General features: G+C 47.3%; 1 protein-coding gene across 1 annotated transcript; it reads right to left on the bottom strand.

Moving 5' to 3' along the window:
* Window positions 1-45849: 45849 nt before the first annotated feature.
* On the bottom strand, window positions 45850-115089 carry HNF4G (hepatocyte nuclear factor 4 gamma). Its single transcript, XM_054167239.1, has 10 exons — window positions 115057-115089; window positions 62735-62903; window positions 60324-60418; window positions 56600-56706; window positions 53232-53387; window positions 50894-50981; window positions 49350-49502; window positions 48216-48452; window positions 47233-47355; window positions 45850-46002 (listed from the first exon to the last, which is right to left on the bottom strand). The coding sequence occupies exons 2-10, from the start codon at window positions 62878-62880 to the stop codon at window positions 45884-45886; spliced, it is 1224 nt and encodes a 407-aa protein (XP_054023214.1). The 5' UTR covers window positions 62881-62903; window positions 115057-115089; the 3' UTR covers window positions 45850-45883.
* Between the last annotated feature and the right edge of the window lie 28770 nt (window positions 115090-143859).

Genomic DNA, 143859 nt, shown 5'->3' with positions numbered 1-143859 from the left:
ATAGGTGATATAGATATAGAGAGATGAGAGAGCGAGTGAGAGGTAGAGAGAGAGATAGAGATATAGAGATAGAGATAGAAATAGAGATCTAGAGATAGTGATAATCTTGGTTTCAAATTCATTAAAGCAAAAGCTTCCTGTACATGTGTTTCTTTCTAAATGCTCTCTGACTTGTGAATTCAAGCAATCACTTCATGCCAATTCAGCTCCCCAAAACTGACACCCTCACAGGTTCATGAAGCCCTTCAGAGCACAAACGTCACTCAGAGAAAGGGGGAGAGAGAAGAGGAAGAGGTTTAAAGACGTGTTGGGAAGTGAACATTTTGTGGCACAGCAGGAAAAGGTGCTGAAGCCCCCTTGCTAAAGCCAGTATGCTAAATCCTTCTGCAGCATGTTTTACATTAGAGTTCTTCAGGCTGTGGGCAACAGATCTCCACCAGACAGTCTGCTAGGAAATGTACCAACACGCAAGCTCCCACAGTCTTGCCACCTGTTTTCTCCGTCTGTGCCATTTCTCTGACATCTGGGGAAGGAACATAAGTCTGATAATATTAGCAGAATCAGTGGCATAATTATGCAGCTATTACCCACGTTAGGAAAACACATTTTGTTCCTCTTCTAGGTCAAGTCATTATGAAAATCTGTACGCATGACTAGCGGAATAATTTGTGGGATTTTGTTTGCCCTGACATTTTGCTGTGGTGGTGCCTCTAAAAGCCAGGGCATTTAAGCCTGTTAAACCTCACAATTAGGTTTGGGCTCCCAGGTGCCACCGGACGGGGCAGCAGAAGCAAAAAGGAGAGCGGTGAGTTTGCATTTCAACACTCACAAAGAAAAGCCTTCCCGGAGCTGTTGCCTCCTTGGTAGGTGTTCAAATGACCTTTCAGCAGTGGATTGGCACAAAGTAGTGGTCAATAACATGTTTGCTGTAGGGAAGCCTTCCACTCTGTCACCATGGTTTCCAGAGCTGAGAACCCCTTAAAAGTAATTTTCAGCAAATGGGACAAAATCAGGAATTGGATGTAAATACTCTTTGCCCAGCACATCAAACCCACATGAGAGATTCCACAGCTCCTCTTTACAGGGGAGACCAACGTGGATCTCCCGGCTGCTGCCCTCGGTTTAAATAAGCCCCACGGCAACGCACGTGGTTTTACACCATTAAATGGTATCTCCTCTGTTATTGTACATTATTATAAACAAAATACAGGGATGTCACAGCTGACTAAATTCCTATCAATTATGAACTTAATTTTTACACACATTTAATACTTATCTCATTTCAGACTCTTCTATACTGAGGAATTTTCTTTTAAAGAAAAATGGTTTATACAGTTCACTTCCTGCCATAATCAAGGTCTTTCTAACCTGATATCTGAAGGTTATGCTTCAGTGAATAATTCAGTAGGTTAGTGAAACTGTGGCAGCAAAGAAAGTGCTAATCTTAGATGGAAGCTGTGAGGGATATTAAGAAACAATTGCAAAAAGTGACATATTTAATAGAGAAAGATTACTCTGTGCTACATCTATTTAATTTGAATTGAATAAATTTTGCCAGTATTTTATGAGATGCAGTCTGCAAATTATGTGAAACTTCATAGTGTCACTGAAGTCTGGAGGAAAGAATAAAGGGCTGGGGTTTCTTTTTTCCTTTCCCCCCCACCCCCACCCCCCCCAACCATTTTATGACTATTGTGGATTTGTGAGGACTTCTCACTATTTCAAAAAAGGAATTTCAAAGAAACTGAAGAATCATTCACTGCAGGACTTTATTAATTTGAATTAAGGAAGAAGAAAGGGTAGGAAAAGGTGATAGTAGTGCAAGATAAATAACAAGAGGCAATAGAAGGATCTCGTGTAATGAGACTTCTTGAAATAACTGAATTCCTTCTGGACTGTGACTGAGTGAGGCCGGGAATGTTCTCAATCTTTCAGGGAAAATTTAGCTGATCCAGCTGAGACAAGGCTGCGAGGAGGAGGAAATGCAAGTGTGAAAAATGATAGGGGGCAGTTTGGGTCCTTAATCACTGAGCAGCCCCTTCCTGTGAACCCAGTTCTGACAAAAAGAATTTCAGTCTGCGTTCGTAGGATACCTTGGGTGGGTAAGTGCCATAGGAAGGGGCTACTGCTACTGCAAACATGAACCTCATCCCATGGTGCTGTAAAGAGAGAGAATACTGAAAAACAATCCAACCCTCTGCTGCTGCCTCTTCCAAACAGTTTCTGTTTGTTCTTTATCTAATTCTTTAATGTAGTCTTAACTATTGAGTGCATTATTTATTTCCTACATTTAATATATATTAATTGTATTTAATAGATGTGTTATGTATTATATGTTTAATGCAGTCATGGATTGACAATATATTGATTGAATATCTGTATTACATAATCTATATTTAATACATTTTATATAGTCTATTGTCATATAATGCATTTTAAAATCTTTTCTATTCCCTTTCTATTTTTTGTTGTTTTTTCCTATTTTTTTAAAGTATATTTTATATTTCCATTCCCTTTTTTTCTTACCTTTTTCTTAGTGATTTTTGTCCTATAGAACAAATGCTCTACCAGGGCATTAACGAATTCTACAGCAGGAATACCCTCTCCGTGTACTCTTTGAGGAGTAAAATAGAATCATTTGCAACATCTAGGGGGAAAAAATCAAAGAATTAGAGAGAAAAGATTTTTAGAAGAGCAGAAAAGATCACCTCTGCACGCTGAGAGATGCCTTGAGAAGGTGAAAACACTGAAAGTGCTGTTGAATAAAATCAAATTAAACAAAATGGAATAAACCAAAATGAATAAACTAATAGAATAGCATTAAATAAAATAACAAAATAGAGTAAAAACATAGCATAAAATAAATAAAATAAAAATGAGGGAGGCTGTGTATTGTTTAAGTTTATGAATTCAGTTATAGATTCAGTTTGCTTTATTAATTATGGTCAAAAAAATGAGCCCTTGCCCAAAATGTTGATGAGCAAACTTGCTTTCTAGGAAAGTTGAACTCTGTCCCTGCTGCATAATGCAAGCAGCCTGAATGCTGCAGCTTTTTAATGTTTGGGATCTCTTCTCTTCTCTTCTCTCCTCTTCTCTCTTCTCTTCTCTTCTCTTCTCTTCTCTTCTCTTCTCTTCTCTTCTCTTCTCTTCTCTTCTCTTCTCTTCTCTCCTCTTCTCTCTTCTCTTCTCTTCTCTTCTCTTCTCTTCTCTTCTCTTCTCTTCTCTTCTCTTCTCTTCTCTTCTCTTCTCTTCTCTTCTCTTCTCTTCTCTTCTCTCATCTCTTCCTTTTCTTTTTTCTTTTTCTCTTCTTTCCTCTTTTCTTTTCTTTTCTTTTCTTTTCTTTTCTTTTCTTTTCTTTTCTTTTATTTTCTTATTTTCTTTTCTACTCTTTTCTTTTCTTCTCTTTTCTTTTTTCTTTTCTTCTCTTTTCTTCTCTTTTCTTTTCTTTTCTTTTCTTTTCTTCTCTTTTCTTTTCTTCTCTTTTCTTCTCTTTTCTTTTCTTATCTTTTCTTCTCTTTTCTTTTCTTCTCTTCTCTTTTTTCTTCTTTTCTTTTCTTTTCTTTTCTTTTCTTTTAATCTCTTTTCTTTTCTTTTCTTTTCTTTTCATCTCTTTTCTTTTCTTTTCATCTCTTTTCTTGTCTTTTCTCTTTTCTTTTCTTTTCTCTTTTATTTTCTTTTTTCTTTTCTTTTCCTTTCTTTTCTTTTCCTTTCCTTTTCTTTTGCTTCTCTTCTCTTCTCTTCTCTTCTCTTCTCTTCTCTTCTCTTCTCTTCTCTTCTCTTCTCTTCTCTTCTCAGTATTCAGCATTGTTTGATCCTTTGAATAGATGACAGAGAAATAATTATTGGATATTTGGGAAAGTCTCAACCACAGAAACTAGCAAAGCATCCTGAAGTTCTATTTTGCAAACTGTTGGTCCTGAATGTGGCTTGTTTGGTATTTTCTTTTTCTCTAAGTACTCACATTATTCAAGACTGAGAGGAGACAATAACTCCGTCCCCCCACACCCCTCTCCCTTCCAAGTGCGAGAATGGTAAACCCATTAGAAGCCTATAGCATGGGCAAAAATTGTTCCCTCTGATCTGCATGGTGGATCCAATATTCCCAACGGGAATTGTGTGCTATGTGAATAAAGAGAGAAATTTCACTAATATTATGAAACACAGTCATTTTACTATGCATTCACTGGTACTCTCAACACTGTCATTTCTACTTCTCCCATTCAAAATCCCCTTTGTCTGTTCCAAACAGGCAGAAAGGACAAAAACAGATTCACTGTGCACTACAGGGAGAAAAAAGGGGGGGAAGAGAAGGAAAAAAACCCAAACCCCAAAACACAACCTCTTGTATGCATGATTAATCTTATCCTGAACAAATTCCTATCTGAGCAGGAATGGAGAGAAGATATGGAGCATTTCACCTCCACTGTAGGTTACCAGATCAAGTCTGGTTCAGGTCACTGGTAACCTGAAAATATTACAGCCTAACGACCAGTTTGTGACTCACATGAAATGAGCTGGAATTATTTATATTCGTGGATTTACATTTCTCTCTCACACACACAAAAACCCAACCCACAAAAGCCCCAGAGGACGAGCAGCATCCCCAGCAACGTTATCGGCCACATTCCAGCAGGCTCTGGACTATCTTTTCACTTCAAATTGTGCTCACACGAGGAAGCTGCAGCGAGAAAGCAGCTGAAGCAGAGCAAAGACAGAGAGAGAGGGGCAGAGAGGGGCTGCTGTGTTTGTCTATGGAGCGTCTGATATGTGTACAAAGAGAAGACTTCAGTCTGCAGGCCTGTCAGTTCAGCACCTTTCAGGAGTACAAAATGTCATGTACTACATACGCTGATGAAATAAAAGACAAAGGTGTCAAAGGAACCATTACACTCTAGCCTAGCAATGATCAGAGGATCAACAGCTTCCCTTCCAGATTGACACCATGTTAAACGATGCCAGCGTATTCGCCCTGAACTTCTTTCCTGCCCCACTTTTACAGCCTGGGTGGAACTTAATTCCTCACATTAACCTCATCCCCTGTCCACTGGAAGAGAAATGAAATACACAAGGATTTCCATTCTAGGGTGTCTTGGGTCTGGGTTTCCATAGACAACAAGGGTGCATACTGTGGTGGGTTGAAAATTTGCCCCCACCCCCCACATTAAATTTGCCAGACCAGCTCAGTTGGAAGCAAATGAAAGCTGTATTTACAAGCAAAACTACAATCTACAATGGAATGCAATGAATATGGACAAAATATACAAGATTTACAAATATTTACAGACATTCACAATTAAAGAACAGCACAAGGACCCCCCTGGTCAAAGACCAGGGGAAGCTAATAGCTTCTCCCTCCTGCCCTCCTTACCCCCTTGTACACAAAGGGATGAGAGACAGAGCAGAGAAGTTGAGAACTTAGCCAAAACAAGGCAGCCAAGGTCAAGCTGAAGCACAAAGTTAGTATCTCCCAGCCTGAGGAAGTGAGAAGAGAGCACGATTGTTTTGTACAACTAATTTAAGTCCTTTATCTCTTCCAATGGGACTGTTTAGAATTATTACTCTTTTCCTTTTTACACCCAATAGTGATTTATTTACATTTTACTACTTTCTGTTCAAGATCTGTGAAAACTTTTTAAAGGCATAGCCTAAAACTACCACACATACATCCAGCTGCATTAGGAAGCTTATTGCTTTTTCTGTTACCACAAAGAGTCACAGAATCACAGGGTTGGAAGGGACCTCCAGAGATCATCCAGACCAACCCTCCTGCCAGAGCAGCATCACCCGGGGCAGGACCACATTCAGGCAAGTTTTGAAAGTCCTCAGAGAAGGAGAATCCACAGCCTCTCTGGGAAGCCTGTTCCAGTGCTTTGTCACCCTCGCGCCAAAGAAGTTTCTCCTTATGTTGAGGTGGAACCTCCTCTATTCCAGTTTGTACCTGTTGTTACTTGTCCTACCACTGGGCACCACCACAGAGAGCCCGGCACCTTCATCCTGACACCCGCACCTCAGACATTTGTAGACATTGATCAGATCTCCTCTCAGCCTTTTTCTCTCCGGGCTAAACAGCCCCAGGTCTCTCAGACTTTCCTCACAGGAGAGATGTTCAAGTCCCCCAGTCTTCCTCATGGCTCTCCATTGGACTCTCTCCAGCAGGTCCCTGTCTCTCTTGAGTTGTAGAGACACAAAACTGGGCACAGTACTCCAGGCGTAGTCTCACCAGGGCAGAGTGGAGGGTGAAGAGTACCTCCCTCAGCCTGCTGGCCACACTTTTCTTGATGCAAGTCAGGATATCATTGGCCCTCTTGGTCACAAAGGCTCATTGCTGTCCTATAGAGAACTTGCTGCACACTGGAGACTCCAAGGTTGTTCTCCATAGAGCTGCTTTCCAGCAGGATGACTCCTAGTCTGTCCTGGTGCCTGCTGTTGTTCCTCCACAGATGCAGGGCTCTGCACTTGTCCTTACTGAACTTCATGAGGTTCTCCTCAGAATGGGTGTGTTTACTCACCATAGGGATGCAGTGAGTAACCACAGAAGTCAGAGCAATGCCTTGCACTGAGAGGTCTGCTCCAGGCTGGGAAAGCAAAGTGTGAAAACACTACTCCTCCAAGTTCACATCATCCTGCATATTTGGTTCAGGAGGTATTTCTTACATCACTAGACTCTTCTGTAAGTACAGATAATTATGGAAGAGCTGTGCCTCTCAGCTGTCATGAATTGTGATGGCCTCAGAGATCCTGGAAGGAATTATCCTCCTGTATATTCCACCCACACCAACTGATACATGTTGAGATTTCTCCCTGAGACTTCTCCCTGAGACCAAACACTTGAAAGGTGCTCCGACCCGAAATGTCAGAGATGGCTTGACAAGACTTCCCAGCCCAAAATTCCTGCTAAAAACCTCTGGTTTGATCACTGAACTTGAATAATGACAGAAGAAAGGATCGCTTGGTTTTGGTTATCACAGTGGCCTTTACAACCAGAAGCGCTGCAGCAGCTGTGTCCATTTGTTGAGCTAGGGCATAGCACATCCAGTCACAAGTAGATTAAGTGGCTCTGCAAAGTTTAGATACTTACCTTCCTCACAATTTTTTTTCACTAGTTCATAAACTTCCACCAAAAGGAAGTTAATTGACTGCAGGTCTCTCTGTATTACACCCCTTACATAAATCCAGTGGCTGGGCCTCAAAGAAAAGCCAGTTAGCTTTCACAGGAGTCAAAGTGAAACAAGATGGAGCTTTCTCTGTCCCTGAAGTACCTTTACCTAGCAGGAGATTTCCCCAATCCTTTCCAAAAGCACAGCTATGGTGGTGACTGGATGCTGCACAGACCCTCATGATCCTTACCAGCATGGGCTTCTGGTGGGCCACCAACTTCCCACCCCTGCAGGGGGTTAACTACATTTAAGCTGGTGTCCACAGAAAGGTACCATAAAATATGGGTCAGTTCTAACTGCATCATGTAATGGACAACTTAGACTGACCATTCCTTGAAGAGATGCTCTTTCTGGTTCACAAACAGCAGCTGGAAAATAAGGAAGGAAGGAATTCAGAATTCAGAATCTAGAACCTGTACTTTGGAAGCAAGGAAGGAACGAGAAAGAGAGAGAGAAAAGAAGAAAGAAAGAAAGAAAGAAAGAAAGAAAGAAAGAAAGAAAGAAAGAAAGAAAGAAAGAGAAAGAAAGAAAGAAAGAAAGAAAGAAAGAGGAAGGGAGGAAGGAAGAATGGAAGAAAGGAAGAAAGAAAGGAAGAAAGGAAGAAAGAAAGGAAGAAAGGAAGAAAGAAAGGAAGAAAGGAAGAAAGAAAGGAAGAAAGGAAGAAAGAAAGAAAGGAAGAAAGAAAGGAAGAAAGAAAGAAAGGGAGAAAGAAAGAAAGAAAGAAAGAAAGAAAGAAAGAAAGAAAGAAAGAAAGAAAGAAAGAAAGAAAGAAAGAAAGAAAGAAAGAAAGAAAGAAAGAAAGAAAGAAAGAAAGAAAGAAAGAAAGAAAGAAAGAAAGAAGGAAAGAAAGAAAGAAAGAAAGAAAGAAAGAAAGAAAGACTGCAGACAGTAGGACCCTCTTGTCCTTCTCTCCTTTCCCGTGTGTGCTGCAGAGCACAGCTACATCATCTACACTTAGGATGCAAAACCACCACACCCTGTGGGTTGAGTGCAGAGCAGGAACAGTCAGCCCCCACACCTGACCTACCCTGGTCTCAGCAGCAGCTTCCTCAGTCACACATCAGAGGCTCAGTGTCAGAGATTTCTTTGTAGCTGGCCGTTTTTGTGGGGACTCAGGTGGCTTTTCTGAAATGTTTCTCCCATTTTCTGCAGCTCTCTCAGTCATTATCCTGCCAGCAAAAGGGTCTAAAACTCTCCTTCCTTTTTGTAAGCTCACAGGATAGTCTATAGCAGCAGAAGACAAAGAGGCTCCTGTTGATAGGAGGGCATTTCACAAGTCCTTCTGTGCTTCCTACATCAGTCTGGCCCATAGCAGTTCAGCAATTTTGCCTGAAATTAAAAAAACATAATAAAAGGCTGGAAAAAACCCAAGCAAGTGGAAAAGGATCACTCTGCACTCTTAGAGCTTATCAACACAAAAGCTGGGGATACATTCCAGCTCTCCCTGTCACAGGTGGGCACATGCAGTCACAGTCATGGTTCAGAAGAGAAACGAAGTGGAAACACAGGAACATTTATATTCTGACCCAGTAACTAAGAAATAAATGTCCCAGGTTTGCCACTTAGACAGGAATGTCCAACAAGTCCCTGGCACACTCTAACAAGCTGACCAGTGCTGGAGGATGTAAAGTGGGGGGGCACAGCTTGGCACTTTCATCTGAGGGGCAGACATCAGAGGGGGATTTCCAAGTAATCTCATAGCTTTTAGCAGCCACCTGCTGAAGGCAGTGTATTTATTCCACCACAGAATCCTCAGCCAAAGATACTTCTCCAGTCTCTCTCCACACCTCTGCCTTCATAAGACATAGCAAAGTCTAAAGGAAGCAAAATTTGGCTTGCAGAATGAAAACCAGACTTCAATTCCCTCAGACTGAGACCATGCTGATTGCAAGCTGGAGACACCAAGCCCCTCAGCACACACACAAAATCAGCGAATCGTTGCTAGTACCTAAAAGGTGTTCCCGGTTCATCAAGCCCTGCTCAAGTGCAATACATGGTAGAGGAGAACCTCTGATACCTGACTGGTGTTCTCAGCAGAGGTCCCAGAATTTATATACTTCTTCCAATGATGTGCCAAAAATCACCCTGAATCTTTCTGGGAATGTCAGGTTTTTTCTTCCAAGGCAGCATCTAGCATCAAGAGAGGAATAATCTGATGTTTGCGGGGTCTAAATGAGAGAGGGCTTTAATTAGTCAGAAGTACATCTCACATTTAATCAAGAAAGAATTGGGAAGCCAAGCTCTGGGGAACAGATATCAAGGCTCCTCCCATCTTACTGCTTGCCAAACCCTGAGAACCCCCAAGGGGCTCTTGCAGCCAAGCAAGCCAGAGCTAGCAAAGGTTTAGATAGTACCAGAAGATCATAGAATCATAGAATGGCTTAGGCTGGAAGGGGCCTCAGAGATCGTCTACACCAGCCCCCTGCCATGGGCAGGGACACCTCCCACCAGCCCAGGTTGCCTAAGGACTCATCCAACCTGACCTTGAACACTTCCAGGGAGAGGATATCCACAACCTCCCTGGGCAGCCTGTTCCAGAGTCTCACCACCCTCACTCTGAAGAACTTCTTCCTCATCTCCAGTCTAACCCTGCTCTCAGCTTCAAACCATTCCCCCTTGTCCTGTTTCTAGACACCCTCATGAAAAGTCCCTCTGCAGCCTTCCTGTAGGATCCCTTCAGGTATTGGAAGGCAGCTCTAAGATCCTGAATCTAAATGAAGGCTTTGCCAGTGCTGTGCCTAAGAAGGAAGGGACATGCTTGGCCAGTTCAAAGTATCCCTCTTTCCACAGGAGCCAAGCTCTAAAAGGACAGCATGGTTGTGAATCTGGGTAACAAAACACAGGCCCTTGCACTTAGATAATGGTAGCCCTGAATCTGCTGTCAGGCTCAAGGGCAAGCACTGTTGTACATCTGCCAACATCTGGCTTTTCATTATTTTGTCAGTGTTTAGAGGTATCTGCTGTAGGGGGTCTTGGCCCTCTAAAAAGAGGATGTGCTAACTACATGCTAAAGACTTCTATGAAGGTGTTCAGCTTCCACTTCAATAAGATGTCCAAGAGGAGCAGAAACAGAAAAGGAGCTTTCTGAAAGCCAGGCACTGTCCTGTCTCAGTGCTGGGTACTGAGCTTTACATAGAAGACATTCCAATCCTTCATCTCCGCTTGTCCCTCAGTAACATACCGGTATTGTGTACCTACTAGACATCACTCTGGGCTTTACCACTTCATTCATGAGAGTAACATCTGTGAAGACGAAGCTTTTTCTCCCCGCCTTTGGAGTGCACAAGCCCACAAAGGCAGAAATACACACACATGGAGGTGGATAAACAAATAGGCACCGGGTACAGAGCCACATAAAAATTCAGGGGAAGGCTCAAATCAAACAGAAAATTTGCAAATGCTCTCAATGTGGCAGGCAGGCTAACTAGACATACAACAAAAGACTTCTGAACCTTTATAAAATACAAATTAACAGGAATACATTTGAATTGTTAAGCCCAACGCTGCCTTTCAAAGAGCTTCACGACTGGCTCCTCCTTAGCATAAAGGTGGGAAAACTATTGCTGCAGCTCCACCCAGTGGAGGCGGAGGGAAATACAGCCAGGGAGCGCCGTCCCCGGAGCCTGGGCTGCTCTTGGTCAACCATACCGAACGGTCTTCTTCAGGAGTGAAAGGGAGGGGAAGAAGAGTGGCCAGCAGGTGGAGGGAGGTGATTCTCCTCCTCTGCTCCACTCTGGGGAGAGCCCACCTGGAGTCCTGGGTCAAACTCTGCAGCCCCCAGCACAAAAAGGATACAGAATTGCTGAAGCAGGTCCAGAGAGGGTCATGAAGATGATCCAAGGGCTGGAGAACCTCCCCTATAGGGACAGGCTGGGAGAGTTGGGGCTCTCCAGCTTGGAGAAGAGAAGGCTGCAGGGAGACCTTAGAGCAGGCCTCCAGGATCTGAAGGGGGGTGGAGGAAAGCTGGAGAGGTGCTTTTTACAAAGGTACAGAGAGACATGATGAACAGTAATGGCTTCAGACTGGAAGAAGCTGGTTTGAGATTAGACATTAAGAAGAAATCTTTTTCCATGAGGGTGGTGAGGAACTGAAACATTTGCCCAGAGAAGTTGTGAAGGCTCCAAGCCTGACTGTGTCCAAAGGCAGGTTGGATGGGACCTTGAGAAGCAGCTCCAGCAGGAGGTGTCCCTGCCCGTGGTTGGAACATGTTGGAACTTGACCATCTTTGAGGTCCCTTCCAACCCAAACCATTCTATGATTTCATTATCCATTTTTATTTATTTCTCAGGTGAGGCAGCTTTGTCAGGAAGCAGCAGCCTTTCATACAGGATCATCCATCAAGGCAAAAGATAAATCTGCCAAAATTATGTATGCTGTAAATCAAAAGGAGTCGAAATGTTTATGTACGTTCAGAATTTTCCTGTGGCCTTTGCCAAATTAAAGGTAAAGAGGGTCTGCTGTGCACACTCTTCACTGCAGTGTTCACCTCTGCTTCTCTAACACATTTAATTTCTTCAAAGTGCTTTCCCAACATGAATGTGTCTGTCCTGGACACGCAGCTAGATGTGAGTGGCTGCTGAAACCTCGCTCAGTTTCTTTACCTTTGCCTGCGGTTACCATTTGGACAAAATATGAGAATCATGCTGTCATAAAAAATGCATCACCTGTGCACGGCAGAAACTGAAGGGAAGGGCTGCAGAAGGACTGTAGGCAGGGGCAAACAGAACTGAGAACAGAATTCTCCTGTCTTCCAAGCATTTTCTTACTGTCTCTTTCCCAAGCAGGCTGTGTGGTGCACTCTGTCCTTGAGAAGTATCCACCTCGTTAAAAAGCAGAGCACTCTGTTCAGACCTACTCCATAAGCAAGACCTTTTGCTTCTGTATTTTTACCAGGCTGCTTCACTGTTCAGTTTCTCTGCTCCACAGCCAGAACTGACCATACATTTTGCAGGGCTCTAAACCACTGGCATGAAAGACCAGAACAGACAACAGTCTTGCTGCTCAAGGGACAAAGCACGGAGCTGTTTCCTCCTGTTAGAGGAGACAAAATAAAAGAGAAACTAGTGCACAACTCTCTATCCTGTATCTGAGGACAGTTGTATGAGACTCAAAAAAGCTAAGCACTGGATCCTGCACTTGGATCACAATGCTCCAGGCATGGGGCAGAGTGGCTGGAAAGATGCAGAGAAAAGCCCTGGGGGTGTGCTCAGGGGACCGAGAAGGCCAACAGCAGCCTGGCCTGGATCAGCAACAGTGTGGCCCGCAGGACCACAGCAGTGATTGTCCCCCTGTGAACAGCACTGGTGAGGCCACACCTTGAGTGCTGGGTTCAGTTTCCAGGCATCTCACTGCAAGAAAGACACTGAGGTGCTGGAGCAGGTGCAGAGAAGGGCAAGGAAGCTGGGGAAGGGTCTGGAGAACAGGGCTGGTGAAGAGCAGCTGAGGGACCTGAGGGTGTTTACTGTGGAGAAGAGGAGGCTGAAAGGAGACAACCTCATTGCTCTCTACAGCTCCCTGAAAGGAGGCTGGAGCCAAGTGGGGCTTGGTCTCTTCTCCTTAGTAACACATGAGAGGATGAGAGGAGATGGCTTCAGGTTGCCTCAGGGGAGATTTAGGTTGGACGTTAGAAGAAACTTATTGACTGAAAGAATTCTCAACCACTGGCACAGGCTGCCCAGGACGGTGATTGAATCCCCATTGCTGGAGGTGTTTGAAAGAGGCAGAGATGTGGTGCTGAGGGACGTAGTTTGGCCCCAGCCTAGACAGAGCTGGTGAATGGCTTAAAGGGCTTTTCCAAGCCACAATTCTGTGTTTCTCTGATTCTCTGATATTAATGGACAGCAGACTGCAGATGAGATGGGGCTATACTGCTTCTGCTTAAGTATAGCATACCCAGAGATTAGATTTAATTTAAAGCAGCAGTATAAATAATTTCATCACACAGTAATTTCATTCATTCTAAAAGATGTAATATGTGTTCTGCACAATAAAGAGAAGAACTGCTTTTTTTTTCCTCTCCTTCAGCATGTTCCTACAGAAATGCTTGGTATGGGGTAAAAATGGAAAGAAAGGGGGTGAGTGGGGGGTGGAAATACTGACATGTGTTTTAAATAGAAAAAATATTTAGTCAGATGTTGAAATTGAAGCTTGCAAGTAAGGGACAATTCCCAGACCCTCACCCAGCCTCTGAATCTGTATTTGCAGAACTGTGACTCCACACAAACAACAGAGGGAAGAAATTCATCCACCAGCATGGTTTACTTCAATAGTTGCATCTATTCCTTTTTGGTTTCTCCTGAGAATGTAAATATTTTGGTGGTGGTGGGTTTGCCTTTTTTTTTCCCCCCAAAGAAGAAGCCTGGAAGGTGCATAATGATTTCACTAAATTCACGTTAACCATACAGGGTAAATTAAGCAGAAAACATAAAGGCCAAACACTGTACACAGTAATTAAGCTCAATATTACAGGGCTGTACTGTAATAATTACAGCCAGCACTGCATGCACAGGCTGATAACTCACTGAAATTGCCTTCAGAACATGCCAAGAAAATCTACTTTGCTCAGACAGCAAAAACAAACAAACAAACAAACAAAACCCCACAAACTAAAAAAAACAAACCCAACAACAACAAAACCAAGCAACAACAACAACAACAACAACAGAGAAAAGTCAGAAAGGCATAAAAGCAAATTCCTACTTTTCATTTTGAACACTCTCCATTTTGCCTTGCAATATCTTGTCTGTTCTGGAGATAAAAATCAAACAATAATAATGATAATAATAAGAGAGAGAAAAAGAGAGTCAGATAGATAGATAGATAGATAGATAGATAGATAGATAGACAGACAGATAGATAGACAGATAGATAGAAGCCCTAAATATAAACAGAGCATTGGCTGTTATTTTTCTACTAAAGCTTTTAAATTTGAGGAATAATAGATGCTTGTCTAGACAACCCTAAAATTGTTTTAGTTACTGATGTATGGATGACTGATAAATGTCATCTTCTCTGCCTGCAGTGCATTTTGCATCCAGCCTGGTGGCATTTCTCTGTAGCTGACCTGAGTCTGCATTTTTCATTTGCATCAAAGCATTTAAATTTTACAACTCTGGAGCTTTCAGCATTCACTGTGTGCTGGAAAATGCTCCGCCATGGCCTCCTCCACCCCAAAGGACAGATCCTTTCTTTGCTTGTCACATGGCCATTTTTAATTAAACCAATGGGGAAGATTCTAATCAGACACAGGCAATGGAATTTGCTTCATACCTTTCCAAGTGAAGTAATTAGGAATTCCCTAGTTTCACATTTCTCCTACGGATACAAGGAAATATGTAGCGGGGAAAGGAGGTTTGTATTTAAATAAGGGGGTGTGGGGGGTGTAACAACACAGAACACATTCCAGTATTTCCTAATAAATGGAAAATACATGGAGATGGAAGAAATTCATGGGATCACCACTTGCTTTCAAACACACTTTATGCTGTCAACATCGCAAAAATCACAGAAGCACAGAACCTCAGAATCACAGAATCGTAGAATGGTCTGGGTTGAAAGGGCCTTCCAAAGGTCATCCAGTCCAAACCCGTCTTCAGTCAACAGGGACATCCTCAACTAGATCAGGTTGCCCAGAGCCCTTCCAAGCCTCACCTTGAATATCTCCAGGGATGGGGCCACAATCACCTCCTTGGACAACCTGTTCCAGTGTTCCACCACCCTCATGGTGCAGAACTTGTTCCTAACATCCAATCTAAATCTGCTCTGCTCTAGTTTGAAGCCATTGTGCCTCATCCTGTCACTGCAGGCCTTTGTAAAGAGTCTCTCTCCATCCTTCTTGTAGACCCTTTCAGGTACTGAAGGCTGCTATTAGGTCTTCCCAGAGCCTTCTCTTCTCCAGGCTGAACACCCCTAGCTCTCTTAGCCTGTCATTGTAGCAGAGATGCTCCAAACCCCTGATAACTGTCATGGCCCTCAGGCACTGCAGTTTTGGTCAGGCATTGGAATAGGCTGTCCAGGGAAGTGTTGGAGTCACCAGCCCTGGAGGTGTTCAAGAAATGTGTGGACATGGAACTTTGAGACATGGTTTAATGGGCATGGAGGTGTTGATCTTAGAGAGCTTTTCCAACCTTACTGATTCTATGATCCTATGAATTGCAAGATGGTAGAATATCCTCACCTGGAGATTTCCACTGCAAAGTAGATCACTGTACTTTTAATCACTTCTACTGAGGAATGTTTGTTGCTGCCTACTTTCTAGTACATATGGCTCCAATATTTTACTCTGTGTGAATCACATTCTCCAAGCCACCACTGCTCAGGCAAGGTCTGATCCTTGCAATATATCACCTCACAGGACTGAACTCCATCAAAAGCCTTTGCAACCTATAAGGAGTTAAGAAGTCCTCCTGATTCTGGGCATGCTTTTCCTTTTCCTTTTCCTTTTCCTTTTCCTTTTCCTTTTCCTTTTCCTTGTCCTTTTCCTTTTCCTTTTCCTTTTCCTTTTCCTTTTCCTTTTCCTTTTCCTTTTCCTTTTCCTTTTCCTTTTCCTTTTCCTTTTCCTTTTCCTTTTCCTTTTCCTTTTCCTTTTCCTTTTCCTTTTCCTTTTTCTTTTCTTCTTTTTCTCTTTCTTTTTCTTTTTCTTTTGGTAAAGGCTATGGAAATCTGGGACTGCAGCAAGTTTTGGCTGGGCATCTACTACAGACTTAACGGAATCATGGAATCACAGAATGATTTGGCTTGGAAAAGCCCTTTGAGCTCATCCAGTCCGACCCGTCTCAAACTGTACCTAGACTGGGACTAAATTACAGCCCTCAGCACCACATGTTCTGCTAATAAAGCCACACAGGAAGAACATGGAACTGTTAGAGTGGGTCCAAAGGAGGGCCATGAAGATGAGCAGAGGGCTGGGACACCTCTGTTATGAAGACAGGCTGAGAGAGTTGGGGTTGTTCAGCCTGGAGAAGAGAAAGCTCCAGAGAGCCCTTAGAGACTTCAAGTTTTTGAAGAGAGTTGGAGAGGGACTATTTACAAAGGCAGGGAGTGACAGGACAAGGGGTGATGACTTCAGACTGGGAGAAGGTCCATTTAAATGAGATATTAGGAAGAAATTATTCCCTATGAGGGTGGTGAGACACAGGACCAAGTTCCCAAAAGAAATTGTGGATGCTGCAAGCCTGGAAGTATCCAAAGGCAGATTGGATGGGACCTAGAGCAACCTGTTCTAACAGGAGGTGTTTGTCCATGTCAGGGGGGTTGGAACTAGGTGATCTCTGTGGTCCCTTACAACCTAATGATCAATTAGCTCCAGCAGTCACAGCAGCATTGAAAAGATCAGTTTGGGACATGTCAATTTCTCTAACAACTGCTGCTGAAAGTACAGCTAGATTCCAGAAAACAAAGCAAAGGCAAAATGATTGCTCTGTATTTTCAACAAGCATTTCAAAATGAGGCTTTTCACCAGGTCTAGTCAAATAACACCCACCCCCCAGACCCAGGTTGTTTTGAAATAGTATCAAGAAACCATGTGCTGCAAGCTCCGAGGAAGCTGTAGCAGAAGGCACACAGAAAGCAGTTAACCTCCACCTTGTCCATAAATCAGTGCAACAGATGTAAAAGCAAGTGTACATTTGCAGCCTGCTGACCCAGAACACCAGCACTGAACCTTTGTTTTCTCTCCCCTCTGATATGACTCCGTCCTGTGATTTTAGTTCTCAAGGCACAGACCTCTGTTTCTCTTTTGCAAGGCTCACTGAGGGAAACGGCTCTGCCTTGCCTTCTAATGCATCTCCTCTCCTTAGGAGAGGTGAGGAAAGGTGTCACTGTAGGACAACACCCAGTATTCAGGCAAGCCAAGACACCTGATATGCTAAAATGCAGGGATCAGGTACTGCCAGACCTGAAGGAGAACTACCAGGATGATAAAGGGGCTGGAGCACTGCCCTAAGAGGAGAGGCTGAGAGCCCTGGGCTTCTTAGTCTGGAGAAGACTGAGAGGGGCTGGATGTCAAGAGGGAGGGGCAGCCTCTGCTCAGTTGCACCCTGTGATAGCACAAGTGGCAATGGATATAAACTGCAGCACAAGAGGTTCCACCTCAACACAAGAAGACACTTCTCGACTGTGAGGGTCACAGAGCACTGGAACAGGCTGGTTTCAAGACCCATCTGGACGTGTTCCTGTGTGACCTGTGCTGGATTCTATGGTCCTGCTCTGGCAGGGGTGGTTGGACTCGATGATCTTCAGAGGTCTCTTTCAACCCCTAACATCCTGTGATCCTATGAAAACCACCCCAATAACACAGAGTCACTCTAGGATCGGCCTAAGGGGACTCTCATCAACATTCAGCAGCAGTGCAACAGCAAAGAGGAGGAAAAAAACCACCCCACAGACACATGAGAAGGAGGAAAGATGAAAGGAGTCCTGAACGAAGAAAAATGTGTTATTGCTGAACTGAGCTGTGGATTAGGAGGAGGAAAGGGGCTCTGACATGGCCTGCAGCTCTTTGTTTATCAGAACATCTTTCCAGTGATCTGAGCCAACATCAGATGGGAGCACAGAGGTCCTCTTCATCTGTTTCCAGCACTCTGGCTCCTGTGCAAACTTAGAGAGATACTAAGAGCAAATCTGTGTGGAAAGAGTTGTTGTCAAAGGCTAGGAAAAGATTTTATTTCACTGCTTCTTTGCAGAATCTTTAAATTCAGTGCTGGGAAACACACAAGAGGGTTGCAGCCCTCTCAGGAGTGAAGCTCTCTCACAAGAGCTCACACAGACTGACCCTCGAGAGCCCAGACCTGCACTTCACCCTCTGTGCAGCTCTTTCCATTCCATCCCAACTTCAGGAATGCAGAGGCCTGCATTCATGGTTGGGCTTGGTGAACATAAAGGTCTTGTCCCACCAAAATGATTCTATGAGTCTGTGAAAGAGGAAAATTGATTCACAGCAAGAGTGGTCAGGCACTGGAACGAGCTGCCCAGGGAGGTGGCGGAGTCACCAAGCCTGGATGTGTTTAAAGGTGGTTTGGATGTGGTGCTTGGGGATGTGGTTTTGGGGTAACCTTTGTAGAGTAGGGTTGATGGTTGGACTTGGTGATCCTGAGGGTCTTTTTCAACCCGAGTGTTCCTGTGATCCTGTGAACTGCACAAAAAAAGGGAGAGCTCAGATGCTGATTTGGCTTCCAAAGCAGAAGGTATGCATTAAAAAAAATCAAACACTTACAACTGTACAATTAATTTGTCGGTATTTCATATCTCAATACATACACATTCCAGTCAACAGAAAAGTGGAGAAGCTTTTGCAAGCTTGAATTTTCTCAAATTCTTATTTACTTCTGAATGCCTAAGCAGGGCTCTTTCTCTGGGAGTCTGATACACTCTACATTGCAAACTAAAACTCATTCATTTGGAAAAAAAATTGCAGAATTGCCTCCCTGTGCCTTATCAAAATCAGAATCCCAGAATGCCAGCTTGGGAGGGACCCCAAGGATCATCTGGTCCAACCTTTCTAGGTGATGGTGTGGTTGAAATGAGGTGGTCCAGCAACCTGGCAAGCTGAGTCTTCAAACTGTCCAGTGTAGGGGAATCCACCACTTCCCTTGGGAGATGTTTCCAGTGCTGACTGCTCTCACAGGCAAACATTTTCTTCTGGAGTGCAATGGGGATGTCCCCAGCACTAACCTGTCCCTATCACCCCTTGTCTTCTCCATGGGTCCCATCCTCTTGGTAGCTACCCTTGATGGACCTGTCCATGGTGATAAGGTCTGAGCCTTCTCTTCTCTAGGCTGAACAAAGCCAGCTCTCTCAGAAGGCTTAGGTTTTCGGAGCCAGATTGTACGTGCTGGAGAACGTTTTCTGGAGAACAGCTGTGTTAAAACAAAAAAGTCTTTCTTTAAGGATCTGGTCTTATCTCACTGACACTGAAAATCATTCTCCTGAAACTGCTGATGTTACCTCATGAGCTGATGTACAAAACTGATCTGAATGTGACCATCCAAGAAACAATAACTGTCTCTCCTCCTACAGAAGGGCAGATTATTCTCTTCCCTTTGGCTTTTTTTGCTGTTGCTCTGACTGCTGAAGGAGACTCTCCCCCATAAATCTCTGTGTTTATAATTGTTATTGCTTATTTGTCTATTTTTAAACCATCCTTCAGTCTCATTCACCTTCATAATAACAATAGGGTTTGCTTTGACACCTACAGGGAGATTCTTCATGAATTTCTGCACATGCACCCATTTATGTGTATAATGTGGCATTTAAACACAGAAATAATGCCATGTTGTATTGGGGAAGATTGCATACACCAAATATTTGCCTGGGAGAGATAGGAGACTAGATAGATGGAACTTTGGAAATGACATTAAAGGAAGGACAGGTTGCAAATTGCTTGATCAATACAGTGGAGCAAGGGAGAGAAGAACTGCAAAAGTCTGTATCCTATAGGGACAAGGAAGAATATGGGACAGTGATGAGAATTCAATTGCCATAATAAAAGAGATGGAAATGAAAAAGCACAACTTTCATGCAGGGGCAATAATTGCCTTTGCATCCAATGGCTGGTGCTTGAAACAAAAATAAAAATAATAATAATAATAATAAAACCAAAAAGCTATAAAAGCAGAAAAACAACATGAAGAATAATAATGAACAGTTGGGTCCCACTGCGTGTGGCTGCTCTCTCTGTGCCCACTCTGCCTCTGCATAGCTCCGCTCTGCCTGAACACCTTGCTGGAGCTGGGCCCCACAGGCTTTCTAACCTGCTCCTAACAGTTCCAAGAGTCAGGAGAGAGCTGCCCTCAGCTCTTGCTGATATTCAGGAATCTTCAAGACCTGGGGGTATGGAATGGTTCTGCACTTTGGTCACAACAGCCCCATGCAGCGCTGCAGGCTGGGGTCAGAGCGGCTGGAGAGCAGCCAGGCAGAAACAGACCTGAAGATACTGGGTGACAGCAGCTGAACATGAGCCAGCAGTGTGCCCAGTGGCCCAAGAAAACCAATGGCATCCTGGCCAGTATCAGGAGTAGTGTGGCCAGCAGGAGCAGGGAAGTCATTGTGCCCCTGTACTCAGCACTGATTAAGCTACACCTTGAGTACTATGTCCAGTTCTGGGCTCCTCAATTTAAGAAGGACATTGAGACTTGAACATGTCCAGAGAAGGGCAATGAGGCTGGGGAGAGGCCTCGAGCACAAGCCCTATGAGGAGAGATTAAGGGAGCTGGGGTTGTTTAGCCTGGAGAAGAGGAGGTTCAGGGGAGACCTTATTGCCATCTATAACTACCTGAAGGGCGGTTGCAGCCAGATGGAGGTTGGTCTCTTCTCCCAGGCAACCAGCACCAGAACAAGAGGACACAGTCTCAAACTGCACCAGGGGAAGTTTAGGCTGGAGGTGAGGAGAAAGTTCTTCCCAGAAAGAGAGAATGGCCATTGGAATGTGCTGCCCAGGGAGGTAGTGGAGTCCCCATCCCTGGAGGTGTTTAAAAAAGGATTGGATGCAGTACTTGAAGCCATGGTTTAGTTGTCAGGAGGTATTAGGTATTAGGTAATAGGTTGGACTAGATCTCTGATGTCTTTTCCAAGCTGATGGATTCTATGATTCTAAATGTTCTTTGCCTGCAGACAGGGAAGCTGAAACCCACAGAAAGTAGAATTTTTTATGTGGTACCCTGGGGACTCAGAAGCAGGGAGAAAAAGCTGCTGCAGGAACTTGCTTAGCAGTGAGTTATCTTCAAGCCCTCTCTCCAGTGACCAGCTGAAACACAGTCACCAGGTACAAAGCTTGTAGGAGGGTTTTCTTTAACAAGAGAGAAAGCAATGTGCAATGGCTCTTCCTGGGGAGGAGCCACAGTGCCCCAGGGAGCAAGCTGAGCGTCCTCACCCTTGCCTGATGCTTGGCACCACCATTAGTTGTGTCCTTCAACAAAGGCTTTCACGTAGCATGGTCTTTACAGACAAAGCAGTGAGAGTGTGAGAGTTCTGTCTAGAGTATCACAGAATCATGAAGGCTGGAAAAGACCTGTACGATCAAGTCCAAGCTTCAACCCAACACCACCATGGCCATTAAATCCTGTTCTGAAGAGAAGAGAAGAGAAGAGAAGAGAAGAGAAGAGAAGAGAAGAGAAGAGAAGAGAAGAGAAGAGAAGAGAAGAGAAGAGAAGAGAAGAGAAGAGAAGAGAAGAGAAGAGAAGAGGAGAGGAGAGGAGAGGAGAGGAGAGGAGAGGAGAGGAGAGGAAGAGGAAGAGGAAGAGGAAGAGGAAGAGGAAGAGGAAGAGGAAGAGGAAGAGGAAGAGGAAGAGGAAGAGGAAGAGGAAGAGGAAGAGGAAGAGGAAGAGGAAGAGGAAGAGGAAGAGGAAGAGGAAGAGGAAGAGGAAGAGGAAGAGGAAGAGGAAGAGGAAGAGACCTTCAAGTGCCATGGCGACAGGTTTCTTGAACACCTCCAGGGATGGGGACTCCACCACCTCCCTGAGCAGCCTGTTCCAGTCCCTGACCACTCTTGCAGCAAAGACATTTGTCTTAATGTCGAACCTAAACCTCCCCTGATGCAACTCAAGGCCGTTTCCTCTCACACTAACATGACTTAAGCTTCTAGCTCCTAGCTCCAGATACTCTTCTTTCCTTCCAGAAAAATTCCTATGCATCCCCTACAGTCAAGCACATGATTGTAATACACCTCTGTCTTCAAAATGTGTCTTTCTTGCCATCATATGAATCAGATGTATAAAACATGAGCCTTCCCCTCTCAGCATGGGAGACTGTTGGTACAGACTCCATTACAATACAGCATCAATCCCACAGCCTTTTCATGTTAGGCATATGAAAATCAGACCCTCAGAACTTCCTGGTGGAGTTATTTTATAGGTTGAAATTACCTGACTGTAGATTTTTCCCAAAGTGAAATTATTTTGACTGGAAAAATTTTCCACCTATTTCCAAGTGTTATCAGAAAGACACAAGAAAGCCCTGTAAGTCTCAGTGTTGAAGAATTGAGAAACAGAATAGCTCTCAATAAAAGCTGAATTTTGGTCTAGATGAGGAGCAGCTCCCAAATTGCACATTGAAAACAGACAAAATCCATTTGTTAGGCTTTTAAAATTGCAAATTGGTCATATCTGAGGAGGAGGAGCGTGCACATGTCGTTGAAAAACGCATCAGGAATAAAATGTTCACACTAATGAATCTTCCACGTTAGCTTGTGAGAGGTGATAAAGGATGCTGTGCTAAGTCACCAAGCTCATGTGAGATCATCATCATCATCACTTTTTCCTTACTACAAATCATAGAATCATGGAATTATTTTGGTTGGAAAAGCCCTTTAAGCTCATCCACTCCAACCATTCTCTAACAATACCAAGGCTGGGGCACCACGTCTCTGCCTCTTTGAAACACCTCCAGGGATGGGTATTCAATGACCTCCCTGGGCAGCCTGTGCTACTGGTTGAGAGCCATTTCAGTGAAGAATTTTCTTCTTATGTCCAACCTAAACCTCCCCTGGTGCAACCCAAGGCTATTTCCTCTCATCTTGTTACATGGGAGATAGAAACCAACATCCACCTGGCTCCAGGCTCCTTTCAGGGAGCTGTGGAGAACAACATGATCTCCCCTCAGCCTCCTCTTCTCCAGGCTAAACACCCCCAGGTCTCTCAGCTGCTCCTCACCAGCCCTGTTCTCCAAACCCTTCTCCAGCTTTGTTGTCTTTCTCTGGACACATTTTCAGCACCTCACTGTCTTTCTTGTGGTGAAATGAATGCAGGACTCAAGACATGGTCTCTCTGGTGCTGAGTCCAAAGGGGACAATCACTTCCCTGATCCTGCTGGCCAGCCTGTTCCTGATCTAGGCCAAGGTTTCTTATCTCTTACTGTCACATGGGCTTCATTAGAAAAACAACAGCCTTAAGTATTGAGTATGTTGCCATGGCTTATTGTGATAGTTTTAGGCTATGCCTTTAAAAAATTGTTCACAGATCTTGAACAGAAAGTAGTAAAATGTAAATAAATCACTACTGGGTGTACAAAGGAAAATCAAGCTCATTCTAATCTATCCCTTTGGAGAGATGTCTGCCAGAAGATTTAGTTCCCAGAACAATTTCTCTCCTCACTTTCTTTGCTCTGGGAGAGAGACCAACTTGCTTGTGCTTGACCTTGGCTGCATTGTTTTGGCTAAGTCTAACATCCCTCTGCTCCTTTCTTTTCTCCCTTTTGTACAGGGGGGCAAGGGGAGGGGCACAGAGGGAGAAGCTAGTAGCTTCCCTGGTCTCTGACCAAGGGGGCAGTTTATCAGTTGTGAACACCTGTAAATGTTGTAAATACTGGATATTCTGTACATATTCATTGCATTCCATTGTAGATTGTAGTTTTGCCTGTAAATACAGCTTTCATTTCCTTCCATCTGAGCTGGTCTGGCAAATTTAATGTTGAGGGGGAAATTTCAACCCACCACACTTAGGCAGCTCAACGCAGCTCATGACCATAGGCAACCAGTTCCCTCCATCTGCAGGAGCCCCTAGCAAGGTGTGCGCCTCATGAAACTTATCACAGCCTTATCACACAGTATAACCAAGGTTGGAAGAGACCCCAAGGATCTTCAAGTCCAACCTGTCCCAACAGACCCCACAACTAGACCATGGCACCAAGTGCCACATCCAATCTCCCCTTGAACACCTCCAGGGATGGCGACTCCACCACCTCCCTGGGCAGCCCATTCCAATGACGAACGACTCGCTCAGTGAAGAACTTTTTCCTCACCTTGAGTCTAAACCTCCCCTGGCACAGCTTGAGACTGTGTCCCCTTGTTCTGGTGCTGGTTGCCTGGGAGAAGAGACCAACCCCTTCCTGTCTACAACCACCTTTCAGGTAGTTGTAGAGGGCAATGAGGTCACCCCTGAGCCTCCTCTTCTCCAGGCTAAACAATCCCAGCTCCCTCAGCCTCTCCTCATAGGGCTTGTGCTCAAGGCCTATCACCAGCCTTCTGTTTCTTTAGGCCATGCTGTAAAGAGCAAAGATGAGAGTCAAGTAGCTGCAACCAGCAGAAAGGTGGGATTGCCTCTTAAAACTGGAACTGGTTTGCATTACAGTTTCCCACTTGAAACAAGTCAGCAGCATCCCCCTTGGCTTTAATGTGCACTCAAACTGTTCCTGAGCTCATTCCAGTTTGCAACAGTCCAGAAAGTCTAAAAGCCTGATCAGAGGGGACTCGACAATCACTCCTACATTATTTTCATCACCAACAGGTGCTTGATTCTGTTGTGCTGAGGAAGCTTTGTTTCTGCTGGGTGATGGGATTTGCAGTGAGATAATACCAGCTTAACAGTTTAACAGGACAGCCAAGGAGCTCTGCTTTCACCTCCCCAAGATAGGGGTAAAGCAAGCTGTTTGCTCCCAGCACAGGAGGACGTGTGAGTGCTGGGTCAGGAAAGACAGTGGAAAGCTTTGCACTGGTTCCAGCAGAGTCTCAATTCTACATCTTAACCAATCTACATAGCAGCCCTAGTAAGGCTGCATCTGGAGTATTGTGTCCAGTTCTGGGCTTCTCAGTTCAAGAGGGACAAGGAACTAGTTGAGAGAGTCCAGTGGAGGGCTATGAAGATGCTGAGGGGAATGGAGCATCTTGCTTAGAAGGCTGAGACACCTTGGGCTGATTTGCCTGGAGAGGGAGCACACCCAGAGGGCATCTTCTCAGTGCTCATCAAGAGCTAAAGGGTAGAAGGCAAAAGAACGGTGCTGGGCTCTCTTCAGTGGTGCCTAGTGATAAGACAAGGGGCAACAAACACAAACTGGAATCCAGGAGGTTTCACCACAACACGAGGAAGATCATCTTTGCTATGAGGGTGCCGGAGTCCCAAAGAGAGCTGCCCAGGGTGGTTGTGGAGTCTCCATCTCTGGAGCTATTCAAAACCCTCCTGGACATTGTGATCCTGGTGAACCAGCTCTGGGTTACTCTGATTTAGCAGGGGAGCTGGTTTAGATGGTCTCCAGAGGTCCCTTCCAACCCCTACCATTCTGTGATTCTGTGATTCCCTCTGTCTAGGTTCTTAAACACCCTCTCCACATTGCTTGGTAACTAGCAAAGCCCTGGAGTAGCATTTAAAAGCAATAAGATTTGATTCTATTTTGCTCAGTGAGAATGATGCGGCTGTCTTACAACTCAAATAGGAGTTAATGTCACTTTGAGGAGGGAAAAAAAGGGAAAAAAGAAGAGAAGGAAACCTGATCATTCGAATTACAAGATTGCTGATGGATTAATTTGTGACAGAAGAAAGTGGAAGCGAGGTGGTGACAAGGGGATTAGTTAACAAGATGCAGTGAGAATGCTAGGAGAGCTGCTCTTGCTTTAACAAATGCAGCAGACTTTTTGAAGCCATTGCTAGCATGACAGATAAAGGGAATGTAGCTGCATTAGATATTTAAATTTTCCAAAGGCCTTTGAAAAGATACTGCACAAATGGCTTATTTTGAAAATAAAAGCCTGTGTCATGAAGAGGGAGCCACAAAAAAATGAATTAAAATGTAAGAAGAAAAGAGGGGGAGGGAAGGAATTGTGAGTCTAGCACACTTAAAATGGAAGGTATTCTCCTGAGAAGTATCACAGAGCTCTGCAGGCTTATACCAGGGCAGCTGCACCTTGTTATTTAATCTCTGCTATGCTCTGCTTAGAGGCTCTTATTTGACTTTATGGGAATGCTGATATTAAGTTTTTTTTTTTTACCTTATTTATATTATATTTAAAGTATGAAGCTCCTGTCTTAACATCACAGGGATGGGAGAAGAGACTAGTAATAGCCTTATTGTCGCAAAACACACATGTTCTGGGCTTAGATGTTACACAAACCCTTTCCTCCTTCAGACATGGAAATGACTTTCCTGTGCTACCTCTCTTGTAGCTCATCTCCAAATAGAATCATGAGATCACAGAATCACAGAATCATCAATCATAAAATCACAGAATCATAGAATCATAAAATCACAGACCTTTCAGATCATCCAGTCCAACCATTCCCTAACTCTACCAAGGCTGGTGCTAAACCATGTTCCTCAGCACCACATCTCTGCCTCTTTGAAACACCTCCAGGGATGGGGACTCAGCTACCTCCCTGGGCAGCCTGTGCCAGTGGTTGAGAGCCCTTGCAGTAAAGACATTTCTTCTAATATCCAATCTAAACATCCCTTGGTGCAACTTGAGGCCATTGGCTCTCATCCTATCACTTGTTATTAGGGAAAAGACACCAACACCCGGCTCACTCCAACCTCCTTTCAGGGAGTTATGGAGAGCAATGAGGTCTCCCTTCAGACTTCTTTTCTCCAGACTAAATGACCCCAGGACCCTCAGCTGCTCCTCACCGGCCCTCTTCACCAGGTTTTTGCTCTTCTCTGGACACATTCCAACGTCCTTCTTGTAGTGAGGGGCCCAAAACTGAATGCAGTAGTTGTAAGATGTCCATTTCTATGGACAAGGGCAATGCGACAAGGAAAAACTTACAAGATTGTCCCCTTAAAAGTATTGACATGCAGCTGTGCAAAATTCAAGCTGTCATTGGTCAAGGTCATTGAACCTCCCTGTAACTCATGAACTTAAACCTGGTTTTCTCTTTTGTAAAGAAGATGACAGAAACTGAAGTCTAAGGCACTGACACAGGGGTAAGAGATCTGCATTCCAGTTCTGTCTCCGCTGGAGCTAGACCAAGGATCTTCAGCACAGCTCTGCCTGTTTCCACCTGAGCACCTTAGCTGTAAACTCCTTGACTTTCTAGTCAAGGGTGAATGTATCTCGCTGGAGGTACTCTGTCCTCCATAAATGATTTTGTAAGAAAAGAGGGAGTGTCTCTTTAGTCCAGCAGTTTTCCTCTGTCACGTGGAAGTTCTGTTAGCTCACTGCCATGAAAAACACAGAACGGGGATCTGTGCTTTCCTCACCCCAAGGGAAGTAATCTTAACACTTCCTCACTCTTGTGTTGGGTGAGTAAGTGACAAATCTTGTTGAAGAAGCATCTTCCAGATGCATGCTCTGTTAGCTTGAACTCTAAGCCACGTGTCTGTTCTGGGCAAACATTAGCTTTTATTCACCTCTGCCTATATTCTCCTACATGGCCTTGGACAGTCATAATGAGGATGGAACCAAAGAGCGATTTGAAGCCTGTTTGGAAGAACTCAAGAATTACCAGGCCTAAAAGGCACATGGGGAAAATAGAGCAACTAAACACATTGCTGTCAAGTCCACAGGCACTGTAAGATACCTTCCCTTGCTAAAATGGAAAGAGGGAGCATGATTTGGCATTTCCTGTGATAGGTCACAAAGCACTTTGTCTCCTGCCACCCCAGAATTTCAGTATTCCACCATCTTTTCACCTTCAGTAGGTAATTTGGTCTCCTTTCTAGCCATGGTTTTGAAGAAAAAGTAACCATTTGCTGAACAGCACGTTGAAGGTGTTGGTTAAGTGTTGGCACTAGTAGAGAAGGACATTTCAGAGACCATTCCAGTGAGCTGGAACTTCCAACCAGAATGCCATCTCCTCCTTCCAAGCCATGTTGCTGCAGGTGAGATCAGCAGAAGGCATTACATCCCGTGGGGCCTGATCCAGTAGAAAAAGCTCCATTGACTGGGACAGCTGGGTCATGACATTCATAAGGCAGACACCTTCTGCCAAGGAGGTTCTTGCCAGCTCAGCTGAGGATAAATCATTCTACACATGCTCAAATTTAAACTGCTGACTTCTCAAATCCAAATCTGCACGCAGCTACGAAGGGAAATTGTGCCTACAGTACATTCAGAATCAGTTCAGCATTAAGATTTACTGCTGTCTCATTCTTCTCCCACATGAATCAAATAACCTTTTTTTTCCTTTTCCTCTGATATCCAGTCATCTGCACATCCTTTGGAGGACAGGAAATTGTGGAAGTACTTTGGCTCAGAAATAATGAAGGCAGAATTTGCCAGGTGAGATTCTCACCTTAAACATAGTTTTGGATTGGTTTGGATTGTATAATTGGGACAGGACATGCTGTTAACTTTGGGCTCTTAAACATGTCTGAATCAAAGTACCTAAGCCTCATGAAACCATGCTTAAATTTGTACCCTACCTCCAAATAAAAGTGCCTGTACCTGGCAGAAAGAGAAAACATAACATGTGATCCACAGGGAGTTTTTAACAAGTCTTCAAGTGGCTGCTTGTTGTGACCCTTAGTGGCTGGAAGACTTGGTTCTGCTCTGCTATGCACAGCAGTATTGAAACCTCTAATGCTCATCTGGCCATGAAGTAAATAGCAAAATAAACTGCAAAACCTCAGCAGCAACTGGAAGGAAAAAAAAAATCACAATAAATCACAATATCAAGACATAGGAAGTGACTCCTAGAGACAATGAGAGAATTCAGAAGACATTTCTGAAGTGTTAGGATAGGATAGGATAGGATAGGATAGGATAGGATAGGATAGGATAGGATAGGATAGGATAGGATAGGATAGGATAGGATAGGATTAACCAAGTTGGTCAAGGTCACTCTGCAGAGCTCTCCTACCCTCCAGCAGATCAACTCCTGCCCCCAGCTTGGTGTTGTCTGCAAACTTGCTGATGATGGACTCAATCCCCTCATCCAGATCATTGATAAAGATATTAAAGAGCATGGGGCCCAGCACTGATCCCTGGGGCACACCACTAGTGACTGGCTGCCAGCTGGATGTGGCACCATTCACCACCACTCTCTGGGCTTGGCCCTCCAGCCAGTTCCTAACCCAACGCGGTGTGCTCCCATCCAAGCCATGGGCTGACAGCTTGGCCAGGAGTTTGCTGTGGGGGACAGTGTCAAAGGCCTTGCTGAAGTCCAGGTAGACTACATCCACAGCCTGCCCCACATCTGCCAAGCTAGAAGGAGATCATGTTGGTCAGGCAGGATCTGCCCTTCCTAAATCCATGCTGGCTGGGCCTGATCCCTTGGCCATCCTGTAAGTGCTGTGTGATTGCACTCAAGATGACCTGTTCCATAATCTTGCCTGGCACTGAGGTCAGGCTGACAGGTCTGTAATTCCCTGGCTCTTCCTTCCAGCCCTTCTTGTGGATGGGCATCATGTTGGCCAGCTTCCAGCCATCTGGGACCTCTCCAGTGAGCCAGGACTGTTCTGCTCTCCTTGCCTTTTCTGACCTGTCTTCAGGGTCATTTATGTCAAATGTTGGATGGATCGCACTTGGTTTAATGAATGTTCACCAGTGTAGCTTCATAGAATCACAGAATCAAACAGAAAACATCTGTTGGGAAGAGACCTCCAACATCATCCTGTCCCACCTTCAGCCTAGCACTGCAAGGTCACCACTGAACCATGTCCCCAAGCACCAGGTCTGCACAACAATTAAATGCCTCCAGGGATGGTGACTCCAGCACTGTCCTGGGCCAGCACCAGAACAAGAGGACACAGTCTCAAACTGTGCCAGGGGAAGTTTAGGCTCGGGGTGAGGAGAAAGTTCTTCACAGAGAGAGTTGTTAGTCATTGTAATGTGCTGCTCAGGGAGGTGATGGAGTCACCATCCCTGGAGGTGGTCAAGAGGGGATTGGATGCGGCACTTGGTGCCATGGTTTAGTCAGTCATGAGGTGTTGGGTGACAGGTTGGACTTGATGATCTTTGAGGTCTTTTCCAACCTTATTGATTCTATGATTCTATGAAAGGCCCTCTAAGCTCATCCAGTCCAACCATTCTCTAACTACTATTTCTTCTAACAACCAATCTAAAACCAATCAGTTTCGGCGTCTTTTAGTTTGGAACGTGGGGAGTAGTCTGGCTTTGTCATTAGGCAAAATGTTAATTACTGACTCACTGTAGAACTGGGATTGGCCAATTTCCACATCAGTATGCATGCAAAACCGTTGATGGTTGCTTGCTGCTGCAGGGAGGTGTTAGCTGCCAGACCCTATTGATTCCAGTTTAGACGTCTTAATTAGTCAGTTCTATTGATTTTGATGAGGATGTCATGGCAAATAATTGCTCTGTACTCAGCATAACTCTTGTTCTCCTCCAACACCTTCTTCAAAAAGCAGGCTTTTTAAACTGCTGGTGGAACTAACACCACGAAGGCAGCCAGATGATTTGGTTTAAGAATCAAATCAGGCTCTGAAGACCACTTATCATCGCTCTGGCAGCTTTTGAAACAGACCACCAGAGCTACACTCACAGCTGTCAAAAAAGGGGGGGGGGGGGGGAAGAGGAAAAAAACAACCCAAAAGTTGTGTTTCAATATTGCTCCTTCCCCAAGGCCTGATTACAGCTCAGTATTCTTAACTTACTTATTGAATTTTCCCTCAAGTAGTCTTTGTGCCGGGAAATTGTCAAGTTGTTCCATCACATTAGCAAGAAGTGCTTGTTCTAGTAGAGCACAGCAAGGATGACAAAGCTCAAGCAGTGCTATGTCACTTCATTCATTTCTCACCTCTTGTCACTCCTGCACTTCATCCCTGACAAGATCTTCGCGACAGCTTTGTGTGATCAAAGTGAGGGAAGTTGGGGTTTGGTGCACTGAGTATGGATCAAAAAACTCCTTTTTTTTTTTTAAATCTTTAAAAAAAAGCCTGCATTTGGTTAAAATTAATATCCATATTTTATAAAACATCTCAGTTTACTCTCAAATGAGAGAAGGGCAACAAAGCTGGGGAGGGGTCTGGAGCACAGCCCAACGAGGAGAAGATGAAGGAGCTGGGGTTGTTTAGCCTGGAGAGGAGGAGGCTCAGGGGAGACCTTATTGCTCTCTACAGCTACCTGAAGGGAGGTTGTAGCCAGGTGGGGGTTGGTCTCTTCTCCTAAGCAGCCAGCACCAGAACAAGAGGACACAATCTCAAGCTGCACGAGGGGGGATTTGGGCTGGATGTTAGGAAGAAATTCTTCCCAGAAAGACAGGAATGTGCTGCCCAGGGAGGTGGTGGAGTCGCCATCAGTGGAGGTGTTTAAAAAGGGACTGGATGGGGTGCTTGGTGCCATGGTTTAGTTGATTGGATGGTGTTGGGTATTAGGTTGGACTTGATGATCTCAAAGGTCTTTTCCAACCTGGTTAATTCTGTGTTCTGTTTGGGGTCATTGTTTAATTTGAAATGAATCACATTTTACAGACAGAAGAGCCCACATGAAAGTAGCCACCCATGGAAAAACGCTAGCCACGCTCGAACGCGAGCACATTTCCACGCACTGCAGGAAAACTCTTCCAGAAGTAGGACAGCAGAAAACATATCTTCTGCTGCTGCTTTACATACTACAAAAAGGAAGAAGGCAGAACAAAAACAATAAAACAATATAAAGCCAGCAGCTCTTCCTGAAAGGTACCAAAGATCATCAGGAAGTGTTTGTAATGTACATAAGTAGAGCAGAACGTTTTGAGCACACAATGGCCCTTCCTCTGTGATGCCTTTGCAAGTAAGGTTAAAGTGTCCTTTCGGCTCTTCTTCTTTACTGCCCTGCCCCAAAGGATTCCAGTTTAGGCCAGTTGTATGTCAGTGGTTTTTCCAGTGTGACTCTCAAAAGCAATTCCTGGGGTTTAGGAGTGGGTATATTATTCTAGGGCTTAGGAAAACTGGTACTGGAAGAAAACAACAAACCTATCTTGTTTTGTTGTTTCCTTTGTTGGTTTGGTTTTGGGTTTGTTGCTTGTTTGTTTTTTTTTAATTGGAAGAAGAATTTGGATTGTTTAATCAGGAAAAAAGGGAGGCTGAGGGGAAACCTTCTCACTCTTTACGAGTCCCTGAAAGAAGGCTTGAGCCAGGTGGGGGTTGGTTTCTTCTCCTTAGTAACAAGGATGAGAGGAAATGGCCTCAAGTTGCACCAGAGAAGGTTTAGGTTGGTTATTAGAAGGAAATTCTTCACCGAAAGGGTTCTCAGCCGCTGGGAAAGGCTCCCCAGGGAGGTGTTTTTTGAATCCCCATTTCCATTCCAAAGAGGCAGAGATGTGATGCTGAGGGCCGTGGTTTAGCCCCAGCCTTGGTAGAGTTAAAGAATGGATGGAGTGGATGAGCTTAATGGTCTTTTCCAACCAAAATGACTGTGTGAGTCTGCAAAAGAAGGAATTATTTCAGCATACACTCACTTGAAACTCAGGCACCCTCCTGAATACTGTGAGTATTGCTTTCCATGGGTGCCTGCAGTGCTAGAGAAATGGAAGATCTCTTACCACAAAATGCTTAGGCCAGAAGTAGCTTCTGCATCTTACCTCCAGAGTTCCTTGAGGATCATCCTCACAAATCTGAGCTTGGTTCAGTGTATAACTTAGGATCATAGTCCACAGTGTACTAGTGGTTAGAAGTGGGGAAAGGACCTGTTTCTTCAGGTGGTGCAGGTGGTAAGCTGGAGTATCTGTGGAAGAAAGAAAACATGTTTACTTCATCTTGGCTGTCTAAGTTTGGGAATACATAAGATGTAAAATGATACTGGAATGATGATGGAGCAGCATGATGAGACAGGTGATTATGCCAATTTACTCTGCTCTGATGGGACCTCACCTGCAGTGCTGCATCCGGCTCTGGAGCTCTCAATATAGGAAGGACATGGACCTGATGGAGCAGGTCCAGAGGAGGGCTGGGAAATTATCAGGGGACTGGAGCAGCTCTGCTACAAAGACAGGCTGAGGGAACTGGGGGTATTCAGCCTGGAGAAGAGAAGGCTCCAGGGACACCTAATAGCAGCCTGACAGTACCTGAAGGGGGCTACAAGAGGGCTGCAGAGGGACTGTTTGCAAACACCTGCCATGACAGAATGAGGGGCAGTGGTTTTAAATGAGAGCAGAGCAGGTTTAGGTTGGATGTGAGGAACAAGTTCTGAACCATGAGGGTGGTGGAACACTGAAACAGGTTGCCCAGGGAGGTAGCAGAGGCCCTTTCCCTGGAGATATTCAAGGTGAGGCTTGACAGGGCTCTGGGCAACCTGATCTAGTGGAGAATGCCCCTGCTGACTGCACAGGGGGTTGGACTGGATGACCTTTGTAGGTGACTTCCAACCCAGAGCATTCTATGATTCTATAATTTTATGATCTTAAACTCTTTTCTAAGCAAAAGGATTCTGTTCCAGATTCTTGCTAAAGCTGCTGAAACAGCTGAAATAATTCAATGTTCATTGTAAAACTGGCAGAAAATCAAGAAGCTGAATCTGCTAAGAATCCCTAGAACTTTGTGCCACTCTTTATGTGCCCATGACAGGTGATCAATGCAGTATACAAATAGATGTGTATACAAATATAATTCATACATATCTGCAACTTAATACATATTCCATGTTTAAATAAACCACAAATACACACATCTCAAATAAATAAGCACCTACAAGTGTTGCAACAAGCTTTTCCATCACAAAATATCATTCAGAAGGGTCTGAACATCAATATACATCAGAGTTCAATTCTTTCTAGGAATACAAACTTGGGTTTATTTATCTTGTTAGCTTTTATCCCACTAAAGTGCATTGGAGCTGTGGCTTATTCTCTGTATTGGTGAGGGTTATGTGTTAGAAACACAGCATCTCCATTTCTTCACAGAGTCACATAGTGGTTTGGGTTGGAATGGACCTTCAAGATCATTCAGTTCCACCCCTCCTCGCCACCAGATGAGCTTCAAGGATCCCTTCCAGCCCAGTGCCAAGTTGGCAACATTGAATATAGACAGGACCAAAGAAAGGCTGAGGTCCCAGCTGCCATCCTCAAAATTCTTCTCTCTCTAACACTAAGGTCCCATTAAAAAAAAAAAAAGCTCCTGGTTTTTGACTTGTATACACAGCCAGAAGCACCTTAGCTTCAACAGCTTTGAGCCTGACCAAGCTGCCTCACAGAGATCCACAGCCTGGTCAAGAAAAGGGATGAAGACAGAGGCAGCCTCCTGCTCTGCCTTTTAGTTGCTAGCTCAGTGGTTAGAATTTGCACGTGGGAGATATTTGGACTGGGAATATTTAACTTTCCACCCCACTGCATACTGTTCAAAGCCTCACTCTTGATTTAGCCTCAGTCCTGATCTGTCCTCACTCTACTGGGGGACATTAGTAAAATGATAACCATGGTAGCAATTAGGTTAAATGATGAATTAATCTCAGAATGATGGGGATCAGACCTCTGGAGCTCATCCAATCCAACCCCCTGCTAGAGCAGGGTCACCCAGAGCCGGTTGCACAGGAACATGTCCAGGATAGTTTTGAAAGTGTCCAGAGAAGAAGCTTCCACAACCTCTCTGGGCAGCCTGCCCCAAGGCTCCAGCACCCTGAAAGTAAAGTTTCTCCTTAATTCCTGTATGCCCCCTCTTTTATCCAGCAGTAAATGAAGACAGAAGGCTTCATGCTTTTTCCTCAATAGATGTGTCCTCAGAGAGCTTGGGGATGCAGCCCTCCCCAGCTCTGGGTGCTTGAGATGGGTCAGCCCCTCCAGCCAGAGAGATTCTGTAGATACCAAACTGGGCTGGGGAAAATACATCACTACTGCTATAAAGATCTCAGCTTCCTCTTCCCAGTGATTTATATACTGCTGGTGCACAAACCTCTTTGTCCCTATATGAACTGCAAATGTTAGCCACATTTTTTTCAGCTATGACAGTCTCATGCAGCAGGTTATTTTTTCCCCCATTAGGACAGATGCCATTAAATCCATTATCCTTTCTAGTTTCTCTGTCAGTGCCATCTGTCTCTCTGCTTTGCTACAGTTGCTGCCACTATTAATTAATCTGGTCTTTAATTCATACCTCATATAAGTTTTAAAGTAAAGGTAGGGTTTGTAAGGAGCTGAAATAACAGATCTTGAGATCCAAGGCACAGAACCCCAGAGATACAAGGGCACTTAATTACTATTTAGGTGCCCAACTCCTCTTGATTTCAGGAGTAGTTAGGTGCCAAAATGACTTGGAAGACAGGTACCCAAATTTAGTTTCAAGTATCAACTCTGCTGCAAAGTCCCTATCACTAGATTCATTTTGAGGGGAAACTGTGTCAAAAGGTGTTAGAACATGGAATCACAGAAACACGGAGTGGTTTGGCTTAGAAGGGACTTTAAAGACCATGCAGTGCCAACCCCCCATGCCAAGGAAGGGACACCTCCCACTAGCCCATATTGTGCAAGGCTTCATCCAGCCTGGCCTTGAACACCTCTAGGGAGGGGGAATCCACAACTTCTCTGGTCAGCCTGTTCCAGTGTCTCCCCAGCCGCACTGGAAGGAATTTCTTCCTCATCTCCAGTCTAAATCTGCTCTCCTCATGCTTCAATCCATTGCCCTTCATCCTATCACTCCAAACCCTTGCCAAAAGTCCCTCCCCAGCTTTCTTGTAGGCACCTTTCAAGTCCTGGAAGTCTGCATTGTTGCTGTGTGTTGCTGGGGAAGAAGAGGTGCAGCAGTTTCCATGAGGCAGTGGAAGTGAAAGCAGCCACTGGCAGATAAGCTTTGTGCTCACTTTAAAGTAGCTGTTTCCCCAGAATATCTTTGGTTGGAAGAGACTCCAAGATCATCCAGTGCAGCCCTTGACCCAAACTGCAAGGTCACCACTAAGCCATGTCCCTCTCAGTAAATGAGCCTCACTCATTCTTCTCACCTAATACATTAAGGGTTACAAACCCCGAAGGATTTAGTTCAGTCCCTCATACAGCAAGACCTCAGGTATCACAAACTACCTGTCCAGCAAAAGGAAGCACAGCTCCTCAGGGCCCATTCACTCACCAGTCTTGCTGCAAGGATGGGGATGTAGCTCCTCTTGTGAGCATAGCTTTGTCTTAGAATCATTGTGGTTGGAAAAGCCCTTTAAGATAATTGAATCCAGCCATTCTCTAACAATACCAAGGCTGGGGCTAAACCATGGCTCTCAGCACCACATCTCTGCCTTTCAAACACCTCCAGCAATGGGGATTCAACCACCTCCCTGGGCAGCCTGTGCCAGTGGTTGAGAGCCCTTGCAGTGAAGAACTCTCTTCTCATATTCAACCTAAAGCTCCTGTGGTACAACTTGAAGCTTAAGGTACTCTCTTGACTTAGTCAGAGTGCTGAGCTTTATTTCACAGATTCAGAGATTGCCTTGTGCTGCAAGGGCCTCTCAAAAGTCACCTTGTCCAACCCCACCCTGCAGGCAGCAGGGACACCTCCAACTAGAACAGGCTGCCCAGGGCCACATCCAGTCCAAGAGTCAATGTCTTCAGGGACAGAGCCTCAACCACATCCCTGGGCAACCTGTTCCAGTATTTCACCATCCTCTTTGTGCAGACCTTCCTCCTAATGTTCAATCTAAATCTGCCCTGCTCCAGCTTCAAACCACTACTGCTCATCCTATCCCCACAAGCCCTTCTAAACAGTCCCTCCTCAACCATCCTTCAGGTCCCCTTCAGACACCAAAATGCAGTTTCACTAGTGGGGGATACCCGGATACTCCCAACTCCAAGGAAGCAGCAGCTTTAGTGTAGGTTGGGTTGTCTTTATTCCACAGGAAAAGCAGCAGAAAGCAACTCCCCTCCCCTGACAGGGAGATGTAGCCCTACAGTCACGCTGGAGCAGGCACTCCGCAGCTCTCTTCTTACCTTCAGGGTCATCTGCACCACTTAGCCTCATTACCACTGAGGACACGAGTCATGTGGGACCCACCAAGCACTCTCTGTTGTACTCCTCATCATCTGAAATGAAAGAATATTAAAGGAGCTTGACACACTACTTCAAAGGTCAGCAAACAGCTCTCAGTGTCTCCATACATAAAGCAAGTGACAGTGGACAATGGGCACAGCTTTGTCTCCTGTGCTGGCCGTGGTTTAAAGGGAAGTGACAGGGAATAATGAGGTTGAAATTGGTGAATTGGTTTGTGTGTGCTGGGGATTAACCTGCAATACACACTGCACCCAGACTGCACAGGTTCAGGGCAGGGCAGCTCTACAGCCCTGCAGCACAGGCTGTGACAGCGGTGACACCTCATTTCCAGAGCTCCTGGCTGCTCCTCGTCACCATGGAATCACAGAATGGTTTGGGTTGGAAGGGTCCTCCAAAGGTCCATCCAGTCCAACCCCTGCTGCTGTCAGCAGGGACATCTTCAACTAGGTCAGGTTGCCCAGAGCCCTCTTGAGCCTCACCTTGAGTATCTCCAGGAAGATACTTATCCCACCATGATGTGCCATAAATGGTTGAAATCCTCTACCACCTCACAACAAAAGTGAACCCTGCTGAAAACAGATTTTAGTCAAGAGAGTGATGGAGGAAGGGAGAGGCATCAGCAAAAGTCTGGCCCAAATACTACATTTTTAGCAAGACTTCAACCCCAGCATTTTATGAAGGGAATAAAGTGCAGAGAGACAAAGGCTGCCTCATGCCCTTGTGATTTCTAAACAAACCAAAAAAAATGGGACAAAACCATTGTGCTGCTTGCAAAGCCTCTCCAGAGGAACCCACACATAGACTGCACAGAGGAAATGAGCGGCAGCCTCTAGATATCCGTGTCCCCTTAGGTTTCCTGGTGACATGAGGAACTGCCACACAAATGCTCACTCATTCAGAGGTCACAACCAGCAGGTAGTGAGTGCAGCAGCAGCGAGGAGCAGAAATGCTCTGCACCCCTCCAAATCTGCTGCTTTCTCTTCTCCTCTCCAGGCAGAAAGGGACCTGGGGTACTGGTTGACAGCACCTGAACATGAGCCAGCAGTGTGCCCAGGTGGCCAAGAAAGCAAATGGCATCCTGGCCATTATCAGGAATTGTGTGGCCAGCAGGAGCAGGGAAGTCATTTTGCCCTGTACTCAGCACTGGTCAGGCTACACCTTGAGTCCTGTGTCCAGTTCTGGGCCCCTCAGTTTAAGAAAGATGTTGAGATGCTGGAAGGTGTCCAGAGAAGGGCAACAAAGCTGGGGAGGGGTCTGGAGCACAGCCCAATGGGGAGAGGCTGAGGGAGCTGGGGTTACTTAGCCTGGAGAGGAGGAGGCTCAGGGGAGACCTTATGGCTGTTTACAACTATCTGAAGGGAGGTTGTAGTCAGGTGGGGGTTGGTCTCTTCTCCCAGGCAACCAGCACAAGAAGAAGAGGACACAGTCTCAAGCTGCACCAGGGGAGGTTTGGGCTGGATGTTAGGAGGAAATTCTTCCCAGAAAGAGAGATTGGCCATTGGAATGTGCTGCCCAGGGAGGTGATGGAGTCACCATCACTGGAAGTGTTTAAAAAGAGACTGGAGGAGGTACTTGGTGCCATGGTTTCATTGATTAGATGGTGTTGGATGATAGGTTGGACTTGATGATCCAGCCTGGTTAATTCTGTGATTCTGTGATTCTGTTGGATGCTTGCTGGCAGGAAATGGAGCTAGCAGTTAGACAGCACAAGTGCCACAGCTTGATGGGTTCAAGGATTTGATAAAAATTAAACTGTAAATAAATATAGAAGGAATCTTAGTCTGAGAAAGAGAAGATTCAGATGATAGAGGGGCCAGAGCAATACTTACAACACTAAAGAACTGTTATCAGCTGCCAACAGTATCATTAGGGTTGAAGACAATAATTTATGGAAATAGTTCCATCCACAGGCTGCAGCTGAGGCAGGCCCCAGGAGCATATTTTGTGTGCTTGCTGGATCTGTGTTCTCGGGGTCTGAGACTTCTCCACTGCTTAGGTGCTCTTTAGGCCTTTTGTTGTCTTCATTTGCTGCCCTCACATCCCCCCCTACACAGTAGGAGAGGAAGATGCCATCTGAGACAGCATGGTCATGTCAGTTCCAAGAAGTTAAAATCTACAAAGAGCACTTAAAACACCTGGAAGATTTGTACTAAAGCTTAAAAAACAAACACTAAAAAAAATCAGCCAGCTGAATTCTTTCCAAATCAAAGCAACCTTCCTTCTGACTTTTCTGTGTGTAAAACTGATCTTTCGAGGAGGCTCTCTCTTAATCATGATGCCTTGAAGCTTGCTCTGGCCTTGACGAGAAGAAAATTCCTTTCACATATTTATATAGAACCATTAGGGTTGGAAAAGCCCTCAAAGATCATCCAGTCCAACCTCCAGCCTGACATCAGCCAGGTGCCATGGCCATACATTTCTTGAACACCTCCAGGGATGGGGACTCCACCACCTCCCTGGGCAGCCTGTTCCAATCCCTGACCACTCTGCAGCAAAGACATTTTTCCTAATCTCCAACCTAAGTCTCTTCTGGTGCAACTTGAGGTCATTTCCTCTCCCTGTCACTTGTTACTTGGGAGAAGAGACCAATCACCACCACAATCCAACCTCCTTTCAGAGAGCTGCACAGAACCAGCATGTGCCCAGGTAGCCAAGAAAGCCACCAGCATCCTGGCTTGGATCAGCTGTGGTGTGGCCAGCAGGAGTAGCACAGGGATTGTGCCCCTGGACTGGGCACTGCTGAGGCTGCACCTTCAGCACTGGGTTCAGTTTTGGGCTCTTCACTCTAAGAAAGACATTGAGGGGCTGAAGCAGGTCCAGAGAAAGGCAACAAAGCTGGGAAAGGGTCTGGAGAACAGGGCTGGTGAGGAGCAGCTGGGGGACCTGGGGTCATTTTGTCTGGAGAAGAGGAGGCTGAGGGGAGACCTCATTGCTCTCTGCAGCTCCCTGCAAGGGGATTGCAGTGAGGTGGGGGAGTTGGGCTCTTCTCCCTAGTGTCAGGTGATAGGACAAGAGGAAATGGCCTGAAATTGTGCCAGGGGAGGTTTAGTTTAGACATTAGGAAAAATGTCTTTGCTGCAAGAGCGGTCAGGGATTGGAACAGGCTGCCCAGGGAGGTGGTGGAGTCCCCATCCCCGGCGGCGTTCCAGAAATGTGTGGCCATGGCACTTGGGGACATGGTTTAGTGGCCACGGTGGTGTTGGCTTGATGGTTGGACTCAATGACCCTAGAGGGCTTTTCCAACCCAAGCAGTGTGTGCTAACTACACAATGCAGTTTTAATCCCCTGCAGAAAAAAACCCCAGCATGTTGCTAGAGGCCAGTCCAGGTTCCAGCTACTCTGTGATAAAAAAACAACTGTGGATATTAATGTTCCTGTGGCAAGAGGAAAGTGTCCCCCACAGAGCAGAAATTAAATACATGAAGTTTGTTATTTGATAATCCATCTGCCTTCATATTTTAGAGTATTGTTCCCTTTTATTACATTTCTGATCAGGCCCAGTGCTCATTAAAATATCCAGCAGGACAATGAAAAGTGTTCGATGGAAAATTCTTCTCCTCTCTTGCCACCCTTATCTTGCTCCACTTTTCAGAAACCATAGCAAATTAGTCTTGGGCCATGGTAATCTTAATTATATCTTGGAATAGATGATGTTGGAAATATATTGAATAAACTCTTTGGGTGAGATTACCTTTGCCTCTTCATGCACAATCTCCATGTTCATATGGTGGCATTATTGAAATTACAAAAGGCAGTGGGGGAGGCTTTGTTGGGCTGTCAGCTGTTGGGGGGGGGAGGGTCAGAAAAACAGAGGGGAGGAAATCTGCTTGCTGATCAAAATGTAGCACAAGCTGCAGCTGCCTTCAGCAGCAAAATGCACAGCATACAACAGAAGTTCTGCATGATCCTACAAGTCCGTGTCTATCAATCTGGGATGCTTTTAGCTGGGTAGCAGCTGTAACTGGCTTCCTTGTGAGAGAGAGGGGTGACTCTGCCTCTCTGCTCTGCACTGCTCAGATCCCACTGTGTGCAGTTCTGGAGCCCCCAACTTAAGAAGGACATGGAAACATTGCAGCAGGTCCAGGGAAGGCCACAAGGAAAACCTCCCTTGGCATAATTTCAGGCCATTTCCTCTCCTTCTATCACCTGATTCTAGGCAGAAGAGACCAAACCCACCTCACTGCAACCTCCTTTCAGAGAGCTGTAGAGAGCAGCTCAACCTCAACCTCCTCTTCTCCAGACTAAACAACCACAGGTCCCTCAGCTGCTCCTCACAGGCCAAGCGTTCTCAAGCCTCTTCAACAGCTTCCTTGCATTCTCTCAACTCCATCCAGCACCTCAATGTCCTTCTTTGAGTGAGGGCCCCAAAACTGAACCCAGTATTCAAGGTGTGGCCTCCCCAGTTCTGAGTACAGGGGGACAATCACTTCCCTTCATGGACTTCACAGAGGGCTCTTTATTTCCATGTACAATTCCAAATTAATGAAAATATTTGGATTTGCCAGAAGACAGTAATGAAGCAGAAAGAAGTGAGGACTGAGGGCAGGCAGGATTGCAATGATGCTATCTTTCTAGGCCCTCAAGAAGGACTTCAGTGAACTGCTTGAGAGAGGCCAGCACAGAGCCACAGAGCTGCTGCAGGCAGTGGAGCATCTCTCTGTGAGGACAGGCTGAGGGAGCTGGGGCTCTGGAGCTTGGAGCAGAGCAGCCTGCGGGCTGCCTTCATTGCTGGTGATAAAGATGTGCAGGGCAGTGTGGGGAGGACAGAGCTAGGCTCTGCTCAGGGATGTCCAAGGATAGGACAAGGGGCACTGGGGGCAAGCTGGAGCAGAGGAGGTGCCGTGAGAATGCCCACATTTCTGCCACACAGGGCTCCAGGACATGGGTAAATACCTTCACTTGCATTTAGAATTCCTTCCCTGGGAGGCATTTCCTAGAGTGATGAGAGCTGGAAGGTGATACATCCAGCTCTCTGAAAAACAGAAAGTCCTGATTCAGTTACTGGAGCTGTTTGTAAAGCTGATTGAAGGAAGAATCTGTCAGCACTTCATAACATTGAAGAGTTAGATTTTCCCATGTTTTTTCCATATTTTTTCCATTGTGAATTGGAAAAAAAACAAAGTCTCTTCTGCTCCATAGAATCAGAAACTTCCGTCACTCATATCAGTAAAGAGCAGAGAAATCCTTCATGTAATCAGCCACAGACACAAGTTCCTCAGAGGGAGCTGAAGATTTCCAGCATTCAGAAGCAGGGTTTCTGCTCCCTCCCATTTGAGCTTTGCCCTGCAGCTCTGCACTACACAGTAGAGCAGGTGAGCAGATGCAAACAACTCCACTGAATGCCTTATTGCTGCCATCCAACCCAAGACCTGCCCCCCACCCCACTTTAAAATCTGCTCAAAGGAAGTCTACACCTGAACGCTTTCCAAGGCTGAGGAGATGCTTCTTACCTATGAAAAATATATCATAGAACCATGGAATCATAGAATGGATTGGGTGGGATCTTAAAGATTGTCTTGTTCCAAACCCCCTGCCTTGGGCAAGGACACCTCCTACTAGTCCAAGTTCCTCAGTGCCACAGCCAGCCTGGCTTGGAACACTTCCAGGTTTGGAGCCTCCACAACTTCTCTGGGCAACCTGTTCCAGTGCCCCACCACCCTCATGGGGAAGAATTTCCTCCTAATTCCCAACCTCAGTCTGAAGCCATCACCCCTTGTTCTGGCACTCCATTTCTTTGTCAAAAGCCCCTCCCCAGCTCTCCTGAAGCCCCCCCCACCTTCAAACCACGGAAGGCTGTTAGAAGGGTCTCCCTACAGTCTTCTCCTCTCCAGGCTGAACAACCCCAGCTGTCATTCTGTCCTTACAGGGGAAGTGCTCCAGCCCTGTGCTCAACCCTAACTGTTCCATGTTCTTGCGTCAGGGACTTCAGAGCTGGGCCCAGGACTCCAGGTGGGGTCTCACCAAGCAGAGGGTAGAGGGGAAGCATAAAACATCTTCCAAGGCTTTCAGAGGCTTTATCTACAAAATAAATAACTACTTTGTTGCAAGTGAATTAGGCTCAGTACCAGCACAGTGGAGCAACAAAAGGCAGTGATTTGTAAAGCCCTCCCTGAATCACAGAATCAATAAGGTTGGAAAAGACCTCAAAGATTATCAAGTCCAGCCTGTCACCCAGCACCTCATGACTACTAAACCATGGTACCAAGTGCCACATCCAATCCCCTCTTGAACACCTCCAGGGACAGTGACTCCTCCACTTCCCTGGGCAGCACATTCCAATGGCTAACGACTCTTCCTGTGAAGAACTTTCTCCTCACCTCCAGCCTAAACGTCCCCTGGCACAGCTTGAGACTGTGTCCTCTTGTTCTGGTGCTGCTTGCCTGGGAGAAGTAACCAAACCCCTCCTGGCTACAGCCTCCCTTCAGGTAGCTGTAAAGAGCCATAAGGTCTCCCCTGAGCCTCCTGTTCTCCAGGCTAAGCAACCCCAGCTCCCTCAGCCTCTCCTCATAGGGCTTGTGCTGGAGGCCTCTCCCCAGCCTCGTTGCCCTTCTCTGGACACGTTCAAGAGTCTCAATGAAAGAAGCCCCCGAGGCTGTGGAGCATACGCTTCATGTTAAACACAGATGGAATTCAGCACGGGCTCCAGCTCTTTTCTGAGTCAGAACAATCACCTGCAAAGCAGAGCTGTGGAACACTTTACCATCATATTCTTTCATGCAATTTCAATATCCTGCTTCAGCAGGGAGGGGAAGGATTGGATAAAGATGACCTCTAGAGGTCCCTTCCGAGCTCAGGCGTTCTGTGAGGCTGTGAATCCTCCTGAGATGAAAGCCAGGCTGCATCTGTGGACTTACCCATCAGAGGAGCAACCTGCAGCACTGCCTTTGTTTATGTCAACAGTTTAAAAAAGACTCCCACCAGGTAAACTGTGCCCTTTGGAGCACTCACTTTTCTTTATTGAGCTTTGATGCAAACCAGGCCATTTGAAATCTCTCCAGCAACGCTTTTTCTCTTCCAAATGCTCAGCACAAACCCCCTTGGTACCAGCGTTCAACTGTATAAAGTTACCTCTTACTATAATTTAATATTTAACAAAGCTAATCAGGTGTGATTTCTTTCCCCCACCCCTCACCCCCCTCAGAATTAAGTTTACAAAAATAATGTTACATTTATAAAATAAATCAGCTTCTTTTCCCAATAAATTACAGTGGTGTTCTCCTTTGCCCCCCCAAATGCAGTGTGTGGTAGAAAAAAGGGAACTTCCTTTGGTCAGCTAAACTTTCTTTATCTCCCAGAACCATTTGGCAGTGTGTGAAACGATTTTCTTGTGCACTTGATATCTAAAGCCCAGTGTGGGAACTAAACCTATTCGGCCAGCGTGCACGTGGCTTCCGTAAGGCAACAGCGGCCAACTTGGGGACCACTTTGTGTTTCCAGTTAGAAGGCTTTAGTCAGATCAATCCTGCCATGTTTATGCAACTGACCCTGTGAAGCCAGGCAGCTTGAGCCCAGCACTGCTTCCATGGTAAGTACACAAAAGTCATCCCCACCACAGAATCACAGAACGTTTTTGGTTGGAGAAGACCTTTAAACTCATCCAGTCCCACCATCCTCTAACTCTGCCAAGGCTGGGGCTAAACCATGGCCCTCAGCACCACATCTCTGCCTCTTTGAAACACCTCCAGGGATGGGGACTCAACCACCTCCCTGGGGAGTCTCTTCCAGTGTTTGAGAACCCTTGCAGTGAAGAATTTTCTTCTCAGGTTCAACCTAAACCTCTCCTGGGGCAATTTGAGGCCATTTCCTCTCCTTTTACCACTTGTTACTAGAGAGAAGAGACTGACACAAAACTTTGGCAATGTAGGATCCTCTCAGAGCAGAAGGGAGGGAAGTTGAGGAGAAGGGGGCTCCCCACCATAAATCAATTCATCCCCAGCTTCTGAAAGCTCCTAACTATCCAGAGGAGGAGCATTTGATGTGCTGGCTGGCTTCTGCCTTGAAACACCGTGGCTCAAAGCAGCAGCTGAACTCAGGCACATTTGCCACTCCAGTTAGTCAGCAATGCTCCTCCAGACACAGAGCTACTGCACCACTACAGCTTCTCTGCAGGAGAGGTTCAGAGTGCTGGCTGAAATGTGCATCCATCAACCATTCAGGCAAAGCAACACAGATTTTGATGGTAGCAAACCCAACAGTGCAAAGTCTCTGCTCCAGCCCTGAGGTCAAGTGGCACGGTCTGGCCACATTCCTAGTTACACCTTCTGTGCCTCTAGAGAGAAGTGGCCACATCCAAAGCACTTGGTGAAACATGTCTCTGGACTGACCCCATTCCCAAAGCCTGCCTAGGAATTGTCTGGGGGAGTACCAGTCAGTGCTGAGCAACCCAGCACAGAGGCTTGGTTTTGGTTACGTGCAGCAGTACAGATTCAGTGTCCACTGTCCAGCTGGCTGCTGCAGGGCATTCCTGCTCACACAGCTTTTCAGTCCTCAAACAGATTTGCCCACAGCAGATTTTCAGAGGTCTTCAAACATGCATGCCCACAGCAGAGCCTCTGATTCATGCAGGAAGGATTCAACTCCTTGATTGAAAGTCTCCTGGAAAGAGATGGGTCTGCAAACGCAGCTGTTGCAGAGGGATGTGTGTGTCCATGAAGTCTCTTCTCCTCCTGCTTTGCTTGGCAGCCTGCTGCTTCACTGGGAATAGAACCTTTGGCTTTTTGATTAGCCTTCTTTCTCACATCTACAATGCACAGCTAAAGAAGCACTAACCAGTCCCAACACAACACAAAAACCTTATATACACATCTAAACCCAACCATAACATTAAGACAACAACTAAAACAGGACATAAAAAATTTAATCTGTGCAGTTAAAAGATCTACAAATAATATCAACCTCTATACATTTCTGTCAGACTGCTGTGTCCACAGCTGTACCTGGCAGTTGGAACAGTGAGTCTCACTTTCCAAACCATGAGGTGTTTCCACCTGAAGTAGCGGCTGCTGAGGAAAGAATTCCCTTTATTATCCTGAGATTTTAAATGTGCAAGTGTTCTACCCATCTAGTGCATAAAAAGGAGGGAAGGGGGAGAGGAAGAGAAGGAGAGAGGGAAGAAAGAAGGCAGGAAGGTAGGGAGGCAGGGAAGAAGGAAGGTGGGCAGGAAGGCAGGATAAGAAATAGAAATGTCATCACAAAGGCTTTTGTTTCAAAATAGATTGCTGTGCAATGACTGAAGCCTGGTTTGTAGACATTTTGTATTCTTGCCCAGAGCCTTGAGGAGGGGAAGGTAATGGAGTTTCTGGAGTTGCTGAAAGAGAAGATAGAGAGAATTAAGTATCTTTATTCATGAGCCAGCCATGTGCCCTAGTGGCCAAGAAGGCCAATGGTATCCTGGGGTGGATTAGAAGGGCTGTAGTCAGTAGGTCAGAGAGGTTATCCTCCTCCTCTACTCTGCTCTGGTGAGGCTGCATCTGGAATATTGTGTCCAGTTCTGGGCCCCTCACTTCAAGAAGGACCTCAGGGAACTGCTTGAGAGAGTCCAGCACAGAGCCACCGAGCTGCTGAAGGCAGTGGAACATCTCCCTGTGAGGACAGGCTGAGGGAGCTGGGGCTCTGGAGCTTGGAGCAGAGCAGCCTGAGGGCTGCCCTCATTGCTGGTGATAAAGATGTGTCCCTGAAGGGACAAGGCCTTCCTAGAGACAGGAAGTATCAATGGCTGTTGATGGCCCTCAACCACCTCCATTCTGGAGCTACAGGCCAGACCTGTTCCTGGCAGATGGATTAACAGTGGGAAGAGATGGGTTCTGCTAAGGTGGAATTCTGTCTTTTCCTTGAACTGGTGTCTCTAAACCACTGTAACCCACCATGGAAAGGCCTATGATAGGCATTGCACTAGAGGGGGCTCATGCCAACCAGCACAGCCTCCCTGTGTGAATTGAGGAGGCCACCCCACACCTGAAGGGAAAAAAGGGACAGCAGTATTTGGGGGCCAAGTGTTGTATCTACCACAGAAGCCCTCACTGGATCTACACCCACAACTGAAGAACTTTGACTAATCTTATGAGACATTTCTGGATCCAAGGGTGCTGATATCTACTTCTCCACTCTCTCTCTTTTCCCTCCTTTGTCTTCTATTTCCCTCCTCTCATCCAACCAAGTATCCTCATGGCACAAGTGACCAAGAGCTGTCACATGAGGCTCATTGGATCAAATCAACTGATCTCATCAGGCCTTTGGTGTTGGGTCACTTTCATTTACTCCAAGGGAATTCTTGAATCTAGCATGAGTGGGAACTGCATGATCTTTAAGATCCCATCCAACTCAAACCATTCAATGACTCTATAATCCAAGTGCACAGCACAATCTTGAGGCTGCAGGACTGAGCTAACAAGATGAGCAGCCAAGACAAGAAGCCTTCAGCTCCCAGGGCTAGCTCTGGACTCGAGGTGTGACACTGTGGGAGCACTGGCAGGCCACCTCCATTCCAGTCACCAGTTGTGAATGTAGCAGTGACACATTAGGACATGCAAGGACTTACAGATCTGTTCTGTGTGCACAGGAGCAGACATTGAACTTATGAGGATAGTTTGGCCAGTTAAGGGGTCCTGGGCCAGGTGAGGATGTACTGGGTGATGCAGATGGCTGGCATCATTAGAAGTCCCTGCAAAAACCACATCAGCATATGGAAAGTCAGGAAAAAGATGTTGTTGCCAGGCACTTAAGACTTCAATAATCACATTTCTGCCAAGCAAATATTGTGATTGGCAACTTGAATAACTGTCTCTGGGTATTCATTAAACAATTAGGCATCAGCCAAATTAAGCACTGTGTTTGTTGCCTCTGTTTTGACTGCATTAACAGTGGATTTCAGGAAATTCTTGTATGGGTTCTTCCATCTGCCTCGGGAATTGTATGAGACCCAGCAAAGGCTGAGACGTCACAAATTGTTCCGCCAGGAGATGAGAGGGCTCCAGGGAGATCTCAGAGCAGCCTTCCAGGATTCCAAGGGGCCCTCCAGAAGAGCTGGAGAGGGACTTATTACAAAGGCATGGAGTGGCAGGACATCACCAAAGGGTGATGGCTTCAAACTGGCAGAAGCTGGATTGAAATGAGGCATAAGGAGGAAATTCTTCCCCATGAGAGTGGTGAGGCACTGGAGCAGGATGCTCAGAGAAGTTTTTGAGGCTCCAAGCCCAGAAGTGTTCCCAGCATAGGTAGATGGGGTCTTAGGCAACTTGGTCTAGTAGGAGGTGACCCTGTTGATGTCAGGGGAGTGGGAAGTAGCTGATCTTTAAGGTCTCATCCAACAATTCTCAGTACACAGCACAATCAGAAGTTGCAGGACTGAGTTAACAAGATGAGCAGCCAAGAGGAGAGGCATTCAGCTAACAATCATATGACCCCAAGGTTAACCAGTGAAGCAGTGTCAAAGTGCTTGCTTACAGCACGATCCCTTCAAGACCCCAGCACACCAAATTCAAAGGAATACAACACAGTAAACTTACCCAGTGGCCAGCTTACCTCCCAGTAACATTTCCTGCAGCAAGCTGTCAATTTTAACAATTCCAAACAGTTTAACCAATTGGATTTGCTCAATCATTTGCCAAGTGATGCTCTGGAGTGTAGGCAGCAGCAGCAGCAGCTCTCCAAATCTTCCTCGAGAGTCATACTGGCGGTCATTAATATAATCCTCTAAACTGATCTGCACTTGGAACCTCATGTTCTTGATCTTCATTGGATTGCTCAGGCCTTTGGCATCTGGAAAAATGGCAAACACTTACAGTCAAAGCAGGCTGTGACTTCAGAGGAGCATTCTGCCTTCCCCCCAACTCCACCCCCCCTTTTCCATTTTATTCTTGTCCATCCAGCCAGATAACGTGAGCAGATGCTTGAGCAGCCAAAACGACCTTCAGTCTCATCAAACATGAAATCACAGAATCACAGAATTTCAGGGGCTGGAAAAGACCTCAAATGCTCATCCAGTCCAACCCCCCTGCCAGAGCAGGATCACCTACACCAGATCACACAGGAATGCATCCAGGCAAGTTTGGAATATCTCCAGAGAGGGAGACTCCACAACCCCCCTGGGCAGCCTGTTCCAGGGCTCTGTCACCCTCACAGGGAAATGATTTTTCCTCATATTTACATGAAACTTCCTATGCTTCAACTTCCATCATTGCCCCTTGTGCTGTCATTGGGCATCACCCAACAGAGCCTGGCTCCATCCTCTTGGCATTCACCCTTTACATATTTATAAACATTGATGAGGTCACTTCTCAGTCTCCTCCAAGCTAAAGAACCCTCAGCTTCCTCAAGTCTCTCCTTGTACAGAAGATGTTCCACTCCCTTCATCATCCTCATGGCTCTGCACTGGACTCTTTCAAGTAGCTCACTGTCTTTCTTGAACTGAGTAGCCCAGAACTGGACACAATATTCCAGATGCAGCCTCACCAGGGCAGAGTAGAGGGAAAGGAGAACCTCTCTTGACCTACTGGTCACAGCCCTTCTCATCCACCCCAGAATGGCATTGGCCTTCCTGGCCACAAGAGCACATTGCTGGCTCACGGCCATCCTTCCATCCACCAGGACCCCCAGGTCCCTTTTGCCTTCACTGCCCTCCAGTGAATAACTCTGAGAGCTGGTCTGCAAGGGTACCTGGGTCAAAAAACACAATGGCTTTCAGGCAGGCATACTCGTTGTCATCAATCTGGATTTCCTGGAAGGGTCGGACCAGTTCGTCCAGGATGCGATTGGCCACCCGGCTGATCTCCACCTCCGTGCTGTTGCGGTGGATGATGTAATTGTTGCCTTGGAGAGAAAGAACATCATGAACATCATGACAAAGAACATAGAATCAGAGGTGGTTGGGTTGGAAAAGGCCTCTAAGATCATCGAGTCCAACCACTACAACCCCAAACCACTACAGCCATTAAACCACTTCCCAAAGAGCCACACATTTCTCGAACACCTCCAGGGATGGGGACTCCACCACCTCCCTGGGCAGCCTGAACACTCTTGCAGTAAAGCATTTTTTCCTAATATTCACTCTAATATCCTAATTCTTAATATCTAATCCAACATGTGGGTTCATAGAATCACAGGGTCACATCATGTTAGGGGTTGGAAGGGACCTCAAAAGATCATCCAGTCCAACCTCCCTGCCAGAGCAGGAACACCCAGGGCAGCTGCCTCAGGAACACATCCAGGTGGGTTTGGAATGTCTCCAGAGAAAGAGACTCCACAACCTCTCAGGGCAGCCTGCTCCAGGCCTCCAGCACCCTCACGAGGACAAATTTTTCCCTTCTGTTCCTGTGGCACCTCCTCTGCTCCAACTTGCCCCCAGTGCCCCTTGTCCTATCCTTGGACATCCCTGAGCAGAGCCTGGCTCTGTCCTCCCCACACTGCCCTGCACATCTTTATCACCAGCAATGAGGGCAGCCCTCAGGCTGCTCTGCTCCAAGTTCCAGAGCCCCAGCTCCCTCAGCCTGTCCTCACAGGGAGATGTTCCACTGCCTGCAGCAGCTTTGTGGCTCTGTGCTGGCCTCTCTCAAGCAGTTCCCTGAGGTCTTTCTTGAAGTGAGGGGCCCACAGCTGGACACAACATTCTAGATGTAGCCTCAGCAGGGCAGAGTAGAAGGGAGAAGAACCTCTCTTCACCTACTAATCACAGCCCTTCTAACACACCCCAGGATGATGTAAAGACTCTGATGTAACATACTAAATGAAGCCCATATTCCAAAGCCCATTTCATCTTGCTCAATCAAATTCATATATTTTTAAAGCAATAACTCTTTTTTTGCATCATCCCAAACTCTTCTTTGCAAACAGAGTTTATTTGCAAAACTACAGCTATCATCCTGTAAATGATTTGTGCACGTCAGTAGCCCAGCATGTACTGGTTGGTCCACAAAGCTGAAGACCACCTTGGAATACAGAAGTATGTAGCAAGCAGGCCTTTACATAAGAGATGAATGCGATGGCAAAGTGAGCTTCAAACTTCTTCTTCCTTGAGCTGCATTAGCTCACAGGAAGCTGCTCCCCTGCTTTTGCTGGAAGGGGGCACATGGCACTGTGTCATTACCAGCTCTTTAGTACTCAGAGGGTGCATTGCTTTGATTGTGCCAGAGCAGTTCTCTCTTACGTGGTTGCTATTGTCCTACATCATCATCATTATTAATTAAAACAAAACCAATATTTACCTAGAAGTAAAATGTCCTTATAGGCCATGGACCGTTTTGCTGCTCCAAGCAACAGGTGTTCCCCAGCATGGGCTCTTAGCAGAGCAACCTCAAGAGATAAAACAGCAGACTCATTAGAAGATAAACCAGCAAGTTCCTGGAAGGGTAAGTGAAATGAGGATACATATTGGCACGAGCGTATTCAGCTAAGGTGGCACCAGGGTGGGCTTAGGTTGGATATGAGGAACAACTTCTTTGCTGCAAGAGTGGTCAGGGATTGGAACAGGCTGCCCAGGGAGGTGGTGAAGTCCCCATCCCTGGAGGTGTCCATGAAAGGTGTGGCACTTGGGGGCATGGTTTAACAGCCATGGTGGTGTTGGGTTGACGGCTGGACTGGATGATCATAGAGTTCTTTCCCAGCCTTAATGACTCTATGATGAAGGTTCATGTTTGAGGCTGCTAGGATCCTAATGTAAAATGTTGAGTGAACTTAAAAAACATAACATTGCACTAACAGTGCCCTAGAGATGAATTGTTCTCTTCTGTCCTTGCCCAGTATTTGGTCTAGACTTTGAACACAAAGCTCTGCAAAGTAATAGCTACAATACTTGCATTTAGTTCCTAGGGCCTAGTGAAATTCTTTCCTTGAATTTTAATGGTTAAGGCTCCAGTGGACTGGAACTGACTGTTACAGTGAATTCACAGGGTCTCAGAATTGTTTTGGATGAAAAAGGCCTTCAAGATCACTTAGTTAATCCATTCTCTAACTCTGCCAAGGCTGCTGCTAAACCATGGCCCTCAGGACCACATCTCTGCCTCTTTCAAACACCTCCAGGGATGGGGATTCAATCCCTTCCTGGGCAGCCTGTGCCAGTGGTTGAGAGCCTTTTCAGTGAGGAAGTTTCTTCTCATGTCCAACCTAAACCTCCCCTGGTATAACCTGAGGCCATTTCTTCTCATCCTATCACACGTGAGTAGGGAGAAGAACCAAACTTCCACCTCACTCCAACCTCTCCCAGGGAGAGCAATGAGGTCTCCCCTCAGCCTCCTTTTCTCCAGACGAAACAACCCCAGGTCCCTCAGCTGCTTCTCACCAGCTCCTCCTCTCCAGACCCTTCAGCAGCTTTGTTGTCTCTTTCCAGATAAGCTTCAGCCCCTCAATGTCCTTCTTGTGGTGACTGCCCCAAAACTGAATCCAGGAGTCAAGGTGTGGCCTCCCCAGTGCTGAGTCCTGGGGGACAATCACTGCCCTTGCCCTTCCCTGCTCAGGCTACTGCTGATCCAGACCAGGATGCTGGTGGCATTCTCGGTCACCTACACACACACTGGCTCATCTTCAGCTGGCTGTTGACCAGCACCACATTTGAAACACTACCAGTGCTTCATTTTTCTTACTTTGAACTAAAAAATTCTGTGGCCTTTCAAAGAGCTTTTCCTCCCCCCAAAAGCCAGGTTACGCTAAAATAGCCACTGCTGTCAGCAAAAAACAAACCTGACTCATACCAGGAAGGCTCTTCAAATTGTGGTCAGCAGCTTGCTCCTTGCCAGCTATTCACTTCCCTTTGGTTTCAGCCCTGAAACTTCAGCCCTGGCCACTATTTCCTCATGGAACTCTTTTCTTAGGGATTCAAGCCAGTGCTTTATAAATGATGGAGAGATATGAAGCACTGAAGGATACTTCTGCCCTTGTCTGTGACAGGGAGGCTGGATCTAGATGACCTTTAAGGTGCCGTTCAATCCAAACCACCGTATGACTCTACATGTTAAGACTTCTCAGGTTCTCAATGGAGTTAACTTATCTAGTGTGGCCTGCTCTGTGGTGTGCAAATCTGGCTGATGCCCAGATCAGGAACCTTCTGTTGGAAAGCAGCTGCTTTATTTTATAACTTAATGCACAATGCCCCTTAGGAAGAGGCTGTCACAAATGGAGAATCATTATAACCTCTTTGTCTCTACTCTTCTAAAGTACCTAAGGTTCTGGGGTATTTCCCATCACAGAATCATAGGATGGATTGCTTTGGAAGGGTTCTCAAAGATCATCCAGTTCTAACCCTCATGCCATAGGCAGGGACACCTCCCACTAGACCAGGTTTCTCAAGGCCCCAGCCAGCCAGGCTTGGAATATTTGTAGGGCTTGGAGCCTCCACAGCTTCTCTGGGCAACCTGTTCCAGTGCCTCACCACCCTCATGGGGACAAATTGCTTCCTAATGTCTAATCTAAAGCAATCTTCTCTCAATTCTATATGATCAGACACAAAAAAAACCCCAGAAAAAATAAAATGGCTTTATCACAACATTTAAATACCACAGAAATAACAGGACAGTACATTAAACTTTTCCTTTTGGTCTCCTCTTATACCTGGTCATCCAGAGGTAATTCACAGAAGCCTGGAATATATTTAGCCCATTCCACCAGGACCAGGAGCTGTTGCTTCATAGATTCACAGACATCACTAATACCAGCAATTTTCTTAACACTTATGTCAGTGCTAGCATCAGGACTGGGGACTGAGATCTGGCCATAGCAGGAGAGAAAAAAGTAACAAAGTTAAATTTCACCTAATTGCATTTTCACTGCTTAACAGCATGTTCAAGAAAAAAAACCCAAACACATCAGCAGTAATCATGCATCCACTGGAGAAATTCCTTGCCCATATGGACCATTAAGCTACACACAAACCTGATTTGATTTCTCATCACGACCACTGGGTATTAGAGGATGTAAACAATTGCAGTGTTTGCATCGTGATCCAATCTCTGCTCATTCCAAATTGCTGTTTTAAAAATATAATGGAGCCCTCATGATTTGCAGGGGAAGAGGTGAAGGGTCTATTCCCTTCCCTCATTTCAGGGAAAAAAGCAGCGCATAGTGGGATGCAGTAACACGAAGGGCAAAGAGAGAGGTAAAGGGGGAGCAGGTTCTTCTGCAGAAGGCAAACCAAGGGCTTTGCAGTGCCTGGAGGAGAATGGTTTCTCTTGATGAAGCAGCAGCATAGGCTCTGAACATGAGATGCTGCAGAGCAAGTGTAGGAGTGTGCATTAGACCACCTGCAGTGAACAGTGTTGTGTGAAATAAGAAAAGGGTAGTATCTGCCTGGGTCTGAAGCTGGGGCACTGTCACATCATCACTGAGCCAAATCATGGAATTCTTAATGACTTTTCAAGGAAGCGAACAAAACCAGGGTTGCTCTTGAACCAGACAGCAAAAGGCAACAGAGAACCAAGCCTGAGAAGAGAATGTCAGTTTATAGCTGACAGCACACCACAGAAAGGGAAAAAAGTGAAGATGATGAAGAAAAAAGAAAAAGAAGAGAAAAAAAGGGAATGGGAAGAGAGAAAAAGAAAAAAGAAAAAGAAGGAAAAAAGAAAAAGAAAAAGAAAAAGAAAAAGAAAAAGAAAAAGAAAAAGAAAAACAAGAAAAAGAAAAAGGAAAACAAGAAAAAAAGGAAAAGAAAAATAAGAAAAAGGAAAACAAGAAAAAGAAAAGAAAATAAAATGTTAAAAACTAAGGAAAAAAAGAAAAAAATAAGAAAAAAGAAGAAGAAAAAAGAAAGGAAAAAAAGGAAAAGGAAAAGAGGTAAGAAGAAAAAGAAGATCTGAGAGAGTGTCTCTTTTCAGACAGGTCATTTGTGAAATCCCTGCTGCAATCCTCAGTCCATTTCTAGTGTCTGTTTTAGGAACTGAAGTTGAAAATCCTGACTGTCAGGTCATGTGAGAGCCACCAGAATGATTCATTCTAGAAAACATCCAGTACAGAAAGAAATTAAAGAAATCCAACACACTGAACTTCTTCAGAAGAGTAAGAGAAGTCTTGACCACAGTTCAGAAGTACCTACAGAGAGTTCTGGAAGCAGGAGATTCCTAAATTCACAGAATGGTTTGGGTTAGAAGGGACCTTCAAGATCATCCAGTTCCAACCCCCCTGCTAAGGGCAGGACTACCCCAGGTTGCCCAAGGCCTCATCCAACCTGGCCTTGAACACCTCCAGGGAGGGGGCATCCACCACCTCCCTGGGCAACCTCTTCCAGTGTCTCACCACCCTCACTGGAAAGAATTTCTTCATCTCCAGCCTCAATCTCCCCTCTTCCAGCTCAGAGCTATTGCTCCTTATCCTGTCACTCCCAGCCCTTGTCAAAAGTCCCTCCCCAGCTCTCCTGCAATCCCTTCAGGCACTGGAAAGCTGCTCTAAGGTCTCCCCAGAGCCTTCTCTCCAGGCTGAACAGTCCCAATTGCCCCAGCCTGTCCCCACAGAGGAGGTTCTTCAGTCCTCTGATCATGGTCATGGCCTCCTCTGGACCCTTTCAAGCAGCCCCAGAACTGGGGCAGTGCTGCAGGTAGGGTCTCAGCAGAGCAGAGCAGAGGGGTAGAATCCCCTCCCTGTGCTGCTGCTCTTCCTGCTTTGGATGCAGCCCAGCACACAGCTGCCTGCCGGGCTGTCAGTGACCATTGCTGGCTCACAGGGAGTTTTTCACCAACTGACACCCCCAAGTCCTTCTCATCCAGGCTGCTCTCTATCCATTCTCTGCCCAGCCTGAATTTGTGCTTGGGACTGCCCTGACCCAGGTGCAGGACCTTGCACTCAGCCTTGTTAAACTTCATGAAGTTGGCTTGGGCCCATACATGGCAATGCTCCAGGCCAGGAATCTGCCATCTGATGGCAAGAATGGGTGAGATCGTGATTCCATTTCAGCCAGTTCTTACTCCTGAATTGCATGCACCAGTTGGAAATGATTAAGGGAGTAAAACCAACAACAACAAAAAAGCACAATAAGCAAGTTCAAAGAATTACAGAGGAGGTGAAACAGATCTATTTTTCATGTCCTATAGGTATGAAAGGTAGGAACGTCCATTATGTTCATCCAGCCTGTGCAGACACCTTATAGCTGCCAAAGACTCTCATCCAGTAATTCCTGCATCAATTCTGCACAGACAGATCCACCTGAAGAGAGATGCTGATAAAGGATGGGATTACAAAACATTTGGGGAGGTATAAATCAGTCAGTGTGGAATCATAAAGGTAGCAGTTAAATTCTAAGTAAGTTAGTAAGGGGTGCAAGAAGGCAAGATCAATGGCTATGATTTATCTGAGGTGCAGAAGAGGACTGGAGACTGTTCCATTCAGCAATTGATTGGACAGGAGGGAAAGAAAAGGGGAAAAAAATAGAAAAGAAAATGAAGTTCAGATGAGACAAAGAAAATTTGCAAGCGAGCTGTGAATAGGCTGCAGTTGGAACACTTCTGTTTGCCTTGTTTATAAGGGCTGGGGATATTAAAAACGGAGTTTTCAAAAGGATAGGAGGAAATGAGTGTCCACACCCCTTTGAATGTAATGGCTGTGGACAGTTTTATTCCCTGGTGTTTCATGGGAAAGCCAGCCTCAAGGATAGATAGATGCCACCAGCTGCCTGAGACAGCAACTGATTTAAAAGCAGTAGGAACCATAAAGCTTTATGAAGGAAGGCGCCTAGGACATATTGTCCTGGAGAAAGCAGGCCAGCTTTTATTGACTTTGCTTTAAGAATGTCTCCCATCACTGATTCTTTCCCTGGGAAGAGGAAGCTGGTTGCATTTTGGAAGCAGAGAAAAACTCATCTCAGCAAATCTATTTAACACAAGAAAAAATACTTTAAGAAAATAATTAAAACCAAAACAAAGTGGGAAAGTATTTAGTTGGGGAACACAGCGGTCTCTCGAAGTCATCAAACCCTTGGGGGGCAGCTGTCATACCTGACGAGAGAGCGCCTCAGCTTGCGACAGGGTGCTAATGGAGGGGATGTTGCAGCTGTCAAAAGTGTTTCTGCGAGTGCTGATCCTGTCCCGTTCGTTCTGGACGGCTGCAAAAGAAGCACAACCTCACCGAGGGGCCCGTGGGCACTGCCCGGCAGCACCGCGCCCTCAGCTCCCGCGGCAGCTCCGGCTCCTGAAAGAGGATCTTGTGTGCTGAGGGAGGATGGCAATGGAAAACTGGACAGCAGGCACGGAACTATCAGCACTTCTGGGGCTGGCTAGCCAGCCACCTCCCACCAGCCCAGGTTGCTCAAAGTCTCACCCAGCCTGGCCCTGAACAAATCCAGGGAGGGGGCAGCCACAGCCTCCCTGGGCAACCTGTTCCAGTGTCTCACCACCCTCACTGTCAAGAATTTCTCTCTCGTCTCACAGTGTCACAGTATCACTAAAGTTGGAAGAGATCTCCAGTCTCAATCTCCCCTCTTCCAACTCAAAGCACACCTGGTGAGTTTTCTGTGTATTTATAGTGGTCCCAGTGGGAGAGGTTGGGTCACTACAAGTTGGGTTTTCTTCCTCCACAGCTGCTCAGTGATCTTCATGGGTTTATAGATTCATGGAAGGGGTTGGAAGGGACCCGAAAGATCCAACTCCCCTGTCAAGATCAACCCTCCCTACCAAAGGCAGGGACACCTCCCACCAGCCCTGGTTACTCAAGGCCTCATCCAACCTGGCCTTGAACACCTCCATGGAGGGAGCATCTACAACCTCCCTGGGCAACCTGTCCCAGCATCTCCCCACCTTCACTCTAAAGACTTTCTTCCTACTTTCCAGTCACTGATGAATCACAGGGAAGTGCTTCAATTTTCTCCTGTGCATACATAATTTTGGATTATCTAGCTGGATTCTCTGTCTGCCTAAAGCTATTTTGTCACTTCAGGCTAAAACTGCTTGAAAACAGAGACTCTAAGAGGAAGGGGGAATATCTGCTCCAAGAGGGATTCAGAAAATCATAGAATGGTAGGGGTTGGAAAGGACCTCTGGAGATCAGCAAGTCCTACCCCACTGGGTTATAGGACTTTCACCAGTTCAAGCCTTTCTCATTTTTACCCTGAAGAAAGTGATTTACTAGAAACAAGCTGAGGAACTATCACCTAGACTATGCTAGAGTCATGCTATGAGACATGACACAAGCAGTGACATTCACAGCTCAGCCTTTGAGCACTGAGAAGCTTTGAGCAAACATGGCTTGGATGCATTGAACCATGGAATGTTACAGGGATTGGGACCAGAGGAGGCAGAATGATGTAAATTAGGTTAAAAGTTTTCTGCAGGACCTATCTTCACTTCATAAACATGAGTCAGCAGCAAGACTCACAGTGATGTCAGGTAGCCATGGACCAGGCTGTGTTAGTGCCTTTGAAGGAAGTGGTTATTTCTGAGTTGGGCTCCTCAGTACACAAAAGATGCTGGAAAACTGGGCAGTGTCCAGCAAAGAGCTATGGACATGTAACCCACAAGAAGCATAATGTGAAGCAGAGACATCCTTATGTGGACAAGACAGGACCAAGGTGGAGCTGGGGGATTTCATTTCTGGAGTTTACAGAAAATGGAGTCAGATTCTTCTCCAATGTGCCATGAGAAGACAAGAGGCAATGGACACTAACTGCAGGAAGACACATTCCAATTAGCCATAAGGGGAAAAACTCTTCCCAATGAGGGTGGTCAAGCACTGAAAGAAGCTTTTTGAGAGGAGTTGTGGAATCTGCCCTCTCAAGAACTGTATGAACCTGGCTAAACATGGTCCCAGGCAACCTGACTGAATCTAGACATCAGCCTGACTTTTAAGGAGGGGCTGAACTAAATGACTTCCAGATGTCCCTTCTGAGCCAAGCTAGTCTTGAACTCCAGGCTTTGAGAGCCTGTGAAGCTCTGCTTTTTGCAACACTTCTAGGGCTGCTGCAGACATTGAGGTCTCCCTTCATGTCAGACTGATAATAGCTCTACAATATGGTGCTGATTTTCATGGCCCAAATTCCCAAAGGCCACACTTGTGTCCAAGGAGATCCACCAGAGCTAGCAAACCTAGCTCAAGCATACAGTGGAAGGCTGGTTGGAAAGGCCACATCCGGCTCCAAGGAGAAAAGCCTCATCCCAAAAGGAGCACTGGAGTATAGATATATTCCAGACAAAACAAAAAAAAAAAGAAGAAAAGAAACTGCTTCCTTTATCATAGGAAAGTTTTGTAGAGACTAAAAAATCTGATGGCCAAGGCAGAGCACAGGAGAAGTGCACACTGACGCTGCAGCCTGACCCTCAGGCAGGTACACCCTGCTCCCCACAAAACTGATTCACAGATTGCATCAGGTTGGAAGGGACCCTCAAAAGACATCTTGTCCAATCCCCCTGCATTCATCAGGGACACCTCCAACAAGAACAGGCTGCCCAAGGCCACATCCAGTCTGAGCTTGAATGTCTCCAGGGACAGGGCCTCAACCCCAGCCCTGGGCAGCCTGTTCCAGTGTCTCCCCACCCTCACTGTGCAGAACTTCCTCCTGATGTCCAACCTAACTCTGCCCTGTTCCAGTTTCAGACCATTGCCCCTTGTCCTAACCTCACAGTCCCTCTCCAGTCTTCTTGTAGGTACCCTTCAGATACTGAATCATAGCTCTAAGGTCCCCCTGGAGCCTTCTCATCGCCAGGCTGAACAGCCCAAATTCTTTCAGTCTGTCCCCACAGCAGAGGCTCTGGACTTGCTCCATCAGTTCTATGTCTCTGTTGTGTTTAAGTCCCATAGCTGACACAGGTCTCCAAGTAAGGCCTCACCAGAGCGGAGCAGAGGGGCAGAATCACCTCTCTGGATCTCCTGGCCAAGCTTCTTTTGATGCAGCCCAGGCTGCCCTTTGGCTTCTGGGCTGCAAGCAACCACTGTTGGCAAAACCAGGCAGCAAAGGCTGTGTTTTGAACTAGCTCAGGATGTCTTTTGCTCTACACCCTAACTTCCAGTGAAGGAGCAGCCCCAACAATGTGACACAAAATTCCTCTGATATTCCCACTGTCTGTATTTCCCTCTTGCTCTGCAACTGTGGTCATCTGATTCTTTCACTGTGCCAAGAGGATGGCTGTGACCCCCAGACTTCTTCATGTCTGTCAGATACCTGAGCAACAATCTTCCCATATTAAGCCTTGATGAGATTAGAAATTTAATTAGTGAATGCAGACACTCCACTGACAGCTACAACTATTCTCCTACCCCCTACTTTCTCATTCAACTTCCTCTGTCTTACATGCTTCCTACATTTAAATTTCAGGGAAGGATCAGTAAATTGGCACTACCATTACTCAAACAGGCAGAAACAAAAATCCCAGATAATGCTTTTAAATGACTCAAGTTTGGTAAATAAAGAAGAAAAAAAAAAGAGAAGAAGTAAAAATTTCACTCTTGAAGCTTTTCCAGGACAGCATTTTGAAACAAGAATTTTTGGTGCAGGGATTCATGGCCCAAGCAGCTGCAAATTCCCTTCAAGCCCCTGGGTTTGCTACTGCTCAGAGTGTTCTAAGTGCTCACCCACCTGCAAACTTGATGATGCGTGTGTCACCTCAATACAAAAGCCTTTCTCCACCAGGAAAGGCTGAGAGCAGACTTGCCATTGGCTTTTTCTGCTGGAGCCTCTTAAAATGTTGATTCCCCTTTAAAACTATTGCAAAGAACAAATGACTCCATTACCTTCTTTCTTCATTCCCGCTCGAAAACACTTTTTTAAGCGACAAAATCTGCATTGGTTCCTTTTGTCCTTGTCCACAACACACTGCCGGCTGAATCTGTCAGAGACAAGAAGAGGGAAGGGTGGAAAGCATTAACAGAGCAGCACTCTGATGAGGGATCACAGCATCACAGAATCGTGGAATATGCACATCCAGACACACGTACCTGCCAGGAAATCTCAATTGCACCAGGGCAAAAGGTGTAATAATGGAATGTGTTGGGTTGGAAAGGACCTCAAGGATCATCCAGCTCCATCTTCCCTGCCATGGGCAGGGACACCTCCCACCAGCCCTGGTTGCTCAAGGCCTCATCCAACCTGGCCTTGAACACCTCCAGGGAGGGGGCAGCCACAGCCTTCCTGGGCAACCTGTTCCAGTGTCTCACCACCCTCACTGTCAAGAATTTCTTCCTCATCTCCAGTCTCAATCTCCCCTCTTCCAGCTCAAAGCCCTTCCCCTCATCCTGCCACTCCCAGACCTTATCAAAAGTGCCTTTCCAGCTCTCCTGGAACCCCCTTCAGGTACTTAAAGGCTGCTCTAAAGCCTCCCCAGAGAAAGTTCTCCAGGCAACCTGTTTCAGAGAAGTCCAGGTACTCTGGGCAACCTGAAGAAGACAAGCAACAAAGCTAGCCTGTCAGAATAATGTCTATAACCCCAGATTTCTTCTGCTGATGCTTTGGATTTCTGTTTTAATTGCTCATTCTTAAAAGGTGTTTCATAACTGCTCAGTTTGCAGCAACACATGTGTGTGTGTGTAGAGACAGACAAGGGCTTTGTAATGATAGGGTGGGAGGGAATGGATTGAAGCTGGAAGAGGGGAGATTGAGACTGGAGATGACGAAGAAATTCTTGACAGGAACACATCCAGGTGGGTTTTGGAAGTCTTCAGAGGAGATTTCACAAGCCTTTCTGAGCAGCCTGCTCCAGGGCTCTGTTACTTTCACCTCATGTTAAGGTGGACCCTCCTGTGGTCCAGCTTGTACCTGTTGTTCCTTGCCCTATCACTGGGCACCACCAAACAGAGCCTGGCACCTTCATCCTGACACCCACCCCTCAGATATTTATAGACATTGATCAGATCCCCTCTCAGTCTTTTCTTCTCCAGCCTAAACATCCCCAGGGCTCCCAACCTTTCCTCACAGCAGAGATGTTCTAGTTCCCCAGTTATCCCTGTAGCTCTCCGTTGGGACTCTCCAGCAGGTCTCTGTCTCTCATGAACTGGGGAGCCACAAACTGGACACAGTATTACAGGTGTGGTCTCACCAGGGCAGAGTATCCCTGTTTAATACCTACAAGGGAGTCTTACCCTTACAAGAGTGTTAAGCAACCAAGGAGGCACAGACCAAACCTTTTCTATCACAAGCCCCTTGTTGGCTCCTTTAGAGATTTATCTAAACTCACAGAGGTTTCCACACATTCTGTGTACAGCTTAAAACTGCTATTTTCTGGACTTGTGCTTGCACAGAGCAATTTGTCCAACACAGTGCACAGCCCTGCAGTGTGAGAATTTGGGCTGCCAGACATCTGGAATTTAGCTGATTGCCATTCAGACTGATGGGGGAAAATGATCACCTTAAAGAGCAATGTGTCACCCAGAGCAGGAAGAGGTGCAGATGGGCTTGTACAGCCTTTAAAACAAGATTCATAAGTCTTAGACTTTCTACTCAGAAACCACCTTCATGAGAAAAAAATAAAGGGAAAAGAACTCTAAGGAAGCAGTTAAGAATGACACTGCCACACTGCCAGTGAAAATAAGAACTTTTTTGCCTTTTGTTTTGGTTCTTCTCAGGAGATGACCTTTGTTATCATAAACAAAAGAGTGCAACGGCTCTTGAGTGATAAAATTATATCATTGAGTCATAGAATGTTTTGGGTTGGAATGGTTAGCTGTTGGAAACCACTGCTCAGACCCATCAGTGCCACACTCTGTGTGATGGAGAGGATCTATAAAACTGCTCTTCTTCGTAGAATCACAGAATGATTTAGATTGGAAAGGACCTTAAAGCTCTTCTAGTTTCAACCCCCTGCCATGGACAGGGACACTTTCTACTAGGACTGATTACTCAAAGCTTCATCCAGCTTGGCTTGGGACACTTCCAGGAGTGAAGTCTCTGCAACCTCTTTGGGCAGTAACGTCAAAAGACATCTGGACTGCAGCACCTGGGATATGTAACACCAAGCAGTCCTGAAGCAGGGAGCTCTTTTGCCACCACAAGAATGTACACCGAATCACACACTCTTCCAAAATGCTGGCTAGAGTTCATTAAGGAAAAGCTGAAAATCCCCTGAGATGGCTCTGAGAAGTCTGAGCAGTGAAGGTGATTTTTGCTGGATTTGCTTAACTGAGTGGCAGTGGAGGAAGCTGGGAGCTACCTGCAGGTGTAGACGTGGTTCTTGCGGATGCTGCGCCTGAAGAAGCCCTTGCAGCCGTCGCAGCTGGAAGCACCGTAATGCTTGCCGGTGGCTCGGTCTCCACATATTGCACACAGGCTGCTGACCCCGCTGTCAGCAGCATTCATGTTGACAGCTTCTCCTGAACTGTCTGAGGAGAGGCAACAACAACAGACACAGTTATGGACAAGGCTTCCAGCAACCACCCCGCAAACGATTGGCACCTAAAGGGAGACTTGCTCTAGCCTTTGTTATTTGCAGCTTGATTTCGACAGGGCTATGAATCCGACTGCAGCTGGAAGGCATTAAGAAGAGTGTGGCCAATAGGTCGAGGGAGGTTCCCCAGCCCCTCTACTCTGTCCTGATGAGTATTGTGTCCAGTTCTGGGCTCCCCAGTTCCAGAAGGACAAAGAACTACTGAATAGAGTCCAGCACAGGGCCACTAACATGCTGAGGGGCCTGGGGCATCTCTCATGTGAAGAGAGGCTGAGAGACCTGGGGCTGGTTAGGCTGGAGAAGAGAAGGCTGAGGGAGGATCATACCAGCACTTGTAAACGCCTAAGGGATGAGTGTCAGGAAGATGAGGCCACACTTCTCATTGCTCACCAGTGACAGGAGAGGAGGTAATGGTCAGAAATCTGAACGTAGGAAGTTCCATGCAAACATGAGAAGGAAGTTCTTTACTTTGAGGGTGGCAGAGTGTTGGAGCAGGCTGCCCAGAGACGTGGTGGAGTCTCTGTCTCTGGAGAATGTCAAGGATGTGTTCCTGTGTGACCCTGCCTTGGCAGGGGTGTTGGGCTTGATGATCTCCAGAAGTCCCTTCCAACCCCTGCCATGCTGTGATTCTGTGTGCTTTTGTTGTGCTTACTCAGAGTGAGTTCTTTTTCAAGTGAACAAAAATGTTAACTTTCAAAGTTATACAGAAGTTAACAGAATTTCTAAAGTTAAGAACACACAGTTTGATTCCAAACCCTTCCCAAGCTGAAAAGGGTTAAAACCTGAAGTGCAGCTCTGCCTGATAATTACAGACACCAGCATGAAGAGGAGCTCTGGCTCCCAGCAGCGGTGCCCAGTTATTGCACAGCAGTTCTAAAGGGGAGCTGGCAAGAAAAGGCAAAGATCATGGAGTAACAGAATCAAAGAAACACAGAACCCCAGAATTAGAGAATTGTAAACCAGAGAATCACAGAATTATAGAATCATAGAGCTGCAGGATTATAGAATCATAGAAATGTAGAAACATGTGATTAGAGAATTATGGAATCGCAGAAATAGAGATTGATAGAATTATGGACTTACAGAATCACTGAATTGTAGAATCACAGAAATACAGCATTAGAGAATCACAGAATTTCAGAATCACAGGAATGTAGAATTCTAGAATGACAGAGCTACAGGATCATAGACTGACAGAATCATCACCTTTCTGGGAAAGAGAGAGCACAAGGGAGGCTCTGCAAACCAGAGCATGCCTTGTACGTTGCAACAAGCTGGCACTGATATTTGTGTGCAGGTCTAAGAGATAAATGAACTCAGATAAACCAGACAGTTTGGTTAACCTTGACCTTAAGCAATGGCTGTGACAGCTTCCCTTTGCATACAGAACAGAATCACAGAATCGTGTAAGGCGCAGGAGCATCCAGTCCAACCATTCTCTAACTCTACCAAGGCTGGGGCTAAGCCATGGCCCTCAGCACCACATCTCTGCCTCTTTGAAACACCTTCCTGGGGAGCCTCTTCCGGCCTGGCCTTGAACACCTCCAAGTGGGAGGCATCCACAGCCCCTCCAGGCAACCTGTTCCAGAGTCTCACCACCCTCATATTGAAGAAATTCTTCCTATGTTCCAGTCTAACCCTGCTCTCCCTCAGCTTCAAACCATTCCCCCCTATCCTTAGACCCCCTCATAAAGGGTCCTTCTGCAGCCTTCCTGGAGGATCCCTTCAGTACTGGAAGGCAGCTCTAAGGTCCTCCCAGAGTCTTCTCTTCTCCAGGATGAACACCCCCAGCTCCCTCAGCCTCTCCTCACAGCAGAACTTCTCCAGCCCTTGGATCATCTTTGCAGCCTCCCCCAGACTCACTCCAGCAGCTCTGTGTCCTCCTTCTGCTGGGGACAGCAGAACTGGAGGCAGGATTGGAGGTGAGGTCTCAGCAGAGCAGTTAAGGGTCTGAATCCCCTCTCTTGCCCTGCTGGCCACACTCCTCTGGCTACAGCCCAGCACACAGCTGCCTGCTGGACTGCATGAGGGCACTGCTGGCTCCTGGGGAGCTGCTCAGCAACCAACAGCCCCAACCACCCAACTTCTCTGTAAAACACAAAGCATGGTGCTTCTTTTCTCTTTGTCTAAAGAGCTCTGTTTACATTCTAAGCTCTTCAGGAGAGATGGAAAATTCTGTGGTGTGTTTGTGTAACACCTTTCTGTTGGAGCTGGTACAATAGGAATAATATAGAGGGGTACTCTAACAGCAACCTGTTCCAGTGTCTCCCCACCCTCACTGGAAAGAATTTCTTCCTCATCTCCAGTCTCAGTCGCCCCTATTTCAGCTCAAAGCCATTGTCACTCATCCTGTCACTCCCAGCCCTTGTCAGAAGTCTCTCCCCAGCGCTCCTGGAGCCCCTTCAGGTACTGGAAGTCTGCTCTAAGGTCTCCCCAGAGCCCTTATATTTAATACATCAGGTCTATAATTTAGGACACAGTTATTTTCCTTGGTATTATCCATAGAATCATTTAGGTTGGAAAAGACCCTTAGGATCATGAAGTCAAAATGTTTATCTCTTCTGAAACAAATGTCTGGGAAATTGCCCTTAATTTACAAAATTATTTTGATTTCAACAGAAATCAAAGCAGGAAATCAACAGACAAAGATGGTTAAACTTCCCTGCACACTTCTTGTAGATTTAGACAGCTATAAGCCACACATGGGCATGTTCATAGAATCATAGAACTGTTTTGGTTGGAAGAGACATTTAAGATCATCAAGTCCAACCTTCAACCTAAGACCACCATGGCCACTAAACCATGATCCAACTCTCAGTTCCAAACAGACACTGCAAGACAGTGATTTTATAAATTCTCTAAGAAAATCAGAGACACAGAATCACAGAGTGTCAGGGGCTGGCAAGGACCTCTAGAGATCATCCAGCCCAGCCCACCTGTTAAAGCAGAGTCACCCAGGGCAGGCCACACCTAGAGCCAGCTGGATTTGGAAAGTCTCCAGAGGAGACTCCACAACCTCTCTGGGCAGCCTGCTCCAGGGTTCCAGCACCCTCACACCAAACAAGTTTCTCCTCATGTTAAGATGGAACCTCCTGTGGTCCAGCTTGTACCTGTTGTTCCTTGTCCTGTCACTGGGCACCATCAAACAGAGCCTGGCAGCTCTGACACCCACTACTCAGATATTTGTAGACATTGATCAGATCTCCTCTCAGCCTTCTCTTCTCCAGTCTAAACAGCCCCAGGGCTCTCAGCTTTTCATTGCAGGACAGATGTTCAAGTCCCTTCATCATCCTCAAAGCCTCTGTTGGACCCTTTCCAGTAGATCCCTGTCTGTCTTGAACTGGGGAGCTAAACTCCAGCTAAGCGCAAGCCAAACTCTGAACAAAAACAGGCTGCACCTAATACCTAATAATTATCAAGCCAATCACTGATAGTGAATAATTGAACTGGCTCTATCACCACAGATAATGCAACCCAGCACAACCTCCCTGAGCTGCTTTCCCATTTTGTGTAACATTAACAGATCTGGAAGGGTGCCAGTCAGCAAAAAAGCAATAACAACAACAAATCACCAACAAAAGCACCCACAGCAGAGCCAAGAGCAGACAAATCATCTAAAATTCACATGATCACTGTTGATGGCTTCAATTTCATTCAGTGTGTAAAGGTCTGGGCTTTAGTTCTTCAAGGAAGACCCAAGCCTACGTTACTGGTTACTGAGTGTGTTGGAAACTGAATGTGAGACCAAACTGCAAGGCCAGCAATAAAAGCTCACCAAGGTTTTGCTTGGCAGGAAGATGTGGAAATGCAGGTGCTAAGTATTGCCCCTGCAAATCACCAAATGTTTGGGTTGCTCTTTAAAAACACAAACTACAGCAGATCTACAAATGGTCCTCTAGGGGTCAAGCACCCACTTTATAAAGGCATTAGAAGATTTGGAAAACCATTGCCTGACACTTTTCTTCCCTTTGGTAGGCTGCCACTGCCTTATTCCCTGGGCAGCACTCAGTGATGGCAGAAGAAAATGTGCTCCCTGGTTCAGATTCACGGATTGCATTGGGTTGGAAGGGGCCCTCGAAGCTCATCCTGTCCAACCCCCCTGCACTCAGCAGGGACACCTCCAACTAGAGCAGGCTGCCCAGGGCCACACTGAGCCTGGCCTTGAATGTCACAGAATCACAGAACTGTCAGGGTTGGAAGGGACCTCGAAGATCCTCTAGTTCCAAACCTCCTGCCATGGGCAGGGACACCTCCCACCAGGTTGCTCAAGGCCTCATCCAGCCTGGCCTTGAACACCTCCAGGAAGGGAGGCATTCACCTGGCCTCCCTGGGCAACCTGTTCCAGTGTCTCACCACCCTCATGGTGAAGAATTTCTTTCTAACATCTAACCTAAACCTCCCCTCCTCTAGCTTGGATCCATTCCCCCTAGTCCTGTCACTACCCTACACCCTAAAAAGTCCCTCCCCAGCTTTATTGTAGCCCTCTTCAGGGACTGGAAAGCCACAATAAGGTCTCCTTTGGAGCCTTCTCCAAACTGCACAGCCCCAACTCCCTCAGCCTGTCCCCACAGCAGAGGAGCTCCAGCCCTCTGATCATTGTTGTGGCCCTTCTCTGCACACCTTCCAGCACCTCCCCAGGGATGGGATTTCCAGCAGAACTTCTGGCTATCATCTCTCAGAAAATTTGCTACAATCAAAAGCCCACTTGCATTTAAAGTCTTCCATGAAAGAGTTTTCCCTCAGCTACACATCAGCCTCGGGAAAGCCAACATGATTTTTTTAACCTATCAGCCTAGCTCCTCCTAGAAAAGTTCAATTACCACTGAAATCAGGAAAATATTAGCCCAGCTATCAGAAATTAGGCATTAACAACCAGCAGCTAATTTTTTTTTCTCCACAAGCCCGTGGATAATTTTGCTTTGTCCTTCCAAACATTAAGACACAAATTATACTTCCATGTCTAAGCTGTCAATACTAGTTATTGATTTGCCTTACAGTAAATAAAAGCACTGCTGAATGCACCATTTTCCTCCTTTGATGAAGTGAGTGGTGACAGTGCAGCTCAGTTACTTTATTACACAAAACCTCCCTTCTCTTTTCCTTCCCATTCAAGAACCAGGCTGTTATTAACCGAGGCTTCGTGACCAAGTGCAAAAGAGCAGATTTATAGTTTGCAAACAACCCCCATGAGCTCCATTGATAAAACATTTGGCTGCCACCCCAGGGCCTGGCTAAACTTTTTTTCCCCCCTTTTCTCTGTCCCCTGACTGGATGTGGCGTGGCAGAGCCGAACTCACCGTTGCCATTGCACAGGATCTGCATGGTCTCAAACTCCAGCGCCGTGTAGGTGGGGTCTAAAACCTCACTGTAGTTGGCCATTTCCATGTCTAGGATGGGTTCTGAGAGCCTCATCATCGAATGGGAAACCAGAGAACAAGCTGCTCAGAGGGACAGCTTTGCTGTTCTGCTTCACAGTGATTGATAATCCAAAGTTAACCACAACTGTGTCACCTCTGTGCTGCAGTGGGAGGAGCTGGAAAAGTGCTTCTGCAGGCTGGATTCTACCTCTTGGTTGGGTGTTGTTTTTTTCCCCCCCTCTCTTTTATGATACAGTGCAACTCTTATGATAATCTTGGAATGCTTTATGAAATAACCTTATCAGGAGTTGTACTGGTTTCAGTTCTGGAGTGAGCTCTAGGCCAAGCGAGAAGCCCTGCGACACATCCTGTTGTCAGTGTGCGATACACCTCAGATGGACAGACTTCATCCAGCTGGAGAGGACCCTCAAAGCTCATCTTGGCCACCCCCCCTGCACTCAGCAGGGACACCTCCAACTACAGCAGGCTGCCCAGGGTCACATCCAGTCTGAGCTTGAATATCTCCAAGGACAGGGCCTCAACCACATCCCTGGGCAACCTGTTCCAGTATGTCACCTCTCATTGTGCAGAACTTCCTCCTGACATCCAACCTGAATCTGCCCTGCTCTGGTTTCAGACCATTACCCCTTGTCCTATCCCTACAGGCCCTTCTGAACAGTCCCTTCCCAGCCTGCCTGTAAGTCCCCTTCAGATATTAAACAATAGCTCTAAGGTCTCCCTGGAGCCTTCTCTTCTCCAGACTGAACAGCCCAAATTCCTTCAGTGTCCCCACAGCAAAGGTTCTCCAGCCCTCTCATCATCTTGGTGGCCCTCCTCTGGACCCACTCCATCGATCCACTCCATCAGGTCTGTGTCTCTCTTGTGACAGGGGCACCAGAGCTGGACACAGCACTGCAGGTGAGGTCTCACCAGAGCAGAAGGGCAGAATCACCTCTCTTGACCTCCTGGCCATGCTGCTTTTGATCTGCCCATTGCTGGCTCCTGTCCAGCTTCTCATTCAGCAGTACCCCCAAGTCCTTCTCTGCAGGGTTGCTCTCAATTCCATCACCCCCCAGCCTGGGTTGGCACTGTGGCTGTTCTATGTGAAGGGACTGGAAGTTCAAGTGCCATTTTGCTCTCTCTTTTCAAGCATAATAAGGAAGTCTGGGACAATTATGAGCTATCCTCTTACCCAAAACATCCTTCATCATCTTTTAAAAGACAGCTGCAAACCCTCCCTGTTTTACAACTGTTGGCATTCTCTGCCAGCAGCAATCAGCTGCCCATGCAGACATGCTCAGCCAGGACCTCCAGTGACACAAGCTGCCTACCCTCCTCCCCACTGCACTGATCACCTATGATGAGTCAGCAGCTCATCTGGGCAGCCTGCAGGATCATCTCTGCATTCTCACCATCCTAATTGCTCCCTATGAAATAAACCCAAACTTCATTTGCCCTTCTGGCTGAGAAGGTCAGTGGCATACTGGGGTATGTTAGAAGTAGGCCAAGAGAGGTTCTCCACCCACCCTGCTCTACCCTGGTGAGGCCACATCTGGAATATTGTGTCCAGCTCTGGGCCCCTCTGTTCAAGAAGGGCCTCAGCTAACTGCTTAAGAGAGTCCAGAGCAGAGCCACAGAGCTGCTGCAGGCAGTGGAACATCTCCCTGTGAGGAGAGGCTGAGGGAGCTGGGGCTCTGGAGCTTGGAGCAGAGCAGCTTCATTGCTGGTGATAAAGATGTGCAGGGCAGCGTGGGGAGGACAGAGCCAGGCTCTGCTCAGGGATGTCCAAGGATAGAACAAGGGGCACTGGGGGCAAGCTGGAGCAGAGGAGGTGCCATGGGAACAGAAGGGAAAACTTTGTCCCTGTGAGAGTGCTGGAGGCCTGGTGCAGGCTGCCCAGAGAGGTTGTGGAATCCCTTCCTACCTTTAATGTTCTGTGATTCTGTGGTTCTCTGCTCCACAGGCAAAATTACTTGCCCAGGCACATTTAATTTTGTGTTAAACTCCTCATCAGAAACATTCACTTTCAGCCAAAGACAATACTGCACGGACCACTTCTAAAGTACTCTTGCAGTGCAAGGCTGACCTTTCTAGGGATGCTCATTCTTTAGCTTCATTTACATGCTGGATGGAGCAAAATTTACCCTGGACATGATGGGTTTGAAGAGGAAACATGGGCATGTATTGACAAGACAAGGTGTAATGGCTTTAAACTGAAAAAGGAGAGAAAGGAAGAAATTTGTCACAGTGAGGGTGGTGAGACACTGGAACAGGTTGCCCAGGGAGGTCATGGATGCCCCCTCCCTGGAGGTGTTCAAGGCCAGGTGTTCAAGGCCTTCAGTGACCTGGGCTGGTGGGAGGTGTCCCTGCCTATGGCAAGGGGGTTGGAACTGGATGATTTTTAAGTCCCTTTCCAACCCAAACCATTCTACGAATCTCTGAAGTGCACAAAGCCTTTACCCAGAGCTAGCAGTTTCTTCTTAACAAACAAATAAAACCAAATTAAATTCAGATTGATGAAAAACTATCAACAGCCCACATTTGTTTAGGAAATCACAGTTTCATCCCAAGATGGAACTAGATTGGATATCAGAAGAAACTTCTTACTGAAAGGGTGGTGGCTGAATCCCTATGCCTGGAGGTGTTTCAAAGAGGTAGAGATGTGGTGCTGGGGGCCATGGTTTAGCCCCAGCCTTGGTAGATTTAGGCAATCACAGCATCATAGAATCATTCATGTTGGAAAAGCTCTCTAAGATGATCAGTTCCAACCCTTTACCCAACACCTCCACGACCACCAAAGCATCTCCCAAAGTGCCACATCTACTAGGTTTTTGAACACCTCCAGGGATGGGGACTCCTCCACCTCCCTGGGCAGCCTGTTCCAATCTCTGACCACTCTTGCAGGAAGAAAACTTTTCCCTGATACCCAACCTAAACCTCCCCTGGTGCAGCTTGAGGCCGTTTTCTCTTGTCCTGTCATTAGTTACTTGGGAGAAGAGGCCAACACCAGCCTCACTCCAACCTCCTTTCAGGTGTAGAGAGCAATGAGGTCTTCACTCAGCTTCCACTTTTTCAGCTCTCTCAACCTCTCCTCCTCAGACCTGTTCTCCAGACCCCTCAACAGGTCAGTGATCTCAAAGGTCTTTTCCAACCAAAATGATTCTAGGGGTCTATGATTCTATGACCAATTTTCTTTTGCCTGATGGCTCAGTCTGCAAAGCTTCTCCAGCACTGGAATTTGTTGCATTTGCTACACATTCTTGTTGTGTTTGTGCAGCACTTGCAATAAAACTAATTACTAGTTACACAACAAATGACTCACAGAAGTATGCTACTAACAATAAACCACCAAGGATTTCATGTCAGCTGGAATTATCTTCTATTCCTTTTGATAAGACATTCTACGAACACCCTCGAGCCTTTTCACACCCAAGTTCTGCTCAGCTCCAAACATCCAGAACAGGCAGATCTCCAGTCCTGAAAACATTCTGTCACATGAGTGAACTTAAAATAAGGGCAGAATTGGAAGATGGATGAGAAGAGTTCAGAGTGAAGTCCAGATGAGGCCATGAATATGATCAGAGGGCTGGAGAACATCCCCTGTGGGGACAGGCTGTGGGAGATGGGGCTGTTCAGCCTGGAGAAGAGAGGGCTCCAGGGAGACCTTAGAGAAGTTTTCCTGTACCTGAAGCGGCTCCAGGAGAGCTGGGGAGGGACTTTTTTACAAGGGCTGGGAGTGACAGCATAAGGGACAATGGCTTTGAGCTGGAACAGGGGAGACTGAGACTGGAGATGAGGAAGAAATTCTTGACAGTGAGGGTAGGGAGACACTGGAACAGGTTGCCCAGGGAGGTTGTGGATGCCCCTCCCTGGAGGTGTTCAAGGCCAGGCTGGATGAGGCCTTGAGCAACCTGGGCTGGTGGGAGGTGTCCCTGCTCTCGGCAGGACCTAGATGATGTTGAAGGTGCCTTCCAACACAACCCATGCTATGAATCCATGAAGATCCCAGGGCTGACACACTCAGATCCTGCCATTCCTTCCAAGGTTGGCAGCACTTCTTCAGTGCTGCCAAAACAGCCATGAGTTGACCTTTCATAATTTTGCCATTGAAAAACTCATTTCCACTGATTTTTTAATATGGAAAAATGCAGACTGCATTTGTCATGGTTTGTAATGAAACCTCTGGCAGTCAAACCTTGCATGGCAAAAGTTTGGGGCCTTGTGAAGTAAATAATGAGCAGTTCATGTACACTAAGCTACTACTATAAAATGTGAATTGGTTTTCTTCCTGCCTGAGGTAGATCAGAAGGCAATGCTGGAATGGAGGAAAGAAGCTGATGATGAACAGCTTTGGGTCACCTGTCAGTCCAAGCTTTCCAACTCACCAGTCCTCAGCAGGGCTCTTCTCATTTTGGACACTGGCTTTGCAAATTCTGAATCACAGAATCCCAGCATTGTGGGGGTTGGAAGCTCTGGAGATCATCCAGTCCAACACCCTTGCCAGAGCAGTGTCAACTGCATTAGGATGCTCAAGAATGGGTCTAGATGGGTTTTGAAAGTCTGCAGAGAAGGAGACTCCGCAACCTCTCTGGACAGCCTATTAGAGGGCTCCAGCATCCTCACACCAAATAAGTTTTTCCTTTAAGTTCAAGTAAAACCTCCTGGATTCTGGTTTGTTGCCCCTTGTCCTGTCACTGGGCACCACTGAAAAGAGCCCAGCCCCATCCTCTTTCCCCCCACTCTTTGCCTATTGATCAGCATTGATCAGATCCCCTCTCAGGCTGCTCCTCTCCAGGCTAAGCAGCCCCAGGGCCTTTCCTCCTTGCAGCAACTCTGCAGCTTCCAGTGGACTTCCTCCGGCAATTCCCTGTCTCTCTCAAACTGGAGAGGCCAGAACACGATACTCCAGATGAGTCCTCACCAGGGCAGAGTAGAGGGGGAGGAAAACCTCCCTCGACCTGCTGCCCACACTCTTTGTGATACACCTCAGGGGCCCATTGGTGTTCTTGGCCACGAGGGCACGTTGCTGGCTCACGGTGACCTTGTCCACCAGCACTCCCAGCTCCTTCTCTGAAGAGCTGCCTTCCAGCAGATCATCTCCTAAGCTGTACTGGTACAGGGGGTTTTCCTGCCCAGGAAACCGCAGCATGTAGTATGAGATGTTCTTTCAAATCCCAAGCCATCTCCTGCTGACATCCTTAGGTAAGCAGAAGGTTTTCAAATTGTGTAATTAGCCAAACTGTGAAGCAGTCCCTTGAGCTCAGTGCTCCTGTAAACCTCAGGATTGATTTTCCAAGAGAAATGTTGCACTAATGGAGAAGAAAGACCAAGCTCCCCCGCGCTGGTTTTGCTCCTGTGGGCTCATTGGTTCCTTTCTTTCCACCTGCTGACCTCAGGCTCACATCCAGAAAGCATTCCTATCTTATCTGGAAGCCTGTTCATTGCTCAGCTCTCCAGAGTCAATGCAATCATTCTTTCTGATGGTGCTATGAAACAGAACACAAGCTAATAAAAACCAGCCTGTTTGCATCCAGGGCTTCCTGAAAAAGACAGACAAGTCTCAGACTACTGCCCCTACTGAAAACAGGTTAGGACTTCTTGATGCTTTCCTGATTTGTTTGGTTGTTGGTTTTATTTTCATGATTATTATTATTATGGGATTTGGTTTTTTCTAAGCAGCAATCTTTGCATCATTCCACATCAGGAAGAAATCTCTCCCCTCAGAAGAAACTCTTTGTTTAGAAATTAGCTTTCTTTTGTTCCCCAGGTGTTCTGAGGAAGGATCACACCATCGCAGCACTTCTTGTTGTGCCAGTACAGTGAGTTGTGGTGGACACACTCCAATCACAGAATCATGGAACAGTTTGGGTTGGAAAGGACCTCAAAAATCATCCAGTTCCAACCCTCCCACCAGCTCAGGTTGCTCAAGGCCTCATCCAGCCTGGCCTTCAACACCTCCAGGGAGGGGGCAGCCACAGCCTCCCTGGGCAACCTGTTCCAGTGTCTCACCAACCTCACTGTCAAGAATTTCTTCCTCATTTCCAGTCTCAATCTCCTCTCTTCCAGCTCAAAGCCACTGCCCCTTATGCTGTCACTCCCAGCCCTTGTCACAAGTCCCTCCCCAGCTCTCCTGGACTCCAGGCACTGGAAGGCTGCTCTAAGGTCTCCCTGGAGCCTTCTCTTCTCCAGGCTGAACAGCCCCACTTCTCTCAGCCTGTCCTCATAGGGAAGGTTCTCCAGCACTCTGATCATCATCATGGCTTCCTCTGGACCTGCTCCACCATGGTATGTTGGATCCCAAGGCGGTCTCCTGTTTCTGCCAGAAAGCTGCTCTATTTACCCAGTCTGCTAACAAAACACACACTTTGATGTCCCCTCTCCCAGCTGCTGGCACACACCTGAGGCAGGGTATGCAGGGTGTCTGTACCAAGCCTAGGAAACCCTAGGAGCTGAGAAACAATGAGTTAGACACTGGTTGGACTCAATGATCTTAAGGCCTTTTCCAACCAAAATGATTCTGAGATTCTAACTTCTCCTTACTCCAGGAAAACCAGAGAAAGATCTCCAAGGCAGAGAGTGTCCAAAAGCTGGCTACCCAAAAGCAGTGGGCACCTTTCTGCAGGGAATTTCATCTTTGGCTTACAGAAACACACACCCATGGCATACCAGGGACTGAGTGTCCCTCTCCTGAACACACCCTCGGCTGCCAGTCATCATCACAGCAGCTCTGCTGCCACCCCCCGCCAAGGGTTTCATAAACACCCCATGAGTAATGGCTGGGAAATGTTCCCAGAACCCTAGAATGGTTTGGGTTGGAAGGGACCTCAAAGATCATCTAGTTCCAAGCCCCTGCCATGGGCAGGGACACCTCCCACTAGAACAGGTCTCTCAAAGCCTCATCCAGCCTCTCTTTGGGAGACTTTAAGGCTTGGAGACTCCACAACTTCTCTGGGCAACCTGTTCCAGTGCCTCACCACTCTCATGGGGAAGAGTTTCTTCCCAATGTCTCATCTAAATGGAGCTTCTTCCAGTTTGAAGCCATCACCCCTCAGCCTGGCACTTCCAGCCCTTGTCAAAAGTCCCTCCCACCTCTCCTGGAGCCCCCTCAGGTACTGGAAGGCTGCTCTAAGGCTTCCACGGAGCCTTCTCTTCTCCAGGCTGAACAGCCCAAAGTCCCCTCGCCTGTCCCCATAGGGGAGGTTCTCCAGCCCTCTGATCATCCTTGTGGCCTCCTATGGACCCTCTCAAACAGCTCCATGTCCTTCTTGTGTCAGAAACTCCAGAACTGGGCACAGGACTCCAGGTGAAGTCTCAACAGAATGGAGTGGAGTGACAGAATACCCTCTCTTGACCTGCTGGCCACATAAATACCAAAAGGAACAATGGCTATGGCCCTCCACAACTCCACAACATTACAGCAAGTCTCATAACATAGCTCTCCACCTTCCCCACTTTGAAACAGACAGGTTCTGAGCCCACCAAAGGTGCCTTTGAGCTGGCTAGCAGACATGTTCTGAGCACAGCAAAGGTGCCTCTGAGCTGGTTAATGCTAAAGGACTTTTCAGCTTGTGAGCCATGAGAGTGGACACACAGCACCACTGCTTCCAGTACAATGATCAGAGGCACCACCTCATGCACGTTTCTCCAAGCCAGCATCAGCCATCAGCTTCACCAAGGAAATTCATGGCAGTCAGGTGCTTCTGTGCCCTTTCATTTCACACCTGCCTTTTGACTATGTCCTAAAGCACAATGCTAGGACACTGGAAAAGCAAAGGCAGGACCAGAGCTGAGGAATAAGGCTTTGTGGCACACTTAGTAGGCAAAGTGTTGAGAACAGCTTCAACGTATCACAGAAACACAGAATGTTAGGAGTTGGAAGAGACCTCCAGAGATCATCCAGTCCAAGCCCCCTGCCACAGCAGGATCACCCAGGGCAGCTCACACAGGAACACATCCAGATGGGTCTTGAAAGTCTCCAGAGAAGGAGACTCCACAACCTCTCTGGGCAGCCTGCTCCAGGGCTCCAGCACCCTCACACCAAGAAGTTTCTCCTCATATTGAAGTAGAACCTCCCTGTGTTCCAGCTTGTACCTATTGTTCCTTGTCCTATCAGTGGGCACCTTCATCCTGACACATACTCCTCAGATATTTATAGACATTGATCAGATCCCCTCTCAGCCTTCTCTTCTCCAGACTAAACAGCTCGAGGACTCTCAACCCTTCCTCACATGAGAGATGTTCAAGTCCCCCCAGTCATCATCTCTGTAGCTCTCTGCTAGACTCTCTCTAGAAGATCCCTGTCTCTCTTGAACTGAAGAGCCCAAAACTGGACCAAATATTCCAGGTTGGTCTTAGCAGGGCAGAGTAGAGAGGGAGGATGAACCTCTCTAGACCTGCTGGCCACACTTTTCTTGCTGCACCCCAGGATCCCATTGGCTCTCTTGGCCACAAGGGCACATTGCTGTCTCATGCAGAACTTGCTGTCCACCAGCACTCCAAGATCTTTCTCCATAGAGCTGCTTTCCAGCAGGATGACTCCTAGTCTGTCCTGGTGCCTGCTGTTGTTCCTCCACAGATGCAGGGCTCTGCACTTGTCCTTGTTGACCCTCATGAGGTTCCCCACTGCCCAGCTCTCAGCCTGCCCAGATCTCACTGGGTGCCAGCACAGCCTAACAGTGTGTCAGCCACCCCTCCCAAGTTTGCTATCATCAGGATAGGATCCACTTTTTTCCCTCATGCAGGTCATTGATGAAGAGACTGAACAAAACTGGAGCCAGCACTGATGCCTGGGGATCAGTTCACGCCATGCTGAACTGCAGCACACATCTGTGTGGGCAATCTAGGCTAAGCCACTTGCCAGCACACATTTTTGGACACATTGGCCCCTGCAGGCTCTCTATCAGCCCAAGATTCCTGCCACAATGGAATCTGCCTGTTTGGTTTTTTTTCCCTTTCAGTTGGTGATCCTTGCTGTTGAGCTCTGCTGTATCATAACACAAAACCACAGCACTGTCTTTCATCAGTTATGACAGGGCTGCATTTTACTTTTCCTCATCTTCATCTTGCAGGGAACAGACCAGGTCTGAACTGTCCTGATGTTTATGCTTTTGGCTTCACAAGCTACCCATCCTTCAGAACACCTTGGCTACAACTTCCAACAGCCATGGAGGTGAAAAAAGGCAGAAAACAATAAACACATCTGGCTCCTGACTTCTCCACAACTATGGCCTCATCCTGTTCAGCACATTTTCAAGCTGGAAATAATCAGAGAATCACAGAATGCTAGGGGTGGGAAAGGACCTCCAGAGATCATTGAGTCCACCCCCCGCTGCCAGAGCAGGATCACCCAGGGCAGCTCACACAGGAACACAGCCAGCTGGGTTTTGAAAATCTCCAGAGGAGATTCCACAGTCTCTGTGGGCAGCCTGCTCCAGGCCTCCAGCACCTTCACAGTAAAGAAGATTCTACTCAGGTTGAGATGGAATTTCCTGGGATTGAGCTTCCATCCATTGCCTCTCATCCTATCCCTGGGGATCACTGAAAAGAGCCTGGCTGCATCCTCCTGACAGCCGCCCTTCAGATATTGATAAGGCCCTCTTCTCAGCCTTCTCTTCTCCAGACTAAACAGCCCCAGCTCTCTCAGTCCTCATCATAGAGATGCTCCAGGCCCTTCATCTTCCCTGTAGCTTCCACTGAACTCTCTCTCCAGCAGTTCCCTGATCCTCTTGAACTGGGCACAATGTTCTAGGTATTGTCTAACTAGGGCTGAGTAAAGGAAGAGGAGAACCTCCCTGGGCCTGCTGGCTGCACAATCCTGAATGCACTGAGTTTACCATTGGCCTTCTTGGCCACCAGGGCACATTGCTGTCCCATGGGTAACCTATTACCAACCAGCACCCCAAGGTGCTTCACTGCAGAGATACTCTCCAGCAGGTCAACTCCTAACCTGTCCTGGTGCACTATGCTGTTCCTCCCCAGGCTTTACACAAGGGTCCCTGTCCCAAGCAAGGGGGGTGGAACTAGCTGATCTTTAAGGTCCCTTCCAATCCAAACCATTCTATGATTCTGTGATTATCCTTGTTGAACTTCATGAAGTTCCCCTCTGCCCAGCTCTCCAGCTCTCACTGCCTGGCAGCACAGCCTGAGGGGCTGTCACCACTCCCCCCAGTTTTGCCTCATCAGCACGTTTGCTGAGGGTACACTTGTGAGGGCACACCCTGAGCTTGAGGGAAATATCACAGAAAGATGAAAACTCTACAGTATTTTCAGCCTGAAGAAGAGTAGCTGCAAGCTAACTCTGGAGATGATTGCACTGGCTGAGGATGGAGTTCTCCTGCAGCTTATTCAACAGGCTAACTGATTTCTTCACTTCTATACCACACTGTCACTGAGGGGCACGCTCATAGCACAGCAACAGTAACATAATGCTGTCATATTGAAGTGCCCAGGTGGCCAAGTAAGCCACCAGCATCCTGGCCTGGATCAGCAGCAGTGTGACCTGCAGGACCAAGGCACTGATTGTCCCCCTTCTGGTCAGCACTGGGGAGGACACATCTCAAATACTGGGTTCAGTTTTTGGGCCTCACCACAAGAAGGTGTTGGAGTGTGTCCAGACAAGAGCAACAAGGGTGGTGAAGGGTCTGGAGAACAGATCTGGTGAGGAGCATCTGAGGGACCTGGGGGTGTTTAGTCTGGAGAAGAGGAGGCCAAAGGGCGACCTCACTGCTCTCTACAGCTCCTGAGAGGAGATTGCCACCAGTTAGGTCATGGACTGCTATTCCAAATACAAGTGCCAACGGCATCAAGTTGTACTAGGGGAGGTTTAAGTTGGATATGAAAAGAATCTTATTGACTGAAGGGGTTCTCAACCACTACCTAGTTCCAACTCCCCTGCCATGAACACCTCCCACCAGCCCAGGTTGCTCAAGGCCTCATCCAGCCTGGTCATGAACACCTCCAGGGAGGGGGCATCCACAACCTCCCTGGGCAACCTGTTCCAGTGTCTCCCTACTCTCACTGTCAAGAATTTATTCCTCATCTCCAATCTCAATCTCCTCTCTTCCAGCTCAGAGCCATTGTCCCTTGTCCTGGCACTCCCAGTCCTTGTCACAAGTCCCTCCCCAGCTCTCCTGGAGCCCCTTCAAGTGCTGGAAGGCTGCTCTAAGGTCTCCCTGGAGCCTTCCCTTCTCCATGTTGAACAGCCCCAAATCCCTCAGCCTGCCCTCACAGGGGAGGTTCTCCTGACCTCTGATCATTGTTGTGGCCTCCTCTGGACCCTCTCCATCAGCTCCAGGTCCTTCTTGTGCTATGGGCCCCAGAACTGGAGGCAGTGCTGCAGGTGTGGTCTCAGCAGAGCCAAGGAGAGCAAAGGGGCAGAATCCCCTCCCTGTGATGCTGCACTCCCTGTCTCGGATGCAGCCCAGCACACAGCTGCCTGCTGGGCTGCCAGGGACCATTGCTGGCTCATGAGGAGTGTTTTGTTGAGTTTTACTGCTAGGTGAGCACATTACTGTGAGTGAAACAATGGTATCTAACATTTCTGATGTAACTCTGTTTCATTCAGTTTGTTTTCTTCTTGAAAACCCCAGCTACCCAGGAAGTGATGCCAGTTTTGAGGGGTTAAAGGATTCCTGTAGCATGGATTCCTGTGGTGAGATTGCTGAGCTCCAGCTAAATGACTGGAGTCACTCGTTAATGATTTGCTTACATCAGGTAACTTATTATTTTCTGATACACACAGAAAAATTAATCAGAGACTTGTCCTGCAGAGTGGAATGAAATCAGAAGTGCAGAGGAAAGAGTTCAGGCAGGAGATAAAACCAACCAATGGTGCTATTGATAAGAAAAGCTCAACACTCCTGTTCAGGCAGCCCTGGTGATTAGTAATTTCTTAACAATCCCCTGTGGCAGCTTTTAAGGTAAACTTGCCCATAAACAATGTTTTATAGAGCCAGGGAGATAAATCTGACTTACAATTTGCCCACTTTTATCTTGAGAAATGCCATATAATGAGATTTTTATTATGTATTAGTGGGGGGGGGGGGGGGGGTGTGACAGATAAACACCCTTGCCTTTGCCATACACAATAAAGAAGTTCAACAGGAGGTTAATCAGGAGCAAGGCAAGGTGGTTTGGAGGGTTTGGGTTTTTTCAATTTGCCTAAATCTTTAATTTCTGTGTGATCAATTAAGCACAGCAAGTCCTCTAACCTCTAAAAAGCTCCATTTCAGTATCTGAAGGGGACCTACAGGAAGGCTAGGGAGAGGCTGTTTAGAATGGCCTGTGGTGACAGGATGAGGGGCAGTGGTTTGAAACTGCAGCACGGGAGATTTAGGTTGGGCATCAGGAGGAAGTTCTGCACTATGAGAGTGGTGAGACATTGGGACAGGCTGTCCAGGGATGAGGTTGAGGCCCCATCCCTGGACACATTCAAGAAAAGACCTGATGTGGTGGCAGCCTGATCTAGATGGAGGTGTCCCTGCTGAGTGCAGGGGGGTTGGACAAGATGAGCTTGGAGGGTCCCTTCCAACCTGATGCAATCTGTGAGTCTGTGATTTCAAGTTGGAGATGAGGTAAAATGTGTTTGCTGCAAGCGTGGTCAGGGATTGGAACAGGCTGCCCAGGGAGGCGGTGGAGACCCCATCCCTGGAGGTATTCAAGAAACCTGTGGCCATGGCACTTGGGGACATGGTTTAGTGGCCATGGTGGGGTTGGGTTGATGGCTGGATGCAATGATCTTAGAGGGCTTTTCCAACCCAAGCAGGTCTCTGATGCTCTGTTTTCTCTCTCAGCTCCATGAGTTACACATTCAACACAACGTTTCAAAACAAACCGTGCACGCTGCTGCCCATGCCAGTGACTGCATAACCCTTGGTCCTACAGAGGAGGCCAATTAACCCCCTGATGGGCTGACAAGCTCCATTATTTTCAGTTACTCTGTCTAAAATTAATATGTTTAACTAGACTCTAAACCAACTCATCACATTCCTGCAAGAGGAATGGGCTTTCAACACCCTTGACTTCACTCTTCCAAGTCACTTAGCGTAGTTATGCTTAGCTGGACAACTTCTTTCGTTTCTCTTGTTCCCAACAGCAGTTAATGAGAAGTCCAGAGCCTGTTAAAGACTGCAAGTTTAAACTGAAAGGATGACAAAGGGACAGAAGAATCAAAATGCTCCCTAAGCACAGCAACACCTCAGCAGAACAGAGATGGATACTCCGCTGCAGTGGAGTTCTGGATCCGCTCCTTAATGGATGAAAATGACTCAGTCTTATGCTTCAAGGACATATGGAGAGCTTTGACCAACTCTTTGCCTTGGCTGGGGGTTTGGACTCCATGATCTTCAGAGGTCCCTTCCAACCCCTGCCATTCTGTGATTCTTGGAGAAGCATGTATCTGCCTGAGGGTAGGAAGGCTCTGCAGAGGGCCTGGACAGTCTGGGTTGATGGGTTGAGCCCACCACAGGTGCCTTTGAGCTGCCTATCAGACAGGTTCTGAGCACAGCAAAGGTGCCTCTGAGCTGGTTAATGCTAAAGGACTTTTTAGAACAGTTTGTGAGCCACAAGAGTGGATGCACAGCACAACCACTGCTTCCAGTACAATGACCAGAGGCGCCACCTTATGCACATTTCTCCAAGCCAGCATCAGCCATCAGCTTCACCAAGGAAATCCATGGCAGTCAGGTGCTTCTGTGCCTTTTCATTTCACATGTAGGAGGACAGTGTGAGTAAAGATCAGAGGTGCAGTGATGAGTGGAAACAACAGAGACCTTCAAGATACAACTTGCAAAGTTCTGTGCAATAATGCAGGTTACAGGAGCAGGTCTACCTTCAATATTCCAACCAGCAGCCATGCCAAAGGGGGGTGCTGTGTGTGGGTGTCTGGACATCAGCAAAATTCCTGTGGCCACATTCCATGTTTTTAATGTCTTCATGTAGGTAGGCTCCATCATTTTATCCAAGAACTCTGCAGTCAGTACCATTATCTATCTGTGAGAGAGGGACAAGCTATACTCCCCTTTTTATGGACAGAGAACTAAGGCAAAGGACAACTCAAGATAGTGTTTATGGTACTAGAGGCCACGTGTCTACACCACAGAGGCACATGTCTGCAAGCCAACGAGATGCCCAGCTCCCTGTGGATACAGGGATCAGAAACTGGCATGTCTACACTGAGGGAGAGCAGGGCTAGTCTGGATCTTAGAAAGTTCAGGAGGAGGGTGCTGAGACTCCAAGCCCTACCTTTGTGTGATTCAGTGCAGGAGTCACTGTGATTTGTGCTCTCCACTGCTGAAATGCCCTGGCAACATCTGCAGCTCAGTCATCTTCCAGATAACTTTGCTTGAATTACACACGAAAGGAAATGCCTCAGGTGCCAGCCCAGGTTTGCCAGGAAGCTCTGTCAATACAGCAGCATTTCAAACACACTTGACTGGCCAGAGCTGATCTGTGAGAACAGCCACTGTAAGCTCCTGTGAAGACTGAAACCTTGCAGCTCCCAAAAAGCAACAGAAGCACAGCAGAGAAGAATGACCTCATCAGAAAGAACTGCAGAACAAATTTGCTTAGGAATCAGAAAGGCTGAGTCAGGAGTGGTGGTGTTCAAGGAAACAAAGCTGACTTCACCCAGGTGATGGAAAGGTCACTCCTGGATGTATCCCAAGCACTTCCGTTAAGGTTTTGTTACAAATACAACAAGAGAGTTGATAGAAAACCTTCAGAATCTGCAGATGAGTGGGAGAAGAGGGGAGCAGGGATTGCCTGTGGGAGGGGATGGAAGGTCTGCAGTTGGAGGCACTGTTGCAGTAGGCTGATTGTACCCAGGAATAACAACACAATCACTGCACCTATGAAGACACCAGTGTTTGCTGTTGGAGGTGGATGTCCTGCTTGGGCTACTCAAGATGTGCCTTCTTCACAGAACTTAGCCTTGCCTGGGCATCCAAATCAAGGAATCACAGGATTGCTTGGGATGGGAAAGCCCTCTAAGATCATCTATTCCATCCATCAACTCACCATGGCCACTAAACCATGTCCTCAGCTGCCATGGCCACACGCTTTGGGAACGTCTCCAGGTATGGGGACTCCACCACCTCCCTGGGCAGCCTGTTCCAATCTCTGACCACCCTTGCAGCAAAGAAATGTTTCTAATCTCCAGCCTAAACCTCCCCTGGCACAATTTCAGGCCATTTCTTCTCCTTCTATCACCTGACAGTAGAAGATACCAACCACCAGTTCACTGAAACCTCCTTTCAGGGAGCTGGACAGAGCAATGAGGTCTCAGCCTCCTCTTCTCCTAAGAGCACATTAAACATAAGCCATCTGTAAGGCAAAGCAACCTTACTCCTAAAGAAAATTCCCATTTGGATTGTGAAATTTGGGATTCCAGAGCTTTCACTCAAGGTCCAAAGGCATTTCTGAAGATTAGAGAAACTCCAAGAAAATGCTTAAGCCATCAGACAAAGCTGATGCCAGATTTTCTCCTACTTGTAGAATAAAGCATTTAGACAGTATCTTGAAATCCTACCTGGAAGATTACAGGGAGGGAATCAGAGGCAAAATGTCTTTGAAGACTGCAGAAGTGTTGACATAGAGGAGAAAGAATAAAAGATTCCCTGCTCTCATGTTTAGCTGCTGGGTGAACTACATATTAAACCAGGAATTTTAGGAGAGAAATAAGCCTGAAGGAGAAATCAGTTTGACTTGACTATGTGGAGAGGGCTTGGAGAAAGAGGAAGGCATGAAGAACACAAAGGGACATTTTGTAGTAACCTTGGAACTACTTTTCCTGGGTGAATTGCAGTTTGAACTGTCAGACTCTGGCTGGGCAGGTGCTGCCTTTTATAGATTTCTGTGTAGTTGAGGTACTTCTGTGTGCTTAGATACTTCTGCCCTATGCTGTATGTGTAGAATCACAGAATGGCTTAGGCTGGAAGGGGCCTCAGAGATCAGCTACTCCTACCCCCTGCCATGAGCAGGGATACCTCTCAACTAGTCTTGGCTGCCCAAGGCTTCATCCAACCTGACCTCCAGAGAGGAGGCATCCACAGCCTCTCCAGGCAACCTGTTCCAGAGTCTCACCACCCTCATATTGAAGAAATTCTTCCTATGCTCCAGTCTCACCCTGCTCTCCCTCAGTTTCAAACCTTGTCCTGTCTCTACAGATTCCCCCTTGTCCTGTCTCTAGATACCTTCATAAAGAGTCCCTCTGCAGCCTTCCTGGAGGATCCCTTCAGTACTGGAAGGCAGCTCTAAGGTCCTCCCAGAGTCTTCTCTTCTCCAGGATGAACACTCCCAGCTCCCTCAGCCTCTCCTCATAGCAGAGCTGCTTCAGCCCTTGGATCATCTTTGCAGCCTCCTCTGGACTCACTCCAACAGCTCTGTGTCCTTCTTCTGCTGGGGACAGCAGAACTGGAAGCACCATTGGAGGTGGGGTCTCAGCAGAGCAGAGTCAAGGGGCAGAATCCCCTCTCTTGCCCTGCTGCCCACACTCCTCTGGCTGCAGCCCAGCACACAGCTGCCTGCTGGGCTGCATGAGGGCACTGCCACCTCTGCATTTCATACACTCCTATGGATGCTCAGTCTGTATACTGATGAGCACTTCTTAAATACAACCAAAACATCCACTGGCCACTTTAAAAGATCAGAAAAATAATATTTTTCCTTGCACCCCAAATATAACTATTCAGAGCCAAAGAAAAGCATATTGAAAAATAAATACCAAGAGCCTGAAGCATCTCCTATGAGGAAAGACTGAGAGACATGGGGCTGTTTAGTCTGGAGAGGAGAAGGCTGAGAGGACCTTATCAATGTCTACAACTCTGAAGGGTGGCTGTCAGGAGGATGCAGCCAGGCTCTTTTCAGTGATACCCAGGGACAGGATGAGAGGCAATGGATGGAAACTCAGTCCCAGGAAATTCCCTCTCAACATGAGGAAAAACTGCTTTAGTGTGAGGGTGCTGTGGGGTTGCAGAGTCTCCTTCTCTGGAGATCTTCAAAACCCAACTGGACATCGTTCTGTGCAACCCAATCTAGGTGACCCTACCTTAGCAGGGAGTTTGACTAGATGATCTCCAGAAGTCCCTTCCAATTCCCACCATGCTGGGATTCTGGGGATGTTCAGTCTGGGGAGGAGAAGGCTCCAGGGACACCGTAGAGCAACCTGAAGGATCCCCTGAAAGGGGATACTAGGAAGCTGGGCAGGGACTTTTGACAAGGGCTTCGGGTCACAGGAGGAGAGGGAATGGATTGAAGCTGTAAGAGGGAAGATTGCGACGGGGGAGTCACCATCCCTGGAGGTGTTCAAGAGAGGACTGGATGTGGCACTTGGTGCCATGGTTTAGTCATGAGGTCTGTGGTGACAGGTTGGACTTGATGATCTTTGAGGTCTCTTCCAACCTTGGTGATTCTGTGAAATTCTTGACAGTGAGGGTAGGGAGACACTGGAACAGGTTGCCCAGGGAGGCTGTGGATGCCCCTCGCTGGAGGTGTTCAAGGCCAGGTTGGATGAGGCCTTGAGCAACCTGGGCTGGTGGGAGGTGTCTCTGCCCTAGGTAGGGAGGGTTGATCTTGACAGGGGAGTTGGATCTTTAAGGTCCCTTCCAACCCCTTCCATGAATCTATGAACCTATGAAGATTATTGGGCAGCTGTGGAGGAAGAAAGCACAACTTGTAGTGACCCAACCTCTCCCACTGGGGCCACTATAAATACACAGAAAATTCACCAGGTGTGCTCCACTGAGGCTGAAGCCTAGAAATGGATCCCTTTTTCAGTCCTTCTGTGCCTCCCTCTTTCCCCTTGCTTATCTAGGCAAGGTAAATGAGTCTCTCCACCATCCTCCAGGAGGAAGAGCTGGACTCTGTGGGAAGCACACACTTGTTTATATCTCTCTTGCAGTTTTATATTTTCAGAACTCCCTCACACACTTAATCCTCTAGCCATTAGGAAGGCAATAAAATGGCATAAAAATGGCATAAAAGGAGCCCAGAGCAATAAAGCAATCAGCTCCCAGCATGTTTATTTAGTCGTGGGCCTTAATGACAGAGACCTTCGTACCCACTGATACCTGGAGCTGCTACTCCTTCCCTTCCATCTCAGACTCCAGGCTGACACAACTCTCAGAATTATGGCCAATGTTTTACAGCCTGCCCCACACAAACCATTCAAAAAAGAGAAAAAAACCCAACCAACACCAAGCCCCTGGGGAAACAAACCAAGAAAAGCTTTGCAAATTCAGCCTAAATTAATCTTCTTTCAAAGCAAAATGGGAGGAGTTGAGTTAGGGGAGGCAGACCAGTGGAAGAAGTGGACATTAGGTCTGTCTCCCTACACAGTTCTGCACACTGTGCACAACTTCCTCCTGATGTCCAACCTAAATCTGCTCTGCTCCAGTTTCAAACCATTACCCCTCATCCCAGCCCCACAGGCCCTCCTGAACGGTCCCTCCCCAGCCTTCCTGTAGTCCCCTTCAGATGTTGAAATGCAGCTCTAAGGTGTCCCTGGAGCCTTCTCTTCTCCAGGCTGAACAGCCCCAGTTCTTCCAGCCTGGCTTCACCTGTTTCACTCTTGTTCTTCTCCTGCTCTTTCCTTCTTCTCTAGACTTTCCCAGAGATATTATCTCTTGTGTTTAGCCTTTTGTCAGGGAAATTCTCACAACAGACTTCTGCAATGGTCCTTTTCCTGTACTGTAAGCTCTGGGAACCTGCCCTCTTGCAAATGGGGATGAGCTGCACCAACATGGAAGCCCAGCCATAAACCAGCAACTGCTCCAAACAAATAAATTACGTGGCCCCAGATAAGGAGGGATATGTTGCACAAATTATGTTAGCAAAGCACACAGCAGCTTGTGTTTGCACAAGCAGGGGCGTGTGATCTATAGGAAACCCATGGGCAGTATTCCTCACACAGCACAGTCTGGGTAAAAAAGTTGCTCCAAAACGACCCTGAGGACACAAAAAAAAAAATCTCCTTAGCATTTGAAGCTTCAGGTGTCCAAATGGGAGGCTGTTGTGCAAAGAGAAAAAAAACTGGCTTGCAGAAAGCCAAGCCCCACTGAAAAAGAGCAATGCGGTGATGGCTGCGCTGAGCTGCACCCTGTCAGCAATCGCAGCACCTTGCTTAACAGCAAGGGGAGAACAGCACATGGGCAGAGAGAGAGGAAGCAGCAGGAGAAGAAAATCTTGGGAGAGAACCACACCAAAAACTGTGCCCATTTCAGGGTGATGCAATTCAGCGTGATCCATGGTTTAGTCTGTGCTACAGAATGTGACACTCTTGAGAGAGTGTCAGGCAGCTGGGGAAGCATCTGCAGCCTTCCAACAGCTCTATGCCTGCCTCCATTTAGAAGCTTTCTCTGAATGAAGTAACTAAAAATAAATCAGGAAAGACCTGAAACAGCTCAATGTTCAAGTGGAGAGCAGTGACCTCACGGGTCAGTACCGGGACCTGTGCTGCTCAACATCTCTGTCAGCAACACGGACAGTGGGACTGAGGCACCCTCAGCAAGTCTGAAGGTGACACCAGGCTGTGTGGCACAGCTGACACACTGGAGGGAAGGGATCTATCCAGAGGGACTTAGACAGGCTGGAGAGGTGATCCCAAGCCATCTTAATAATTCTCTAGTTTTATTATAGTGAATCAATTTCATGAGCCCTGCAGTATAATCAAGACCTGCCCTGTCTGATGTAGCCAATCACAGCATGTGTGCTAAACTGACCAAATGTTGCAAAATGATGGAAAAGTCACATTTTGTATCTCCTGGTGATATTTGATGGAAAGGAGGCCATCCAGAGGGACTTGGACAGGCTAGACTGGTGGGCCCAAGCCAAACTCATGAAGTTCAACAAGGCCAAGTCAAGCTCCTGCACCTGGGTTGGGACATTCCCATGCACAGATCCAGGCTGGGTGAGGAGTGGCTGGAGAGCAGCCTGGAGGAGAAGGACTTGGGGGTGTCAGTTGATGACAAGCTCCCCAGGAGACAGCAACGGTCACTAGCAGCCCAGCAGGCAGCTGTGTGCTGGGCTGCATCGAAGACAGGGAGAGCAGCAGCACAGGGAGGGGATTCTGCCCCTCGGCTCTGCTCTGCTGAGACCACACCTGCAGCAATGCCTCCAGTTCTGGGGCCCCCAGCATAAGAGGGACATGGAGCTGATGGAGGTGGTCCAGAAAACACCACAAAGATGATCAGAGGGCTGGAGATCCTCTCCTGTGGGGATAGGCTGAGGAATTTGGGGCTGTTCAGCCATGAGAAGAGAAGGCTCCAGGGAGACCTTAGAACAGTCTTCCAGTACCTGAAGGGGCTCCAGGAGAGTTGGGAAGGGACTTTTGACAAGACCTGGGAGTGACAGGATGAGAGGCAGTGGCTTTGAGCTGGAAGAGGGGAGATTGAGACTGGAGACTCAGTAGAAATTCTTTCCAGTGAGGGTGGTGAGACACTGGAACAGGTTGCCCAGGGAGGATGTGGATGTCTCCTTCCTGGAGGTGTTCAAGGCCAGGTTGGATGAGGCCTTGAGCAACCAGGGCTGGTGGGAGGTGTCTCTGCCCATGGCAGGGGATTGGAACTGGATGAACTTCAAGGTCTCTTAAACCCAAACCATTCTATGAATCTATGAATCAATGATGGCATATGAATGATCCAGCAATAAAAACAAACACACAAACAAAACAGAAACAAAACCCAACTGAAAGCATTCTAAATATTTTTAAGTTGAACCCTCCAAACATAAACATGGCAGTGAGAATTGACTGGCAAGGGAAAACAACCCTGATTTGTAGCTGCCTTGCACAGATGCCCCTTTCCAAACAAACTGCAGTGCTTATATACTCTTCAGCTTATTTACTTACATGTTTAAACTGGTGCAAGAACTCTCAGTTAAAATGTGGCCAGAACTGTGCTTTACCTAATCTCATATAGCCAAAGCTGGCACTGCTGGCAGATAAGCAAATATATTCATCTTAATAGTTACAATTTTCCTTTCCAGAATGAAAATCAATGTCAATTTGCCTGGATCCTGTAAATAAATTAACAAGATAGAGAGAAAAAAATATAATGTCTGTGTGCTGGCAGCCCAGCAGGCATCTGTGTGCTGGGCTGCATCCAAAGCAGGGAGAGCAGCAGGACAGGAGGGGATTCTGCCCCTCTGCTCTGCTCTGCTGAGACCACACCTGCAGCACTGCCTCCCGTTCTGGGGCCCCCAGCACAAGAAGAACCTGGAAGTGGGTCCAGAGGAGACCATGAAGATGCTCAGAGGGCTGGAGAACCTCTGCTATGGGGACAGGCTGGGAGAGTTGGAACTGTTCATCCTGAAGAAGAAAAGGCTCCAGGGAGACCTTAGAGCAGCCTTCCAGTACCTGAAGGGGCTCCAGAACCGCTGAGGAGGGACTTTTGACAATGGCTTGGAGTGACATGGCAAAGGACAATGGCTTTGAGCAGATGGAGGGCAGATTTAGACTGGAGGTGAGGAAGAAATTCTTGGCAGCAAGAATGGTGAGATGCTGGAACAGGTTGCCCAGGAAGGCGGTGGATGTCCCCTCCCTGGAGGTGCTGAAGGCCAGGCTGGATGAGGCCTTGAGCCACCTGGCTGGTGGGAGGTGTTCCTGCCTGTGAGAGGGGGGTTGGAACTAGGTGTTCTTCAAGGTCTCTTCCAACCATACCTTCTATGAAGCTATGATTTAATAGTGCAGTTTTACTCCACCCACCATACATGGTAAGCTTCTGTGAAAAGAAGAGAGGTAGAAACAGGTTCTGCAGTTAGGCTAAGGAAGAATTTTGTAATACAGTTATGTGGTTTGTGTTCAGTTTTGGAGCCCTCACTCCAAGAGGTACATTAAGGGGATGGAACAGGTTCAGATGAGAACAACAAAGCTGGGGAAAGGTCTGGAGAACAGAGCTAGGGAAGAGCAGCTGAGGGAACTGGAGATGTTTTGTCTGGAGAAGACAAGGCCCTCTACAGCTCCCTGAAAGGAGGCTGGACTGAGGTGGGGGTTGGGTTCTTCTCTCTAGTATCATGTGATGGGAGAAGAAATGCCCTGAAATTGTGCCAGGGGAGGGTTAGGTTGGAGATTAGGAAAAAACTCTTTGCTGCAGGAATGGTCAGGGGTTGGAAGAGGCTGCCCAGGGAGGTGGTGGAGTCCCCATCCCTGGAGGTGTTCAAGAAACGTGTGGCCATGGCACATGGGGACATGGTTTAGTGGCCGTGGTGGTGTTGGGTTGACAGTTGGACTGGATGATCTGGGAGGGATTTTCCAACCCTAACAATTCCATGATTCTACTTTCTAGTGCAACCCAACCTTTAGGGAAAGGTGCTGACAAGTGTGCATTTCTATAATCTCACCTCTTTATGTCTGGGTTTTCCAAGGAGAAAACTTCCAGAATTCTGTAAACACTCACCACAGTAATTGCTTGGTCAACAGAGAGACCTGACAGGAAAGAGAACTTCTAGTGTAAGGCAAAAATTTGGCTAATGAAGTTAACTTTGGAGGAAGCCGAAAGAACATCAGCTAATGGAAGGTGAAAAGTTATTAATCAACCCTTAAATAAAGTCCTTTCAACCTCTAGCAAATTACCAAGTGTCCTAACCAGCTCAGAGAGTAGATGAAACACTGGGCCCAGGTTCACAGTTAGATCCATTTCTGCTAATTCTTTGCCCATTCTCCATGGTGAAGGAGCTTGGAGTCCTGGCGGACAGCAGTTATTCACAGGACATCATTGTGCCCTTGTGGCCAAGAAGGCAAATGGCATCCAAAGGTGCATTAAGAGCAGTGTGGCCATCAGAGCAAGAGAAGTTCCCTTTCCTCTCTACTCTGCTCTGGTGAGGTCACAGCTGGAGGACTGAGTCCAGTTCTGGGCTCCCCAGAAAAAGAGGGAGAGGGAACTACTGAAAAGAGTCCAAGGAAGGCTATGAGGATGATGAAGGGACTGGAACATCTGTCTGATGAAGAAAGACTGGGAGACCTGAGACTGTTTAGTCTGGAGAAGACAAGGCTGAGAAGGGATCTGCTAAAGGGTTGGTGTCAAGAAGAAGGGGCCAGGCTTTTTTCGGCGGTGTCTTCTGACAGGACAAGGGGCGATGGACACAAAGTGGAACACAGGAGTTTCCACCTCAACATGAAGGAAAACTTCTTTGTGTGAGGGTGCTGGAGGCCTGCAGCAGGCTGCCCAGAGAGGTTGTGGAGTCTCCTTCTCTAGAGTCTCTCAAAACCCACATGGATGTGTTCCTGGGTGACCTGCCCTGAGAGACCTGCTCTGCAGAGAGGGTGGACTCAATGATCTCTGGAGGCCCCTTCCAACTTCCAACCTTCTGTGATTCTACAGACATTTACCACCTTGACAAGTTCATCAGTGAAACCACTGCTCATCAGAGGTCTGCAAAAGCAGAAGGCATTAGCTCTTCCAGAAGTGTCAGGAGCTTGGTGTTTTATCAAGCCTCTGTTCTTGACCTTCCAACAGATCTGCATTAAGCAGAACAAATATGAACACCCAATGAACTCCCAATATCTAACTGAATGCAGTCATAAAGAACACCACTGAGTAACCACAGCCACACACAAAATGTGCAAAATTATTGCACAGCACCACTCCAGCTGAAACAACAGCATCAGCCATTATCTCCTAGATAGCACCAAGGGACAAAGGACACAGTCATTCCAGTCTGAAAAAAAGAAATTAGATCATGCAGGATACTTCCTTCAACCAAACCTGGGAGGAAAGCTACCTCAAATTCCTAGTCACAAAGTGGAATTAAAAAAAGACAACTCTGACTGTAGAAATACAGGGAACTTTAGAGACAGAAGCTCACAGAAGGCTGAGGATGATCTTCAGATGTTGGCTCAATGGAAAGTCTGATAAAAGATGATGAGGGCCAGGTGCAATGTCCTGCATCTGGATTGGTGCCAAGCACAGATCCAGGCTGGGTGAAGAGTGCCTTGAGAGCAGCCCTGAGGGGAAGGCCTTGGAGGTTTCAGATGGTGACAAACTCCCCAGGAGCCAGCAATGGTCACTGGCAGCCCAGCAGGCAGCTGTATGCTGAGCTGCATCCAAAACAGGGAGAGCAGCAGCACAGGGAGGGGATTTTGCCCCTCTGCTCTGCTGAGATCTCACCTGCAGTACTGCCTCCAGTTCTGGGACCCCAACACATAAAGGACATGGAACTGCTGGAACAGGTCTAGAGGATGCCACAGAAATGACCAGAGGGCTGGAGAACCTCTGCTATGGGGACAGGCTAAGAGAGTTGGGGCTGTTCAGCCTGGAGAAGGGAAGGCTCCAGAGAGATCTCAGAGCAGCCTTCCAGTACCTGAAGGAAGCTCCAGGAGAGTTGGGAAGGCCATCAGGTCCAGAGGTTCTCCTCGCCCTCTGCTCTGCTCTGGTGAGACCACACCTGGAATACTGTGCCCAGTTTTGGGCTCCCGAGTTCAAGGGGAGAGAGGGAACTGCTGGAGAAAGTCCAACAGAGGCTATGAGGATGAAAGGACTGAAACACCTGTGTGATGAGGAAAGGATGAGAGCCCTGGGGATGTTTAGTCAGGAGAAGGCTGAGAGGGAACCTGATCAATGACTATAAATATCTAATGGGTGGCTGTCAAGAGGAAGGGGCCAGGCTTTTTTCAGTGGTGTCCTGTGATAGCACAAGGCCAATGGATACAAACTGGAGCACAAGAAGTTCAACTTCAACATGAAGGAAAACTTTGCTGTGTGGGTGCCAGAGCCCTGGAGCAGGCTGCCCAGAGAGGCTGTGGAGTCTCCTTCACTGGAGACTTTCAAGACCTGTCTGCACACTCTGTTGTATGACCTGCCCTAGGCAGGGAGGGCTGGACTCGACGATCTTCAGAGGTCCCTTCTTACCCCTAACACTGTGTTGTCCTATGGTTCTGTGATCTCTGATTCTGTGATGAAAGAACTTACTGTGCTAATGAGGGCTGACATCCTGTTCCCTACCCACAGCTACTGCAGGAGTGACAATAAGCTCTGCAGGATCTCTGTGGCAGCTGCCAACTTGACTGACACTGAGATGATGTACAAAGAACACATCTGCAAGCTCTCTTTCAGCTTTTAAAGTGGGTTCACAGGTCTGCATCTAACAGCTAGGATGTAGTTGCAGTCTAGATGGATGCTGTGGCAGGAGGTCTGCAGCCTGTCCAGAAGCCCTGGTGAATACATTGCACAGATGAAGTCCCAGGACTATCTGTTTATCTGCAGAAGTCTATGTGTGGCTTCATTAGCAATTTCCTTTCGTTACGAAAGCCAACCTTAAACATAATCCCAGCCCTACCCTTTGGTTTCTATCTATTAAACAATCATTAATCCAGGAAAAATCCTTCCATTGTAACCCAGTAGAGTTTGGTTTCTTGCAGTGCCTGTCTGAGAAAATCTGCCAAGGTCTTTTGGCAAAATTCACTCTACAAAGCAATTCAGAGCTCCTGAGTCTGCCAGCCTCCAGTTTTGCTGCATACTGTGTTGGGATGAGGTCTGGAAGGACACCAGCCTCCTTACTTCCCTCCCACAAGCCTTGTTGGCAGGACAGAAGCTATGGCATTTGCTTGCCCTCACAAGAGGACCATCAGAGACCACAAGGATCAAAACACACCAGGTTCACTGAGGCACACCTGTATCACAGCAGCACGGATTGACAGGGGTTGGAAGGCACCACTGGAGGTCATCCAGTCTGACCCCACTGCTAAAGCAGGGTCACCCTCAGAGGCTTGTCCAGGATCAGGATGTCCAGGATCAGGATGTCCAGGTGTGTTTGAAACCTCTCCAGAGAAGACTCCACAACCTCTCTGGGCAGCCTGCTCCAGAGCTCCAGCACCCTCACACAAAAGAAGTTTTTCCTTTTCTTGAGGAAGAACTTCCTGAGTTCCAGTTTCTGTCCATTGCCTCTTGTCCTGTCACTGGACACCACTGAGAAGAGCCCAGCCCCACCCTCTTGACACTCATCCTTGCTCAGGATTGATCAGGTCCCCTCTCAGGCTACTTTCTTCCAGCTGAAACAGCCCCAGGTCTCTCAGCCCTTCCTCCTCACAGAGATGCTCCAGGCATGCCCCCATCATCTTTGCAGCCTCTGCTGGGCTCTTTGCAAGCAGTTCCCTGTGTCCCTTCAACTGGGCAGCTCAGGACTGCTATCTTCTGTCAGCAATGTGGCCTTTCCCCTGACTCTCCTTGAGAGAAGAGCCAGCTTACCCAGCAAGCTCACCCTGTCCTGCTGCAGAGAGCATCTGCCACCCTTCCAATCCCAGACACAAAACCTCCTGGCTTTTACCATCTCCCACTCTGGTGCCTTCACACAGGGCTGCAGGGAGACAGACAGACACAGACGAGTGAGACAGACCAGTAAATGTGAATGGTCCTGTAACAAGAGAGCTGACAGAAAAATACTTTCCATTACCTTCCTGCTTGTGAGCACTGTGACAGTAACACCTGCTGTACCAGCACCATGTGCCAGAACCTCATGTGGAAAGATGAACAGGTGAGACACAACAGATTCAGATTCACTGAATGGGGTGCCTTGAAAGGGACCTTGAAGATCATCCAGTTCCAACCCTCCGCCATGGGCAGGGACATCTCCCACTAGCCCAGGTTGCTCAAGGCCTCATCCAGCCTGGCCTTGAACACCTCCAGGGAGGGGACATTCACCTAACAACAATAAAAAGCTGTGCAGATAGGGAGATCTCCTGTGTAATCACACTGCCTAAGCCCTTGATTTAATTAATAAGCAATAGACATCATACTTATCTAAAGATGGATTACTGGTTGTCATAGAAAACCAGAATGGTTTGGGTCGGAAGGGACCTTAAAGATCATCCAGTTCCAACCCCTCTGTCATGGGCAGGGACATTTCCTACTGGAACAGGTTGTTCAAGACCCCACCAACCTGCCCTTCAAGACTGCCAGGCTTCCACAACATCTCAGGGCAGCCTGTTCCAGTGCTTCACCACCCTCATGGGAAAGAATTTCTTCCTAATGACCCATTTCAATCCATCTTCTTGCAGTTTGAAGCCATCACCCCTTCTCCTGTCACTCCATGACTTTGTAAAAAGTCTCTCTGCAGCTGTCCTGTAGCTCCCTTCAAATACTGGAAGGCTGCTAGAAGGTCTCCCCAAAAATATTTTACTAAATATCATCTGCCCATTGTCTTCAACAAAAATACATATGGAACAAAAAAGGTCTTTGCCCTTCTGAAGCTGTTCTGGTGGGAATTGAAAGATCCAGGGCTTTCTGGACTCACCTTTTATCCATTACATGGATTTCAATATGAAATACTTAATTCATACACATAAAGATGGTACCAGCACAGAAGTGAAGAAACTTCAGGAAACTTCTTTCCTGAGAGGGTTCTCAACCACTGGCACAGGCTGCTCAGGGAGGTGGTTGAATCCCCACCCCTGGAGGTCTTTCAAAGAGTCAGAGCTGTGGTGCTGAAGGCCATAGTTTAGCTCCAGCCTTGATAGAGCTAGAAAATGGTTAGACTGGGTGATCTTCAAGGTCTTTTCTAACTCAAATGAGTCTACAGTTCCACATGACTTGAAGTGTCAGCTTTAGTAGCAATGGCCACTTCTCAATGGGAAAAATGTCCTTTATCTAGGCAGAGAGACCAAGCCAGTTCACACCACCTTGTCAGCAACAGCTCTGTGAAGAGAAGCATGCAGCCAGAGCTAACACCAACACATATCTTCTTGGACCAGACATTGATCTCATCAGCAAAAAACACTCCCAGGTTGTGTTTAACAGTGCCCTCTGGTGAGGCTGTGCCCAGGCACTGTGCTTTCCTTCCCAGGGCAAAGAGACACATTGGTGGCAGGACTGCCACAGAATTTGGACAGCTTCACAAATTGAATGATGGCATGACTGTCCACACCCAGCAATCAATCATAGAATGGCTCAGGTCAGAAAGGACCTCAGAGATCAGCTATTCCAACACCCCAACCATGGGCAGGGACACCTCTCCACTAGACTCAGTTGTCAAAGCCCTCATCCACCGTGGCCTTGACCACCTCCAGAGAGGAGGTATCCACAGCCTTCCTGAGCAGCCTATTCCACACCACCCTTGTACTGAAGAATTTCTTCCTCAGATTCAGTCTAACCCTGCTCTTCCTCAGCTTCAAACCATTCCCCCTTGTCCTATCTCTAGACACCCTCATGAAAAGTCCCTCTGTAGCCTTCCTGGAGGATCCCTTCAGGTACTGGAAGGCAGCTCTAAGGTCCCCTTGGAGTCTTGGGCTGAACAACCCCAGCTCCCTCAGCCTATCTGTACAGCAGAGCTGCTCCAGCCCCTGGATCATCTTTGTGGCCTCTTCTGGGCCTGTTCCAACAGTTCTATGTCTACAAAGTTCTTCAAAGAAGTTAGGCATTTTGAGATTCAAATTCCTGCCTGCGAACAGCTTGTTCTCATTTTCTTCAGCGTAACCTTGGGTGAAGAAAGAGACAGTAGCCTTGACTAGGTGAAGCTTTATGAGTGCTGCGGACAGCCCAGCTCCTTTTATGGATGAGAAGGTAATAGATGGTAAGCAAACACTGATAAATCCTCAGTTCTTCTGAGAAGTATCCACCCATCAAGTGTCCTGGCAATGGAAAGCCCCGCAGCTTTGATAAGAATAAAGACAAGGTAACTGTAGGAAACAGCCCCGTGTTTGAAGTCAGTTGAAAACATTCATCAGATGGTTTGTGGGGAGAGGCTGACTATTCCTTCAGTACTGGACAATAACCACTGTGTTTGCAGCCCTGCCAAAGTGTGCAGCAGAGACATGCAGGACCTCCTGCAACTGTATGGCCAGAGAGAGAGATGAAATATCAGAGAAGCAGACATTTGTTCAGGCAGGAAAAGCCCTGTAACATCATCCAGTCCAACCATTCTCTAGCTCTGCCAAGGCTGGGGCTAAACCATGGTCCTCAGCACCACAGCTCTGCCGTCATGAAACACCTCCAGGGATGGGGATTCAAACACCTCTCTTGGCAGCCTGTGCCAGTGGCTGAGAACCCTTCCAGTGAAGAAGTTTCTTCTCATATCCAACCAAAATCTCCAGTAAGGCCATTACCTCTTTTTCTTGTTACTAGGGAAAAGAGACCAACACCTGGCTCCAACCTCCTTTCAGGGAGCTGTAGAGAGCAATGAGGTCTCCTCTCAGCCTCCTCTTCTCCAATAAAAACACCCCCAGGTCCCTCAGCTGCTCCTCCCCAGCCCTGTTCTCCAGACTCTTCTCCAGCTTTGTTGGCCTTCTCTGGATCTCATCCAACACCTCAATGTCCTTCTTGGAGTGAGGGCCCCAAAACTGAACCCAGTATTAGAGATGCATCTTCCCCAGTGCTGAGTTCAGGGGGACAATCACTTCCCTGCTCCTGCAGGTCACACCACTGCTGATCCAGGCCAGGATGCTGGTGGCCTTCTTGGCCACCTGGGCACACCCTGGCTCATCTTGAACTTCTGTCAACCAGCACCCCCAGGTCTTTCTCTGCTGGGCAGTTTCCATCCACTCTGCCCCATGCCTGGGTCTGCTGTGACTCCAGTTGTGACCCAAGCACTTGGCCTTGTGAACCTCATACAACTGACCACAGGCCATTGATCTGGCCTGGCCAGGACCCTCTGCAAAACCTTTCTACCCCTGAAGCAGATCAGCACTGCCACCCAGTTTAGTGCCATCTGCAAACTTGCTGAGGTTGCACCAAATCCCTTCATCCAGAACACTGATAGGGGTGTTCAGGAGAACTGGCCCCAGACCACACTCACAGAGAATACACACAGGTACGTAACACACACAGGTATGTAACACACAAACACATGTACATAACACAGACACACATGTATGTAACAGAGATGCATATAACACACATGTATATAATTCACACATGTATGCAACACACACATGTGTAACACAGATGTATATAACACAGACACACAGGTATGTAACACACAAACACATGTACATAACACAGACACACATGTATGTAACAGAGATGCATATAACACACATGTATATAATTCACACATGTATGCAACACACACATATGTAACACAGATGTATATAACACAGACACACAGGTATGTAACACACAAACACATGTACATAACACAGACACACATGTATGTAACACAGAGATGCATGTAACACACATGTATATAATTCACACATGTATGCAACACACACATATGTAACACAGAGATGTATATAACACAGACACACAGGTATGTAACACACATGTATGTAACAGAGATGTACATAGCACAGGCATGCAGGTGCATAACACATGTGCATAACACATGTGTATAACACACATGTATGTAATGCACACAGGTGTATCACACACAGGTACATCAGACACATGTGCATAATACATGTGTATGTATATGTAACACATGTATGTAACACAGAGATGTGTATAAAAGACACATGTGTAACACACATATGTAACATACACGCATGCAACACATGTATATAACAGAGATGTATATCACACTCACATGTAATGCATGTATATAACACACATGCAAGTAGCACACACATATGTAACACACATGTATGTAACAGAGATGTGTATGACACGTATATAATGCACATGTAACACAGATATGTGTATAACACATGTAACACATATGTAACACATGCATGCAACACATTTATATAACACACAAATGTATGTCACACACATGTAATGAATTTATGTAACACACATGTATGTAACATACATACATGTAACACAGAGGTGTGTATAACACACATGTATGCAGCACACATTTATACAATGCACATGTAACACACGTGTATGTAACACAAACAAATGTAATGCACATGTCTACAACACACACGTGCTCTTGTGAGGGCACAAGGACTCAGGGAAGCTATCAGAGCAATTGGTGTCTCAGGTGTTTGTGCTGCACAACAATGAGAAAATGAACATAATGGAAGCATGACCCCAGTCAACTTCTCTTTCTCTTCTGACAATCATTCTGTTCACTCACATTAAACGAGCTTCATCACCTTCCCGCTCTGACTTTGGTGACTAATTAACTTCATAGGTTTTAAGGAAGAAACTTTGCAGTCCCACTTGCTTGTTTAACAAATAACCAGGTGTCCTCAGAGCCTCAGGTGGTGCTTCCAGCCAACTCCCCTTGGGCCAGGTATAAACATCACAGGTAAATCCACCTCGGCAGGTGGCAGCAAGACGTATGGGAAGCCAGGACTGGCGAAATCCATAGACTCACAGAATGGTTTGGATTGGAAGTGACCTTAAAGATCATCTAGCTCCAACCCCTCTGACACGGGCAGGGACACCTCCCACCAGCCCAGGTTGCCCAAGGCCTCATCCAACCTGGCCTTGAACACCTCCAGGGAGGGGACATCCTCAGCCTCCCTGGGCACCCTGTTCCAGTGTCTCACCACCCTCATTGAAAAGAATTTCTTCCTCATCTCCAGTCTCAATCTCCCCTCTCCCAGCTCAAAGCCACTGCCCTTCATGCTGTCACTCCCAGCCCTCATCACAAGTCCCTCCTCATCTCTCCTAGAGCCCCTTTCACTGGAAGTCTGCTCTAAGGTTTCCCTGGAGCCCAACCTAAACCTCCCCTGGCACAACTTCAGTCCATTTTCTCTTGTCCTGTCACTATTTACTAGGGAGAAGAGACCAACACCAGACTCACTCCAACCTCCAAACAGCCAGCTACCAGCTTTCCCAAACCAGAGACAGTGGTACTTTCCAAGGAGTCCAAGCTAAATAATGTTATGCAAAAATAAAAACTAGTGCTGTGTGTTGTAAAAAGAACAAATAATTAAAATGCTTTCCAAAAGACAGCAGTTCTCCCTCCTCTGCAGAGATTCACCCTAGGAAAGGAGTGGATCAAGTAAACTCTGCTTCCCTAAACCTAACCTGCTTCAGCCAGAAAACTGATGTGGAAAAATGAAGCTGATTTGACTAGTTTGGGCAAAGAAGAAAAGAAGGGCAGGAGCTACAGGTCTGCAGCAGAAATAGGAACTTCCCTGCTAACAAGCATGAAAGATCCTAGAGCAAAGGCTACCTTTTTATTATGACAGTAAACAGCACTCAGCCCCATGAGGCCAACGAGCAGCACTGGAATACATGAGAGACAGCCACGGCTCAGGGAGGTTTGGGGGCTGCTCTCAGCTTCAGCTGCAGGACAAGTTAGAAGCCAACAAATTAAATCACTGCCTTTTAAACTGTTTTCATATAGCTCCATAGATGCTGCTAAATGAAGCCAGCTGTCAACATGACTTTATCCAGCAGCAAAACAGAGAGTGACACTAGAGTGTAAGATGTCACCATTTGGCCATGAGAGGGAAGGAAGAACTCAGAATGGTCACCAAGGGCTGGAGCAGCTCTGCTGTGAGGACGGGCTGAGGGAGCTGGGGTTGTTCAGCCTAGGGAAGAGAAGGCTCTGGGAGGACATTAGAGCTACCTTCCAGTTCCTGAAGGGATCCTCCAGGAAAGCTGCAGAGGGACTTTTCATGAGGGTGTCTAGAGACAGGGCAAGGGGGAGTGGTTTGAAGCTGAGGGAGAGCAGGGTTAGACTGGAGCTGAGGAAGAAGTTCTTCAGTACAAGGGTGGTGAGACTGTGAAACAGGCAGCCCAGGGAGGCTGTGAATGCCTCCTGCATGGGGGTGTTCATGGCTAGGTTGGATGAGGCACTGAGCAGTCAAGTCTGTTTGAGAGGTGTCCCTCCCCAAGGCAGGCAGGTTGGAGTAGATAATCTCTGGGATGCCTTCCAGCCTGAGCCATTCCTTGATTCCTCACTGGTAGCTGAATGTGCTTGAATGAGAATGTGGCTATTTTGTGCCAGACTGATAATTCTGGTACAGTGAGGGAAAAAAAAAAAAGATCCAGGGTAGCTGTAAATTATACTGCATGGGGGGTCTGGGGGAAGTACACAGAAATTTGAATGTAAACAAATGTTCAAACCCACATTCCTGAAGAACACATTAGTGAATTGGCAAAGCCTGACCAGTTTTACAGTCCTTGTATAACCAAAGCCAATGAGATCCAACTGCAGTGGTCTTGGGCTTTAAGGTACTAGAAGTAAGAAGAAAAAAGTAGGAAACCCTGTCCTGCCCAGGGGTTCACAGATTGCATCAGGTTAGAAGGGACCCACCTGGATGCATTCTTGTGCAGACTACCCTAAGTGATCCTACTTTGGCAGGGGGGGGACAATGATCTCTTGAGGTCCCTTCCAACCTCTAATATACTGTGATACTATGATCCTCAAAGGTCATCTTGTCCACCCCCCCTGCAGGGACACCTCCAACTAGATCAGCATGCCCGGGACCACATCAAGTTTGATCTCAAATGCTTCCCGGAATGGGCCTCAACCACATCCCTGGGCAGCCTGTTCCAGTATTTTATCACCCTCTTTGTAAAGAACCTCCTCTTGATGCCCAAACTAAATCTACCCTGTTCCAGTTTCACACCTTTGCCCCTCATCCTAGCACTGCAAGCCCTTCTAAACAGTCCCTCCCCAGCCTTCCTGGGCTCAGCCCAGGCTTGCTCCCCTTTGCTACAAAGCTCCACATTCCCTAGGGAGCGGCGCACTCCCTTGTGTGCCGCCAAGGCTGCTGCCACCTGCTCCCCGAGCCTTTGCCAAACATTTAAAGGAAGTTTTACTGAAATTAACTCCTTGTTAATCAAAGGCAAAAGAATTCTCTCACTTGCAACCAGGTGAGGGAGGAGAGGACAGTTATTTGGAAACTGGAGAGGCCAGGCAGCACCCTGGACTTTTTCAGCCCAAACCAGCCTGTCTCTGGCCTGACTGCATTGAGCCTGTTTCATCCTTCTCACAAAGGGGTCATTCTCTTGTCCTAGAACAGTCACAATCTGCCCCAGTGATTCTAAAGGGCAAAAAAAAAGGTGGGGGAAGAAAAATAATATTATTCTAGATTTCCAAAAACCCCAAGCAAACCACAGGCAGAGGAGACAGCTCTCTGAGTACTGCCCATCTTCCTGTCCATTCCTATGTCTCCAGGTGCTCTGACACAAGTTTTGCAGAGGAAATAAAGCAAGAAGAACTCACTCTGCTCAGATCTCTTTGTTACTGCTTTTGCTGTGCTACACTGACAAAAAAAATGGCCTCTGCCTTGCTTTCTTTGGGCTGTGGGATCACACCAGTACCCTTCAACACTCCAGGGACAACTTAGAGTGGACTTCCAGTACATGAAGGGGGACTACAAGAAAGCCACACAGGGACTTTTGACAAGGGGTTGTAGTGATAGGACAAGGGGCAATGATTGAAGCGGGAAGAAGGGAGATTGAGACTGGAGATTAGGAAGACATTTCTTTCCAGTGAGGGTAGTGAGATGCTGGAACAGGTTGCCTAGGGAGGTTGTGGATTTCCCCTCCCCGGAGGTGTTCAAGGCCAGACTGAATGAGCCCTTGAGCTACCTGGGTTGGTGGGAGGTGTCCCTGCCCATGGCAGGGATTTGGAACTGGATGAGCTTCAAGGTCCCCTCCAACCCAAACCATTCTATGATTCTATGAATCTGTGAACACAAAGCTGTCCCCCCAAAAAAACACAATGGCTTTTTGTTTGTTTTATCTTTATCAACTTTTGCTAGTGCCGAGGTTTTCCATCTCAGCTGTTCTTGTTCAAAGTGAATCGAGTTCAGGGTAAAAAACAAAAAAGATATAAATCCTCACCTCATTTCCCTGAGAACCTAGTTATTTTATCTGCCTCAGCAACCCAGCTACTCTACCTTGTCATTTCAATTTTCACATATTTTCTCTTTGTGTATTAGTTCCATGATTCAATGAAATCTCATCTCCTCAGCCCACTGTCATCAACTACTATCTGGAACAAAGCTCTCTCTCTCTCTCAGATTCAATCTCAAACAAAATGAAAAATAGAAAAATCACAAATGAGAAAGTGGACCACATCCAATCCTGTGGGTCCCACCCTCACAATGTCTGAAAGTTATTTTGCTTCATTGAGTAAACCTGAAGTAGGGGCAGGTGCTATCCCCTCCCTCCTTGCCAAATGAGAAGATGTTAATAAAAAGCAGGCCTCCTTCCAGGGACATTGGAGTGTCAATGTTAGTCACTGAATTGGCTGAAATACACTTCTAGATCTTAGCAGTGCTTTCCAACACTGAAATGTTATTGTTTCAAATCAATACACTTAAATTTCAATCAACACCTTCAGCTTCCACACAGCAGGTGGAGTTCCTGTTGCTAACTCCAACTACTGGTGGAGTCACTGTACTCCGAGTGCAATCAGCATTAATTATTTACCCTAACAAGAACACTTAGAAATCCTTTGTGCTCATCTGAGTTTTTCTCATGCATTTAGCAAACTGAGGAATCAGGAAGACAAGACAAACTTTTCTATTGCTTCCACCTCTGCCTCTGCACAAAGCATTGAGCTACAGAGGACCTTGCAATTGAAAGAAGTTTAGCATAGGAATTTATTTACTCAACAAGGCCAAGTGCAAGATCCTGCACAAATCCAGACTCGGTGAGAAGTGGCTGAAGAGCAGCCTGGAGAAGAAAGACTTGGGGTGTCAGCTGGTGACAAACTCCCCAGAAGCCAGCAATGGTCACTGGCAGCCCAGCAGGCAGCTGTGTGCTGGACTATATCCAAAGCAGGAGGGGAGGGGATTCTGACCCTCTGCTCTGCGGAGGTCCCACCTGCAGCACTGCCTCCAGTTCTGGTGCCTCCAGCACAAAAAGGACACGGGGCTGCTGGAGAGGGTCCAGAGGAAGAACATGAAGATGATCAGAGGTCTGGAGAAACTCCTCTATGGGGAAAGGTTACGAAAGTTGGGCTGGTCAGCCTGGAGATGAGATGAGATGAGAAGGGTCCAGGGAGACCTTAGAGCAGCCTTCCAGTACCTGAAGGGGGCTGCAAGAAAGCTGGGAAGCGACTTTTTACAAGGGCTTATAGTGATAGAACAAAAGGACATTAAAGCTTGACAAGGAGGGTAGATTTAGACTGGAGATGAGGAAGAAATTCTTTCCAGTGAGGGTGGTGAGACACTGGAACAGGTTGTCCAGGGAAGCTGTGAATGTCCCCTCCCTGGAGGTATTCAAGGCCTTGAGCAGCCTGGTCTAATCAAAGGTGTCCCTGCCCACCTTGCGGGGTTAGAACTGGATGTTCTTCAAAGTCCTTTCCAACCCAACCCATTCTATGATTCTGTGAATCTATGAATTTCTTTTTCTTTCAATGCTTAGCACAATTATTGCACTTTCTTGTACTGCCTGTGCAAAACTTTGCAATTTCTCTCTTTAGCCCTCTGCATATTTTTTACTCCTGTTCATACTCCTTTAACAGCTTTGTATGGAGCCCCACCAGCTAAAGTCTCCCCAAGAAAGAACTGTATCTCATAGGACTGGATTAGGAAGCTTTTCCCTCAAAGGAAAATCTGGAAAACACCAGAACTAAAGCCCTTAGGTAGCACACATTTACAAAAGCTGGAATTGAGCCACCCTGCATGAATTTGTGAGTTAAAAGGACTGCACAAAGAATCAGTGAAGGTTCTCTACAGACAGAAATACTTTGCCATGTAACACAGGCTGTCAGTAACTTCTGCAGTCAACAATAAGCAGTGGTCTGTGCCCAGGCTGTGCCATTGTTGAGGCTCAGGCTGGGCAAGCCCACATGATTGCTCCAATGGAACTACACACAAAGGGAGTCAGCACTGAGCGTAGAAACCAGTTTCATAGAATCACAGAATGGTAGGAGTTAGAAGAGACCTCCAGAGATCATCCAGTCCAAACCCCCTGCCAAAGCTGGGTCACCTAGGGCAGGTCACACAGAACACATCTAGATGGGTCTTGAAAGTCTCAAGAGAAGGAGAGGAGGAAAGGGGAGAGACAGAGGGAGAGGAAAAAGGAAAAGCAAAAGAGTGAAAGAGAGAGGAAGAGTGAAAGGAAGAAGGAGTGGGTGAAAGGAAGGCAAACAGCAGTGGTAGCAGTGGCATGGTACCAGCCACAGCAGGTTGAGAATCCCCTCTAAGTGGCTGCGGCCCTTGCAGCAGCGCTGCTCTGCTCAGCTAGGAGTCTGCAGACAGTTAGTATCCCAAACATCCCCTGTGGCTGCAACAATCCCACTCCACACACCGTTTAATATTAGGTGGCTGGTTGCTTTTCTTTTTCTTCTTCCTTAAATTAGGAGGCTAATGAGGCATAGCAAATGATGCTAATGAAGTTAGGAAAGGACGGAAGGCTATTGATTTTCAACAGAAATCCAACCAGTGCCATAATAATAAGTGCACTAAATGCTTTGTGTGAGGGCAAGAGGGCAAGCAACTCACAGACCTGTATGATTCACAGCTAAAGAAAATATCATAGAATCAATAAGGTTGGAAAAGACCTCAGAGATCAAGTCCAACCTATCTCCCAACACCTCATGACTAACTAAACCATGGCTTCAAGTGCCATGTCCAATCCTTTTTTGAACCCCTCCAGTGATGGTGACTCCACCACCTCCCTAAGCAGCACATTCCAATGGGCAATTACTCTTTCTGGGAAGAACTTTCTCCTCACCTCCAGCCTAAGCTTCCCCTGGCGCTGTTGAGACTGTGTCCTCTTGTCCTGGTGCTGGTTGCCTGGGAGACCAACCCCCAGACATCCAAATGTTGGATCTGAAGCTTGGGAGATGCTGTAAGTAACTCCCAGTGTTCCCAGCAAGAAGATATCCTTGTGCAAATACCAACTCCTCTGACAGGATGAATACAATTACACCAACTCTAGAGTCAGGGTCAGCCAGCCAGTACTGTGTCTGACCAGAATGGGTTAGAATTGGAAATTCAGTGGTATTAAGATGAGGACACAGAGAAAGAGGCAAACATGGAGAGAGGTGATTCTGCCACTTCACTGTGCTCTGCTGTGACCTCACCTGAAGTACTGTGTTCAGCTCCGAAGCCCTCAACACAGGAAGGACATGGACCTGATGGAGTAGGTCCAGAGGAGGGCTATTAAAATGATTAGGGGAGTTAGAGCACCTTTGCTATGAGGACAGGCTGAAAGAGCTGGGGGTATTCAGCCTGGAGAAGAGGAGGCTCCAGGGAGACCTAATACAACCCTTCCAGTACCTGAACGGGGCTACATGAAGGCTGCAGAGGGACTGTGTGCAAAGGCCTGCAGTGACAGGACAAGGGGCAGTCGTTTGAGAGCAGAGCAGATTTAGATTGGATGTGAGGAACAAGTTCTGCACCATGAGGGTTGTGGAACACTGGAACACCTGCCACCAGGGAGGTGGTTGAGGCCTCATCCCTGGACATGATTCAAGATGAGGCATGACAGGGCTCTGGGTAACCTAATCTAGTGGAGGATGTCTCTGCTGACTGCAAGCAGGTTGGACTAGATGGCCTTTGGAGGTCCCTTCTGACCCAAACCATTCTGTGATTCTACGTTTGTGTTCTTTGGCACACCAAATCCAAACTGGGCATGTCAAGAATCTCAGCTGAAAGGAAGGGATTCCTGCAAGCAGCAGCCACTGGCCAGCTGAAAAGCTTTCAGATACCGAGCTTCTTCAGACCTCAAAAAATGTATCTTGACTTCTCAAAGACAACAAAACATGTGGAATTCTTTAGCAAGCGTAGAGCAATGAAACATCTCTAGTTTTCCAGGCCCACAAGCTACACTTGTGGTGGGCAGATGTACCCTTTGTGGAAAAGTGAAGCACACAATTCCTTTTAAAGATTCCTCAACTATTAATGGGTGGAAGACAGAGCTCCCCAAAACTTGTACTTCCAGTTGCAGTGGTCTGAGACATAGCAGGGCTCTTTAACTGCAAAGCAGAAATCTCCCACTCTGACCACAGACACAGAAGCTGTTTTCATAGCGACTTCCTAAAGGACACTGTCTTTCTGGCTTTGATAATGTGTTTAGCAGCTTCCCTACGACTATCTAACCACATTACTTTACCCAACTAATGTAAGGTTTCTGCACCAGGATAGTTTCCCCTTCATGACATTCCCTATACATCTGAGATTTAATAAGCAACTTGTCGGCTTGAACAGCTCTACAATGCTCCTTTTTGTCCTTATGGAAAGCTCTGCCTTACAAATTCAAGGCTCCTGGATGCAAACTGGAGGCTCAGGAGACCTTATTGCTGTCTACAACTACCTGAAAGGAGGTTGTAGCCAGGTGGGGGTTGGTCTCTTCTTCCAGACAACCAGCACCAGAACAAGAGGACACAGTCTCAAGCTGCACCAGGGGAGGTTTAGGCTGGATGTTAGGAAGAAGTTCTTCACAGAAAGAGTGATTGGCCATTGGAATGGGCTGCCCAGGGAGGTGGTGGAGTCACCATCACTGGAGGTGTTTAGGAAGAGACTGGATGGGGTGCTTGGTGCCGTGGTTTAGTTGATTAGATAGCATTGGGTGACAGGTTGGACTTGATGATCTCTGAGGTCTTTTCCAACCTGCTTAATTCTATTATAAAAGGAGACCATAAAGGGTTAAAAAGTTTGCTGCAATATCCCAGAGACGTTCTTCAGGCTGTTCGAAACTGTGCTCATTTCCTACCTGCCACAGGTTTTGCCATTCATAGCTGTATCCTAATTCAGGATGCTCAGTGGAGTGCTTTGGTACCAAAGAAATTCGGGAATGATCACTGGGAGTGTTTTCCTTTTTACACCCTCTTTCAGTTTCAAAAAAATCTCGGGAAAGAAGTCTCAGCCAGAGCATGCAAACAGCTTAACATTTCCTTGCCCTTGAAATGAAAGCCTATTTAATTAAAAATATCCCAGTTCTGCTCCATTATTAAAAAGGTCTTGCTACTGGAAAGATTCCTATGGTGGAGTCACTTGTTCTCCTCTTTACCACTCATCAACCTGACATTACAAATGAGGAATGAGTCGCCCTCGGTCAGCCTTCGAGCCAGCAAATTCCCCTACTGTTATATATCCACCAGTCGGTTTCCTCTTTTGGGCAAGAAAAGTAATGACTGATTTTGTAGACAGAACAATTTGTTGAGGTCTGCCTGCAACACCCTAAATCTTCAGCCTTGGCTCTCCTCAGAACTGCCTATTCCTTTCCAGGGAGGCAGCAAAGCTGGGCATGCAGCCACACCTCAGCCACCCAAGTTCAACAGCCACCAGCGCAATGTCAGCACCCCTGCATTTGGCAATTTCAGCACCTATCTCAACCTCAGACAAGGATATTAACCCCAGCACCTTTGTTATGGGGACAGTAACCTCCAGGAGAGGTGGGAGGTGAAGTGGAGAAGCAAGCAATGCCAATGCCCAAAGCTGCCTGAGCTGTTTCAGTTGAGCTTGAAAATGGAAGTGAACGGCTTCAGTCTGCATCAGGGAACTTGTGCCACTGCTTCTCCCCTCCTAGCTGCAAACAAGGGCAGCTGAATCAAGCCTGACAAACCTGGCTGAGGGGATGGACCCCACATTAACCCAAAAGCTCAAGCCAGACTTGTATTCTGGTAAGGACAGAATGCCCTTACATTTTCAAATGCAGTGCAGAGTTGTGGCTGTGGTTCACCCCACTTACGTTTGACTCTCTGCGCTAAACAGGAGCAGTGAAGGAGATACAGACCCTGTAAGGCACTTTTTATTGGAGACAAACTTTTCTCATCTTGCCTCACTTTAAACCAAAGATGCCATATACAACAACAAACAAACATATACAGTAACAACCAACCAACTGCTACACACGAAGTTAGCCCAATACACCTGCAATTAGGTTAATGCACTGGATATTTTCACAAGTGAAATTCCTCCTAAGCCTGAGCCTATTATTTGCTCTTTGGGGAAATTTCAGTGGAGGCTTTCTTTGATTTTGTTTTGTTTTTCCTTCTTTTTGCAGCTAGCATTTTGTCTTTGATATAATGATCTGGTTTTCCATGTAAGCCTGGATGGCAACACCAAACTCTTAAAAGGACTAGATTTATCTAGAAGATTTTGACATTAAACACAGCAAGCTAAATCTCATCTTAAAACCAAGTGTTTTCCTTTGCTTTTTATATTTTCCCCTCTTACTATCACAGCCAGAGTTATGCACAGCACTATGGTCAAAAGCTGAAATTCTGCCTTTAGACTTAAGTCAGACCAAGGCACTTCAAAACGAAATTAACTTGAAAACCAGTCCCTCTAAATGTAAATGTTTGACATGTTGAACACTGAAATGTAACCATGTTTTAAACAGGTTAAAACGACATGCTGAATAGCAATACAAAAAGTCACTCCTATAAAATGTTCTAAGTACATGTTGAATGCTCATACAAAATTCAATCATGTTTAAAACAGGTTAAAATTATGCTTAATACTAAAATAAAAAGTTGTTGAAGCTCAGATTCACATGGGGGGGGGGAGGGGGGAGAGAAAAAAGGAGTAATATAAGATAAGACACTGCCAAATGTGGTCAGAGACAAGAGGCTTGAAAACAATTAAAGCTTCTTTAATAATGGAAATCTTTCTGAAACGTTTTTGATTTTGACTCTAAAGCCAGGAATATCCCTGCTCTCCCAACAGGCAAAAAGGATATAAAACAAGGCTAATACATATCAGTTATGGAGATAGTGCCTGCCACTGAAATCAGAACTAGCAGTTGAAGCTCTGCATTGTTCTCACCCTTCCAAAGTAAAACACCTAACTCCACTTCTGGAAGGATGAAAGAAGAAATCTGACCCAAGGGGTAACTGCCCAGAAACCTCAGGAAGCTACACACAGAGGGATCTCCATCCCACCTAGGAACTGCCTGGCTACCAAGCTGTCCATCAAAATACTGTTTGCAACCTGCCTAGCAGCTGGCGGCAGGGAAGCAATAAGCAGGTGAGGTATTTAGCAATGCCATGGACAAAAACCAGATCCCTTTCCAAAGCCCTTGAGCTACAACGCTTGGCTACACCTGTGAGGTGCAGAGAGAAGCCAGTGAGTGTGTATGATGTGTAATCGCAGCACGCTCAGCACCCCACTTCTCCGAGCAGCACCTGCGCTGAGCGAATTTGCTCTGCTGCTCTCGTGCTAGCCTGCCATTTATTTCCTTGCCAAAGGAATAAATATTATCACCCTGAAGGGCATACCAAAAGACACTGTCTCAAGAGACTTGAGGGTGTGCTTGTGAAACAGGTCCCATCAGTAAGAATCGCCTTTCTTTGCACAGTCATCAGTTTAAGAATAAAAAGAACAAAAAAGAGATGTGCAGCTGTACGAGGCACAAGTGCCCGAGACACGTGACAGAGGCAACACGGTCATTGTGGTGAGCAGCCTCCAAGCATCTGGACCAGCTCTGAACTGGTCCCACTTAGTGCCCATGCTTCCCATGTCTTCTTTCACAAAGAAAAAGGGAAATTCAGTCTGCATGACCTTCTACCAGTAAAGCCCATTTTGATTAGTAAGATGCTAGTTTGTGATGGACACTGCTGCTGCTTCAGACAAGTACAAGCCAGGCAGGTGTAGCCTAGCAACCCCATACAAAAATGAGTCTCCAAAAGGGGATTGTTAGAGCAGCATCACCACAGATGCACCATCAACTGCAAGCAGGGTCACATTTGTCATCTCACAACCCCTTTCTCCAACCTGCACTGAATCCCTGTGTTTGGGCAGGTACTATCACACACATACATCAAGAAATCCTCTTCCACCAGGCAAATAAATACAAATGGAAAAGAAAAAAAAACAAAAACAACAAACCAACCAACAAAACAACAATAGAAATAAAAACTCAGAAACTTCGCCATGCTAGGAACGGGCAGTGGAAACAGCCCTATTTGTATAGCTCTATTGCAATTCAATTCCCAGCTAAACAGGAGGCAAGGAAAATTCACCCAGCATCTCCTATACTGCTGACTGTAATGTATGTCCTTGTTGCCTGGATACCTCTAGTGAATTACTGAGTGAGGGTGCCAGGCTTTTTCCTAGCCACTATTACATAAAAAATAAAAAACCTGCCCAACCTCCAGCTCCATAAGAAGCGGAAGGTGCAGACGGAGGCTTCCTGCAGCCCTGCCAGCCGGGTGCCAGCAAGAGACAGATCGAGCCCTGCGAATGTTAAATCTTGTAGGTTGCCCTGCCACGTTATGAACTGGATCTTGGACAATTCATCACCCAAGTTGCAGAAAAATAGTTCAAGAACTCAAGAATAATGAATTCTGTCATTTCCAATAGAAGTGTGAAGGGAGAATTATGAATGAACCTTTTAAAAACACGTATGTGGAGGGAGATTGCCCTTCTACAAAATGAAAGCAGCAGGCTTCCATTTAAATGGCCCAATCCTAAAGGCGAGACCTTTCATTTTCAATTAACTTAAATTGACAATTGAGAAAGGTTTGAAAATGTTGTTGGGGCCTTTCAGTTTGATAGATCTCAGCCCTGGCGTTACACGCAGCGTTACGACCCGATTTTTGAGGGTGTGCTGCTGTAAAATTGAAAATTTGGAAATTAAAAATCTTTTGATTCCAGCTGTTGCAAGACACTCAAAAAAAAAAAAAAAGGAAAAAAAAATCTGTTAGAAATGCTTTTTCTGTATTTTGCCATCATATGCTTTATAGGGCATCATTCATTACGACACATCTGAACTTACCAGCCTGCAGCCCTTTGGGATTTTACGTCACAGAGATACTTCCATAGAGAATTAAATCTGATCATAGGATTGTTTTGGACCTTTAAAATCCCAAAGACCTGTAAGCCCAACCATTCTCTCTCTTTATGTGATCAGGTACAACAAGTAGTTATTTACCACAGAAATAAAACCTTTCCTTGTAGCTTAAAGCAATCTCCGTTACCAGTCCACACCGCAACACAATTAGCTAATGTTACACCCACATGACACAGTGCAGGCAAATCAAACTGATTTTCAGGCTTAAGATTCATTGTTAAAGAAATAAATAAAAAACTTCCAAACAGCTGAACCACTTCATTAAATAGGAAAATAAATCAGAGAATATTTCAAAGCTCACAAGCAAAAGCCAGGATCTGCAAAGTGAGGCAGAGAGATCCCTGCATGCAGTCCATTGGCCCTGCTTCTTTACGGAGGTAAAAGCCCAATCTCCTCAGCCCAGAACCCCACAATGGCAACAATGCAGCCTCAAATCAGTTGTGAATTGGTAGTTTTGTTATAATCAAATCCCAAAGAACACGAGTAAAAGTTGATTTTTTTTTCCATCAGGTGGGTTACCACATCACTAGGTTTGAAATCTTTTGCAGGAAGTTTCTCTCGATTCATGATCTGGTCAGAGGAAATTAATATTGCTTCAAGGAATATTTTGTTTCTTGTAGCCTCTGGCAACCGATGTATGGGATGCAGATTTGCAGGTAGTGCTGGGACAAAACACTAGGTGAAAAACACTGAAGCAGGCTGCCCAGAGAGGTGGTAGAGTCTCCTCTCTGAAGATATTCAAAACCCGCCTGGATACATTCCTGTGTGACCTGCTCTGGGTAATCCTGCCCTAGCAGGGGGCATTGGACTCAATGATCTTTGGAGGTCACTTCCAAGCCCTAATGTTCTGTGATTCTGTGACATTTTTCCAGCCCAGACATAAAGAGGTTGAAGGGACAACATGGACCAACCCCTTGTGGCACTGAGTCTGTACTGTACAAGATAAAAATCCTATCAGAAAGTTTGGAAGAGGAGTGATGTCAAGCACAAGGACCAAGTTCTGGTCTTGCACTACTGCATTGTTTTGGTAAACTCAGGAGGATGAGATAGGATTTGAGTCAAGAGATTCAAATTTGGCCAAGCAACACCAGGCCACGTCCTGAGGAACAGAGCAAATATGTGTTTATACTCAAACACTTTTGTTGGGCAGTTGGCCTGAAGATGCAGTAAACACCACTTGGCCATCCAAGGACCTGGCCATTACAGCCAGACCACAGGAATCCCATTTTTCTCATTGTACCTCCTGTGTTCTTCCCTGGTGGGAGGCAGGAAGGAGGGCAGTGGTAGCTCAATGCCACCTGGAGCTTTTCCCAGCACACTGTCTAAGGGAACTGAGGGAAACATAAATGGGACTCTGCATTGCTCTGGTGTTACACTACTGCTACTAAGCACACATATTTGAGAACAGAGCTGTCCCTCCAGTTACAGGAGACAAGCAGCAGTCAGTTACACTTTGTGTTGAGGAAACACAAAGTTTGCCTTCTGGGAAATACATCCAAATGTGTCAACTGCTAAAACCAAACGTAACACCACAAGCAAGATAACAGCGTCCTGATCTTCTCCTATACCTAATGTATTTATGTATTAAAAATGTGTATTAAATGAGCCTTAGGCAGCCTGGTGAGCTTCAGTGAGAAAGAGAGGGACCGGAGTACTGGACAATGGAAATAACACTTTTATAGTTCTTCTTTCTGCTCAGCCCTTGAGAAGCTGAAAGATACTGGGAAGCATTAAGTGAGTTACCACTGAGCATTTTGTCCCTTTGTCAGGCAGGTCCTGCCCTCATCATATGACTATAAAAAGGAAAAGGAAAAGGCATGAAATTGCCAAAATAGTGTCTAGAATTCTTGAAAACTACCTACATGTATATAGATGTTTCATATGACTTCTATATAAGCCTTAAGCACTTCTGTTCTTAAAAAATACAGGGAAGTAGCTGGGACAGTGTCATTGTCTTCTGCATAGGAGAGACACAGGGACTGCGAAAGCTCTGTAGGTCTCATTCACCCACTCGGATTTAATGAACTCAGCAGTAATTAACCAAAAAATGTTACTTTATTGTCTTTGCAATACAGATGCAAAATGGCAGGAATCAAAGTATGTGCAGCAGTGTACAAGAAAAGGCCTGCACAGAGGCAGGTAGTGTAGCCACAGTTTACACTGCTGCAAATGAGAAAAGCTGGCTTCAGATGCTATTCATGACAACCTGCTCTCTAGATGACAAAATCCTTGACTCTGTCTCCCATGTCAGGGTACAGGAACAGATGTTCAACCTATAGATGGGACACGTGAAAGCTGGCTTTCATCAAAGGTACTCTGTAAACAGTGCACCTGGAAGTGCTGCTGGATCTGCCTGCAAAACTCATCCTTGGCTCTCTTTGCCCATTTCATACAATCATACAGCCATTGAAAAGACCTTCCAGATCATCGACTCCAACCATTCTCTAACTCTACCAAGGTTGGGGCTAAACCATGTCCCTCAGCACCACATCTCTGCCTCTTTGAAACACCTGCAGGGATGAGGATTCAACCACTTCCCTGGGCAGCCTGTGCCAGCGGTTGAGAGCCCTTTCAGTAAAGAAGATTCTTCCTATATCCAACCTAAACCTCTCCTAGCACATCTTGAGGCCGTTTCCTCTCATGACTTGTTACGCGGGAGAAGAGACCATGTTTGAATTTCTCTTCTTTTCCCCCTAATGGCAGCATTTCGGGGTTCCCTGTCGAGGCGCCCAGCGCTATTCGCAAGAGCAGCCCTGGCAGACCCATCACAGGTGACCACGAGGGCGAGGGCGGAGAAAGAACTGAGGGAGGCAAAACTCAAAAAGCCTGTCGGAAACCTGCCCAAGAGCGGCGCAGAGTCTGTGTCGGGGCTTTCTGAGGAGCCACAAACGCCTGTACAGCAACGGGCAGCAGCGGCGGGGCAGAGGCGACGGAGCTGGGCCGCGCAGGGAGCCTGCGGCCTTGGCTGGGCCCGCGGCCGGGACACCGACACCCCACCCCGGGGGGCCCAGCGGCGTTCTCCGGGCACCGACAGCGACACGTGACCAGGCATTATTAATTAATTAATGTAAAGTCTACGGAACGAAAGCAGCGCTCCCCAGACCTTGCCGAGCCAGCGTTCCCCGCCTTGCCCTCCCGCCGGCTGCGTGGGTTCTGTCACCAGGAGGCCACCGGCACCGGCCGGCCCTCGGGAACTTACCGACGGGGCCGCCCCGTCCCTCGGGCTCCGGCAGCGCGGTCGCAGCAGCTCAGGGCGGCGGCATCCCCCGGGGCCGCTTTCTCTCCCCCCCTCCCCGTACCCCCCGGGCTCCGCGGCGCTGGGCTGCGTGACTTGTTCGGTGCGGCTGGCACCGTCTTTAGCGTACGCTGTGGCGGGAAGGAGGAGGAGGAGGAGAGAAAGAGAGTGTGTGTGCGTGTGTGTGTACGCGGAGGGGGGGGTGGAATTAACTTTGCTCAATGGCGACAAGGCAGCGGCTGCAGACCAAGCATCAGATCGATTTACTAAACAAACGGAGGAGTGGGTGGGGATGTTAAACAGTAACCAGCAGTCTCAGGCAAAACTGAAAGCGGCTGCTGCTGCCGCCAGCGACCGGCCCCTGCGCGCACCCGAGCTCCGCCGCCCAGGCGGGACAGGCACTCCCGGCTCGGCCCCGCCCGGCCTCGCTGAGTCGCAGTCGGCGGGAGTCAAGGTGTTGCGGCCAGTCCTTGCCCCCCGCCCCCAGCCTCGGTGTCTCCCTGCTGGGTCCGCCGCAGCGACCCCCGGCCGCCGGGCCAGGCAGCGGCCGCGACCCCCGGCCGCCTCACGCCGGGTTTGCCACTGCTCCGGTGCTTCGGGCAGGGACATCACCCCCTCACCCCCACCGCCGGAGGGGGAGAGCCCAGCCGCCCAGCCCAGACCCTTCGCTGGGCCAAGGCGACACGCAGCCCGCGATGTTTGGTAGCCACAGATCAGCGGGAACCCAAAGCTCAGTGGCTCCCCAGTGGGTGCTGCTTCCTTTGCTCTACTGAAGCTGTCATCTTTGGGGAGGAGGGAAGCCCTTTTCTTTTTAGTTGGTTGTGCAAAGAAACGGAACCAAACACGGGGATCCGCTGCACAGTCTGCAATCCCTGCACTAGGGACACTTCGTCGGCCTCTCGCTATAGGGAAGGTGGTGCCACAAGGAAGTAGTTCTGAAACAGTGTCATTGTCCCTCGGCATCGAACATTCACAGACTCGGAACAATAATTAACGCCCTGACTATAATACCAGCAGCTCACACCCACAGAGGCATCAGGAAGAAAGGAAATAATTCCAGGCAGGGACGGGGTGTTGTCTTGTCACTCCAAATACCACCCGGAGTGGGGGGCACCTCCTGGACGGCGTGAGAGAAGGACACTTGGCAGAAGGTCCCATGTGAGGATGAGAGCCCCCGTGGAGCAGGGACTGCCTGGCCGAGAGAATCTGAACATGCCTGTGTCCGTGATTTAACGACGCTCCGCAGCAAAGGGGCTTACGCGGGCTCCGCACGGGAAGGAGATGGGGGGGAAACCACCAACCAACATGGAAAATGTTCTGCTCCTGCAGGCTCTGCGAGAGGCGGGTGATTGACTGGTTCCCCGAGTGAGGAGATCAGCCAGCTTCCCCTGCTTCCTTACTGGTGGCACCTTGCCATGCTGCCGTATCTCGTTAAAATGGCCAGTTCCTCATCACCAGGCTTTGCCCGGGGAAACTCTGGGTCCAATTTCTAGGAGCTTTCGATTGTCCCTCGGAGGGAACAAAGATAATTTTGTATGTAAATTCGCCCTTCCCCACTACGAAACGTTAATAATCACTGGCAGTAAGTGCCCGGGTAGCCACGAGACCGGTAGAAATAGACCCAAACTCCCCCGGTCTTATTTCAGACGTGGTTTTTAAAAGGCCACTAAAAGTGGACGAAGGAGAGTTGTTCCTGAGGGCAATAAAACACTGCAGGCAAGGGCAGCACTGACACTGAAACAAACGCTTCTGCGGCTGGAGCAAACAGCCAGCTTGAAAAGCGACTGTCACCTACTCCGGGGTTGAGGGCTTTCCTTCTCTTCTGAGAATCTCAGCCACCTGCTGCGGGCAAAGAACCAGTTTTCCTAAGATGAATAAAAAGGATTGCCCTGAGTTTCTTTGCTGTCTTAATTAGAATAAAGTTAAGACGCTAAAACCACCCAGCAATCTCTAGGAACTGGATTTCATTCTCCCACCTGGATGCGGGCAGATTTGATGGAAGGACGTGGGGGGCTCAGGAAGCTTTGATTCCAGTGACTTCAGGGTATACAAATGCTGTTATTATGATTATTCTTTCATCGGGAAAGGTGCTGTTCGGTGGCCAAACCAAATCACTTGCACAATGGCAAATGAGATTTCTTTCCTGTGCGGGGTATATTTGCGCATGTTTCTCATCACATAAGGCCACGTTTGATTTCACCTTCATATAACCACTGTTTTTCATTCCGGCTTCGGCGTTCCCTTCATTGTTTTTTAGGAAGTGGTTGCCTCTTTGAGTTATCGACAACGTTTTTAAGGAATAGTGGGGGGCAGCATAGAGTCCTTTGACGGTCACCTCGCCGCCAGAGCTACCTCCTCGAAGCAGCGTTTTTCCCGTGTCGCCTCCACGATGAAATCATGCGACCGCCCCAAAAGAGGCACTGGTTGTGAATTTGCCCCGCTGCCCTTGGTCGGGAGCCCTTCCTGCTTTCCCCAAGGTTGTGGGCTCCGGCCACCTCCAGTCCTGCTCTCTAAAGGATGGAGCACCAAAACGTTTGGGCAGCGGCGGGGCCCCTCTGCCCGGGATCCCTGTGAGCATCATCCGGGCTATCAGGAGATGTCCCTTTGGTTCATTACATCTCTCCCGGGAAGGAGGGCTGGGAAAAGGTACTGAGGTTAAGAGAAGGGAGGAAATTCACGTAAGCTTTTTTGGTTTTTTTCTTTTCCCAGAAGAGTTAACGAATATTTCCAGGCGTTGACCTCAAGGGGGAAGTCCCAGGCAACAGAGTTTCTGTGCCATTTTGGCGAAGCTCCTCTAAGAACTTGCTTGCCTCTGGCTGTGGCCGCAGACAGCTGCTGGGTGACCACTGGCTCAGCCCCCGTGGTACCACGCAGCCCGGTGCGGTCCCGCAGGGCATCTACAGGGTACCTCTGCCAGTACCTGTCTTTCCTCCACCTGCTCCCAGCAGTATCTTTCTGCACATATGCCCACCAGTTTATTTGGGGAGAGAACTAAGGGGAGCTGCTGGAGCTGACTGTGCAGGCTGCGGGGCAGGGACAAGGGTTGCGGGGGGGTGGGCGTGGGAGCACGGAGTAAGCCGCCTGGTCTCCGCTCGATTCGTTCAGATATCATTAACCTGAAGGGTGAAGCAATTGTTTGCGTGCCCTCCTCTCCCTCCTCTGGGCTGCTTTTTCCCTGTTACTGATCCATCCCTTGTAAATCATTTATGGGGGAACTGGGCACTTGGCTCCTCGCAGGAGCTTCCCTGGAAAAACTTTCCCATCTTCAGGAGAGTGCCTTTTTCTTTGTTAAGGCCGACTAATTGATTAAAAACTCCAATGTTCCTTCAAGAAGCATCTAAACGGCTGCCGGGAACTATAGTCACTTCGGGTCACGGGGTGCTTCTGGATTAAAAAGTGCAATACAGGGAAGGAACAGGGTCAAACCGGTTTAAAGAAACAGCTATTTTTATGTGGTTACCTGAAACCATAAATGAGAAACGCGGTCTAATTTTACAGGTTCTGGTATCGAGCGTTCAAGATTATTTCTGCAGAGCCCTTTCCCCCTCCTTCTGATCAGAGAGCAACTAGCATGCTGCTGCTAACTGATGTTTCTGTGTTTTCTTGCCTCGGAAAACCAGAGGGAGAAAGTGCATTGTTCGAAAGTGAGGGAAAAAAAGCTATAAATCTCTTAAAACTGTGAATTGTGGGATTAAGCCAGCACCACGCCGCTGTGAACCAATTTCAAGGGCTGCCTTAGAGACTTGTTTTCTTTAGAGGATCCCGGGCTAAATTATTAATTGCCAGCCTCTCATGAAAGATTTGCAGATCGTTTATGATTTGTGCAATTAAAACAAAACAAAACAAAACAGAATAACAAGGCACAAAACAAAAAAAACCCACCCCACAACCAATAAACCCAAGCAAACCCGGAGAGAGGGGCAAAACTGGTTCAAGGTGTAATGCAAAGATCTATCAGGTGCCCTTGGCAACTATCTGTGGGCGCTGTTTGTGTTCTGCCAACACGCCCTTCGCTGCAATGAGCATTGCTGCAAACCGCGGGCTGGGCTGGGCTGGACACTGCCAACAGCTCCCCAGCAGCTTCACACACACAACAGATACCGAGTTCAGGCAAGGGGGACATCGGCTGGTGGGACAATCCCCCCACCCACCAGAGAGTTCAAATGCAAGTGAGAGAATTGCTCTTGGAGAAAAGCAGACTTTAAGAGGAAACAGACGCCGTTCTCCCTCGTAAATTAAAAGCTTGAGAGGGGGCACGTTTGGGTATTGAGAGCTTCAATGCTCTCCTGTCCCCCCCCGCTCCCATCCCCCAAGCAGAGAGGACATCGCTGCCGGAGAGGAACCCGTCTGAACCCGCAGCAGGTGCTGGGAACGGTCGTCCGACGAGACCCGATTCAGCAGCCTCACCAGCCCCAGGCGTTTCGGGGATTATCTCCCTAAAGATCTTTGAAGATTATGCTAATGGCCGCAAATTACAGGAGTTTACTGCGAGATCGCAGAAACGAACCTAGCCCCGTGGCTGCTGCCTGCGCTAATTTTCGGCCTCTCCGCTAAGATCATTCACGCCTCGCTCTCTGCGGCCGTTCCCCTCGTTAACGGCGCAGTAAGGAGGGAGGTGAGGCGGGGAGGAGGGGTCTTGCTTCCCCTCTCTCTGTCTAACAGGACATGGGGGCTGCGGCTCTGCGGAGGCGAAGGCAGGGCCGGTAAGCGCCGGGCACGGCAGTGTCGGGGCCGAGCTGCGCCTCAGGTAACGCGGCCAGCGGCTGGCGGCGGGAGCCGTGTGAGACCCAGCCCTGACACCTAGCGGCGCCGGGCCGCAATGCCCGCCAACGCCGCCGCCCAACGCCGCCCGCTGCCCGGCGGCCTCTCGGTCCCCCGCCGCCTCAGCCAGCAGGTACAGGGATGCCCGCAGTGTCCCCGCAGCGAGCGTCAGTCTCATAAAGTTCAAAAATGCCAAGTGCAAGGTCCTGTCTCTGTGTCGGGATAATCCCAAGCACAAATCCAGACTGGATGGAGAATGGCGAGAAAGCAGAGCTGAAGAGAAGGGCTTGGGGTGCTGGGCGAGGAAAAGCTCAATATGAACCAGCAATGTGCACCTGCAGCCCAGGAATCAACCCTGTACTGTGCTGCATCAAAAGCAGCATGGGCAGCAGGGGGAGGGGATTCTGCCCCTCTGCTCCTTTCTAGTGAGGCCTTGCTTGGACGCTTGGAGTTCTGTGTCCGGCTCTGGTGGCCCCAAAACAAGAGGGACATGGAACTGTTAGAATGAGTGCAGAGGAGGCTGCAAATATGATCAGAGTAGGCTGGAGCAGGCTGAGAGAGTTGGAGAAGTTTGGTGTGGAGAAGAGAAGGCTGCAGGGAGACCTTAGAGCAGCCTTCCAGTATTTAAAGGGAGCATTCAGGAGAGCAGGGGAGGGACTTTTTACAAAGGCATGGAATGACAGGAGAGGTACGATGGCTTCAAACTGGAAGAACCTGTATTGAGATGGGACATTAGGAGGAAATTCTCCATGAAGTTAGTGTCCTGGTTTTGCTGTGCCAGAATCATAAAAGAACTGAAGAGCAAAAATCTGTTATGATTGCTAAGAGACAATCTATTTACATACTAAATCATTCATAAACTCAGTTGCTAACCCCAGGAAGTATGTCAAGGTTGCCAACAAAATAACCACACTCCCTAAATCTTATAACACTACATAAACTAATACTCAGAGAATTATAGAATGCTTTAGGATGCAAGACACCTTTAAAAGTCATCTAGTTCAACCCCCTGCAGTGATCATTGTCTCAGCTTGACCTTGAATGTTTCCAGGGATGGGCATCTTACCACCTCTCTGGGCAATATGGACCAGGGCCTTGCCACCCTCAATGTAAAACATTTCTTACTTCTCTCTACTCTGAATCTCCCTCTTCTAGTTCAAACCCCTTGCCCTGGCATAACATGCGCTGCTCAAAAGTCTGTCTCTAGTTTTCTGATCTGCCCCTTTATGAACAAGAAGGTCTTGAAACCTTCTCCCAGCTGAACAACCCCAACTTTATCATCCTGTTCTCACAGGAGAGGTGCTCCAGCCCTCTGCTAATTTTTGTGGCTCTTTTCTGGACCTGCTCCAACATGGGACTCCAGGTGAGGTCTCTCCAGAGTGGCACAGAGGGGCAGAATCTACGCCCTCCACCTGCTGCCCACACTGCTTTGGATGCAGACCAGGATGCAGCTGGCCTGGGGCTGCATGTGCATATTACCAGCTCATGTCCAGCTTTTCACCCACCAATACCCCCAATTCCTTCTCCAGAGGGCTGCTCTCAATTCCTTCACACCCCAGCCTCTATTGATAACTGAGGATTGCCTCAACCTATGGGCTGGATCTTGCGCCTGGCCTTGTTGAACCTCATGAGGTTCACACAGGCCCATTTCTTGAGTTTGTCCAGGTTCCTCTGGATGAAATCCTGTCCCTCAGGCATGCTATCCATACAACTCAGCTTAGTGTCATCTGTAAACTTGCTGAGGGTGCCCCATTTTCACTATGTCATTGATGAAGATATTAAACAGGACAGACCCCTGAGGAACACCACTTGTCACCAATTTACATCTGGACATCGAGCCACTGACCACTATCCTCTGGATGCAACCCTCCGACCTATTCTTTATCCACTGAGAAGCTTACCCATCAAATCCGTAACTCTCCAATTTAGGATAAAGATGTCAAGAGGAACCATGTAAAGGGGCTTAGAGAAGTCCAGATAGATGGAATCTGTTCCTCTTCCTTTGTCCACTGATGTAGTCATTCTGTCATAGTAAGCCGCTAGGTTGCCCAGGCCGGACCTGCCCTTGGTGAAGCCATGCAGGCTGTCCACCTCCCTCCTCTCTCTCTTCAGGAGAGACTGATGCATATTTTGGCCAGCCTGACAGCAAGATGGTTTAGTGAAGTTCTCAAACTGGGTTTTGCTAGAAAGGTTGTGTATTTTGATGGCATGCTAACCAGTGCTGATGGCCTTGTCCTTGGCCACCAGTGAGTTTGACTTGGAGCCAGGGAGGCTTCCTGTAGCTTCTCACAGGAGCTACTCCAGTACCCTGTGCTACCAAGATTCTGCTACACAAATCCAGTACAGTTCCTGATCTTGAATTGTAAAGGGACTAAAGTCACCAAACTGGGTTCCCAGGCTGAACAGGTTGGCTAAATAAACTCCTTCAAAGGAAGAGCAGCTGCTGACATGCTTCAGGGCTATGTCAGAGATCAAATAGGTACAGTTACACCAATGCAGTGACAGTCACCTTTTGTATTCCTTTTGGACACTTGGATATACGTGGGGTGAAATGTGTGGCTGAAATACATTATGGGGACCTTGCTGTGGGCCCCACAGACACTGTATTCAAAAGAGATGTGAGAGGCAAATATTTACTCAGCATGTTCTAGATAAATCATAGAATGGGTTGGAAAGGACCTCAAAGATCATCTAGCTCCAACACCACTGCCATGGGCAGCAGCACCTTCTGCTAGACCATGTTGCTCATGGCCCCATCCAACTTGCCTTTCAACACTTCCAGGCTTGGAGCTTCCACAACTTCTCTGGCCAACCTGTTCCAGTGCCTCACCACCCACAAGGTGAAGAATTTCTTCTTAATGTCTCATCTCAGTCCAGCTTCTTCTGGTTTGAAGCCATCACCCCTTGTCTTGTCACTCCAGGACTTTGTGAAAAGCCCCCCTCCGGCTCTCCTGTAGCCCTCTTCAAATCCTGGAAGGCTGCTTTAAGGTCTCACCACAAGAGTAAACTCTTTCATTAGAGGAATTCCCTTTTCCTGTTTTCATTCCAAATCCCTAATTACAGTTTGAGTGCACCACAGCAGGAAGCCCAGAGGTGAAATGCTAAATTATCTTGATTTCATTCCTTTGCATGTAATAATTTTAACAATTTGAGGCCCAATCTCTGCAGCAGTTTCTGTGGCTTCTGTTTTGTGGGACTATGTAAAATGTGAACTCTATTTTATTTCTCTGTAAGTATCAGGAGGGTACAAATCAATAATGGAGTGGTAAGTGTGTGCAATTAACTTGTGTCAGCCCTGTACCTTCACATTAGCATCACTGAGAATGGTGTTAACCTTGCAGTGATCTCAGCAAAAGCAATAACATCCTTTGCTGCTAAAGCTAATTTTTGTAAGTGAACCCCACACTCCTGAAAGGTGATAGACTGACAATCCTGCAAAGGGAAGTTCCTCCTTTGGCCATTGAGTGGGCACTGTATGCAATTCTGTAATTTCTCTAGTGGTCCACCCCATCCACCCCACCCCAAAAGGATAGGAATGGACTTTGAGACCTCTTTCACCCATTTCACTGAGGCATCACAACCTAGATAGCAGTTGTCAGGGTAGTTTCTGATGCAGTTAATTGTCAATTAGCAATTGGAGTTGGAATTCCAATTAGTTTTCAAGCAAGCAACACACAAATTGCTGGAATTGTTATTGACAGAAGGTAGATGGCCACCACAGGCCTGCAAGTGGAGGCCCTGCATGCTGTTACCAACCCCCCTACGCTGTTTCATTTGCAAAATGGCAGCAAACAGCAGTTCAAAAGGCATCAGGAAATCCATGAAACAGGTCTGGGTGTTGAACACAGTGTAATAAGCTTCTGTCAGGCTGGTAGCAAGGTTTCACAGGATCACAGAGTCACAGAACATTAGGGGTTGGAAGGGACCTCAAAAGATCATCCAGTCCAACCCCCCTGCCAGAGCAGGAGCACCCAGGGCACCTCACACAGGAACATGTCCATGTCATGTCCAGGTGGGTTTGCAATGTCTCCAGAAAAGGAGACTCCACAATCTCTCTTGGGCAGCCTGCTGCAGGCCTCCAGCACCCTCACAGGGACAAAGTTTTCCCTTCTGTTCCCGTGGCACCTCCTCTGCTCCAGCTTGCCCCCAGTGCCCCTTATCCTGTCTTTGGACATCCCTGAGCAGAGCCTGGTTCTGTCCTCCCCACACTTCCCTGCACATCTTTATCACCAGCAATGAAGGCAGCCCTCAGGCTGCTCTGCTCCAAGCTCCAGAGCCCCAGCTCCCTCAGCCTGTCCTCACAAGAAGATGTTCCAGTGCCTGCAGCAGAGGCTCTTTCTCTTTTGAAAGCTTTCTGCTTGGTGGGGAGAATGGGTAAAATTCAGTAAAGGAGCAAATGGAAGAGAATTTCCTTACTTCTATTTTATTGTCTTTTACACCAACATACTGCTTGAGCCTGTATTCACCAAAAGTCTGAAAGGTGATGGCACTCTGGGCCTTGAGATTTTCATTCAGTGATGTCGCTGCTATCTTTGCAGCCTCTGCTTTCTGCTCCAAGTGAAGCATTTCACCATAAACATTGTCCTCTACTTTAGGTGGGAAGGTGAGAATATCATCTCTCATTTTGGTCTCTGCTGAAACAAAACAAAATGTCCAAATGAGGCAAATTCTGGCAGGAGCAAGTTTAGACTCTTGAAACTTTTACTAAGGGTTCTGGGTTATATCAGGGGCCAATGGTTCTACCACTTTTCCTGTGGGAGGCATACCTGCAAGCTACAGTGCCATCTATCTATACACCATCCTTTACCCAGACAGTGAAGTGACAAGAACTAGATGGTGTATGGGACATACTGGACACAGTCAGAAGTGCATGTAATATTCCCATCCTGTCATGGGAGTTTTCATACTGAGGTCCTCCTATTTTCCTTCTTCTTTGCAGCTCTCCTGGGACTTTCCAAATGTGACAGGAGTAAAGATTTGGGTGATAGGATGATGAGATATTTTTAAAATGTTGCAGGGGCGTAGACATTTGTGGCCACAACTTCAATATTTGGTTCAGTTTTGGGCCCCTCACTCCAAGAAGGACATTGAGGGGCTGGAGAGGGTCCAGAGATGGGCACTGAAGCTGGTGGAGGGTCTGGAGAACAGGGCTGGAGAGAAGCAGCTGAGGGAACTGGGGCTGTTTAGTCTGGAGAAGGGGAAGCTGAGAGGAGACCTCATTGCTCTCTACAACTCCCTGAAAGAAGGTTGCAATGAGGTGGAGGTTGCAGTGAGGTGGGGGTTGCTCCCTTCTCCCTAGTATCAGGTGATAGAAGGAGAGGAAATGCCCTGAAATTGCGCCAGGGGAGGGTTAGGTTGGAGATTAGGAAAAATTCCTTTGCTGCAAGAGTGGTCAGGGATTGGAACAGGTTGCCCAGGGAGGTGGTAGAGTCTCCATCTCTGGAGGTGTTCAAGAAATATGTGGCCATGGCACTTGGGGCCATGATTTAATCACCATGGTCGTGTTAGGTTGATGGTTGGACTCCATGATGGTAGATCTTTTCCATCCAAAATAATATTATGATTATATGACATCTCTTTCACTAAATATATTGGAGGATGTGTTTCCAACACCCAGGACTGTTTTGGGAGGATTTACCCTTTAGTTTAGTGTAATATTCTCTTGTCTGGGGTAAAACCAGTTAACCTGGGCCTGCAGCATGCTGTTGTGCCAGGTTACACTGATGCTTTTCCTCTCATCTGGACTCCCTTCAGGACATTTGCATATGTGACATCTCTTCTCCCATTTAAACCCAACCACTCCTCTGTGTGCCATCTCATTAATTGTACACTGGAAAAAGAGAAAAGGGGAGCACAGTGACTTGTGTAGTGTAGTACTTAGTGAGAACCTGGGGAATTATTGAATGAATTAAATCACCTCAGATATTTCTTTGACATTGTTCAGTAGCCCACCAGATCCCCTATGCCTGTAGAAATTGCTACAGGGCTCAGGTGGTCCCTCATTAGCTATAATTAATTTCCTCCATCTTTACGCTGGTTGGTTCAAATAAAACTTGATGGCATAATTCTCGGTGGCCATAATTAACAAATGAGGCAGGGGCAGGACAAGGAACCAGGTTGATGAGAGCAGAAGAGATCCATTGTGGTGTTTACCTAGTGGCAGCAAGCTAGTGAACTCGCCTGCCATTTGAAGTAGCCTCTGCAGGGACAAAGGTAGTGCTAATTAAAACTCACTACATGCACCAAAGGGCCCTTCCTAATGAACGTGTGCTGAGGAAATATGGAGCTGTGTCTCTTGCTTCTTCAGCTGCATTAAAAGGACCCTTCATGAGAGATTGCTTTTGTCAGGAAACAGACAATTTTCCTGAAGGATTTGAGTCAGTACCATGGCTTTCTGTGAGCAATCAGGTGGGGTGTCCTGGTCTGAGCTAGACCAGAACTGACTCTTGTCAGGGCTGACCCTTCCCAGCTCAGTCTCTGCTCAGGGCCAGCACTTTTTGCAGCTCAGAGCAGGTTTGCACAGTCAGGGGCTGCCGTTAGCAGTGAGAATGTGATGGGGACAGCTCCTGCCAAGGGCTGGGCTGCAACTCAAGGGCACTGCCTCAGCTTGCGTGCCACCTTGGGCTGCAGAGGAAAAGGCCACAGCTGTGGGGAGCAGCAGACAGTTCAGGTGACCTTAAACTGTCCAAGGAGGGATTGCAGCCCGTGGACATCATGGTTGGTGTAAAGCTGAGGAGTCACCAGGGTTAAGGCTCCTCCTCAACAGCAGGTGCCCAAGGAGGACTATGAGTGTTTTGCCTTCACTCCTATGAGGTCCTGAATCCAGTTCTCACCTGCCACTGAGTCCAGCCTGGGACTCCTGCCACAGCATCAGCTGTGATGGTGACCAGCTGCCATCAGGGGTTGGGATAGATTTTAGGTTTGTGTCTATTTCATTTTATTATTTTAATTTTTCACTAGTTTTAATTCTCTTTTCCAACCTCTTATTCCCTTCCTCTTCCCTTTGGGAAGTAGAGGGGTTCATAGGGAGGCTCTGGCACTCCTTTAGTGGTCAGCCCAGCCCTGGCCTTTGACACTGACAGGCACAGCCACTCTGGAAAAAAAATACTCAGCTTGAATTTCTGAGTGATGGTGTCAAGAAGTATCTCTGGTGGCAGGAAGAGTTCCTCCCTTCATTCCATCAGGTTGTGATGGTTGGAGATGACCTCTGGAGGTCTCTTGCCACTTAATAATAGAATCATAGAATAGTTCAAGTTGGAAGGGAACTCCAAAGGCCATTTAGTCCCACCTCCCTGCAGTCAGGTTACCCAGAGCCCTGTCGACCCTCACCTTGAATATCTCCAGGGATGGTGACTCAACTGCTTCCCTGGGCAACATGTTCCAGTGTTCTACTACCTTCATGGTGCAGAACTTGTTCCCAACTTCCAATCTAAATCTGCTCTGCACTAGTTTGAAGCCATTGCCCCTCGTCCTGTCACTGCAAACCTCTGCAAACAGTCCCTCTGCAGCCTTCCTGTAGCCCACTTCAGGTACTTGCAGGCCTCCGTTAGGTCTCCTTGGAGCCTTCTTTTCTCCAGGCTGCACATCCCCAGCTCCTTCAGCCTGTCCTTGTAGCAGAGGTGCTCCAGGCTCCCCAATCAATGTACACTGTGAGTCTGTGATCCCTGCCTTCCAGTGAAGGACATCCGAGATGATAAACCCCAATGGGCACACACGAGTTTATTTCATCAAAGCCAGTGTGAAGTTCCTCTTGCCTTAAGGGAAACAAACTGACTTTTTTGTGTGGTGGAAGGGGAGGTTATTGCAGTGAATCCATTACAGCAGGCTCAGGCAAACACTGCCACATAGTCATGACAACTGTTTGTCATAACTCCACCCTGACACGTACTGGCAGCTGCAAGCATGCTGGGACTCACGGATCCTCTGAAAATACTTGCTCTAGTTCAGCACCAGGTCATGTTGCAGCCAAAGAGTCCTATTACATCTGCATCGAGCTTTTTCCTTTTGCTGTGGCTTTCTATCTGTCCTCAGAGCAAGACCAGACCTGTCACCTGCAGCACGTTCTCAGACCCCACATGCCAGGGTGTGCCTGCTGTGTTTGCCTGGTGGAGAGTTGCCAGGCTGCACAGCTTAACCCTATTTCAGAACAGGCTGGATGTTGTCATGGGCTTCAGAGAACCTGTGCATGTTGAGAAGGCAAGAGGGGAGATTTAGACTGGAGATGAGGAAGAAAATCTTTCCAGTGAGGGTGGGGTGACACTGGAACAGTTTACTCAGGAAGGTTGTGGATGGCTGTGACCGTTTGAGGCCCAAGGTGGGGCCTTCTCTCTCAACCCACCACAATGGCTCCTCCCTGGAGGTGTTCAGCCTTGGCTAGTGGGAGGTGTCCCTGCCTAGATGATCTTTAGGGTCTGTTCCAACCCAAACCATTCTATGAATCTATGAAATCCTTGTACGGCTTTTAATAGTAAGTGAAGACATGTGGTGTGGTGCTGAGGGATGTGGCTTTGCTCCAGACTTGGTAGTTAGGTCATGCTTGGACTTGATGACCTTAAAGGTCTCTCCCAAACAAAGCAATTCTATGATTCTATGATTATTTATGTAACCAAATGGAGTTAGGCACTTGAATGCTACCAAAATTCAATTTATTCTCTCAAGGGCAGAGAAAGCCTTTGAACATCATAGCCCCCAGTATCCCTGCTCCACACCAATGAGTCTGCTGGGAAAGAGACAAGGATACAGTTCACAGGAATAACTGAAGCTGCAAATTCATAGCATCATAGAATGGTCTGGGTTGGAAAGGACCTCCAAGGGTCATCTAGTCCATGCCCCTGCAGTCAGCAGGAACATCCTCCACCAGATGATGGTGCTCAGAGTCTTGTTGGGCCTCATCTTGAATATCTCCAGGAATGAGGCCCCCACAACCTCCCTGGACAATGTATTGCAGTGTTCCACCACCCTCATGGTGCAGAACTTCTTCCTAACATCCAACCTAAATCTCTTCTTCTCTCATTTCAAACCCTTGGCCCTTGTCCTGTCACTGCAGGCCTTTGGAAACAGTCCCCCAGCAGCCTTCTTGTAGCCCCTTTCAGGTACTGGAAGGCTGCTCTAAGGACTCCCTGGAGCCTTCTCTTCTCTAGGCTGAACACCCCCAGCTCCCTCAGCCTGTCCTCATAGCAGAGGTGCTCCAACTTCCTGATAATTTCTGTGGCCCTCCTCTGGACCTGCTCCATCAGGTCCATGTCCTTCCTGAGCTTCAGAGCTGGAAGCAGCAGTCCAGGTGAAGTCTCAGCAGAGCTGAGCAAAGGGGCAGAATCTCCTCTCTCCATCTCTGGCCACGCTGCTTTTGCTGCAGCCCAGGCTGCCATTGGCTTTCTGGGCTGCAAGACTCTGCTTGCTGTGGTTTGCAGTGGCACGGCCAGAATTTCTGCTTGCAGCTTTGCAGACGTAGAGAGCACCCTGAAAACGTGTGTGCAAGGAAGCATCTGTACAATGGGCAGCGATGCTGAGCTGATGGCTTGCATTGCTCACAGCAAGCACTAGATGGCCATGTGGCCTTTTCCTTCTTGACATCTTAAAGCTTATTTAGGAAGAAGCCCTTGCAGTGCTCTTGATGAACGTAAATGCCTCCAGAAACTTTAGCCTGGGTCAGATTGATTGCATCAGGGTCAGAATTCCACAGCTGTGGACTGCACCTGGTAACTACACTCTGGGATCCTAGAGGAGATGTGGGGAAAAGCCCTCATTTTAAAACTCTGAAGAGTTCCATTGCAGAGTACATTTGTGTGTTGTAACAGAGCTTATTTTGGTGAAGGTGGATTGCTTCATGCTATGGGTGGAACACATCTACACCTTGCTAAGCCCTAAACGAAGAGGCAGTTCATAGCCAACAGTCTGTAAGATCTCAATCCTATGGATAATTTCCATCCCCAAGGCACAGATATCTTTGAGAGAGAAAATTACATTCATCACAAGAGTTCAGAGCTCTCACATGTTGCAGCAGAATCAGAATTGGTTTGTTTGGAAAAGACCTTAAAGATCACCAAGTCCAACTATAGACCTGATACCGCCATGGCCACTAAACCATGTCCCCAGGTGCCATGGCCACACTTTATTTTGAATACCTCCAGGGATGGTGACTCCACTACCTCCCTGGGCAGCCTGTTCCAATCCCTGGCCACATTTGCACAAAAGAAATTTTTTCCTAATCTCCAACTTAAACCTGCTCTGGCACAATTTCAGGCCATTTCCTCTCCTTCTATCACCTGATACTAAGGAGAAGGGAGCAACCCCCACCTCAATCCAACTTCACTCAAACCTCCTTTTAGAGAGTTATAGAGAGAAGTGAGGTCTCTCCTCAGCCTCCTCTTCTCCAGACTAAACATCCCCAGGTCCCCCAGTTGCTCCTCACCAGCCCTGTTCTCCAGACCATTCCCCAGATTTGTTTCCCTTCTCTGGACCCTCTCCAGCCCCTCAGGGTCCTCCTTGGAGTGAGGAGCCCACAACTGAACCCAGCACTCAAGGTGTGGCCTCCCCAGTGCTGAGCACAGGGGAACAATCACTGCCCTACTCCTTCCAGCCACAGTTTTCCTGATCCAGGCCAGGATGCCATTGGCCTTCTTGGCCACCTGGGCACACACTGGCTCACCTTCTGCTGCTGTCAACCAGCAGCAGCTCCTGGTCCTTTTCTACCAGGCAACTTTCCAGCCACTCTGCCCCAAACCTGGAGCATTGCATGTAGGATGAGATTTGTTTTACCCTTCTGGTAACATGTACCTTTGGGTTTTGTGTTTTGTTGTTGTTGTTTCTGTTTTGGGGGGAGGAGGGGGTTGTGTGGGGGTGGTTTTGTTTGTTTGTTTTTTCCTGTTTTTTTTTTTTTTTTTTACTCCTCAAGATTTATTTGCAAGACTTGGCTCATTTCAAAGGATTTGATGGAAACTCTCATACTTCTCAGATTTCTATAGAGGTATTAAAGTATTCTGTGATTGAAAAGGCAATATTGTTCCCAAATTCCTAGGAACAAAATAGAGTTTCCTTCTGGTTTGAACTCTTTGACAGGGCCTTTGAATTCCACAGGTTCAAGAGATTCTTTGTTTCATTCCATGCTTTCATTATCTCTGAGAGAAAAGACAGAAATTTACTGTCATCTGGTTTTGGTTCATTGGAGAGTAAGAGGAAACCTTTATGAGCGTGGTAGATCCATTGCCCACAGAACTCTGAGCTCTTAAATGCAAAAATTATTTTTAAAGCCTTTCATATAAAATGGAAGTTTTAATAACTGAAATAGAATCACAGAATGTTAGGGGTTGGAAGGGACCACCACACATCATCAAGTCCAAGTCCCGTGCCAGAGCAGGATCACCCTGGGCAGGTCACACAGGAACACATCCAGACAGCTCTTGAAGGTCTCCAGAGAAGACTCCACAACCTCTCCAGGCAGCCTGCTCCAGGGCTCCAGCACCCTCAAAGTAAATACATTTTGCCTCATGTGGAGGTGGAAATTCCTGGACTCCATCTCGTTTCCATTGTCCCTTGTCCTATTACAGGACACCACAGTAAAGAGCCTGACCCTTTCTTCTTGAGACCCACCCTTCAGATATTCATCAACACTGATCAGGTCCCTTTCTCCAGGCTAAACAGCCCCAGGTCTCTCAGCCTCTCCTCATCAGACAGATGTTCCAGTCCCTTCATCATCCTTGTAGCCTCTGTTGGACTCTCTCCAGTAGTTCCCTGCCCCTCTTGAATTGGGAAGTCCAGAACTGGACACAATACTGCAGATATGCCCTCACCAGGGCAGAGTACAGGGGGAAGAGAACATCCTTTGACTGGCTGGCTATGCTCTTAATGCACCCCGGAAGTTTTGAAAATACCGCTAAGATTATCACACCCAACATTCAACATCTCCATACCCACTAAATCATGTCCTAGTCCTTTTGTTGTGCCTTGACCATCTCTAGTCCTTCTATTGTGCCTTGAACAAAGCTGAGCAGCATTGGTAGAATCCATTTCATTACCAAGGTCCTTCTCCAGGGAGCTGCTTTCCAGCAGGATGACCCCTAAGCTGTGCTGCTGTATGGTGTTGTTCCTCCCCAGGTGCAGGCCTCTACATTTGTCCTTGTTAAACTTCTTATAACTCGTTATGAATTATTATTTATTCAGGCTGCTATATTAACAACATATTTATAATTTATTAATACAAAAATTCTGCTGACACTTATTTCCAGTTGCTGTTTACAGGTGTGGGTATTTGGCCAGGGTAAGTCATTTTCACCAAATGTACCTATAAAACAGCTTACACAATTGAAGCAAACCCAGAAATTGGCAAACAGTGATTTAAATCAGGAAAGAGACTGGCAGCAAACGCTGGCTGGCCCCCAGGGACTCCATGGCCGTAAAAAGACGCGGCTGGCACGAACCTTTGCAGAGGCTTAATAGAAATATGTCAGCGCCTCACGGCCTGAACTTTCCAGGGTCTTTCTGGGGCTGCGACATTCCTAATTCAAACTGCAGTGCGGACGCACACGGTGAGCGCAACAGAATCGGCACCGGTGGCTGGGCCGGAGGAGACTCTCCAGTTTCGCAGCTGGCTTTCTGCGGCCTCGCCACTGGAGGGCGCTCTGCAGAGCGCGGCCAGGAGGCTTTCCACCGTCCCGAGGGGGCGGGCGCCTCCGCGGGCGGCTCGGTGGCGGCTCGCTGCCGGAGGATGCAGTTGGCACGGCGCTCGGGCAGGCGGCTTCTGGGCTCGGCAGCGGCGCTCGGAGCGGGGCTGCCGCTGCTTCCGACGCTCCGGGGAGCGGCTTTTGGTTGACGGGCTGCAGCGGCCGGCTGCTTTCGCGCACCGCGGGACGACTGCGCCTTCCACCGAGCGGTACCGGCTTGTCGGCCGCCGCTTCCCTCGGCTCTGCCCAGCGGCTCTCTGCTCTCGGGCGAGCGGTTTCGCTTCGGCGTGCGGCGAGGTCGGCAGCTTTCGCCCGCAAAGGCTACGGTGCCACAGACTCTTGTGCTTCCCGGGTAACCCAGGCGAGTTGTTCACCAAAACAACCAGTGTGTAAGAGTTGCCGAAGCACGATGTGAGCCAATGGCATTGGACCAGAACAAGGCAACGTAGCTAACCTATAGTACCAAGTTTGCCCAAACGCTGTGAATAGCCAAGCACAACACCAATCGAACCGCCGGTGAGGCACACGGGTTTGTGCACCTCGAGAGAGCACAGCAGTAAAGGTGCCCAGGCTCCTGTTTGCACAGACATGGGGCACCTGGCTTTTGGCTGTTTTTCCTGCTGCAAACCCCAGCTCTGAAGGGAGGGGGAACAAGGGGTTTGTGGTTAGGATTTGTTGGGACTTGTTTGCTCTTCCACCACATGACTTTGTCATGTCAGTTATAATACGTTCCATAACTTACAGAATCATGGAGTAGCTCAGGCTGGAAGGGACCTCAAAGATCACAGGATGTCAAGGGTTTGAAGGTCATCAAGACCAACCCCCATCCCAGCACAGGACCATAGAATCTAGCACAGGTCACACAGGAGCACATCCAGATGGGTGTGAGATCATCTACTCCAACCTCCTGCCATGAGCAGGGACGCCTCTCAACTAGACTAGGCTGCTCAATGCCTCATCCAACCTAGCCATGAACACCCCCACGCAGGAGGCATTCATAACCTCCCTGGGCAGCCTATTGCAGAGTGTCACCACCCTCCTACTGAAGAACTTCTTCCTAAGCTCCAGTCTAACCCTACTTTCCCTCAGCTTCAAACCATTCCCCCTTGTCCTGTCTCTAGATACCCTCATGAAAAGTCTGTCTGCATCCTTCCTGTAGGATCCCTTCAGGTACTGGAAGGCAGCTCTAAGGACTCCCCAGAGTCTTCTCCAGGCTGAACAACTGCAGCTCCCCCAGCCTATCCTTGTATCACTTACAGTAAGTTAAGTTGTAAGAAGTTTTGAATGTCTCCAGAGTTGGAGACTCCACCATCTCTCTGGGCAGCCTGTTCCAACCCCTGACCACTCTTGCTGCAAAGGAATTTTTCTTCATGTCCAACCTAACCCTCCCCTGGCACAATTTCAAGCCATTTCCTCTCCTTCTATCACCTGTTACTAGGGAGAAGAGATGACACCTACTTGGCTCCAACTTCCTTTCAGGGAGTTGTGGAGAGCAATGAGGTCTCCCCTCAGCTTCCTCTTCTGCATACTCTGGAAATCATCAAGTACAAGCCTCCTGCCAGGGCAGGGTCATCTAGAGAAGGTAACACAGGAACACATCCAGGCAGCTTTTGAATATCTCTGGAGTTGGAGGCTCCACCACCTCTCTGGGCAGCCTGCTTGTGCTCCTTGTACCCAGTGCTCAATCAACCTTAAATGAGAGAAGTTCCTGCTCATGTTTAGATGGAACTTCTTATGCTCAAGTTTGTGCCCAGTACCCCTTGTCCTGCCACTGGGCACCACTGAACAAAGCCTGTTCCTATCCTCCTGACACTCACTCTTTAAGTATTCATCAACACTGATGAGATCCCCTCTCAGGCCTCTCTTTTCTAAGGAACTGCAAGCATAAGCTGTTCCCATTGCTATATTCTCATTGTCCTCCATGCATGTCACACCCAGAATCACAGAATGTTAGGGGTTAGAAGGGACCTCCAGAGATCATCCAGTCCAACTCCCCTGCCAGACCAGGATCACCCAGTGTAGGTCACATAAGACCACATCCAGGTGCATTTTGAATGTCTCCAGAGGAGATGCCACAACCTCTCTGCTCCAGGGCTCCAACACCCTCACAGCACAGAAGTTTCTGCTCATGTTGAGGTGAAACCTCCCGTGTTCCAGCTTACACCAGTTGTTCCTTGTCCTGTCACTGGGCACCACCAAAAGGAGCCTGGCACCTTCATCCTGACTCCCACCCCTCAGATATTTATAGACATTGATCAGATCCCCTCTCAGCCTTCTCCTCTCCAGACTAAACAGCCCCAGGGCTTTCAGCCATTCCTCATATCATGCATGTTCAAGTGCCTTGATCATCCTTGCAGCCTCCACTGGATTCTTTCCAGTAGATACCTGTCTCTCTTGAACTGGACAATCTTGAACCCAGAGCAATGTGTTCACTCATTTGGCTTTAATAATTCTATTTCTCATGAGCAGACATCCCTGAGTACAGGAGTTACGTGTGCTGGCCATTTCTGAAGCCAAATGTGAATTGTCCTTCCTCAGACAGCCCTTGTCCTGCAGAACACTCCTGATGAGCATTTAGGAAACATCTGAGTGCTTTGGAAAAAAAAACAACTTCAAGCCTTCTTGGATGCGTTTGTGAATTGGTGTGCAGTGAGGCTGTTCCAGTGCATGTTTTTTTAATGAATTACAGAGTCTGAGCCATAATTAGAGCTCTTGGGAGCAGCATGATCTAAATCTCCTTTGCTGACATGCTATCATAAGGTCAAGTAAGTCTTTAAAGAAAAGAGCTCTGGTAACCTGAGATCAGAGTCTTCCAGATATCTCTTCAGATTTGCACCACTGCATATTGAGCAGCAGCAAAGCTAACCCTGCTTGGCAATCATTCACAGGGCTCCAAGGCCTGCACTTACCATTGGCTGCAACTATTAAAGAGGACATTACAAATTAATTTGCATTTCTAATGCTGTGACCCTGGGTTTATCTTTATCTCTGTCTTTCATGGACAAAGAATTCTGAGGATTTCAGCCAGACAAAGAAAAGAAATTTCACAAACTATCTCTACAGGTCCCTGAAAGGAGCTTGAAGCCAGCTGGGGTTTGATCTCTTCTCCCAGGGAATGGCCTGAAATTGTAACAGGGGAGGGTTAGGTTGGAGATTAGGAAAAATTTCTTTGCTGCAAGAGTGGTCAGAGATTGGCCCAGGCTGCCCAGGGAGGTGGTGGAGTCCCCATCCCTGGAGGTGTTCAAGAAACGTGAGGCCATGGCACTTGGGGACATGGTTTAGTGGCCATGGTGGGGTTAGTCTGACAGTTGAACTCACCCCTAACATTCTGTGATTCTGTGAAAGGAATGAAAGGTTCTTCACTGTCTTCAGCAAACTTCCAGGATCAGGCCTGTCCTTCACATGGCTGTGGGTGAGCCCAGGCTTGACTGTTGAAGTATTTTATTTAACACTTCCCAGATTCTGGTACAAAATGTGTGTGCCTCCCCTGATGTGCAGGAGCATTTCTCAGCCTGTGCATCTGTGTGAAAGCCAAAATATACACAAATAGCTGGGGGTGTGAAAAATCCTCTTATGATGAAGTCACAGTTTGTATGTGGGTGGGAAGCACTACCTGAAAACATGTGTCTGGCCAAGACCTTCCTCACAATGGCTGACAGGCTGGGTTTGGTTGAGGCAGGCAGTGTGGAGCTAGCTGAAATGCTGACATGGTAATGGTGGTTGGTAGCTCTAGGCCTTCTAAGGTCATTGCTATTACAGAATTACAGAATAGTGGTGGTTGAAATGGCCCTCCAGATGTCATCCAGTCCAACCCCTCTGCCAGAGCAGGGTCACCTTGATCAAACTGCACAAAAATGCATCCAGGTGGGTTTTGAAAGTCTCCAGAGAAGGAGACTCCACAACTTATTGAGGCAGCCTGGTCCAGGGCTCTGGCACCCTCAGAGTGAAGTTTTTCCTTACATTTAAGTGGAACATCCTGGGTTTCAGTTTATGCCTGTTGCCCTTTGTCTTGTTGCTGGGCACCACTGAAAGGAGCTCAGCCCCATCCTCTTGCTCCCCACTCTTTAGCTCTTGCTGAGCACTGAGAAGATCCCCTCTGAGGATCAACAGTCCCAGGGCTCTCAGCCTCTCCTTGTCAGAGAGAAGCTCCAGGCCCCTCAGCATCTCTGTGGCTCTCCATTGGACTCCTTCTGGTCTCATTACTATCTTCTGAAGCAATCATGTAAAATAGGGATGGATTTTTAAGGTTCTGTTTCTCTGACCTAGCAATTCCCAAAAAGCAAAACTGTTCCTTGACTTGACAAAGTGGTGGCTGAGTTTCTCTCTGGTTCTGCTATTGGCTGTGGAATCTCCTCCAGCATGTTACATACACATGGGAAGTCCCCCAGCACAGCCCAAGGGATGGGTCCTCTGCCTTGCAGGGAAGGGTGAGCTTTGTTGGTTGGCAGATTTTCTGGTTGCTGTGGAGAACCAGAGGAAATGCCCTGGTCTGAGCTAGCCCAGAGCTAATCCTGGTCAGGGCTGACCCTTCCTAGCTCAGTCTCTGCTCAGGGCCAGCACTTTCTGCAGCTCAGAGCAGGTTTGCACAGCCAGGGGCTGCTGCTGGCAGTGAGAATGCGATAGGGACAGCTCCTGCCAAGGGCTGGGCTGCAACCCAAGAGCACTGCCACAGCTTGTGTGCCACCTTGGGTTGCAGAGGAAAATGCCACAGCTGTGGGGAGCAGCAGACAGTTCAGGTGACCCTAAAGTGACCAAGAATTGCAGCCTATGGACATCATGGTTGGTGTAAAGCTGAGGGGTCACCAGGGTCAAGCCTATTCTTCAATGGCCAGTGTCCAAGAGGGTCTTTGTCTCCTCTGCTTCAGTCCCAATCCATGAGTTCCTGAATCTGGTTCCTGTCTGCTGCCGAGTCCAGCCTGGGATTTCTGCCACAGCATCAGCTGTGATGATGACCAACTGCTGTCAGGGGTTGGCTTCAATACTGGTGTGTAGCTATTTCATTTTATTATTGTTACTAAAGCTGTTTTAGTTTCTTTCCCACCCCACCAGGCTCTCTCCCTTATTCCCTTTCTCTCCCCTTTGGGAAGCAGCGGGGTTCATAGTGAGTCTCTGGCACTCCTCTAGCGGCTGTCACAGCCCTAACCCTTGACAGGAAACCAGCAAAGTCTTGCCTTCAAAAGGAAAGCAGGAGCACTTAGCTAGCAGGCTTTGCTCAGGGACAGGATGTCTCCAGCACTGATGTGGGGGATATTTTTTATCACAAACTTTGAAGACTTTGGCTTCTATCATAGAGTAACAGTGATTTAGGGGAAAAAAACCAACCTCATGCATGTTAACATCACCATACACACAGAGAGTTTGGGTTCCCAGCAGGGAAAGGATTCCTCAACACTGAAGAAAACCTCAGCATGTGCTGTAAAGCACAACATTAAAGTAGGCTTAAGTTTTCCAAACACTCATGGATGTACTTAACCTTCCTACTCTGAACTGTCCCAGGCCATCTAAGGGTGCAAAGCCTGAGAACCAAGGAAGATCAATTTTACAAGGTATAATTACTGCTATTTCAACTCCAAGCTCTGAATTCCCCGTGTTTAGAGCTCATTTGTGTCTTTTTTAAGAGTCTAATTTACCTTCCAGTGTGAGCAGCAATCCATGTGAGATGTTTCTGGAACGCTTTGAAGTCTCAGATGTGAAAGTGCCTCTTTTGCCAGTTGTCTGAGGTGAGAATCAGGTCAGCTGTATTGTTGAAACAGCTTTAGCCTGAAAAAGAGCAGTTTGGCTACATAAAAATTACATTTTTACCATTTAAAATGTGAATATTTCAGAGAAACTCTCCTCATTCAAGAAAAAAAGGGAAAAGTGCCTTATGTCTCTGGTACTTGCCACATAACCTTTGAGAGGACACCAGTAGATCATGCCTGGCAAACCAGACCTTACAAGTTTGTTACAAACCATTTTCAAGGTGCCAGCACTGTGTTGATGCACAGAATAAGGAAGAAGTGGTGACAAAGGCCACGAGGATCTCACAGCCTAAACACACAGATCACATCAGATCAGCCCAAAATGCACAGGAAGAGCCATGCGAGAGATCTGCAGAAGTCCAGAGAAGGGCAACAAAGCTGGGGAAGGGTCTGGAGAGCAGGCCTGGTGAGGAGCAGCTGAGGGACCTGTGGGTGTTTAATCTGGAGAAGAGGAGGCTGAGGGGAGACCTCATTGCTCTTTACAGCTCCCTGAAAGGAGGTTGCAGTTAGGTGGGAGTTGGATTCTTCTCCCTAGTATTAGGTAATAGAAGGAGAGGAAATGGCCTCAAGCAGCACAGCACTTGTGTCACTTATCTAGGGAAGCATGGCAGCAGGATAGGATGTGGCTGTGTAAAAACTTTGCACTGAGGGTGCTAGAGGCTTGGGGCAGGCTGCCCAGAGGGGTTGTGACGTCTCCTTTCCTAGAGATTTTCAAGACCTTCCTGGATGTGTTTCTGTGTGAACTGCCCTGGGTGATCCTGCTCTGGCAGGGAGGTTGGATTGGATGATCTCTGAGGCCCCTTCCAGCCCTTTCTGTGATTCTGTGTCAGTAGGTGAAACGTGTTTTCAACGAAGCAGGAATGAAATGGCAGAATTTAATTGTAGAAACATGTCAGGAATTCCAGCTCCTAACCACAACCTCGATGAAACAATATTTTAAAAAGGGAAGAAATTTAGTCTTGCTTGGTTTATTTCTTCTTATGGACTTCCATTAGCTGACATTTCACTGGTCTGGGATGTTTTCTTCCCTCAAGTGCTTTGTGGCTTTACCTAGTTTCAATGAATTTCTCACTTTGGGATGAAAGCTACTCTCCCAATTAAAAAATCCATCCCAGTGACTTCTGCTAATGAGTAATTAGCTATTGTCAGATATCTGAGGCTTAAATAATTAATATATCCTCTGAAAGACGATGGGTGAATGGTCAGATAAAGCCAATTAGCTGAAAATGATAGTCAGTAGCTCTCAGGTTTACAAACTGTATAGCTTGACTCTCTGACAACTGTCCTGTGTTAGGTTTCTGTGTTATAACCAAAACATCTGGCTTAGAAAACAGAATATTCCCTGGCTGTTAATAAAGCTTGGGCCACTTTAATTGCTTTTGGATGTCAGGATTGTGTTACCCAATGCCTGCTGTGTTACATTCAATTCATTTTTGGGCACAAGATCACAAAACCAATTTCACTTGAACTGGATGTTCAAGTTGAACCTTTGTCCTTCATCTGTAATGTTTTCAGCTTTAAAATTCAATCTCCAGAAAAAAAGAAGGGGGAGCCTCAAGTGAAATGAGAACTCTCTCAGTGGTTGCTGGGGGTCATAAAGAGTGACACCATCACGTGTCTTCCTAAAGGAGATCTTAAGAGCATTTTGCCCAATTTAAAGTCCAAAGCAGCTCACCTTCAGTCTCTCAGCTCTTTTGTCAGGGCTGTAATTCGACAAAGGACTGATTCTAAGAACACATCTCAGCTGGATGAGGACAGAATTTGAAATGGCATGGAGAGTGGCACTCATTTCTACAATTCTACAGCTCCATCTGTACACAAGTTTTGTAACTCCTAATTCAGAGCCTTCTTTTCTTGGGAAACTTCAACTGCAGAACAGCCTGAGGAGATGACCTCAGTTAGGATGAAACAAGCCGGTTTTCTGGGCTGCATGACACCAAAAGAGTTCTGCTAGGTGTTCTGGGTTAGCTGTAGGAACATCACAGCCTGGCTTTGCATATTTTGAGTGTATTTGGAATGACTGGATGCACATATGTGAAATGTCCAGAGTCTTTCAGAGAGTTCTGAACTACAGGCTGCTAGGATATGTTGAGGAGTTTCCTTTGAGGAGCTGATTTCTACTTTTGTGATTGACAGTTGTTAGGATCTGAGGTGCCTAATTCTCCTTTGTTACCTTTGAGGAACCATTTCGCCAACAGTGTTTCTGGAGAAGGGATGTTCCCAGTCTGGCCTTGAACAACCTGGTCTAGTAGGAGGTGTCCAAGCCCATGGCAGGGGGATTGGAACCAGATGATATTTAAGGTCTCTTCCAACCCAAACCATTCCATGACAATTCTGTGCTTCAATTCTGTGCTTATGTGTCTTTGTTGCCATAAACCACCTTCCTTGATGTGATCTGTGGTCATACAGTCATAGAATGGGCAGGGATACCTCCCACTAGCCCTGGCTGCTTGAGGCCTCATCCAGCCTGGCCTTGAACACCTCCAGGGAAGGGCCATCCATGACCTCCCTGGGCAAGCTGTTCCAGCATCTCACCACCCTCACTCTAAAGAATTTCTTCCTCATCTCCAGTCTCAATCTGGCTTCTTCCAGCACAAAACCATTGTCCCTCATCCTGTCACTTCCAAGTCTTGTCACAGTCCCTCCCCAGCTCTCCTGGAGCCCCTTCAGGGACTGGAAGGCTGTTGTAAGCCTAGGGGTGCTCCCTGGAGCCTTCTCTTCTCCAGCTAATCACAGGTCCCTGATCATAGATGCCAGTGAAAGAGCTGCATGTAGCTGTAGCTTATGCCAGGCTATATAAAGTGTTTATTACCTGCTGTTAAACCCACCCCTTTTGGTCCATCAGTTCCAGCTGGCATTTGACTGTCCAGACATGTGGAATTTTCTGAAGGAGGATATTAAGTTTGTTGCCTACTGTGAAGAAAAATGTGAAGATTGATGGAGATGCTGGTGAAAGGTGGAACAGAAGATCATGAGTCAGTTGTAGCTATGACTTGCATTTTATCAGTGAAGGGCAAGGATTCCTCTGAAGGTCTGTCAGAAGCAAAGGCTTCTGTTTGCTTTTGAAGCCTCTTCAGAAGTCACACAGAAACCCACTGTCTTGTGGTTATGTCACAGTATCATGGGGGGTTGGAAGGGATGTCTGGAGGTCACGGAGTGCAACCATGCTGCCAAGGCAGGGTCACACAGGAATACATCCAGGCAGCTTTTGAACAGATCGAGACTCCACAACTTCTCTGGGCAGCCTGCTTCAGGGCTGTGTCACCCTAAAATGTTTAAATGGAACTTCTCATGTTCAAGTTAATGCTCATTGCCCCTTTATTTTGTCACAACACCACTGAAAACAAATAAAAAGAATACTTGGTTTGGCCATCTGATGTTCACAGATTGCCTTCTCTTTAGGACTGATCATTGTCCTACGTCTCTGTGTGAGGACAGGCTGAGGGATCTGGGACTCTGGAGACTGGAGCAGAGGAGCCTGAGGGCTGGTGATAAAGATGTGCAGGGCAGCGTGGGGAGGACAGAACCAGGCTCTGCTCAAGGATGTCCAGGGACAGGAGAAGGGGCACTGGGGGCAAGCTGGAGCAGAGGAGGTGCCACAGGAACTTTGTCCCTGTGAGGGTGCTGGAAGCCTGGAGCAGGCTGCCCAGAGAGGTTGTGGTATCTCCTTTTCTGGAGACATTCCAAACCCTCCTGTGTGAACTGCCCTGGGTGCTCCTGCTCTGGCAGGGGGGTTGGACTAGAGGATCTCTGGAGGCCCTTTCCAAACCCCAAACAATCTGTGATTCTGTGATAATTTACTTTGAAGGCTTTTTTACATATGGTGAAGATCTGAACTCTGCCTTTACATAATTTAACCTTCTTTAAAGCAGGAGAAGCAGAGAGGTGTGGTGGTGATGTTAGGTACAGCGTCAGCAGTTGAAACCATAACTGAACAAAAGTTCCTATGATTTTCATCCTTTCTCCACATGAATTTATTGGGAGGGAATGGTGGCAGTGCTTTGATCATGACTGGAGTGCTAAATAGGAATGCAGGCTGATTGAAATGCAGTGCCCCAGCTGTGCTGCTCAGATATTTGCAGAATTAAAGATGGGATTCTCAAAACTGCTTCACATTTTCTAACCAACTTTAAATCATTGCAGAGGACTCTATGACTTTAATGGGCACCAGCTTAGATCCAGGCCTTGGAAACTCCTGGTTTGGAATCAGAGAATCATAAAATCATTTCAGTTGGAAAAGACCTGTTCAGCCTGGGGAAGAGAAGGCTCCAGGGAGACTTTAGAGCAACCTTCAAGTGTGCTACAGGAGAGCTGGAGGGGGAATTTTTACAAAGACTGGAATGACAGGGTGAAGGCTCATGGCTTCAAACTGGGAGAAGCTCAACTGAGATCAGATATTAGAAAGAAATTCTTTCCCATAAGGGTGGTGAGGCACTGGAACAAGTTGCCCAGAGATGTTGTGGAGGCTCCAAGCCTGGAAGTGTTGAAAGCCAGGCTGGATGGGGCATAGAGCAACCATCTCTAGAAGGAGGTGTCCCTGCCCATGGTAGAGGGGTTGGAAGTAGATGATCTTCAAGGTCCCTTCCAACCCATTCTAGGATTGTATGAAACATCTAGAACATGCTAGAACATCCAGAACATGCTGAGTAAATATTTTCCAGGTGTTCAAAGCCAGGCTGGATGGGGCCTTGAAAAACCTGGTCTAGTAGGTGTCCTTCCAAACTAATCCATTTTATGATTCCATGATTCATATGATCCCCCTCTACAACTACCTGAAGGGGCAAGGTAAATAGGTTGGTGCTAGTCTTTTCTCACAGGTAATTAGTGATAGAACAAGAGTGAATAACCTCAAGCTTCACAAGGGCAGGTTTAGGATGGACACTAGAGAGAAAAAACACACTGACAGAGTGGTCAAGCATTGGAGCAGGCTGCCCAGGGAGGTGGTGGAACCACTGTTCTTGGAGGTGTTTAAAGGCTGTTTATATGTGGTGTACTTGATAGAGTAGGGTCAGTGGCTGGACCTGATGACCTCAAGGGTCTTTTCAAACCTGAATGATTCTATGATTTTATGATTCTAAGCCAGGCTGGATGGGGCCTTGATCAGCCTGGTTTAGCAGGTATCCTCCTTCCAAACAAACAAACAAAAAAAATGGATTCTATTATTCTAAGCTTAAAGCCACAGAATTGAAAAGGGTGTGGATGTGAAGTCCTTGTAGGTGGCTGGGCTTCCATCATGTCATTGAGACCACAGCGCATTCCAAAAGCAAAGAAAAAGTTGTTTTCATGACTACTAGGGACCAATCATTTCTAGCAGAGATGTGGGGGTTTTTTTCTACCCAGAGAAAGTAAAAATTGCATTAGAGGCTTTAAAACTATCCTCAATTTCACTTCAATTTGGTGACAGAATTTTAACAAGTTGCTTCCAGGAACCCTTGAGAGCTTCCCTCAGCATCTCATTCTGTTAAAGCCTTGGATACATCCCTGTGAGTACCATGGAATTTAAACTAGCGTTATAAGCATTTTAAAATTGGTCTTGGTACCTCACTACTATTAAAATTTCTATTAGTTTTTTTTATTACCTGTAATTCCCCTGTAGCATCATGGAG

The sequence above is a fragment of the Dryobates pubescens genome, chromosome 14, assembly GCF_014839835.1.
Source record: "Dryobates pubescens isolate bDryPub1 chromosome 14, bDryPub1.pri, whole genome shotgun sequence".
In the NCBI taxonomy this organism is placed as follows: Eukaryota; Metazoa; Chordata; class Aves; order Piciformes; family Picidae; genus Dryobates; species Dryobates pubescens.
This window is presented reverse-complemented; position numbering and strand designations above follow the sequence as displayed.

Bases quoted from the DNA above. Each gene is read 5' to 3' on its own strand.
- HNF4G (XM_054167239.1), bottom strand. From the start codon at position 62,880: ATGAATGCTGCTGACAGCGGGGTCAGCAGCCTGTGTGCAATATGTGGA. The intron at 50,982-53,231 runs GTATAAGAGGAG...TTATCTCTTGAG, and splicing joins AATTACCTCTGGATGACCAG to GTTGCTCTGCTAAGAGCCCA. The intron at 49,503-50,893 runs GTAAATATTGGT...TTTCTCTCCAAG, and splicing joins TAAGGACATTTTACTTCTAG to GCAACAATTACATCATCCAC.